Source organism: Sciurus vulgaris, assembly GCF_902686455.1.
Source record: "Sciurus vulgaris genome assembly, chromosome: 14".
Taxonomy (NCBI): Eukaryota; Metazoa; Chordata; class Mammalia; order Rodentia; family Sciuridae; genus Sciurus; species Sciurus vulgaris.
This window is the reverse complement of record NC_136475.1, coordinates 6,828,485-6,972,663: the sequence shown is the minus strand read 5'-3', so window position 1 is coordinate 6,972,663 and position 144,179 is coordinate 6,828,485. Positions and strand designations below refer to the sequence as shown.

Genomic DNA, 144,179 nt, shown 5'->3' with positions numbered 1-144,179 from the left:
CCCTGGGAGCGGCGCTCTGGGCGGCAGGCCTGGAGACCTGAATTTGCATGGCCTGGGAAGTCACTCAGCCGTGCCCACATCAGTTCTTCCTCTGGGAAGCCAAGAGTCTCTTCCAACCTCATGACTGCAGAAACGGCCAGAGAAAAGAAGGCTTACCTCTGCCAGCGTCTGGTTCCCGGGGGACAGCCAGAGCAGGGCCGGAGCCCTGGACCTTCCAGGGGGGTTTCCATGTAAATACCAGGTGTGGTGAAACACAGAATAAACACAGCCTGAGACCAGAATGGAACCTTTCATTCACAGAGGGAGAGTCCCGCCAGGGAAGGGGACACTGGGCCTTTGGCATAGCACACACGTGGGAGATGGAGGCCCGGAGGCCGAAAAACCACAGTCCCCACAGACTGCCTTGGATGGGGCCACTGCTGTCCCCTCCTCTCTGTCTGGACAGGGAGAAGCAGTGTTCTGACCAGGACTCTCTTCAGGAATGCAAAACAAGAGAATACAAGCTCAGCTCTGCTTCCCGGGGCAGGAGCAGGAGGGAGAAGAGCAGTAGGATTTCTGGGTAGCCATCACCTGGGTGGTTGGCCTGCACCAGGCCGAGGACTGGGGACGATCTGAGGGTTAAGTTTCCTCCTCCCCACCACCATTCCATATGTTGAAAGTCTGATCCCCAACATGATGGTATTAGGAGACTGGGCCTCTGGGAGATGATTAGCATTGTGGTCCCCCAAAAGTCCCTATGTTCATTCAGGATACTGAGAGGTGAGAAGATTAGATCATGAGAGCTGTGAACTGATCAGACCTTCTAGTCTGAATGGACTGGGTGGTCACTCTAGGCAAGTGGATCATGGCTGGAGGAGCACGATCACGGTGGGGGGTGTGCCCTGGGAAGGTTCATTTTCCCTACAGCCCCTTGCCTTCCTCTGCTTCCTGGTCACCATGAGTGGGCGGCTTTCCTGCACCACGCCCTTCCATGGTGATGTTCTGCCTCACCCTTGGGCCCAGAGCAATGGAGTCCGCCGACCGTGGACTAAATCCGTGAAGCCGTGAGCCAAAATGAACTTGCCCTCCTCTAAGTTGTTCTTGTCGGTTATTTTGGTCACGGTGACCCCAAGCGTACTAGCAATCCGCTCACAAGGGCTCCGCCTTTATGAATGGGGTTAGTGTATTTTTATCAAAGGGACCCCAGAGAGCTCATCTGCCTGGGCCACCAAGTGAGATGCCGTGAGAAGTGCCACCTAGAGCCAGGAAATGGCCCTCACTGGCACCAGAATGTCCCATGCCTTGGTTTTGAACTTCCCAGTCTAGAGAACTGTGAGAGATACCAAGACCGAGAGAGGATGCCAACCTTCCTTTCTGGCTTCCAGCAGAAAATCTTCTGAATCCCTTCCTTGAGCTCTTGAGCTTAATGAAATGTGGGCTGAGGAGACAGATCTGGGGTTGACCAGACTTGGCATGCACCATGAAAGACCTCTGCATTGCCTTCAGAGAACCTTCTTCCAGTAAGAGCTAAGTCATGTTTTCTAGGGGCTTAGGTGAGCGGCCCTGGGATGCAGGGACTTGGGCCTGCGCATGTTTGTCCTTCCCAGCAGTTTCCTATTCCGCCTTCACAATGTCCTAGAACCTGGCCTCTAGTTTAAACTGTTTCCCGTCCCTTTGGAGAATCCAGTGGAAATGAGAAGGCTGTGACTCTTGGTTTCTCTGTGTGCCCTTAAACTCCCAGTAGCGGCATTTAGGGAATACTAGACTCCTCTCATGCCAACTCGAGGAAGCCCATCACCTGTTCTCCGAGAGTTGTGGAAACCATGTCCTTGTTGGGGCCGCGAAGGAGGACCAACCTAGATTCAGATCTTCACTCTGCTGCCTGTCACTGGGTGACATCAACCTCAGTCTCCCCGATTGGGAAATGAGGACAGTCAGGAGCGGACCAGCCCAGGGTGGGCTGCTGGTCTCCGACACCAGTGCGGGCCCCGCGAAGGCCCTGAGGATGCCCGCGCGCGTCCTCGGCGTGGCGCCCGGCCTCCTCGGGCGCCGCGGCTTGGGCGCGCTCCCAGGCGCATTCCTAGCCGGGCAGCCCCTCCTCCCTCGGCCTTGGCTAAGGGGCTGGCGCCTCCCCGCCTCGCCCGAGCTGTCTCGTGCCGGCGGCTGCGGACACTGGTGGCCGCGGGGGCTGTGGGGTCCGGCGCGCCGCGCACCTGGCCCCAAGACTGCTCCTGGCAGCGCGGCGGCCGGGTGGCGCCGATCCCCGCGGGCCGCTCTGCGCCCGGCGCCTCCCGGGTCCCCGCGCGCCTCGCCGCTCCGGGTTCTGCTGGGGCGGCTGCGGCATCGCCGGGACGGGCTGGGCAGGGGAGGCGCTGAGGGATCTCCCTTCCCAGGCAGCGAGGTTCCGATTGGCAAGATGGTGCCCCACTCTTCGCGCGCGCTCTTCCTTCTCCTGCTGCTCCTCGCCTGCCCTGCGTCGCGGGCTTCCCAGGTCAGTGTCCCTGCAGCTCCTCTCCCTGTCCGACTCGCAGGAGAGGCGACGCCGAGGCGGGAGGGATCGGCTTGCCACATTGCACTTGGATGCTCCGGTGGGGGCTTGGAGCGCGTCTTGGGCTGGGCTTCAGTGTTCGGAGAGAGGCGTAGAGTCCCCCATCTGTCATCTCAGATGCGTCTCGGGCCAGGCGCCTGGAGGACCCGGGCGGGTCTATCCCAGCAGTTGGTGCGAACGCATCGGTCCGCTGGGAGAGGGCTCCGCGTGAGAACCGCCGTGGGAGGAAGGTTTCTCCCGGATTTTGGAGACATGGGTCTTCCCTGGGTCTCCAGGAGAGCTCGCGGCCACTCAGTTAGGTTAGTGTCCCCGCCCTCCAACCTCCGACTTTTACATTTCCGACTGGAACATTCTTAGCACCATCACACCTTAACCCCCCCCCCCCCACAGAACTTTCTCAGTCATTTGGCGTTTCCAAGGCAGAAAGCTGGGAAGTTTCTGAGGCCCCCGGTCCGGAACCTTCCAGTCTTCGAACTACATTTTCTTCCTCCCGCATAGGGGCAGCTTGCCGTCTCGTTTTTCTCTTTTTGCAGTTTATGTTTGTTCAAATCCCACTGAATTTGTTTACTTGGTCAGATTCACGTTTACATTAACTCTTAGGAACTGGTTTTTTAAGTCACAAATGCAGATAAAAATGCATCTTATTAAGGTGGACCTGGAATCGCCGAGTTCAGAGCCAGCATCCAGCAGACAAGACTAACTTGGGCTGTCAGAGATTCCTTCCCTCTGCCAGGGGCCTGACCCTGGACAGCCCACCAGCCACCCAGACATTGCCAACAACAGCAAACAGGGCAGCGGTAGGCGGAGGGAAGCCAAGAGGGTAGGCTGAGGGAGGATGCCATCAGGATTCTTCCAGGCCCTCCATCCTCCGAGCAACCTGGAGGTGGGCCACGCCCATTTTGCAAATGAGGGAACTGAGGCCCAAGGAGTCTGTGCACACAGCCAGGAAAGAGTAGTGTAAATCCTGCCTCCCTTGTGAGACTCCAAGCCTTCCTTGCTTGCAGACTCTTACCTGTACTCTTTGCACTGGGACAATATCTTTGGGCCCAGCAGACACACCCTGGGCCACCTAGAAGCCCCCTGGAGTACAGGAAGGGACTCCAGGCAGGGAGAATTTGATTCAGATCAGCCCTGATGATGCTAGTGCCACAGGTGGTGTGTAGGCATCTCAGGAGTCCCTCAGCCACTAGGCAGCCAGAGGCTGGGGCCACAATGAACCATCCCCAGAGTCTCGAACTCTCCTACCAACTTCACAGATAAAAAACAAAATCCGCGTCCTGAGCCCATCCCAGCAGCGCAGGAGGGTGCCCCCTCTCAGGGCTCCCCAGCCCTGGCTGTGGGGGGCAGGGTGTACAATGAGAAGCTTGGAGCCCAGCCCTGCATCCCCTGGTCTTAGCTGCTCGGGCACATGCCTGCCTCCTGAGAGCACCTAGGAAACAGGTGAGACCCAGGCAGCTGTCCCATGTGTGCAGCTGCTGCTGGGGCACTGTGCTCAGGAGAGCTGGTCCTGTCCCGGCCTTGCCACGTCCAGCTGTCTCAGAGTCCTTATCTCTAAAGCTGTAGGAGCACCTGACTCAGAGGCAGGGGAGCCAAAGGGACCGTTCGCAGATGCTCACGTCAGTGTTCACAGGGTCTGCACCCCCGCCCCTCCTTCACTCCAGCCTGCCTGGGCAAGCCTGCGGGTGAGCACAGGGAGGCCTCGGCCCCACGCTTGCTGGAGTAAGCATTACCTGTCTGCGTCTCCTCTTTCAGATCTCTGCTCAGATAAGCACCGTCTGCCAAGGCCTTCCGGGACCCGCTCCCTGTCCCTGCATTTTCTATTATTAGGGGAAGTGGAGGCGGCTTTGCGTAGGTCTGGAGCAGGCATCCCGGGCTGGACAGCCTCCCCACTCTGCTACTGGCTCCCTGGCTTTCCACTGCCTGCCTTTTGTGAGCACCTCTGCCCTGAGTCAGTTTTGCAGGTGTTTTTTGACTGGTTGGTGGAGAGGGGTTGGTTTGCTGGGAGGCAAGAGAGGTCAAGCCACCAGGAGACTCCACACAGGGGGCTGTCTCTCAATGCCGTGCCGTCTTTTCTCAGGAAGAAAACTGGCCTCACTGGGGAGACAGGAGCCACCTTTAACAACCCGGGTACCTCTCCCTCTCCACCCCAGAGGCTCCGGAGAGGGAGCACGGACTCCCAGCCCCTCCTGGCCTGTGAGGTGGAGGTGTTAGGATGTTGCAGAGCTTCCCCCTCCCCAAACCTCTCTGACATGGGTGTGTCCCAGATTCCACCATGGCGGGTTTATTTTTTTGGTCCATCATTTTTTTTGGGGGGGGGGGGTGGTGTATGTACAGGGGATTGAACCCAGGGTGCTTAACCACTGAGCTACATCCCCAGCTCATTTTTTTATTTTTTATTTTGAGACAGCATCTAGTTAAGTTGCTTAAGGGCCTCGCTAAGTTGCTGAGGCTGGTTTTGAACTTGCGATCCTCCTGCCTCAGACTCTTGAGCTGCTGGGATGACAGGTGTGTGCCACTGTGCCCTGCTGCTCCATCACTTTTTACAGTTAAATAAAAACAAAGACTTTAGTGTTCATTTCCATTATTTTAACCATAGGACTATGGCAACCACGCCCCTACAATTAGGATACAGATCAGTTCCCACCCTTCATAGTGCCTCTGAAAAGTCACACCAGGCCAGCCCCTGTGACCATCGACTGTCCTACATCACCTCAGGATCAGCTGCACAGTGTCCTAGCAATAGGATCAAGGCGTGCAAAGCCTTTTGAATTTGCCTTCTTTAACTCAGTGCACCTGAGCATCGCTGTGTCCTGGGTCCCTCTGTAGGCATGGAAGGTGTCTAGCTCACCCGCTGCACAGCGCCTGCCCACGGTGCCATTTCCAGTGTGGTCAGTTGTGAGTGGAGCTGCCGTGAACATTCGCATACAGCTTTTAGTGTGACTGTAAGTTTCCATTTCTCTTGGGAAACACTTAGGAGTGGAATTGCTGGGTCATTTACATTCCCACCAGCAGTGCCTGAAACGCCCAGTGCAGGTGGGGGTTGGCCTGGCATGCCTGAGACCTGGGTTCAAAACGAGAAAAAAAGACCCTGCTGCTTTGCGTCCTCGTCAGCACTATTGTCAGGTCTGTTCGCTTTTCCCGAGCCAGTAGGAACGTAGTAGTGTCTTGCTGTGGTTTTTGTTTCCCCAATGATTAATTATAGGGAGCATTTTTCATTTCATGTGCTTATTTGCCTTGTGAGCCGTCTGTTGGGTGAAACACCTGTTCAAGCTTTTGTTGTTGCTCAGGCTGGCTCTAAGTCCTAGCTTCAAGTGACTCTCCTGCTCCATTTCCATGTGACTTGGTCTACAGGCATGCATCACTGTGCCCAGCTTGCCCCTTTATTTTTTGTACCAAGGTCTGAACCCAGGGGCATTTAACCACTGAGCCACATCCCCAAACCTTTATTATATCTTATTTAGAGACAGGGTCTCACTAAGCTGCTGAGGGCCTTGCTAAGTTGCTGAAGTTGGCTTTGAACTCGAGACCCACCTGCCTCAGACTCCTGAGCTGCTGGAATTACAGGGGTGTGCCACCCCTTTATTTTTATTTTCTTTCTTTTTCTTTTTCTTTTCTTTTTTTCTTTTTGGTGCTGGGGATCGAACCCACGGCCTTGTGCTTATAAGGCAAGCACTCTTCCGACTGAGCTATCTCCCCAGCCCCCCTTTATTTTCTAGAATAAAGATTTTAAGTTTTAACAAAGCCCTAGTTATTAATTTTTTTTATTTTTATGGATCAGGTTTTTGATGGTCAAGTTCAAGAACTCTTGACCTAAGGTCAGGAAAATTTTCTTCTAAAATGTTTATAGCTTTGCATTTTTACTATGATCCATTTTTAGTGACTTTTTTGTTGTTGTACTAGAGATTGAACTTAGGGGTGCTTAACCACTGAGCCACATCCCCAGCACTTTTTTGTATTTTATTTAGAGACAGGATCTCGATGAGTTGCTTAGGGCCTCACTAAGTTGCTGAGACTGGCTTTGAACTTGCAATCCTCCTGCCTTAGCCTCTCAAACTGCTGAGATTACAAGTGTGCACCACTGCACCTGGCTTTTAGTGCTTTTTAAAACTAACAGGTGAGGTGTATATGGATATTTGCTCGTTCCAGTATGATTTGTAGAAAGATTGTTGAATTCCCATTGAATCTTCTCAGCAACTTGGTCAGAAATCAATTCATCATACACGTATGAGAATATTTATGACTATAACCTTATTCATGGAGAAGGTAAGTCCTCCAGCTTTATCATTCCTTTTCAAAAACATCTGGCTATCCTAGTTTCTCTGCCTTTTCAATAAAATTTTAGAATCAACTCATCTGGGGCCTGGGGTTGTGGCTCAGTGGTAATGTGCCTGCCTAGCATGTGTGAGGCACTGGGTCTGATCCTTGGCACCACATAAAAATAAATATATGAAATAAAGGCATTGTGTCCATCCACAACTGAGAAATATTTTTTATAAAAGAATCACCTCATCTGTATCTACAAAAGTCCTACTGAAATTTTTATTGCTATTCCAATAAATACAGAATATTCTCTCAATTAGGAGAAAATCAACATCTTAAGAATATTACATCTTCCACAGTTGTGAACACAGATGTCTATTTAGATTTTATTTGATTTGTTCCATCAGAGCCATCAGAGATTTTTTTTGCTTTTAACTCAAACATGTTTCATCAGAATTATTGCTTATTTTATTTTTGAAGTTATTTTAAATGGGATTTAATTTCCAATTGTGTGTTTCTAGAAGAAGCAAATCCAGCAGGTTTTCCTGTGTTGCCCTTATGCCTTACGACCTTGTGGAACTCACTTATCAGTTATAGGGAATTTTTTTGTAGATTTCCTCATTTTTTAAATGTATACAATCATATTATCTGTGAATAGTGGTGGTTTGATGTTCCTTCTACTATATTCTGTGTCATTTATTTATTTATTCAGTCTTATGACATGAACTAAGACTTTCAGTGCCACATTTAGGAGGAGCGTGGACAACCCCCCCCCCTTTTTTTTTTTTTATACTAGGGCGCTGTACCACTGAGTGAATCCTCAGTCCTTTGTACTTTGTATTTTGAGACAGGGTCTGGCGAAGCTGCCCAGCCTGACCTTGAACTTGCAGGCCTCCTGTCTCAGCCTCCCAAACAGCGAGGATTACAGGCATGTGCCGCTGCACACAGCCACAGCCACCCCACATTTCTAAACGGTTGGTCTCCTGTGGCGACCATGGATGGACACCTTCCATGTTCACTTCCGGGGTCCTGAACCTTTGAGCTGTCCATGGTGGCGCCTGCCCTGTGTCGTAGGGGGATTCTGCTGTGGCCTGAAAGTGCTGGTTGCCTGTGGTTGCGAGCAGGCCAGCAGAGGAGGAGGCTGAGGCAGATGACCTGGTGTGCTCTCTCCTACTGACTCACCGTCCACTGACTTCCCAGGGAAAACCAGTGGCTCCTGCCAGAGCAGGATCGTGACCTATTCCCCAATCTGAGGACGAATGAGACGAGGAAGGGTGGCAGAATGGGGCCCACATGCCCCGTGGCCTGGACCTGGCCCTGGACTTGACCCATCAGTAGCGACTGATGGCGACTTGGTCAGGCTGCCAGGACCGCCAGGAGTGTGGTTGGGATAGACTGTCAGTCACTCAGGAGCTCAGCTCTGATGAGGGGCGTCTGTGTGGTCATGGCACCAGGAGGGACTTGATCTCTAATCTGTGTAGGTGAGCTGGAGCCTTGGAGTCTGTGGCTTGCGCAGAGCTAAGGCGGATACGTTGTGAAACAAATATGCGTTGCCCACGGTGACCCTGGCCCTGGGAACACAACAGAAAAGGACCTTAATTTTGGTTTTTAAAGGGCAGCTCAGCATGGTCCACTGCTGAGAGAGGCCTGGCGAGGTGAGCATGGTGCCTGGACCAGGGCTCACGGGCAGCAGGAAGCGAGAGGGCGGGGGCTTCGGATCGGAAGAGCAGAGATCGCCCTGACCACGTTCCATTCAAATGAGCACCCAGTGTATGCTGGGGTCCCATACTCCGCGACGAGGTTCTGGTTCTCTGAGACTTATTTTCTGCTCAGGGGTTGCACAGGCCAGGAGAGAGGTGGCTGGAGGGGCATCAGGAGACAGAGGACCAGGACCCTCTCTGCAGGAGGCACACTGGGGTCCGAGTCCTGGCCATGTCACTGTAGCCAAGAGATGTTCTGCCTCCTCCCCTGCAGAGTGGGCACGACCGTGGCTCCCAGGTCCTGGGCTGCCCTGAGCATTAATGAACCACACGTGTGACATGTGGTTTGAGTGCTGGCTCTTGGTTCCCACTATGACTGTCATCGCTCCAGTGACTGTTTTAGGACACAGACAAGAAGGAACAGGGGTGTGAATATAGAAACATGAGCAGCCAGCGTGGTAGAACTCAAAATGCTCCAAGCACTCCAGGGCTCAGAGCCCAAAGGGGAGGCTCCAAGGGTGACTCTGCGTCAACTTGTCTAAGCCTTGGTGTCCTGGGTTTGGTTGACACCAGCGTGGCTGTAAGCCTTAAATCAGTAGCCTTTAAATGAAAGAGATCACCCTCATGGTAACACAGGTGGGCCTCCTGAGAAGAAGCAGCCGCCGCTCCCCAAGAAGGAAGGCTGCCAGCCCTCCAGCTGTGGGCCGGTTCCTTTGCTCCCCTCTGTCTCTCTCTGTGGTTTGTGGCATGTGTTCAATGTGTGTTACACACTGCACATATTTACATGATGGGTGTCACATGTGGGTTACATATGGCATCTATATGAAGCAGACGTGTCGTGACTTCTGTTGTGTGTATTCCTACCGTCTGGGCTTCTCTCCAGCACCCTGGCTAAGGCGAGGGCCCTGGGCCGCCCCACTAGTGAAGCTCTCTCACTTCCGCCATGCATCCGCTTTCCCTGCGCTCCTGCGTGGGTGCTGGGGGTCACTGGGACGAGGGAGCTGAGGAGCTGTAACCCGCCTCCGGCTTGGCCTCAAATAAAAATCAGCCCTGGAGAAAGCCACGCCCCCTGGGTGAGACTCAGGGCGCGTCAGGCCCTGGCTAGCAGGCGCACATCTGGCAGCGGGCGCTTCCACGGACCTGAAGACATCAAAACATCGGGGTTGCCCTTAGCAACACGCTGACCTCACGCATAGCTGTGGCTTAGGCAGCCCCTCCGAGTCCGAGGGGTCATCTGTGGCCATCTGAGGTCCTGGGCTTTTCTACCGCAGGGGAGACCAAGCCTGACACTGTGAAGGAGACCCTCTGGAGCCACCTCCCCACCCGCCCCCAAGCACCCCCGTGGGCCTTCCGTGCCCCTCAGGGCCACGAGAGCAGGCTCCAGGTCTTGAACTTCACTTGCGAACTCAGTTCCAACCGCACAGGCCCTGGCTGGGACGGGAAAGGTCAAGCCTACCAGGCTGGGTGTGGGGCCGGGGGAGCCGGGTGCCACCATGGTCTTTGGCTACGTCCACCCCTGGCCTGCAGGTGGGGTCTCAGGGTCTGTCGTTCCTCTCCTGGGGCTGGTTAGTTCTCACTGCAGGGGGCGCGTGAGCTCTGAGGAGGCTTCCAGGATCTTCTGGAGTGAATATTGTGGGACTGGACGGGGGAGGATGGACTAGGAGTCTCCTGAGGAGGGTGCTAGATGGAGTGTTTGGGGGCCTCCATGCTCCCCAGGGCCTCAGAAGCCCCCCACAGCTCAGCACTGACCTGCATCTTCCAGAGCCTTCTATGTCACCTCCGCCCAGCCTGGGGAGAGCCGCGTGGGTGATGCCCGCTGTTACTTCTCTAACTGGTGCGCATACTGCACACACTCACCGTGCGGGTCCGACCAGACACCCGCCGTTTGGAGTTTCATACCAGAGATGGCACATCTTGACCTTTTCCTCCCCAAAGACGGAAGAATTCACTGAATGTCTTTCCTTGATCCCGTTTCAAATAAGTTACTACTTCAAAGAAATGGAGGCTATTCTTCATTGTTTATTGTCCATGGCAAAAGCCAGAGAAGGAGCCAAATCTTGAAGGAACGGAAACTTTTTGAGGGGATCTCTTTAGGGAAAAGATTAGAGGGAAGAGGTCCTGTAAGAGGCCGTGGGAGCGAGACCCAATGTGAGACCTTCAAGGTGACAGCCCCCTGGGTGCAGCCCCCTCCAGGTTGTGGGGTCCTCCCTGACCAGGGGTTGACCTTGGCCTGGTCACAGCCCTGGTGAGCCTTCCCACCAGGGCAGGGGTCTGCTCTGCTCTGGAGCCGGAAGTAGTTGTTTTACAGTTGGGGTTTGAGACCCTGTGTTGGAAAGGGACTCCCCAGGGCGACAGGCAGATGCGCTGCAGCCTGTACCCCCGCCCCTCGCAGCCCCCTGGGGCTGACCCCAGCAGGGCTGCGGAGGCCATGAAGGCAGTGGCTTGCTCTGGAGCAGCAGCTCCTCATGGCTCAGAGGGACGCTGGCAGCAGGCATGGGAGGGAAGGAGTCATGGACACACAGGAGCAGAAGCAAGGCCCAGGCTGGTGGGTTGCTCTGCTCAGCGACAGGACGTCACCATCATGCCAGCACAGAGGAGAAAGAGCTGAAGCAGAACCGGCGCACGGTCCCCACTGCCCCCCGCACCAATGCTGGAACCCAGTGAAACACTAACAGGTTTTCTCTGGTCGTAGGACAGGTTCTTTGTTTTGATGTGTTTTCCTGTTTTGCACTTGATCTTAACCCAGATCCTGGAGCCTCTGGACTTCCCTCAGCAAGGGGACCTGCGGCCCTTCCGTGTCCCCGCTCGCCTGGGGTGCTGCTGAGTTTGCTTGGTCATGAAGGTTTTTAAGATTTTCCAGTTGCAGCCGAGGACATGAGTATGTCTCACCCCTAATGGCCATCTCCAGGAAAGCAGCTGGCGTCCCTGGAAACAGCTGTGCCTGGAGCCAGGGGCACTGAGGTTGGAGACACTGGCTGCGCGTCCCTCTTTCCCTCCATGTTTTGGAGTGTACCTCACTGCCCAGGTTGTGGGCAGTGTGCTTGCTCTTCCCAGCAGAGCCCTTGACACTGAGTTCTCTATGCTTCAAGACGGAGTCCTTCCACGTCCACCAGGGCAGTGAGCCCTCTCCCAGCTGTCGGGGCCTTGGCCAGCGGGAGCCGAGAGGCAGCTGCCTGCTGCTCAGCAGGGCGAGGGTGTTCCTCCACTGGCTTCCCTGCCCCCACTGCCCAACCTCATGTGCACACGGGTTAGACTCTGCCGTGGGGTATCGTGGACCAGGCGTGTCACTCCTTCATGCCAATTCACCAATAAGGCCATTCATCACACGGGGGCGTGTGAGAACCAAAGAGACAGCCCACCAGGCGTCGGGAGGTCGCAGGGGCAGGGGCAGCTCTGCTGCTCCTTAGCCACACCACCTGGGCTGAGCTTGCTTGACTCAGCCTCCCTGTCATTGAGGAGATGGAGACAAACGGCCTGGCAATAACAAACCCACATGGAGACTGCCTTCTCCCAGGGTCGCTGCCAGCTGGTGGGCGCGCTGCTCTTTCTGAAGAACTTAGGTGTTGGTAAGCTTGAGGTCCTTCACAGACAACTGACGTACAACCACGGAAACACCCAAAAGCAGCCCTTTTCTCTGTAGGAGGGAGGTGATGTGGGAACTCGGGGCTGGGCAGGTGGGGAATGCAGGAGGTCGTAGTCAGTGCCCTGCAGGGAAGGACTGGGGGTGGGGGAGCAAACGAAACTTCTATTCCCAGCAAGGCACAGGAGGCCGGGCCTCATCAGGCCCTGATATGGTGGGGCCAGGAGCCCCTCTGGATTAATGAGTTCCAGGGGCCGTTGGCAACACAACTTTGACAAAAGCGTCCATTGAAACTGGCCATGAGTCATCTGCCTGGTGAGAGCAGCAGGGTGCAGCGGCCTGGCAGCCTCCCTGGGACAGCAGCATAGCTGCATCCACGTGTCCACCATGGTGGTGTTCGGTGGGCAAGGCTGGCAGCCTCCCAGGCAGTAGAGGCCTCATGCCACTCAGAAACCAGTGGCCCAGATGCCAGGCCCCCCACTCAACCTGACTCACCCTCCCGGTCTCTCTCCCACATCCCACAGACTGAGGCAGGAGGATCCTGAGTTCAAAGCCAGCCTCAGCAACTTAGCAAGGTTCTAAGCAACTTAGTGAGAACCTGTCTCTCAATAAATTTTAAAAAAATTAAAAGGGCTGGGCATGTGGCTCAGTGAGTAAGCCCCCTGGGTGCAATCTCTGGTACAAAAGGAAAAAATGTATATATCAAAACTGGATGTTGACTTTCATGGAATGCCTCTTTAACTGTATTGAGTTTTTTCTTATTTTCCCTGGTGTACTCACACACACACACACACACACACACACACACACATGCAGATGCATCCATACTTTTTTCTGTGGTACTGGAACTTGAACCCAGTACCTTGCATACAGTAGGCAAGGATTCTACCACTGAGCTACATCCTCAGCCCTTTTTCCTGTTTTTGAGACAGGGTCTTATGAAGTTGCTGAGGCTGGGTTGGAACTTGTGATCCTCCTGCCTCAGCCTCTCCAGCCGCTGGGGTTACAGGTGTCCTGGCCCTCACTCGGTTTTTGTTAAGAGGTGAACTGGGCTTTGATACATGTGCATGGGGGTGTCCTATGGTTCCCGAACCGGGCAGATGTTGCTGTCCAGCAGGAGCACTGGGCAGAGAGGGCACCTCAGGAGGCCACTTCCAGATGGTGTTTAACCAGCAACGTGTGGACCCTGTGTCTGAGGATGTCTGGAAGCCCAGAGCCAGCACCGAGTCTGAGCCCGTCCTGATGGGTGGTGGGCTCTTCTCTTCCCAGAACTGCCTCAGCAAACAGCAGCTCCTCTCAGCCATCCGCCAGCTGCAGCAGATGCTGAAGGGCCAGGAGACCCGCTTCGCGGAGGGCATCCGCCACATGAAGAGCCGGCTGGCCGCGCTGCAGAACTCTGTGAGCAGGGTGGCCTCAGATGCGCCCCCAGGTGGGTCCCCAGGTCAGCACCGCTGGGGCCTAGGACCCACTCAAGCGCAGGGCCCGCAGTCCTGTCCCCTGGCGAGCCCTGGACCGCCCTCCCTCCTCCCTGCCTCGCTTCCCTCAGGGGCACATCTAAACCCTGCACTAAAACGTCCACTGTCTCCCCCAGCCTCCCCCCTCTTTCCTCTTGCACCCTCATTCTGGGCTCCACAGCCACCATGCTCCCTGCGACCCTGCAGAATTGCCACAGGTGCCACTTTCCCGTCCCTGGGAGAGCAATGGGCTCGGGTTTTTCTTTTTTTTCATTTAACGAACATTTATTTTAAGTACGGGGATGGAGCTCCGGGCCTCGCACAGGCGAGGCAGGCGCTACCGCCGAGCTTCGCCCGCCATCCTTCACCGCTGCTCTCTGCAGTTTTAAGTTCACCGCTCAGTTGCCGGGAAAGCGCGGGAGCGCGTCCCCGCCGCGCATGCGCACGCCCCTCAGCCCGCCGGCTCGGGCGCTGCGCTGGCTGGGGGCTGGCTCCACGCTCCAGGAGGGACGCGGCCGCGGGTCTGTGGAGGGGGCAGTCCTCCCTCTGCGCCGGCGCGCGTGCTCCTGGGTGAGCCGGCGCGGTCCTCCAGGCTCAGGCCAGAGGCCGGCGGGTGGGTCCGTGCCCTCAGGACCCGGGGCGGGGCCGGCACCGCAGTGGCACCTGCTCGCCGCAGGCGCGCCCACGCGGGGCTTCCCTGCTGCGGGAGGCGGGCTTCCCGGGAAGCGGCGGCCTTTCCGCTGTGCAGAGGCTGTGCAGCGAAGCCAGAGGCTCAGCGCAGCGCCCCCGGCTTCCCGGGACTGCGGGGAACCTGCCAATCCTCCCACTGCCAAGGCACGGTGAGCCCCCGCCCTCAGTGGGTTCCACACCCCAACTTCACGGGGCAGAAAGGGCGTCCTTCCTCCCTCCAAGCGGGGAAACTGAGGCCAAAATAAATGGGTTAGCAGCCTCAGGTCCTCGATCCAGTGATTTTACTTTGTCCTGCTGAAGGCTGGACTCCACAGAGCCTGTTTCACGCGATCGCAAGGAACTGCCTGCAGGGAACACTTTATAAATACAAAGCGCCCTGCCCCAGGGGACGCAGCTCTGATGACTTCATGGGTCCCCTCGTCCCCAGCTTGGGGATTTCTTCCCTGAGCCAGGTTAGGTTTTTTTAAAGTGGCAAGTTCTCTTTGTAAAAAGTTGCCGGCATGTACTGTGTGTCTTACAGTATGTGTGTTGGATGCAGTGCTGGGTGCGGGGCCAACCCGGTGACAACTCCTTCAGGATCCTGCTGCTGGGGGTCCCAGTGGCTGTACCTTGGGAAGGCCAGACACTTGCCCCAGATCCAATGGCCAGTCCTGGGGAAATCATCTTCTGCTTTTTTGTGGGGACCTGGGCATTTGCTGGGAGCCAGCAAGAACCATTGATGGTCTTGCTCTCTGGCAGCCAAACCATGTATCGCCCTGTCTTCCCAGCAGATCAGTCTCAGGGCTCAGCCAGGTCGGCTGTCGCTAAGCTGCTGAGATTACTCACCTGCTGACCTCATTCCTTGCACAGTAACCTCATTCCAAAAGGTGCAGGGAGCTCATGTGGCCCAGTAGGCTCACTAGGACATGCTCATACAGTGACCCAGTGAATCAGCCCAAGGGCTCCTCCTATCCCCACTAGAGCAGTGGCCTTCAGCTCCCCTGGGGGAAGTGATTGCTGATTGATTTTTACCTAATTGGAATCCATTCCTTCCTTCCACCCACGTTTATTGAGCAACTGCCATGTGCCAGATACTATCCAATCTGTTTAGGGGCGATTTACCTGTCAGTGGCTCCTGCAGGTCATTTTTATTTCTTGAGGGTTTCGTTTTGCTTTTTTTTTTTTTCTTCAGGACTGGAGATTGAACCCAGAGGTTCTTTTTTTTTTTTTTTTTTTAACAGCAATTTTTCCACTGTTTTTTCTTTTTTTTAATTTTTTTAAGATGTGGACAGATCTTTATTTTATTCATTTATTTACATGTGGTGCTGAGACTCGAACCCAGGGCCTCACACATGCCAGGCAGGCGCTCTGCCACTGAGCCACAGCCCCAGCTCCCAGAGGTTCTTTATCACGGGACGATACCCCACATCTCTTTATTCTTTATTTTGAGGGTCTCAGTCACTTGTCCAGGCTGGCCTTGAGCCTGGGATCCTCCTGCCTCAGCCTCCTAAGTCACTGAGATGCAGGCGTGTACCTCCACGTCTGGCTCTTTCATGAGGTTTTTAAAGATTTCTTGTTACCAAAGAGATCCTACTCCTTTTCCCCCTAAAATAGCATCACTTTTTTCTGCATGATAAAGTTATTTAAAATGACTGTGAGGTCATTTGTCAGGCTTGGGCAGCACCCTGTGGGCCTGCCGGTGTCTGGACCTAAGCTCCCTCCTCTTCCTTTGGAGTTTTCACTTCTTGCAGCTTCTTTACAGGCAGCCGCTGCCAGGAACTCCCCGTTAAGCAGGGACCCCTGCGTTCCAGCGGTCAGCTGCTACCCGCCTGCCCCTCCAGGCTGCCATGGCTGCTCCGTGAACAACCCTCTCCAGGTCTGGCCCAGGCGGGGCACCAGGGCAAAGCTGCGGTGACAAGTCTGAACCCTCTGGGCTTCTCGAGGACTGAGCTTTGTCTGTCCTGGTCGTCGATATAACCCACGTGTCCAACCTAGTGCCTGGTGCACAGGGAGAGCCCAATACCACGTGTTTTATCCATTCGCTTGTTCCGGAATCTCTTACAGATCCTTCACTAGTGCCAGGGTCAGTGCAGATGCCGGGGACAGAGCAGGGACGCAGGCCAGCCTGCATTCTGACAGAGAACACAGACTGCAAAGGTGGGAACAACCCAGCCACGGAGGACATTCGGATGGTGGCAGATCTAAGGAGGAAGTCAGGGGAGCTGCGGGGCAGAGGTGCCCTGGAGGTCGTGGCTGACGATGGTGGCCAGGGCGCACTCTGAGGAGTGGCAGCATTTGAGTAGCGACCTGAAAAGCAAGAAGGAGCCACAGCTGGGAGAAGTTCTGTAGGACATTCCAGGCAGAGAGAAGAGCGGAGGCTCAGGCCTGGAGAAGGGGCGGAACCCACATTCCAGGCAGAGAGAAGAGCGGAGGCTCAGGCCTGGAGAAGGGGCGGAACCCAGCCTGTTCAGGACTTAAGAAAAGCCAGTGAAGCCAGGTGCAGTGGCGCACGTCTGTAATCCCAGTGGCTTAGGAGGCTGAGGCAGGAGGATCGCAAGTTCGAGGCCAGCCTCAGCAACTTATTGAGTCCCTAAGTGACTTAGTGAGAGCCTGTCTCAAAAATAAAATAAAATAAAATAAAATAAATTAAAAAGGCTGGGTATATGGCTCAGTGGTTAAATGCCACTGGGTCCAATCCCTGGTATAAAAAAGAAAGAAGGAAACCTGTGAGCTGGAGCTCCCTCAAGCAAGGCAGTGAGTGAGTGGCAGTGAGGGGGTGGGGCGGTCACAGCAGGCGGTGGCTGGCCCTCTCTGTGGGCTCCCAGGCCCATCGTGCACACTGGGTGTCTCTGAGCCCTGTCCCCACCTTTCATCCCGCAGGCCTCCCAAGAACTGCCGAGACTGGATGAGAGCTAGCGTCTGGAGTGCCCTCAGAGGACACTCTCAGAGGGCCACCTCCTGTAAGCCAGGGAGACGTCTCTTGGCGGTGGCTGGGAGCAGGGTTCCTCATCCTTCCTTTTCTCCTTACAGTTTCCTGCCCAGCTCTGAACGCCCCACCAGACGGCAGGAAGTTCGGAAGCAAGTTCTTGGTAGATCATGAAGTCCATTTTACCTGCAACCCTGGGTTCCGGCTGGTCGGGCCCAGCAGCGTGGTGTGTCTTCCCAATGGCACCTGGACTGGGGAGCAGCCCCACTGCAGAGGTATGCCCCTCAACATGCTGGCCTGGGTGCCTGGGCGCGCGCACAGCATGGGTCTGCTGGATAGGAAGGGTCGTTCCGTGGGACTTTCTGCCTGATTCTTTAATCATTCCTGGACCACAGAACAGGGGTAACAGGTCTGATCCGTGACATTGGCTCCAGGATCTCTCCGCGTGAGTTTGCCAAACCCTCAGAACAAGGTCATTTCATCTTGCTTACAGGGAACTGAGACCTTGAGGTAAGGTCACACAGCTGGGGACTCTCTGACCTGAGTCTTTGTTCCTCTTATCAATGTGAGGGCAAGAAGCCACCTGTGCTTGAGGAGAAGGACAAGAGGAAGGCACTGCAGCGGCTGCCCTGTTCTGGGGCTGCAGTCTGCTGTGACGCTGTGATGCTGCAGGAGTTCTCTGGGGCCAAGGAAACCCCTCCGGTGTCCTTGTGTCTGTAGACAGGCTTGGGAGAGGGCTTTGGGGTATGGAAAAGTAGTTTGTGCTAGTTTGAAAACAGAACTTCTTGATATAGAGAAAAATGAGACTTGGAATGTATAACTTGTTGGTTTTCCAAAAATCATCTGGGTGCTGTGGTGCACGCCTGTAATCCCAGTCACTCGGGAGGCTGAGGCAGGACGATCGCGAGTTCAAAGCCAGCCTCAGCAACTTAGTGGGACCCTAAGCAATTCATCCAGACCCCGTCTCTACATAAGATAAAATAAAGAAAAAAGGGGGACTGGGGATGTGGCTCAGTGGTTAAGAGCCCCTGAGTTCAATCCCCCGTTTAAAAAAGTTTAAAAAAAAAATCTACAGTCAAAAAAATTATGGATCAGTCATTTTCAGACATTCATGGGACATCAGAATGTCCATGATTTAGTTAGCCAAAGAGTTGGAGGGGAGACATAAATTTTACATAACAAAATTGGAGGACTTTCTGCTGTTTTCTGTGTGGTGAGTTTCTGTGTTGCTGTTGTGTGCGTGTTTGAGACGAGGTCTCACTTTTCGCCCTGGCTGGCCTGGAATCCCTGGGCTCAAGTGCTCCTCCTCAGGTTGAGTTGCAGACCCCAGTGGTTTCTTCCTCTGTCCACTCAGCACTGTGAGACCCCATGTGGGGAGCCACCTGCAGCCTGGTGCTCTGAGTGTGCCCCATGTCCACCTGGGCGGGGCCCTGCCCTAGACGTCCGATGGCCGTCAGCCTGCACCCTGTGGTGCTGACGAGCCCTCTCCTCTCCCCACTTGGTCTCTGGCTGAGTACCTGTGGCCAGAGTTGGGGTGCTGGCTGCAAACTCACCCTCCAACTGCACCCTAACTGCTCCAGGGGCAGCCTGCCCAGCAGCTGCAGCAGAAGCTCCTTACCCCGGGGCTGTTTTTCATGGTTAGGAAGTTAGTGCAGGACACTGCTTTTTGATTTAGAGGTAGGACTCACACGTATGATTGGAAATCATTCTAGAGATCAGTGAATGCTCCAGTCAGCCTTGTCAAGATGGCGGGACGTGCATCGAAGGCGTCAGTCAGCACAGGTGCATCTGTCCCCCAGGAAGGACTGGGAGTCACTGTCAGCATCAGGCTCAGACTGGTATGTAGCTCTCGTGGGCTGGTGGCACTGCTCCACTGCAGGGAGGTGAGGACCCTCCTCACGGTCACCAAGCACACATGTGTCAGGAGCTCAGTGCCCCCCCAGAGAATTGGCCCTTTCCTTCTGGTGGATATCCATATTCCCTCCAGTTCCCTAGGGTGGCCGCTCTTTCATGTAACCCAGTAACTCCCCGGTGGGAACGTGGTGGGGCGGTGGCACTGTGGCCACTTTGGCTCCATTGGCATTTCTTCAGCCAGCAGAAGCCTTTCCGTCAAACATTCCTTCACATCCTAAAAAATGAGCAGTTACTGATGTAGTTCAAACTACTAAAAGCTCAATCAGCAGACATTTGAGTAGCAAGTCCCAATAAATTCCCAGCCAGAGTTCTCAGGAGCCACATAGTGGCTGGTTTTGCACATGGCAAGAAAACCTCATGACAGGGACCTGTGGAGAATGGACAGGGTCTCTACACTCTGCTCAATCAAGACTTCTATTAAAAAAAAAGTCCAACCCAAAGATGTCCTGTTCCTTTGCCAGAAAACCTGGCATGTTCTGTGTGGGTGTCTTTGTGTGGGGGATCTCTGTGGGGGAAGGGCACTGGTGGATGGTGTCCAGTCAGTACTTGATGTCCTCCCACTGGACCCAGCCCAAGGTCAGGTTTGAATGCGGCCCCCAGGGATTTGCCTCTCACTGTGCCTGGACTGGGCTCGGGAGTCAGCCTGCCAGGTGCTTCCTCCCGGGGAGCCCAGGGCCCCTGTAACTCCCGTCCTGGGACTGATTTCTGCGGAGACGGGGGAGGCAGAGGTTTCTTGGCAGCCCCACTGCCTCTATTTACAAACCAGAGGAGAAAAGAAACAACCATCACCCCAATTATGCTGGTCATGGTCACTGAACGTTCTACCCACCCACCCCTTGTTGAGGTTTTTTTCTGCTGAGGGACCTTCAGGCCATTGGTCCCTCAGGTCCAGTGGCCACTATGAAGTATCTGTATGACTGGAATCCTTACCAGGAAGGGGAAAGAGGCAGTTAGTAGGTACCTCTGAAGCCAGCTCTTGTTCTTACAGTGTCCATGAATGGCCAGCAGATGCCTGAGCTCTTGCTCACCTGCCCTGAGCCTAGAACCTTCTTTACCTTCCCTTCAGGGGGCCTGTGTCTTCCCAGCTCCCTAGGGGGAGCCTCTCCAATTACATTTTTTTTTTTTTAAGACAGGTCTCACTATATTGCCAGGCTGGCCTTGAACTCCTGGACTCAAGTGAGCCTCCTGCCTGTTTCAGCCTCCCAAGTAGCCAGAACTACAGGCATGCACACCAATTACTTTTAAAAAAATCCATTCACCTTATTTTAATTTTGGTAAAGTATAAATGACATTTGCCATTTTCATCATTTTTAAGTGGACGGGTTTCAGTGACATTAAACACGTTCACACGGTGTTGCTGCCGTCGCCAGCCAGCCATGTCCAGAGCTCTATCACCGGGCAGAACTGGAATTCTGTGACGCGCTCCCACGTCCGCCGCCAGCCCCGTCCCCGACGTTCTCCCCTGTGCCCTGGGCAGCAGGGTGTCCCCTGTGAGTGAAGTCACCGCCTAGGTCGTCCTGTGCCTCCCAGGAGTCCCCCATTACTACATAAGTGCTCCAAATTCTTTAAAAACCTTCAAAAATAACATTTTCCTGATTAGAAAAGCAATCTTTTTGGTAACACGTACACACACCCCAGAAAGTAGGAGCCCAGGGTTTTAAACTCCAGCGGTCACTGTCGTCCTTGGGGGGCTAAGTGTTCTTTAAAAGGAAGGGGGACTTAGCACCTGGCGGGCCTTGGCGGGGGCAGGTCAGTGGCCTGCGTCTGCACGCGACATCGGGCGCGCCTTTCCTTCTCTACGGCAGAGGACGCGCCGGGGAAGGGCCGCGCCGGGGCTCGGTGCTGCTCCCGGGCGCTCAGCAGGGCTGGGCCCGCGACAGGTGCACCGGCCGGCACTGAGGAGTCTCGTCTTTCCCCGCAGCGACCCCCGAGGAGGAGGACCAGGGCGACGTGGCCGGCGACCCCGCCTTCAGCCGCGCGCCGCGCTGTGCGCAGGTGGAGCGGGCGCAGCACTGCAGCTGCGAGGCGGGCTTCCACCTGAGCGCGGCAGCAGGCCGCAGCGTCTGCCAGGGTAGGCGCGGCTCTGCCTGAACGGCGTGGGACAGGGGCGGGGCTCCCGCGAGGCCCGCCCCCCGGAGGGGGAGGGGCGGGGCGTGCCGGGTCCCCCGGGCTTGGCCTGACCGCACCGCCGACCTTCGCCAGCCTCGCCCGGTTACCGAAGTTCCTTCCCCAGACCACTCAAGTCACAAGTTCAAGTCTGAAACTGGGTCACTGGATGCTCATGGGCTCATTTTACAGCAGCAGAAAGGAGACCCTTTACTCCAAAGATGAGGGGCTCTGGGATGGGGCTGTGAACTCTTGGTGGGGGTGAGCGGTGAGGAGCCATTTGCCACCCTACAGGGTCTCCCAGTGAGTCCGCAGCCTTACGCAGACCTCCAGGGTCTGGCACGTCAGGTCCCTCTCTCCCCTTCCAGCCCCATGGCTCTGCAGAGGGGGAGCGGGCCTGCTCCTCGCCCCGTGCTCTGCTGGGGCCTGGGCTCCGCAGCTGCCCCAAGCCAGCAATACCTCAGCTGCCAGAGAATGGGCCATCCTGGGTGGTGGCTCCTGAAGCAGTGGGCACTTCTTTCCCCAGATGTGAACGAGTGTGAACTCTACGGGCAGGAGGGGCGCCCGCGGCTCTGCATGCACGCCTGTGTCAACACCCCGGGCTCCTACCGCTGCTCCTGCCCTGGTGGATACCGCACCCTGGCCGACGGGAAGACCTGTGAGGGTGAGTGAGACTGCAGCAGGCTAGTGACCACGGGCCTAGACAGTAGTACCATCTGCACCTGGTCACCAGTTGCCGCTGCCACTCATCCTTCCCCCGACCTCACAACCAGGAGTCCCCCTTAGGGAAGTCAGTGTCTCCCGTCCATTTGATCTTTAACAACACCAACAAAAGGGCCTCTCAAACCAGAGGAAATGAGCTGCTTAGCCATCCTAGAAAGTGGTCTCTTCTGACCTTGTGGGAGTAACTTTTTCAAGGTTGGGTCATTTCCACCCACTTAGCAGTGCCTTCAGCTGGGGCTGGACCCAGAGGCAGAACAGCCAGTCGGTCACTTCTGATGTGCAGTCTGGAGAAACCCATGAGATTCCAGGGCTCTGTGTGAGTTCTGCAAGGCCACCCCTAAAAGGCACAGTACCTTCCAGTCACTATACCTTAGTGAGGCCAGACCCACAACGCTGGCCATGATCAGGAAGGAGGAATGCCCAGGAACTGCCCCGGAAGAGGCTCGCAGGGGACATGGAGGATGCCGAGGGCTGGGCCCAGACGGCTGCGGGCAGGGATCCTGCGGAGGGGCAAACACCCATCTGCCAAGCCAGAGGGCTGGGGCTCCAGAGAGTCCAGGCCAGTCCGCCTCCTGGAGCAGAGTGGGTTGGATGGGGACATAAACAGGACATAACTGGCTCAGGCTTCACCCGTGCTGAATCCTGTCCCTCTGGAGTGGCCCCCTGAGAGTCTGGGTTGAGTTTTCTGAGGCTGATTCCAGGCATGGTGAGAAGGGGTGCTTACCGGGCAGGTGGGGGTGGGAGGCCCCGAGGGGGCAGGGAGGATGCATGTCGAGCAGGGGTGGATGGTAGTCCTTGCCGTGGTCACCACTGTCACCCCAGACGTGCCCCAGGGGCAGGGACACACCTACAGCAGGTTACCTGTGATCCACCTCCTCAAGTGTTGACATTAATAGAACAAATAGTCCAGTTCTGCACATCAGCTCACAGTCAGACATGGTAGTCCCCCTTGTCCATGGAGGATGCGTTCCAAGACCCCGGCGAATGCCTGGTGGGAAAGCTGGTACCCAGCTCTGTATACACCATATGTCCAAACCTATGCTCGGTTGCAACTTACCAGTTAGGCACAGTAAGAGAGTAACAATGAAAACTAACAGTAGAGCAATTATTGAAATATACTCTTATAAAATGTATCTATAGCATGAATTATTTCTAGAATTTTCCATTTGCTATTTTGGCCCATGGTTGACCGCTGTTAACTGGAACTGAAGAAAGCAAAACCATGGCTGGGGTGGGGCTGCTGTACATCCCAGGCTCACCCTGGTGCCAGGCCTGCAGCTCTGTGCTGAAAGGGCCTCTGGGGAGGACTGGGTCCACAGGTGTAGAACAGCCTCACACTGGGAGGATGGACAGGTCTGCTCCCCTCTGCTGTCTGTCCCCAGGGACACGGTGCCAGCGGGCTCCTCCGTGGGCTGACCCGGCATGTGCGGGCATAGGTGGCTCCGGGCTGACATCCTACCGGGGCTCCCCTGCAGGGCTCAGAGGAGTCAGCCTCTGGGACCGGAGCAGGAGGTCTCCAGGGAGCCACCCCCACCCATGCCACAGTTCATGAGGGCCCATGGGGATTGCTTAGGATGGGGAGATGGTCTCCAGCTAGGCAGCCTCCCTGGGTGCCTGTGAGGAGAGCAGAGCATCTTCCACACGAGAGAGGGGATGTCTGCACGTGCAGGGGTGAGGCCGGGAGGAAGGTTTTTCTGAAGATTTGAACCTCAGCATGCAATAACCATCATGGAGGCCTTCAGGCCGAGGGAGGGAAGAAAGACGGCCCCCAGGGTGCTCTCCAGCGCGGTTCTGCAGCATTTCCACAGGCCCCGGCTGAAGCGTGCTGGTATTTGAAAGTTCTCCTCGTGTGGGGTGCCGCAGTCAGTGCCTGCCGGGGCCTTTCCTGTGGTTTGGCGATGGAGGGAAGGTGGGTGGGGTGGATTTTTACCCTCGGTCCTGGTCCTGCATTTCAGATGTTGACGAGTGTGCAGGTTCGCAGCACGTGTGCCCACAGGGGACCACCTGCATCAACACCGGGGGAGGCTTCCAGTGCGTCAGCCCTGAGTGCCCTGAGGGCAGTGGCAACGTGAGCTACGTGAAGACTTCTCCCTTGTGAGTACGGCCGGCGCCACCCATAGCACCTGCCGCCTGCACCCAGGCTCCCCCCACGCCCAGCGCTTGTCATGGGGCTGGACTCCTCCTGGAGGTTCCTGGGGGAAGGAACGGCTGTGCTACAGGACAGGGAGGGCCAGGAGCCAGGTGTCCAGCCTCTCCGAGCTCCCTTCCCGTTAGGGTTGCATTCAACACTCCGCTCTGGTGCCCCAGAACCCCGCTTGCCACCCCGAGAGCAATGCACCAAGGGTCCCTGCAGCCAGCCAGGTGGCACGGCCAGGGAACCCTACAGAGGAGCAGCTGCTGGTGTGTTGCCTTGAGAACACCCAGAGCAGCCAGGTCAGTATGTCTGACTGGACTTGGGAGACAGTCATTTTCTCATAACCGCGGATACTCCAGTCATGTGATTTCCCACCTTTGTATCACATCATCTGCTTCTCCAGTGTGCTGGATGGTTCAGTGCCCAGAAAACCCAGCTTTTAAACAGTAGAATTGGTTTTTAAGAGTTGGGAGATGGACCTTTAAGGGGAATAACTAGTACTAAGTTACTAAGTACTAAGTACCCACAGTACTAAGTACTTAGTACCTATTACTAAGCACCCACACCTCTCAAAAAGAGAACCCAAGAGCCCTCACAGCATCTTTAAGATGCAGAGAAGTGACTTCATAAGCTTGGTTACTTAAATTTTTCTTTGAATTAAAGCGGAAATTAGAAGCTGCAGGAAAGTGTGTCTGGCACCAAAGAGTGACAGTCACAAAAGAGAGTGAGGACACCAGGACCTTCTCAAGGTTAGGGATAGGGAACCTGTCCGTTGTGACCTCCGGGGACATGAGATTAACAGCTGGTTGTGACACTTGACCTGTGTGATCATGATGATGCAGAACGCCAGACACTAAGAGAAATATCGAGAACGTTTCCACAGGACCCTGATTCCAAGTGGTTAAGGAAGTCAGGATTTCCTGCTTTAAGAATAACTGTTGTACTGGGAAAGTTCACGTGTGGTGTCCCATGCTGCAGGACACTGCAGCCAACTATGGAGGTCCCTCCATGATGGGGAGAGGTCTCTGCAGCTGCAGAAGGGGGACCTGGTTTGAACTCATGTTGCTATCATTATGAATCTTCCCAGGCTGTGTTTTTTCTCAAAAACTATAAAAATAGCACATATACATATATGTACACACACACACACACACACACACACACACACACACACACACACACATACACGCACACACAGTCAGGAGGGCTCCCAGGACTGAGAACAGATGCAGAGTCCCTTCCCTGGTCATGATGGACACCAGCCATATTTACTTGTCTGAAGCTCCAGAGCTTCTGGGTGAGGGGCCCACAGCTAGGGAGGGCTCCTCGTGACTTTTGCAAGAGGGCAGGTGGGGGGACCCTCCTGAGCTTCCCCAAGTCTGACTGCTTCCGTTTGCCTCTGCTCCAGCCAGTGTGAGAGAAACCCCTGCCCCATGGACAGCAGACCCTGCCGCAGCATGCCCAAGACCATCTCCTTCCATTACCTTTCTCTGCCCTCCAACCTGAAGACACCCATCACGCTCTTCCGCATGGCCACAGCCTCGGCCCCCGGCCGACCTGGGCCCAACAGCTTGCGGTTTGGGATCGTGGGTGGGAACAGCCGTGGCCACTTTGTGATGCAGCGCTCAGACCGACAGACAGGGGAGCTGATCCTCGTCCAGACCCTGGAGGGACCTCAGACGCTGGAGGTGGATGTTGACATGTCAGAATACCTGGACCGCTCCTTCCAGGCCAACCATGTGTCCAAGGTCACCATCTTTGTGTCCCCCTATGACTTCTAAGGCCTTGGGGGGCTGGGAGTGGAGATCTAGGCTGATTCCTCTCCCTCAAGACCTCAGCTGTGGCCACCTACTGGGACAGGCGTCCTCCCCTCTGCCTTGCCCTGCCCTGTTCACCCAGGCACAGCCGGGTGCCCAGGAAACTACACTGCCACGTCACACTTTTTCCTGCTTTAAGGCTCTTCCTTTAGACGATGCACTTTCTCAGACCTGTTTTTTCAGAGGCTGGGCAGCTTTTCAAGTTGAATGGCATTGAGTTCATACCAGCTGGGGAGGGGACGCCTGGGTGTGTGTCTGAGCTCGTGGTCACCATTCTGCATTGTTATTACAAGCCTTACCAGGAACAAAGTGCATGTGGCTATGCTGAGGGCCCAGTGGCGCCCTGTGCGCTTGGTGGGGGTCGTTCCCTCCCACCCACAGCCTGATGTCGTCCCCACTCCCTTCTGTGGCATCCTGCCAGCCCTCGTACCAGAGGGCTGTGGGAGGGCCTTGACCCCACCCGATCCTTCCAGACCAAGGAATGGGTGTAAAAGCATGGATTCTGCCTGAACTACTTTCCTTTTGAGAAATCACATCTCAAAACACAGCCTGGTATTATAGCTGAGAAAATAAAATCGCTCCCTCCTCCCTGCTCATCTGACTTCTTGCTGAGCACGGGACAGCCCGGTTCCTTCTGGGAGGGGACAGCGGGCTCTCTTCCTGTCTGGGTTGGACAACTGGAATAAATGAATAAGAGAGAAAGCACAAGGCAATGTTTGGGTTTGGTCCACCAGTCTGAATTTGTCTTGGCCCCACGAGTGACTGGAAGGACATTGGGCCTGGACAGTTTAGGAACATGCTCCCCTTGTCATGGATTCCGTGGCTTCCTACTTCTGTGGAAGAACCGAGGGGGGCGATGCCCTCCAGGCAACTGAAGCAGGAAGACTGGCCGGGACGGAGAAGGGGTGGAGGGGGGCTGTTCTGTTAAAACCTAGAGGCCAGTGGGGCTGCACGGAAGGTCCAGTATCCAAGTGCATGGTAATCTATTGGTGAGTTTTCCTCATACATATTTTATTTAAAAACTCTTTGATCTGGGCATGGTGGGGCCCACCTGTAATCCCAGTGACTCAGGAGGCAGAGGCAAGAGAATCCCAAGTTCAAGGCCAGCCTGAGATCCTGTCTCAACAGGAAAAATAAATAAATAAAAGCTGGAATTATTATATGAAATTGTAAAAAAAATAAAAAATAAAAATGGCAGCTGGGAATGTAACTCAGTGGTTGAGCACCTCTACGTTTAATCCCCAGTACTGCAAAAAGAAAAAGAAAAGAGAGAGAGGGCGAGATGGTGCTAGCAGAAGTGTCTTTAATTTAGCAATCAAGCTTCTTATAAGATGGTTTCTGAGGTGTCTATCCTTGTTTTATTTTGTGGGACAAAACATGACACAGTCAAGAGTTGCCTTTGAAATTTTCCTTCTCCGACGGGCTCAGTGACTTGGCCGCAGTCTGAGGACAGAGCAAGGGTCCGAAGTCGGGCTTTTCTGGGTTGTTAGAAGACTAATTAACCATCATCCACAGCCTTGGATTTCCAGTGGTGATGGGATGGGTCAGAAGCCCACATGCCAACCAACCAACCGTGCAGAATACCAGGCAAGAGTCCTGGAGCCCGCCACAACCTGCAAGTGAGACATCCCTGCTCCTTCTTCCTGCTGGGGTGGGGTACCTGGGAGGGACAAGCCCTGGGGGGTGGTCTGAGGGTCTACTGAGCAGGTGCCCACCTAAACCAGTACATGATAAGTTTGACGCCAACCAGGCACAATCTAAAGCAACCATTTCCATCACCAAGACTGGTCTTCAGCCAACCTGCTTCCCATTTATGAGATCACTTGCTAAGCCCCAGACCCCAGCACCGAGATAGGAATGTCCGCCTGCTTAGGACTCCTCCTCGTGGGTTACAGCTGGGACTTTCCCTCAGGTAATGTCTCGTCCTTCACACTGTGCTGGTCAACTTCTCACTACTGTGACGATGTCAACTTGTAAGAAGAAAAGGGTGCTTTGGCTCACATTTTGGAGGTTTCGGTCCAGATCAGTTGGCTCCACTGTTCTGGGCCCGTGGTGAGGCAGCACATCATGGCAACAGTGCATGGCAGAGCAAAGCCAGGACCAGGGTCCCAAATCCCCTTGCAGGGCACCTCCTGGCTGGCTGTCCCTCTTCCTGATGTTACCAGCCTTGATAATCACTGCACAGCTCCCTTACTTTAGGGTTGAGTGAGGGACTAGTGCCACTTTCTTCATTTATTAGCTGACACAGTTTATAAAGAGGAACTTCCTTTCACCATTTCTGTGGTTACCCTGAGATGTGGTTTCTATAAGAAAGGCAGGATAGATTTTTGATTCCCTTTATTTTCCAGCTTTCAAAATGAGCCGATCGCCGGCATCTTTGCAAGGGGACCAGCGAGAGCTGTTTTCCGTGCGCTTGGCTCACCGCAGCCATGACCTTCCTGCTACTTATGCTGTCCACGCTTGGGAGCTGCTTCAGTTGGTTATTCCTTTTGACATGACCCTACTCGTCTTGCTTGTTTCCTAGTTATTTTGTGAGACAAGATGTTTCCAGCACATCTCCCATATTTTCTCTCTGGGCCCTGAATCAGCCATTGCATTCCCAGTTCCTGCTAGAGGTAAGGGGAGGTAGAGATCAGGATCTCGGTGGAGGTGCAGGTCAGTTTCTTGGCTATCCTGGGTACAGCCCAGTGAGCTTTAAAAAGTTTTATTAGTACTTTTTAAAGATAAAACACTATATGAGTTTAAGCTGATTCTTCCAATTCAATTCACAGCTATGGTTTCTTTTTTAAAAAAAAATCTTTTCAACATCACCAAAATAATTGGTACATTAAAAAAGTCTTCTGGATAACAATGCCAACACTACTGCAAACACACAATTACCGAGGACAGTTAAAATGCTGCCTTTGTGATTCTTTCTATCCTACAGTTTGTGCTATTAGGGAAATACAGTCAACTTGCTTTTTTAAATCACTTGGAATAGTTCCCCTCTCTGTGGTCACGTCCCCAACTACAATCAGGATAGTTTCACATTATTGTGCTGAAAAATTTTAGAAACTGCTTCTAATTTTAATTTTGTCTTATAAGTAAGCTGTTCTATAGTTCCAAAGTCAAGTCCACAAAATTAGGAGCATTCAGAGAAGTCTACCTTCTAACCCCACCCCCATCCACTTCCTCCTTGCTGTGACTCATTTCCCCCTTTTACTCTTCTAATTTAAAACGTACACAGAGACAAATGGTAAACGTCAGTATACATTTTACACCTTTCCTGACCTTGCCTTTTTATTTTTTTATTTTTTGGCTGGGGGCTCAAGTGTCCCTTTTCAGAGAGGCCTCCCCACCCACCCTTGCCAATATGCTGCCTGCCCGCTCCAGTCTCTCTTAATTAACTTACCCTGTCTCATTGTCTTTGAAAATACTTTTCACTATCTAAAATTATCATAAACATTTTTTTTCCCAATATCTTAGAGCCTGTGGTCACCCTACCAGGATCCATTTCCCACCTTTTGAAAGGAAGTCTGTTTGGCTAAGCCCCCTCCCGAGCTCCCCACCCGAAAGTCACATGTTGAATTCCTATTCCCCAGTGCCTCAGACTGTGCCTGTATGTGGAGACAGGGTCTTTACGGAGTAATTAAGATAAGGTATTTAGGGTGGGCACTAATCCCATATGCCTGGAATCCACGGAAGAAGAATAAACACACAGGGAAGACCACAGAGAAGACAGCCATCTGTAAGCCAAGGAGAGACCTTAGGAGAAATCAGCCCTGCCAACACCTTGGTCTTAGATGTCTAGGCCCCAGCATTGAGAGAACTCATTTCTGTTGTTTGTATCACTGGCCTATGGTATTTTGTTATGGCAGCTCTCGAGTACTGATACACTCCTCATTCCAGTCTGTGTCCTAGGGGAAGGTGACAACCCATGTCCCAAACTCCAGATGGGTGGGGGTGGGAGGGCCACCATTGTGAATCATCCGTGGCCGAAAGGCGGTAGAGACCCAGAACAGAGTAGCCATGAACAGCATTCCCAGGGTGACTGCTAAGGGCCTGGGAAGTGTCCCAGGCAGAGAGAAGGGGAGGGCTTCCTCATCACAGCATGACTGGAACAGTCTTTCTTGTCCACTCATGAGACTGCCGGAAGCCATTTTTCTTGACCACAAGGGAAGCTGGGCGAGGGAAAAGCCTCCTGGTATAAGGCAAAGCCAAGGAAAACACAGCTGGGTTCCCAGCTGAAACCTCCGGGACTCTCTCCCTGGGCTTCCTGTTATGTGAGATAATGTGGGTGTTATGGTTTGGATGTGAGGTGTCCCCCAAAAGCTCACGTGTGAGACAGTGCAAGAAGGCTCAGAGGAGAAATGACTGGGTTGTGAGAGCCTTAGCCCAATCAGTGAGTTAATCACCTGATGGGATTGACTGAGTGGTAATTAAAGGCAGGTGGGGTGTGGCTGGAGGAGGTGGGTCACTGGGGGCATGGTTTTGGGGAACATATCTGTATCTGACCAGTGGAGACCGCTCTGCTTTCTGATCATCATGTGAGCTGCTTCCCTCCACCATGGTCTTCCGCCACGATGTCCTGCCTTGCCTTGAGCCCTGAGGAATGGAGCCAGCTGTCCATGGACTGAGACCTCTGAAACCATAAGCCCTCCAAGAAACTTTTGCTCCTCTGCAGTTGCTCTGGTTGGGTCTTTAAGTCACAGCAGTGAAAAGGTGACTAAAACAGCAGGTTTCCCACAGAGCCCTTCAGTCTGCAGCCTAAAGCAGCCTTCTGGCTCTCGCCTACTGGAATCCTAGCTCCTCAAAAGCAGGCATCTCGTGCGCTCAGAGGAAGCTCCAGCACCTGCCTGCCCCACAGCAGGAGGAGGGACAGAGGACAACATGAAACAGCGAGCGTGGAGGATCGGCCACATACCTCCTCTCTGCCGCCTCCGGGGCCACCATGGGCAGGCCCTTCTGCCCCCTGGGGTGGACACAGTGGTGGGGCCAGCGCTGGTTAAGCAGTGCTGCAAGTCTCTCCCAGGCCAAGCTAACCCGTACCTGGTGTCGGAACCCTGAGTCCCCTCCTCTGTCACACTGTTGCGGGTGGGGCCACCCCGCCAGCTCAGTGCCTGAATGCCCGAGAGCTGCTGGTGAGCACCCACGGATGCGCAAACCTCCGCTGTCGTGGTACGCGATGGAGGTCTTAGGGTTGCTTGTCACTCCCGCCGAGCTGTCCTGACTCATTCAGGCGGGAAGGGGAAACGTGAAATGGGGTGCCCTCCATCCTGGCGATGCCCTGCCTTCAAGCTCTCACACTTGCTTCCCCCAAAAAAACATGCAGGCGGGATGGTGTGTGTCCAGGGCTGCCGGGGCCTTCCCAGCATCACAGAGGAGCGCCAGGAGGCCGCTGAGCCCCGCTCTCTCCCAGACACCTGCCTCAGAGTGTCAGGCCCCACGCTGAGGGCTGAACTGCGTTCCCCAAGAGGTCTGTTCAGGTCCGAGGACGAGGACGTCTAGTACCTACGAATGTGACCCTGCTGGGGAACAGGGTCTCTGCAGATGCAGCTGGTTAATGTGGTCACGCTGGATTAGGGTGGGCCCTTAGCTTAAAGATGACTGTCTCCAGGGTCCTTGCCCCAGGAGAGAGACTCAGGTATACAGGGAAGATGGGCCAGGGACAGGAATCCTGCTCTCCTGGCCAAGGAATGCTGAGGATTGCTGGTGTTCACCAGAAGCTAGGAAGAGGTAAGGAAGGGACATCCCTGGGAGCCAGCAGAGGGATGCTGGCCCTGCAGACACCTGTGTTTCAGATTCTAGCCTCCAGGACTCAGAGAATACATTTCTGTTGTTTCTGTTCCACCCTCTGGTGGAACTTTTTTTTTGGGGGGGTGCTGGGGATCGAACCCAGGGCCTTGTGCTTACAAGGCAAGCACTCTACCGACTGAGCTATCTCCCCAGCCCCCCACTGGTGGAACTGTTGATGGCCGCAAGACCAGCACACTGAGTATCTACCTGCCCTGCCTGCTAGGGGTCGGCAGGGGCTGATCACCTTGCCTTGCTGGAGGAGGGCCTGCCCCACCCTGGGACTCATGGACAGCCACCAACTGTCATCAAGCAGGCACTTTCCTCTCTTCAAAAGACCACCTTGCATCTCAGCCAGCCTTTCCTTTATCAGTAATCCTGGAGCAAGGAGATGACCTCATTAGCACCTTGCTGCTAAATGGAGTAAGGAAGGATAGCGCGCAGCACACCGGGACACCCAGGAGGCTGATTCGGACACTGTGGCCTCCTGACGATTCTGGTAATTAACAGTGACATGACCTGCTTTGTCAGCCAAAGCTGAAACAAGGGACCCCAACAGCGTATTTCATAAACAGGTTCACTGACTCCAGGGACAGGAAGGAATCTGGCTTTTTGTGTGTGTGTGTGTGGTGTTGGGGATCGCACCAGGGCCTTGTGTTTGCAAGGCAAGCACTCTACCCACTGAGCTATCTCCCCAGCCCGAATTTGGCTCTTAATGCCAACTCTGGATTAGCCGGAGGCCCATAGTCGAAATCCAAGCCATCCTTCCCTCCGGGACTGCGTGACTGCACCACCCATCTCCCAGCTCTCCAAGGGCATTCAAGTGGCAGAAGGTGATGCGGCTCTGTCCCCAGGCTGTGGCTTGAATGTTTGTCCCTCCCCAGATTCCTATGTTGCAACTAACCCGGGTTGGTGGTGTTAGGAGGGGGGCTTGCGGAGGGTCATCAGGTGACGAGGCGGCCCCCTCTGCATGCCCTCCTGAAGCACCCAGACAGCCTGTCTGCCCTCCCGTCACCCAGCAGAGGCACCCAGCAAAGGCACCATCCAGGAGCCGCGAGGGGCCCTCCCTGCACACTGAATCTTCCGGCCTGGATCTTGCCTGCCAGCCTCCAGCGCCGTGAGCAGCATGACTCGGTTGTGATGGGTCACCCACGCTAAGGTAGTGTGTTACAGCAGCGAAACTGAAGGTCCCCCTCAGGACCGCCAGCCGCGGAAGCCTCAGCGAATGGAGCGGCCGGAGACGGTCTCTGCTTCAGATAGCTAGCGGCAGACCGTGGGTTCCATGCTCTCCAGGAGGAGCGGGCTCTGCTCTCAGAACCAGAATGCACACCCGCATTTCCCTTTCCCTTTACAGACACGGGAGAACAAGGTAGAAGACAGACCAAAACGTGGCCCGCCGTCGCCAGGGTGAGGGCTTCCCCACACTGGTCACCTGCTGAGTCCACAGGCACCGGGTACAGCTCTGCCTCCCAGGGATGCAGCTGATTGGGGGCAGGCCACCTCCCAGTGTCCCCCAGTGCGCTCATTTGCCACACACTACTTGTGATAGAAAAAAAACTGTCCTGCTGGTGGGGAGGCTGCTGGGGAGAGAGCTGAATCAGACTTCAAGACGGGTTGTTCTGGAACTCTCGAAACCCACCAGTGGGCTCATCCCAAACACGCACACCACACACCATCTAAGCCCAAACTCCTAACACCCGCACTCACCAACAGCCAAAGAAAAACAGGGATGAGACCACACTTGTCCGGCAACTCTAGGTGCAAAACTGACCCTTCCTCAGAAGCACCCATTGCAGATCCTGTGGACAGCAGGCCTGGCTAACTCCTGGGTGGGCCCCGAGGCCTGCTTCCCGGGCGGAGGCTTAACAGGGCCAAGGCCTGGGCGCCAGCAGGGTTGCATCTCCCCTTCGCTCCAGGAAACCCTCTCCCTTGCCTTCCTGCCCTTGGCCCATGGAGAGAAGTCTGCACATCCTATTTTAAAAGCTAAGGGGTTCTCTCCCCGCCCTCCTCCTTTTCCTAGTTCAGATTTAGTCATGGGTTGCATCCCAGAGAACACAGCCCTCCAGATCTCTATAGTCCTGGGTGGCAGAGGGCAGGAGGCCGGGCGGGCTTCTGCTCCCTCAGGGAAGGCCCACACCACCTCCCAGCCCTGAGTGAACACAGACCGGCTTCACAAGGACAGGCTTTCATACTGAGACAAGAAGGAATTCAGCAGGCTTTCCTCCTTCACGGACTGAAATGACTGTTTTATGTGCATTTGGGCTAAAATAAGGACTATTTCTGTTGACTCCAGGTTTACCTGAGTTCAGCTACACAAGGAAGTTTAAATTGGCCTGCGGTCTGTGGGCGTATAGAAGGCTGAGAAGAGCTGGCAGGTCAGCAGATCTGGGTCTGGATCACACACTTGTTCAGGAAGTCCAAGACTAAAGTCCAGTTTAAATGGTTATGTAACAAAAATACCTGCCAAGCAACACATCCAGGCAAATAAATCTCAAATAATTTTGCATAGGATACAGCTGGGTTACAAAGCTTGTGTTTACTTAAGACCCACGAGAACGGTCAATAAGACCACTTCCACAGAATCCCTTAAAAAGGTAGTTCAAAAATTTGGAGCAAGGAGCAAAGGTCCCAAATAGTGATGCACTAGGAGTTTCCTGCCAACAGTCACATGCCCTTTGCCTGATCTCACTGCTCTGGGTGCAACTGTATCCCAGGACGATGGGTCCCTGGCATGGCAGGCAGGGAAGGAGGATTTTGAAATAAAAGTACTAGAGGATGGTACACGTTGTCTTCATGCCAGTGATAAACATATATTTTTGCTTATATATTTGTTTTATATATGGGCTATATTTTAAAAGTGCATTGGTGCATGTGTGTCTATACATATGTATATACATGTACACACACACACACACACACACACACACACACACAGAGGAGCTATCATGATGTCAGACAACACTTTAAAGCCAACCAGAGTTTCTACTTCTGGAACAGCAGAGTAAAATCTCAAAACTCCACTCATCCACAAATGGCATGAGAGCACTGGCTTTTTCTGAACCAACTTTTTCTGAACTCTGGAAACTCAAGGCTCACAACAATTGAAGACAATCTATTCAAGTAGAACAGCTGAATCTTGGTGACATGCCCTGCGGCATCTTAACCTGCCCTGCTCCCCCTGCCTGCTCCGGAAGCCCTACAACCTTAGCTGACAGCCAATACCTAGCAGCAGTCGCTGGAGGGCTGGAGTGGGAAGGTGGGCTTGTGGCTCCTCCAACGTCCAGCTGTCACTCTCTGATCTGCATGGCAGCCCAGCCTCTTCTCACCAGAGTCAGAGTCTGCACGTGACAAAAACATCAACAGAGCTGGGCACATGCCTGTAGTCCCAACTACCCAGGAGGCTGAGGCAGGAGGATTGTGAGTTTGAGGCCAGACTGAGCAACTCAACAAGACCCTGTCTATTCAGGTTTGGATGCAGAAAATTGTGAAACATTATCTCCCACTACTTGCGGGGAATGGGGCTGCTATATCATACTCCTTACTGGGACATCCCACTGACGGTAGGGCTGGTTACTCCCTCCACACTGGCCTATGCAGGACCTTGTGGCAGGAGGATTAGGTGGGCTGGGCTGGGGAATAGAAGCAGAAGCAGCTAAGTGGAAGTTGGAGGAGGAGGAGGGATTAAGAGGGGGAGAAGAAGGAGAAGAAGGAGTTTGCAGGAAGAGCAAGGAAGCACAAGAAGGAAGAGACTTGAAGATAAGGAATCCCTTTCCATCTGCCCACTCGCTCACAGAAGCTGTGTGCCATTACACGAACGGATTTTGATGGCTTTAAGCTGGGGGTCAGGCGAAGGGTTCCCAGGGTTAAATCTGCCAGATTGGAGGACGCAGGTCCCATGGTGGGGACTGATACAGCCGAGTCTGTGGCCAGGGTGTACACAGCCATTTTGGATTGATTATCTAAAGGGTACTGTGGCCAAATATAAGCCGGGAGTCAGGCGAAGGGTTGAATCTGCCAGATTGGAGGACCCAGATCCCATGGTGGAGACTGATACAGCCGAGTCTGTGGCCAGGTTGTCCCGAGACCAGAGTAGTTGACTGGAGACAAGAAGGCAGCACATAGATGGTGTGCACATCAATATGGGGCAGGCAAAAGCCGAGAAGAGCTGAGGACCTGATATCAGAGTTTTCGAGGGCGAGTGCGCGAGATGAGCCTCAACCCTGAGAGAGAATCTCCTCCATAAAGTCAGGAATCTACCCGGCAGGTAAGACCAACTATAGGGGCCAGCAGTAACTATAAAAGTCGTGGCTGGGGATACCCCCACACGTCAGCAGCCTCGAGAGCCCCAGACACTTGACGGTCGCTTCTCAGGTCAGCAGAGGTGTGTTTAAGTGGTCTAGAGTGGGGACCTGTCTAAGGGAACTCACCAATCTTAAGTCTGGTGTTATATGCAAAAAGCTGAGCATCCAGGCGAATGGAAGGTGGGGCTGTGTCCGGGGGGCACTGGGGCTTAGATGGGGTTCTACTTAAGCTTAAGAGACAGTGGAAGGACCCATCCTAGTCACGGCACCAATGTAAGGAATCCCACGAAAACCATGCCAGACACAGGAAATCACATAAGGGAGTTTATTAAGCAAACAGTGTCTCCCTGCAGGGTAAGAGAGAAAATGAGAGGAAAAGAAAGGGAAAGAGAAAGGGCACGTGCAAGAAAGAGTGTGAAAAGTGAGGAGGAGAAAGAAAGTGAGTTGGGGAGAAAAAGCAAGAGACCCTTCCTGTTCTTTATTTTGAGACAGTGCCTCACTAAATTGCCTGGGCTGGTCTTGAACTCACAATCCTGTTGCCTCAGTCTCCCAAGTAGGGATTACAGGTGTGTGCCATCATGCCTGGCCAAGTATTAAAAAAAGAGCGAAACAGAAATACTGAAGTTGAAAAGTACAACTGAAATGGCAAATTTACAAGAAGGCTCAAGAGTAGATCAACAGGCAGAAGAGTCAATAAACTTGAATACATACAGGTCAACTGGCTGTCCAGTTTGAGGAACAAAAAAATAAAAAACAAAAACGAGAGTCTTGGATACTTCTGAGGTCATCAGGAGGCACAGCAACGCAAGCATACGTGTTCCAGAGGAGAAAGGGAAGAGGATATTTGAAGAAATAATGGCTGGAAAGTTCCCAAATTTAATAGAAAACACTAATTTGCATATCTAAGAGGCTAAAAGACCACCCGCAGGATAAACTCAGACCCATACTTAAATGCATCAAACTGTTGAAAGCTGAAGAAAAGAATTTTTAAATTAGTAAGAGAGAAGTCTTCAAGTACAATTGAGCTTCAATAAGAAAAAGTGTTACAAGCCAGTCCTCTCTGGAAACCAGGGGCCAGAGACCAGAACAGCCGACAATCAAGCAAAGCTATGTTCCTCTAGAGAGGACACATTTAGATATTCCCAAGTTAAAAAAAAAAAAAAAAAAAAAAAAAAATCGAGAAAATTAATTCCCAGCATCCTCCTTACAAGAAATATCAGGAGTTCCTTCCTCAGGACAATGAACAGTACCTAGTTTCCACCTAAAGAAACAACACTACGTAAAAGGGGCCATGTAAATAAATATAAAATATGAATATATTTTTGTTTGTAGAAGTTTTAAATCCTATCTCATTTAAATAACAACTGCATAAAGCAATAGTTATAAAATTGTTGATGAACTCAGACTACATAAAAATTTAGTTTGTGTAAATAGTATAAAGGAAGAGGGAACAAAGTTGTAGTGGAAACAAGATTTCCACTGAAACTAAGTTGGTATCAATATGAACTAGGTAGTTTTTAGTTTTAATTTTAATTATCCTCAGGGCAATCAACATCAAAGGAATTAAAATGATAGAGTACAAAATATTGAACACAAAAGAAAGCAGTCATCAAGGGACAGAGGAACGAAAGGACATAACTCAGAAAACAAAACAGCAGACAGATATATTTGGATTGCTATAGATGTACCCATTTTATATGTGGTAGGAAAATCTATGCAGTGAGATACACTCAAAAGCACTTATCATATAAATCAAAATGAAATTCTAAAAAAAAAAAAAAGTGCTCAAGTAACCCACAGGAAGGTAAGGAAAGAAAACAGGAAAAACACAAAGCACAAATAGAAAAGAATAAAACGGCAAACTCAAGCCCTGGCACATTGATAATTGGGCTAAATAAATGTGAATGGTCTAAACACACCACGTGTGCAGATAGCATGTGTTCTGACATAATGTGATCAAAGTGGCACTTCACCTCCTGAAATCACAGTACTAAGCTTACCAAGAGCAAAACACCAGCCAATGCCAGCTCATTCTGCAAAACGCCACAAAACTGTCACAGTCATCAGAGACAAAAGTCTGTTGGAGCACACCTGTAATACCAGCAACCAAGACAGGAGGATTGCAAGTTCAAGGCCACTTGGCAAGACCCTGTCTCAAAATAAAACGTTTATTAGTAAGGTCTGGGGATGTAGCTCAGTGGTACAGCACTCCTGGGTTCAATCTCCAGCACCCAGGTGAGGGGGGACAGGGGAATTTGGTGCAATAAGTTTTTCTTTGAACACTGCTTTTGCTGCATCCTACAAATTTTTATTGTTCTCTTTGGTTTCCAAATATTTTCTTATTCTTTGAGACATATTTCACTTTTGGATTAGTAAATTTTTATAATCCAGGAATAGTTTATCTTGGTGATGGTTTCACAAGCACTTGGAAAGAACACAAACTCTACTTGTGGATGAAGGGTCCAGTGTGTGTCAGTCAAAAACAAGGGTGTTTTCAGTTCTACACCCTCGTTCCACCATTTCTGTAGAGAAAGGTGTGCTGAAGTTCTAGCTGTGCCTGTGGATTGGTCCATTTCTCCTTCCCGCTGTCAGCTTCGGTTTCCTGTGAGAAGCACTGTTTGGGGCTGCAGTCCGGAGGTCTGCTCCTTGCTGTGCTGGTGTTGAGGTGGAGAAAGCGTTAAGCAGGTCAGTGCACCACTGCCTTTGGAAGGGATCAGGCTGGTCTAGCAGGGTTGGCTGTCTCGAGAAGGCTGTTACAAAGCACACAGCTGGCTTGGACCTTCTACATGCAGCCATCCCCTTTCTGCTTTCCCACCATATTGTGACACAGGCCAAACAAATGAACGTTCAGCCTACAAAATTGGGAACTAAACCAATCTTATTTTAAATATTTTTTCTCCATATTTTTATTGGTGTATTGTAGCTGTAGGTAATAGTGAAACTTGTTACATATTTATATGTGCACACAATATAACAATTTGGCCAATATCATTCTCAATATTTCTCCATTTCTCCTTTCCCTTTCCTCTACTGACCTCCCTTCCACTTTTGTGAGATGTGCCCCCTCCATATTTCTTTTCCCTCTTGAGCTTCCACATATGAGAAAAAACATACAAACCTTGATCTTGTGAGTTTGTCTTATTTGGCTTAACGTAATCTTCTCAAGTTCCATTTTCCTGTTAATGACCTAATTTCATTCTTCTTTATGGCTGAATAAAGCTCCATTGTGTATATGTACCACATTTTCTTTATTCATTCATCTGTTGATGCACACCTAGGCTGTTTGCATAGCTTACTTATTATGAATTGTGCTGCTATAAACACAGCTATGCATCTATCACTGTAGTTAAGATGACTTGAATTGTTCAGGATAAACAAGGAGTGGTACAGCTGGGTCATATGGTTGTTCCATGCCTAGTCTTTTGAGGAACTTCTATACTGATTACCATAGTGTGGTACTAATTCACAATCCCACCACTGGTGTAGAGATATTCCTTTTTCTCCACATCCTCTCCAGCTCTTACTATTATTTTTTAATGTTTTTATCTGTAGATGGACAGATACCTTTATTTACATTTATTTGGAGATGAGGATCAAACCCAGTGCCTCACACATGCCAGGCAAGCGCTCTACCATTGAGCCACAACCCCAGCCCCATTTAATACTTTACATTCTTAATGACTGCCATTCTGACTGAAAATGAAACCTCAGCATAATTTTGATTTACATTTCTCTAATTGCTAATGATGTTGAACATTTTTTCATAATTTGTTGTCCATTTGTATTTCTTCTTTTGAGAAGTGTCTGTTTTTCATTTGCGCATTAATTATTTGGGATTTTGGCTGTTAAGTTTGAGTTCTTTATATATCTACATATCAATCCTCTGTTCAAAGAACAGCAAAGATTTTTCTCCCATTCTGTAGGTTCTCTGTTCACATTCTTAATTGTTTCCTTTGCTGTGCAGAAGCTTTTAAATTTGATGCTACCCCATTTATTAACTCTTGGCATTACTTCCTGAGCTTAGGGGTCTATTGAGAAATCGTTGCCTGTGCCTACATTTCAGAGTGTTGAAACCTACATTTTCTTGTACAAGTTGCATGGTTTCTGGTTTAATTCCTGGGTCTTTGATCCATTTTGAGTTGTAGGGTGAGAGATAAAGGTCTAAATCTTTTTTTTTTTTTTTAAACAAAGTACACAGCTCTGAAGTCATATTATGTAGCAAACAGACTAATACAGATGCATACATATTTGGGGGCTGTAAAATCTTACTGAATTGTCTTATGGCTGGGACAGCCAGATTTCTTAAAGAGCACTTTGAAAACCAGGCAAGGGGCTGGGGTTGGAGCTCAGTGGTAGAGCTCTTGCCTCACATGCATGAGGCACTGGGTTCAATCCTCAGCACCACATAAAAATAAATAAAGGTACTGTGTTCATCTACAACTAAAAAAAACAAAAGCCAAAAAAAAAAAGCCAGGCAGGCAGATGGGTCTTGACCCAGGTACTACACAGGGCAGGCATGCCTGTCACAGAGCACTGGGAAATCTGATCTGAGGAAACCAGGGGAACCCTGTAGAAGTAGAGAATGGAGGGAGGTGACCAAACGAAGGTGCTGCAATAACCCATGTGAGACCCACAGCCCAGTGTGGGTGAGCAGGGCTCATTTCATAGGGCATGACTCTCTCCTAGCTTGATTTAACACAAGCTAAGAGACTTCACGGATGCAGGTTTATCTGTCTCTTCAAAACAACCCACAGGAAAATGAGGTTTATAAACTTCTTTATGTATGCATACATTTAGTTTATGTACATATTTATATGTATACACAAACATATATATATACACATCAACATCCATACTTCATAAGTGTTAAACTACACCAAGTAATAGTAGGAAACAAATTGCTGGATTATATGATTGATTACAATTATTTATAGAGCCCATGAAAATAAAAAAGAGGTGTTACTGTTTATTCCCTTTCTATGCAGTTGGTCCCATTATCCATCTTACGAGGTTGTTATGAAGCTTACAGAAGAAAGCTGAACATAAAATGGCACACCACCTGGTCTGTAGTTGGTGTGCCTAAGCTTAGCTTAATGTCAGCACTGGTCAATGCCAGCTTATAGAGCCTGCTACAAATGTGGGCTGTGCCAGGTCCTGAATCCTCGCCCGTGTGTGTGCTCTTCAGAGGGGTACAGAGGGCCGCCCTGCGCACTGCACCATTCCTCTGCACCGTTTCACCACCTCATTGAAGGCTCTCGTAATGAGCCTTTCTGAGCGCGGCTCAGCCTCACCCGTTTCCTCTAGCGGCTCAGGTAACTGTCTTGCCCACGTCCCTCGTCACAGCTGGAGAGTGTACCAAGCAACCCGGCAGGCACCAAAGGGTACCAAGGGTGGCTCACCTAGGTCAGTCTCCTGATTCTGAGGCCCTGGGCCCACCCTGGGTTCCTCCTTTCTTGGGTCTTGTCTGATAAACCTTTGCTTAGGGCATATGCAATTCCCTTTCTTGCTATTGTGGGGTGAAATTAAACCAAAATATTTTTGACTCAAATATGATTTTGCTGTAGATACAGCAAGATAGTGATGCTGTTTTTTTCCCCAGCAGGACAACACGCTGATTACAGTTTCTGTTGTATGGTATTTATCTAATAATCATCAGTAGTACTTCATAAAAATGCATATTAAGACTCTCATTTAGATTTGAACCCAAAAGACCTGGCCCTCGGCTGGTGGTGCTACCCAGAGGTGGTGAAGCCCTTCACAAGTGGGGACGAGTTTGCAGCCCTTGGTCAGTACAGGTGTGTCCTTGAAGGGGTACTGGGGCTCCTGCTCCTCACATTTCTCTTTTCCATCTCCCAGCTGCCTGAGGTGAGCAGCCTCCTCCGCCATGCACTCCCAGTACATGCTGCCTTGCCACAGGTCCGAGAGTGATGAGGCCAACTGACCATACCCTGCAGCTGCTAAAGCTGTGAGCTAAACGAAACCTTTCCTCCTTATAAGTTGATTGCCTTGGGTATTTTGTCACAGTGATGAAAAGCTGACTAACAATAAATATAAATATTCTTACATTTTAACAGAGAAGTGAAGAATACCACACTTAGGAATTGCATAGCAAACATTTTCTACTTTATTTATAATAGTAAAAAACTGGAAACAAATGTCCAACAAGAAATTGGTTTAAAAAAATCATAGAATCGTACTTTATTTAAAGTGGAACTGTGAGTGATCATTAAAAGTACACTGTAAAGTATTTACTGACATAGAGAACTATTTTTGTTATCTCAATGCATTCCTAACAATTTTCTATTCTCAAACCTCCTTTATTCTTTATCCATCTTCACTCAGACTAACTTTGCTTCCTGCTATATTGAGAAATCTCAATCAATCAGAAGACTTCTGTGATTTATCACAATGCTTGCCTAGTCAGCATATCTGCCATGCATGCTCCTCTGCTGCGCCAACAGCCGGAGCATCCCTGTGAAGACCGACCCCTCCACTGGTGCACTAGATTCTGTCCCTCTGCGCCACCCACTAAAGAAACTGAACCATCACGATGACACAAGAGGGTGCTCTGGATGAGGAATCTTGTAAACTACTCCAGACCACCAGTCTTGAACAGGCACAGGGTAAGCATTCTCCATTTGTACAAGCTACAGGAGAAAACAGAACAAAAGCACATCAGCTCACGAAAGTACCAACTTGGCTGCCCCCACTACCCACCCGTGCCTCAAAAACATGCAGCAGGCCAGGCACAGTGGCACATGCCTGTAATACCAGTGACTGGGGAGGCTAAAGTAGGAGGATCACAAGACCAAGGCCAGCCTTAGCAACTTAGTCAAGGCCCTAAGCAACTTACAGAGACTGTGACCCTGTTTTATTTCAGAATAAAAAAGGCTGGGGATATGACTCAGTGGCTAAGCACCCCACGGTTTAATACCCTGTACCAAAACAAACAATTATTAAAAAACATGCAGCAGAGGAAAAATAATGCAAAAATCCAATGATTTAAGTACTCCTTTTGGGGGAAATCAAAGAACATGCTGAATTAAAATTTAAAAACTAATACCAGAACAGAAGTGGAATAATGAAATAAGAGTTGACTGATCTCAGAAATTATATAAGGAAAAGAAAAACTAAACCATCAAAAATGACAGCTGTTACCAAGAAGATTTGAATGAAAACATACTAAGAATTACTGAACAATAGCAGAAAAAGGAGAAAAAAAGAAGTAAAAATGAGATGAAGTACAATTTAATGAAGAGCAAAGAAAACATGTTATAGACAGAAAGAATATGCAAATATTAATGCACAACTACAAAATGCAAATGAAACCAAATGGTCATCTGAATAAATGTGAATGGGCTTCGATTCACTCATCAAAATAGTTTGTATATATTTCACAAAGCAAACAAACAAACAAAAAAAACCCCTGAAAATCATTTAGAAAAGCTAAAGCAGTGAGCAAATGAATATTAAAAGCAAATGGAGCCGGGTGTGGGAGTACACGAGAGCAGCAACTCAGGAGGCTTTTGTATTAAAGTATAACATAATTGGCATGTTAAGAAAGTATCCAGGGCTGGGGATAGAGCTCAGTTCATAGAGTGCTTGCCTGTCAGGCCCAAGGCCCTGAGGTCAATCCTCAGCACCGCAAAAAAAAAAAAAAAAAGAAAAAAAAAAGAAAAGAAAAAAGAAAGTATCCATCCAATGATCTTATCTGCAAAAAACCTTAACACACACACAAAAATCATTTGCATTTCTACACACTAACAATGAACAATCTGAAAAGGAAATTAAAAACTTTCTCTTCACAATTGCATCAAAAGGCTCTCTGCTTCCTGGCTGTCCCAAGTGCCCAGCTTTCCTCTGCCACACCTTTCCCCACCTTGGGTCCAGAGCAACGGAGTAGGCCAACCATGGACTGAGACCCCTGAAACGTAAAAAGCGCCTGACTCCTTAGTTCAAGTTCCTTGATGGAATCTGCACAGTGATCCAACAATGGACTGCCAGTCAGATGACACAGGGCTGGATGAACTAAGCAGGGACTTGGAAAAGATCCCTTTGAAATTAAAAACAACTTCCTGATAACTGCTTTTACTTCCTCCTGTTGAGGATAGACCAAGGAAACAGGAGACTGACTGACTAAGTTTACGTATGTGTATCACCTGGCTTTTGCTTCTGTAAGGTGTAACTGCTTTCATGGGGCCAGGAGAGAAGTAATCTAGCTGCTTCTCCACAGTTTGCTGAAACGGCATAAAACTCATTTTTCCTTAAAAAGAAAAGAAAGTCTACGGACTGGAAATTGATACTGTTAAGCTGTTGACACTACTCAGAGCACTCTACACATTCTATGCAATCCCTATCAAAATCCTAATGACTTCTGCAAAAAAGAAAAACCCATCCTAAAAGTCATATGAAATATTAAATGATCAGGAATAACCAAAACAATTTTGGAAAAAAAGCAAATCTGGGGGATCCTAATTCCTGATTTCAAAAGTTACTACAAAGCTACAACAATGAAAATGGTCTTTTGCCAGCATAAACACAGACATGAATCAAAGGATGGAATAGAGAACCTAGAAATCTACATTCACACGTGTGGGCAAGTAATTTTGACAAGGGTGCTATGAACATTCAATGGGGAAAGGAAAATCTTTCAACAGATGTGCTGGTAAAACTGGACACCGATATGCAAAAGAACGAATGAGGAGCCTGCCCTCCCGCAATAGACGCACACTAACTCAAACGGACCAAAGCTGTGAACATGAGAGGTCAACCTACAGAACTCTTCAAGAAAACACGCAGGAAAAGCTTTGCAGTGTCAGGATCAATACTGCAGGAGGCTGCAGAATGAATGGTAGTTTTGAGGTCCCGGGACAAGGCGGGAGGGGAGGGTGCAGTCTCAGTCCTGGAGATGGACAGGGGTGATGGAACACCATTCAAGTGCGCTCAGCTCTCCGGAAGAGCAGAACTAAAATGGTTCAGATGGTGAACACTGCATTGTACCACAACAAAAATAAAACCCAAAAAGCATCCGTCTCGGGGCTGGAGTTGTGGCTCAGTGGTACAGCGCTTGCCTGGCAGGTGTTAGGCCCTGGGTTCAATCTTCAGCACTACACAGAAATAAGTAAATAAGCTCCACTGACAACTTAAAAAAAAGTATCCATTTCTATTTTAAGTTTTTTTTTTTTTTTTTTTTTTTTAAATAAGGAATGAGCACTGAACTTTGTAGGAAACTTTTCAGCACCTAAGATGTTATCCTAAGGACTGCTGTTCTGTTTTTGCCCAAGATAACCCTTGTTTTTGCTCTGTTTTGTGGTGTTGGGGATCAAACCCAAGGCCTGCACAGGCCTGCACTGAGCCACACCCTCGACCAGGACTTGTGACTTTTGAAATGATACATATGTTACCTTGATAAAAAATATTTAATGAAAGAAATACAACTTTGGGGCTGTAAGTGACATGGTGTGTTTAACAGATTTGTGGGGTTAGAGGTATATGTTAAAAAAAGAAGAAATGCTAGTAATCTTGAGGCATTATAAAAGGAATATTCAATAGAGGACAAAAACTAGTGAAACAGAAGTTAATATACTATAAGACAGAATTAATGATGCAAAGTTGTTTCTGTACAGAGGAGAATGTAACTGTCAAAGCTCCAGATAAGCTGACCAAGGAAAACAGAAAGCATTCAATAGAAGATCATAAAAAGATAAGCATAACTGCAACTGCATTAAAAAGAAAAGAAAATCATAACCATCATGCCAAAATACCCAAAAACTCTGTATTTAAATTTAAAAACTGAAGCAGAGTCTTGCTATGTTGTGTGGGCTGGTCTCAAGCTCCCAGGTACAAAAGATCTTCTTCCCTTAGCCTCCTGAGCAACTGGGACTAGGGGTGTGTGCCTCAGCATTCAGCTTATAATTCCTTATTTCAGATCTTAGTATAAAGTTACAGTCATCAGGACAATATGATGATGTGTAAGGACAGACATACAGGTCAATGGAACACAAACGAGGACCCAGAAATAAATCCACACATCTATAGTTAATTAGTTCTTAACAAAGGCACCAAGGGAACTCAATGGGGAACGGTAGTCTTTCTAAAAAATGATACTGGAACAATTAGGTACTTACATATAAAAAAAATCATTTAGACCCTTAACACATGATTTCCACAAAGTAACTAAAAATAAATCATAGACAAATTTAAGAGCTAACACTAGAAAACTTCTGGAAAAAAACTTAAGACCAAACCTTGTTGACACTGTGTTAGGCAAAGAATTCTTAGATGTAAACACCAAAGGCATAAGCCATAAAACAAGAAAACTGATTAACTGTAATACATCAAAATGAGAAGTTTTATGCTTCAAAAAGGCACCATTAACCATTAACAAAACAAGACAAGCTACATACAGATTCGGGCAAAACAACTGCAAATCACATTATCTGATACAGGACCTAGATCCAACATATATAAAGAACTCTGTAAGAAAACAAACCAGTTAAAACACGAACAAAGATCTGAATTGACCAAAGGCAGTAATCATATGAAAAGATGCTCAATGCCATCAGTCATTAGGAAAATGCAAATTACGACTACCTCTACCAGAAAAGCTATAATCCAAATGCCTGATGGGCTGGGGTTAGAGCTCAGTGATAGAGCACTTGCCTAGCATGAGTGAGGCCCTGGGTTTCATCCCCTGCACTGAAGGGGGGGGGGGGGGGGGAGAAAGAAAAGAGAAAAAGACAATCACAAAAGTGTTTTTTACCGTTTAAGGTCATCCACTATTAGAGAGAAAAAGATGATATATATCAGAGGGGCATTACAAATTAGTGCAGTAAGCATAGTCTTTTTAAATTAAATGATATCTGGGAGATTGGTTATGTATAGGGGGAAAAAAAAAGAAAAAAGCAGAATGAAGTCCCTCTCTCATACCATTAGGAAGCAGTCAGCTGGCCTCGCTTCCTCCTTTCCCCATTTAATCACTCTTTTTCCAGTGACCCTGCAGCTCTTCCCAGTGTAAAGTGCAAGGCTTGGCCATGTGACTGACTGTAGCTGATGAGTGGTTTACAAAGGGATGCCAACACGGCTTTGCCCTCCAGAGATCCTGTTAATTCCCCTGAGAAGTCAGAGAGTCACAAAGGCAGGGCAGGACTGCCAACCAGACCTGCTACATGAGGCAGAGCCAATCCTGCCAAGGCCAGCTGAGATCACCTTTAAGATGCACAAAAAATACACATTATGTTACTGAAAGTTTCACGTTGTTAAACACCATCATTGTGGCAACTGTTAACTGATAAAATTTCCAATGAATTAAAATATAAATGTATAAAGCAAAATGTCAAGGCTTAAAAAGAATGTTATATCACTTCACGGTCTCAAGATAGGAAAGAATTTTTAAAATAAGACACAAGTCATAAAATCAACCATAAAGAAAAAGTATCCTGCCAAATTAGTAATTCTGCTTATTGAAATGGCTCAAAAAAAGTGAAAAAGAGCCAGCAAAATGGAAGAAGACCTGTCACACTTTTTTCAAAATCTGGAATATATAAAATCAGTGTATAAAGGACAGACTATTAGAAGGCATTTCACCAAAAATCAAACTAGAAAACCAGTAAGCCTAAGAAAAGATGCTGAGCTTCACACAAACAAAGCTATGAGACACCACTGTGGTTAAAAGTACTGACATTAGCAAGCAGTTCTGTGCATACACTTCATGCAATGTTAACTAGGACTAGGCTGCTTTCTCAAAGACCAAAGGAACACCTGAAGAAAACACTGTGAAATTACTACTTGACTCTCTGCTATAACTCTAAAACATTTACTCTGACTCAACTTTCCCTTTAAAGCTCTTTGTAATAGGAGTACTACTTTTCTTAATTGCTTTGCTCTCCTTGGTTTGCTTTACTGTACTATCTTAAATTGATATAATTCTACTCCTTGGTATTTGCCCTGGATACTAATACCTGGAGTTTGTATGTGAATATTTATAATAATAATTTGCACTTAAAAAAACCTTAAAATAACCTAAATTTCCACCAATAGTATAATAAATAAATTATAACATGTCCATAAAATAAAATGCTACACAGGACTAGAATGAATGAGTGACAGCTGCACTGCATCCACATGAGTGGACTCTAGAAGCACAAGGCTGAGTGAAAATAGTAAATCACCCATGATTACATGAAGGATGATCCCGTTAACCATAAGCAAAACAAACCTATTTTTAGTGAATTATACACATCTGGCAAATCATAAGAAATCTACGTGGGGAACACAAATGTCAATGACAGACAAACTCAGATGGGGAAGGGCCCATGGAGATCCACACATCTGTGTATATGTATTTTGTAATATTTTTAGAGACACCTCAGACAATAAGTAGTAGTATATTCTTTTACCTTTCTATGTCTATTTTATTTGCATGACTTCTTTTCACTATCCAAAACCTAGAATGAAAAAGAATTACATAATCACTTTTAACATATTAACATCTAATTAGGTACGGTGTCATTCTCTTACGCTTTTTAAATGATTCCAGCAACAGTCATCCTAATAATCATCTAATAATATCTACTACTACGAGGAAATGAAAAGTTAATTTTACACATACCATTTTCCTCATATATATTTCATAAAAATAATAAATAGTACAATGTCTAATTCCAGAGTAACCGTTCATATTTTACAACATAAAAATATCTAGAAATAAGCACTTTTGGCTTTCTAATATTGCCACATGCTCAAAGGAACTTTTTTTCCTTTGTCGCTCAAGAGAACTTCCGTCACATACATATTTCACATACAATTTAATTTTGAAGAGTCCACCTCTATCTAATACATGGTAAATATAAGTGACTATAATTTCTCAATAGTCTTTTCTCACAGACCAAAAGAATATTGAAGAAAATACTTTGAAATTATTAGTATTCTTTGATGTAACTCTAAAATGTTTATTGACCTATGAGTCACTGATACACTAACATTCTAGGAGAATGTCATTTACTTATTTATTTATTCCCCACCCCATCTCATGATATGATACAATACTGGTGAATGAACCCAGGGGTGCTCTACCACCGAGCCTACAGCCCCAGACCATTTTTTTTTTTTACATTTCTGAGGCTGGCCCGGAGCTTGTGATCCTTGCACCTCCCCCCAAGTCACTAGGATTACAAGTGTGTGCCATCTAATCTGCCTTAAGTGCCACTTCTCTTAATTGCTTTCCTTCCCTTAGTTTAGATTAGGTATTAAAATTAACTCCCCTGAAGGTTTTAAGAACATTACAATTCATACCAGCAACAAACATAAATATTCCTTTTAGCTACAAGAGAAAATAAACAAGCCAGGTATGGGACTCAAGGGGCTGAGGCAGGAGGGTCATAAGTTCAAGGTCAGTCTCCGCACCTTAGTGAGACCCTATCACAAAAGAGAAGGACTAAGGATGTAGCTCAGTGGTGAAGCACCCCTGGGTTCAACCCCCAATAACAAAAATAAATAAATAAATAAATAAATCATATAAAATATACATATAAATAATTTTCCAAACAGAAGTAAATTCTTGGATGATTATCAGTCCTAATATATCCAATATACTAACCTATAAAACATTTTCCCAAAGAACAGTATCTTTTCAAATTTTCACATATGTTCAAACATATCTTTAAAAAAGAAAAGCAAAAAATTATTAAAATCATACTTACTTTAGCCAACAGTTCCTGTGTTTCAGCAGTAAGTGGAGCATGTGAAAACTTGCAATATTCTCCCTGATAACATTTTGTTCCTGTATGGTAAAACTTGCAAGGATATTCATGTAACTCAAATGTTAAGGAAGCAAACAATTTTAATCAAACTAAAATAATTTGATATTAATTTAATGACTTTAGTTTTTCTACATAAAGACCTTTCCTGCAAGTAGAAATATTGAATTCTGTATTATGAACATAAGACTAGACAGACCTGTAATCCCAGCAACTTGGGAGGTTAAAGCAAGAGGATCCAAGTTTGAGGGCAGCCTCAGCAACTTAGTGAGGCCGTTTCAAAATTTAAAAAAGGACTGGGAATACAGCTCACTGGTACAGTGCCTCTGGGTTCAATCCCTAGTACTAAAATAAAAATACACCTTTACAATTTCAATACTATTTTCTAGGAAAAAAATTCTCGAGTTAGAACTGGAGACTCCCCGTGGTTTTTTTTTTGTTTGTTTGTTTGTTTTTAAGTTGTAGATAGATATAATACCTTTACCTTATTTATTTTTATATGGTCCTGAGGCTCAAACCCAGTGCCTCACACGTGCTAGGCAAGCACACTACCATTGAGCTACACCCCCAGCCTGAGACTTCTAGTCTTATATAAACAAAACAACTTTTGTGGTGACCAAGAGTGCTGTCACTCTCAAAGGTTTATGTTCCACATTTTTACAATGTGTCTACACCATCTGCATAAAGCTAAGGTTATTCTACAAATTAAGGGACAATAGCCTTTATATAGTACAAAATATATAGAAATATATAGAAAACAAGCACACCAAATTATGCATTCCCTTTATATATATATAAAGTAGCCTTATGAGTACAGATCCAATTAGTCAAATGTCATAGCAGAAAATCTGAGGATGTCTTTCTGGGAGCTGGGTGGGTCTCATGAACCCACTATACCATCTGGGTTGAACAGAATGTATCTTCATTTGAGACATTTTTCTCAACAATCCCTCTTTTCTTTCTTATGGAAAAAAAAAAAAATCTATGTACTACTTAACCAGCTTAGATAGTATAATGTTATTATAGCTTCAACACTGGCTTCACTAAAAATTTTGCACATTAAAAAACATTCATGTAAATACCTGTGGAGAGTAAAGTTATAGAGTCTTGTGATAAAGGATATTATGCAAATATAGACAGTTTTCTCCTCTGGTACAATAACCCTGTACATAAAACTTACACATTTCCTTTTTCTTTTCTATCTCTGCATCATGATCAAATTTACACTGGTCTCCCTGGGCCAAAAACAAAACAAAACAAAAAACAAAAACAGGGACAGATTATTATTTCTCCTACTTCAGTAACTGCAGTTTAATTCCTACTAAACTTCAAATAAGCAAATGATTACAGATAGATTTAAAGTCTTAGAATACGGTCTAATTCCTAATGAGTTATTCATAAACACATAATATATATCTGTTTAAAATTTTCATAAGCCCTAAACATTTTTAAAACAAAGTTATTTTAAAAAATCATTTTTTAAACATAAAAGAATATTTCACTAAAATTTTCTAAAAGAACCTTCTCCAGGAGGAAGCAGTCATAAAATCCTACAGGTATGACAAGAGTGTCAAGTGGAAACAGCAGTGTGTTTTATTTAGTACATTTTTGTTATCACCTTACATTTTGGTGTGTGTACATATATTATATGTACATGTATGTATACACACACACACAGTTTTTTTGTACTAGAGATTGAACCCAGGGGTGCTTAACCACTAAGCCACATCCCCAGCCCTTTTATTTTATTGTTTTTTTTTAATTTTGAGACAAGGTCTGAGTTGCTGAGGGTGGCTTTGAACTTGCAATCCTCCTGCTTCAGCCTCCCAAGCTGCTGGGATTACACATGTGCACCAACACACCCTGCCATTTTAGTATATTTTTGCTCACATATTTTTATACCTTAATACATTTCCTTTCAAGAAAATATTTGCAGATTTGTTTTCCCTTGCGTTCCACTGTATGTTGGTTGATGAATCCCTGACTCATTCTCACATGCTGCTTCTTCTCTTTAGGTTGATCTTCCTTTAAAAACAAAAACAAAACATCATCTGTGAGAAAAAGAAAAATATTTAACTCTGTTCACAAAATTAAACTACCTTTAAATCACTACAATGTGTCTCTTTATTCTCTCCCTCTTTTTTGTGGTGTGGCACTGAGACTTCAACCCAGGGGCCACTCTATCACTGAGCCACACCCCCAGCCTTTATTTTATTTTGAGATAGGGTCTTGATAAGTTGCCCAGGCTGGCCTGGAACTTGAGATCCTCCTGCTTCAGTCTCCCAAGCAGCTAGGATTATAGGTGTGCACCAACTGTGCCCAGTCCAATTATCTCTCCTAAAATGGCCTTCACACGTTAAGATTTAGACTTTAGTTTACAAAATGAATGTTGTTTTTTTTCTTTTTAGTTTCAACAGCATTCCATCACTGAATATTATAGTATTTGTGCAATTTAAATATTTTATTATACTATGCCCTTATTTTGTAAAAATGAATGAAAAAAATGAAAATGAAAGCACCTTTGCTTGTGATAAAAAGTGAAATTTAGGAGCAAAGACCTCTAGAATAATGGAGACAAAGTAGGGAAATCATAGAATGAACGAAAGCAGTGAAATCTACAGTTTTCATGAAATGTTCAGAGGTGTGAGCTTAGGATACTGGCCAGCTCAAATTAATAAACATAACCATAAATAAACCCTTGGAGGTGGTGCTAAAGGTGTAAAAATAAAATATTTTTATATAAGAAAGCAGAAGGGGAATTTAAAAATCCACTTAGCTCTTTAGAAACAAACTACTTTTAATGTGTAATTTGTGGTCTCGCTTCTGCACATCAAATTAGTAAATACGATTTTAGGGCACTAACTGTAGAGTCATTCTTGTGATCTGCTTTACTATAATGTCAAATTTGTGTGTGTAAGACCATCAGAATTATGTTTTGTAATCTGTCTCAGTTTGTCTCTGGCTTCGCCTGTTTGGAGTCTGGCATGGCTCACAGCGTGGAAGGAATGCCAGCAACAGTGAGCGTGGAACAGGACAGGGAAACAGGTCAGCCCTGGTTGGTCCTGTTTTACTGAGGCAGTTACTGGAACCCTCAAGCTTCAATTTCTCATCTGTAAAGCACAGGAGCAGGGATAATTCCATATAAATGTGCTTCAATCTGCAAAACTTGCTTTCTTTGGTTTGAGAAGGGATCTTGCTATGTTGCCCAGGCTGGTTTCAAACTATTGGGCTCAAGTGAGGCTCCTGCCTCATTCTCCCAGGTAGCTGGTACAAGGTACAAACTACTGCATTCAACTTATATCTGGTAATATCATTTTAATATTTAATCACTGAATATCTGGTAATATCATTTTAATATTTAATATAATCACTGAAAATCTGGTAATATCATTTTAGTCCCCCACTAGGCTGTGACCAAGTCTCATAAAAAAATTGCTAACCAGTTTAAAAGTCCTCAGAAAAGCAAAATTCAGAGGAATCATGATTGTTCTACCCTGAATACATCTGCAGACCAAGAGGAACCTCTACAAAGCAAAAATCAACACACCAGGAAGATAGGTGAAATCACCAGGGAGACTTGGTAAGACAATGCTCAGAAACAGCACCAGTTAGGACCCACAGGTGAGGAGGGACTGCAATAAAGGAAACTTTGTGCCTTCTGTGGCCGTTGAAATGTCTTCACGGCTTAAATTTATCTTCTTTCATCAACACTCAAAAATTGAAGGACATGTGTGCACGTATTCAGGAACAGGGAAAAGACTAAGGCCTAAAATGGGTGCTGGCTGCTAGCCTGGGAGGGAAGGATGCTCAAAGGCAAGAAGGAAGACTATGGAGAGCCCACTGACGGTAAGGGGAGCTCTCCACCTTTGGAAAACTGATTTTGAGGAATGCTTCTGCCTGTCAACGTCCCCAGCAATTCCTGTCACTGAGGTCTAAGATAAAAGCCTTGCAAGCATGCAGGTATCTACAGGCATGTGTTCTTGTACCTCTTTCTGTGAGCCGCTGTTTCTCGGTAAGGCATTTGGTCCTTTATTTCCAGGGCCAGGCCATTTTCGTTTCATTTTCTTCTGTTTACCATGTTTGTGACCAGCTTTAAGGTTTTTGTTTTTTGATTTAGCAGCTAAAAACAAGAAAGTTTATTTTTAAAATGACTTAAAGAGACTAAACAAAATCATGGTAACACATCCTCAATTCCCAATTCATTCCTTTTGAAAACATGTAACATATTATTGACAGGAAACAGGCATGAGCAGTGGGAACAGGAGGTAAAGGAAATAATTCTATAAACTGGGCCCCTATGCTGACCCACATGCTTCCTCTTTTAAGAAGCAATTCACCTGCAGCCCTGCCTGGCTTAAGTTGACAGGATATGTTACATTCTTCAGCAAACCACTGCTATCTGCAGGGGTTACGCAGTCCCAAAATGCAAACAACAACAACAACAAGTTACCCTAAAGCTGTGGAAAACACACATACTTTTGTGACCCTTACACAAATGAGATGCCAGAACTCAGGGAGGCAAGGGTACTGCCTCTAACCATAAAATCTGTAAAAATGGGTTCCAATTAGAACTGGCTAGTATGGGCCAAAGTGAGCTAGAGTTGTCATGGCAGTGGTGACTTCAAAGTCTGATATCCTGCTGTCAATCAAGAGTAAAGAAGTGGGCATGGGCAGGACTTTCTGGAAAGTTCCTAGGACCCCCAATAATACTGGAGGGCAGGTGGAACGTACCATCCTTCTTCTGAGAGGACCCACTCTCTCCCTTGAGTGTCCCCTTTTCCTTCTTCTGATCGCTGCTAATAAAACTCATGACTATTATTCTGAATGACATGTCTGAAATCTGTCTGACATAATTACAAGAACTGGGGCTCAAGGGGGGCCCCCTCTGTGCTGCCTCAGTGTTGCAGAAGGCCTCTGTCCTGTAACATTATTAGGGGAAAAAGCAAGATAATTAACGAAATCACTCTTGCAAGCTACAAGCCAGATTCTTCAGAAGAGACCAGGGCATGATGGATCTAATTAGGAATTGCCACAGCACTGCAAGAGAAAAAAATTTTCAAATGACCTCAGATAACAGATTTTGCAAAGTATTCTTTATAAATTAGTCTATAGATGTGTTTTCAATAGAAGAAACACTTGCAGGGAGAAAAAAAGGAAAGCAGTGAGAATTTCATGTACAATTGTCATTGCTGTATGTTAAATCTCATTTTAATAATCTAAGTCATGTACAACTAATCAGAACAAATAAAATAATTAAAAAAATTTAAAAATAATAATCTAAAAGAATATATTTCTGGGTTGTAGTCTGACATACAACCCCTCCAGTCACCACTTCTTTAAATGACAGCAATACACACAGGCACTTCCTGTCCTTCACATTTGCAAAAACTGGGGATTTGGCATTCTCCCTTTAGATATGGACAGAGCCTTTGACAAGAACCTGCCTGCGATCCCCAGCGTCTCCTGTGAACAGTGAGTACTGGAATGTGGCCTGGCCAGATCTCAGGTGGGGTCTGAGACCACGCAAGACCTATGAAAAGATCTATGACCTCCACAATCCTATCATGAGTAAGTGCAGGAGAATCCCCTGCCTGCATATGGGCAACTGTGACTGCTTCTCTGGCTGAACTTTAAATGGTGTGATAGTTTGGTGCTTACCCTGCTGGCTATCTTTGGCTCCTTCTTTCTTTGTAGATTCTTCAGAAAATGGTGGGGGCTGAGTGGCATTTGCCATCTCTTTAGCTTTTATGTACTGCTGAAGCTCTTTGGCAAAACTGTCTTCCGGTTCCAGGCTGCAGACATCGTCATCACCGTATGAATCATAGTCCTTACTCCTTGATTTTCTACGCAGCAAAGCCTTTGGTGATGTGGAGTTTCCAGAATGCCTAAACTAAGTAAAAAATCAAAATTCCAATTTTAAAAATTTAACAAGGCTGAAAACAACTTGGTAACACAGAAGAAACAAGACTGGTCATGAATGGATCATTGTTGATGCTCGGTGATGAGCAGATGGGGTTCAAATTCTATGTTGTCCATAGACAACATATATATTTTACATATTTGAAATTTCCAGAATTAGAAACAAAAAAACCAGCCTGACACACCCATCCTTAAAGGTAATTTGAGAGAAGATTCATAATTCCTACACTGTATGCATTTTACTGAATGAAAGTGTAACACCCCACCAATCTTAATTACTGGACAGAAGGGGATTATAGGACTACAACTCTCACAGGGCATTTCTTTCTTTGCAACGACAATTAAGTTTAGACGTTCCAATTTGGTAATTCAATATTCCATATAGCACCCCACTAACTGTAACAGCCCAGTTGAAAATCCTCTTTAACTTAAGATACATTACAGCTACCAAAGCCAAGTCCTGCTGGAGTTCACAGCAGTAGTGCCAGCAAATACCACAAGAACTACCCTGTTCTCTGTATGACTCGGGATTCATTCACCCATTCAGCTCTTTTGTGGTGCAAGGGATGGAATCCCAGGGCTTTGCACATGCTAGGCAAGCACTCTACCAGCCCTATTTTACCTTTAGAACCAGTTCTCTACTCTATTACTGGACATGTCCCAAGGCAACAGCAGAACCCAAGCACCCAATGGAACAGAAACTAGTTATGGGGAGCTGATCCTGGAGGAGCCCAAGCTGATCATAGGAGATGCCTCACAGCAATTTCTGCAAAAAAATTTCCAAGTACTAGTTATTCAGGTGACTACACTTGGTGACATAGTATATCATTATATAATTAGAATTAATGTGTACAATTTAAATAAAGATTTTTTTTAAGTGACCAATACAAAAGGGTTTCTATTCTGATGTCAGGAGACGACATGCCCACCATTACAGTGGTCAAAGATCCTGCTCCAGAGCATGCTGTGGAGGGGCTGAGGAGGTAGCTCAGTGGTAGAGCCAGAGCATGTGTAAGGCCCTGGGTCCCACCCCAGCATCACCAGAAGGAAGAAAAAGCATGCTTTAGGGACCTGGTCTCTTGCTTACTTTCATGTGATAACTAAGGCAACAAAAAAATAAACAAGCAAAGGAAGAGTAATTTAATGGTTTACTTTTGATGGTTAACTTTAGACTAGGCATAATACCACCAGATGACTATTGTAAGCCTAGACATGAACTTCTCCCTGCTTAAAGACTTCTCGGGCTGAGGAAGTTTCTTGATCTGACAATGACTTCAGTGTACATTTTATCTTCATTGCACTACATGAGACTCCAACGAATCCAACCACCTTCAGGTCACCAGGTTGCTTGATTCAAGTCTGAAGGAAGAGTACCATTATTTACCACAGGATAAATGTAACTTCTGAACTGACAGATCAAGGGTTGGCAAACTGGAGTCTGGCCACTTGTTTCTATAAAGTGGGGTTTGTGTGTGGGTGTGTGTATGGAGTAGGGATTGAAACTAGGGTCTTTTTGCACATTAGGCAAGTACTCTATCACTGAGCAACATCTCTAGCTCCCCCTGCCTTTTTATTTTGAGGCAGGATTTCGCTAAGTTGCCCAGGCTGGACTCAAACTTTTGATACTCCTGCCTCAGTCCACTGAGTCACTGGGATCACAGGCATGCGCCATCATACCTGGTATAAAGTTTTACTGAAACACAGTCATACCCATGCACTTACACTGTCTTAGTGGTGACAGAGACAATATGCCCACAAGGTTGAAAAGATTCAGTACCTGGTATTTACAGAAAAGATGGCCAACGCCTGTGATAGATGATTATGTTTACCTTGGTTTTGGACTTTATCGAGTACAGAGGAAACCAAAAGATCATTCAATATTCAGCAGTCCCCATGAAGCTGAGTTCAATCAAACACACTGAGATTCTCTTGAATCAAAATGATCCATATGAGTGATTATGTGCCCCTGCTCGTACAAAACCCATGGTCTACAGTGCCACGCAGACTCCTTTAGCCACAGGCAAAAACATGCCTGTTTTGTACTGAATGACGATTTGGCAACATTAATAAAACCAGAACCATTTTTATTTTAGTACAGAGATGAATATTACTAGTGATTCTTTTCAGAGGGTACTAAAATACATAAGATACAAATGACTGATTACTTTTCTTAACTTGCTATAAACTCTTCTTCAGTTTGTTGTTCTCTGTGTAATTTACAAAGTATACAAACACGAGGCAGGGCACAGAGGTATGTGCCTGCAATCCCAGGGACTCGGGCAGTTAAAGCAGGAGGACCATAAGTTCATTGCCAGCCTGGGAACAGTATGACTATCTCGAAATAAAATTTTACAAAGGGCTGAGGACATAACTCAGTGGTAGAGCACTTGCTCTTGTGTAAAGCCTTGGGTTCAGTACTCAGCACTGAAAAAAAGTATACAACGGATATAACCTTTCCTCCTTTTGGAAAGGAGTCTAAATAAAGTAGTATTTTTCTCTCAAGTGATGGTGTTTCGTGTTGGGTTTTTGCATTTGATTCACTATGGTCTATTAAATGAGTAAGGTTTCCTGACACCCCAAAGAAATAAAACTGAGTATAGATGACTGTGTGGATACCTGTGTGTGTAGACGGTGAGAAGTAATTCAGAGAGTTTGACAGGGTTTTGACAGGAAGTTATGCTCTTAAGGTTGGTCTTAGAATGGAGCATGAGAAACTGAACTGTAAGTAAGGATGAATTATAATTATACATAGAAACAGACAAAGCTATTACAGCAAATTCTCTCTTCTCTACCATTAACCAGGACAAAATCAACCAGGAACTTTTCAGTTGCAGGGGGCGGGGGAGAGAGTTACCGAAAGAAATTAAACATGCCATCTAAAGCTAAGGCTTTTCACGTGGGTACTAACTCCTCCACAGTGAAGCACTATGAATCATCTTACTGTTGAATTAGATGGCAAGGTGTCCCAGTCATTATGTAATAATACAGGGGTGTCAAACAACACACTGAAGTACCAAGTATTCACCACAATATTCCCAACAAAAGAAAGCAACTGTCAGGAAAATCAGAAAATTAACAACAGTTATTTCATCACAGATTTCTTTCTTCACAGAAATAAAAAACAAGAGCAAGGCTATGACCAAAGGAAGTTTCTGAGTGGTTCACCTTCCCAGCCAAAGAAGCGGGTGGTGAGTTAACTGAGTCACAGGATTGCAGCAGTTGAGGAAATATGTTCAGAGAAAATGAAAGTTTCTTAAGAGAGCTGGCCTTCTGGCAAGAACAGCTGCTCAACATGAAGAAACTGGAGAAATGTCCATGCACAATTTCAAGACGAGGCAAACGAGTTCCGTGGTGCTCCTGGCCCTGGACAGGCTGGCAGCTGGCAGCCATGCGGTTCAGCAGCAGGGTGCTGCCCACAGAGCAGGAGCAAGACCTCCACCGCCACGGCTCCAGCTGCAGTCCTCGCAGTGCCACTTTAAATCCGCTGGGCTGTGCAAGTGTGGCACCTCCAGAGATAGCTGGAGCATCCAGTAAAGCGCCACAGACGCCTTCCAGGCAACGAAGCGCTCAATTAAAACCACACGCCTATAATCCCAGGGGCTTGGGAGGCTGAGAAAGGAGGATCGGAAGTTCCAAGCCAGTCTCCGCAACTTATTGAGGCCCTGAGCAACTCAGTGAGACCCTGTCTCTAAATAAAATACAAAAAGGGCTGGGGTGTGGCTCAGTGGTGAAGCGCCCCTGGGTTCAGTCCCCTGTATCAAAAAAAAAAAAAAAAAAACAAAAAAAAACCACTTGCGGGTGAACTGATGCTAGTATCAAGCAGTGCCTATCTGTAATCAGAAGCCACCTTCAGAGCTAACACAGACACAATTCCAGAATACGTCAGTAAAACACATGAAACTTTATAATCAGTTTTGATGACAGGGAACATTGACTCTGAATCTCAATTAAGCAAACGATTATCCTACAAATAATCCCATTATTCTTATTAGAAGACGTGTATTACAAAAACTCAGTATTATATGTTGAATTTTGCCAATAAAATGTTGCAGAAATGTTTTCTCTCTTTCATTGAATAAGTAGCTACATAATGTCCTCAATTTTGCTCTTCAGCTTTAAAGAAACCTAAAATATTTGCTGTCTTGTCTTAGAGGAAATGCTTATAAAAAGCAGGAATAAGGGGCTGGGGTTGTGGCTCAGTGGCAGTGCACCTGCCTGGCATGTGTGATGCACTGGGTTTGATTCTCAGCACCACATATAAATAAATAAGAATACAGGTCCATCAATGACTAAAAAAATATTAAAAAACAACAACAACAAAGAATGCTCTGGAAGTGGGCATTAATGCTAATACCACCACTGAGATCTCCACCTACTTTAAAAAAAAAAAAAAAAAAAAAAAAAGCAAGAGTAAGTGAAAAACTGGTCCAGAAAAAACAGTGTAATTCGAGGAACTCAAAATTAAAAAAAAAAAAAAAAATACAAAGATATTCAAGATATTTTTAAAAATGCGACAACAAAAGCAAACTCTTTAGTTTTTTAAGTCATGTATTAATTTTACTAAATGAATTACAAAAAAAAATGTTTGTGGGGCTGGGGCTGCAGCTCAGTGGCAGAGTGCTCGCCTTGAATGTGCGAGGCACTGAGTTCGATCCTCAGCACCACATAAAGATAAATAAAGATATTGTGTCCATATACAACTAAAAAATATAAAAAATAAAAATGTTTGTTATTATACAGAGTCAGGTCTATTAAAGGCATGAAATCATCCTGGATCCTGCTATATAAATACATTTAAAAAAATCTTCAAAATCAATGCTAGTAAAAATATTCACATATACAAATACATAAATACACATATATACTTATACACACAATCTTTCCAATTTGAAGTATAGTAAAAAACTAACAATTCAGCCAGCTTTGTGCAGTGGCAGTATCGTAGCCAATGAGGTTTATCCGAGGCGCGATTATTGCTAATTGAAAAACTAATGATTCAAAATTTATACTGCCTGTATAACAATTTCAGACAATTAAAGGTGTTTGTTGATTCAAAACTGGGGTAATGGACAAATAAACCATATAACCTGCATAGTACCCCTGGTAATTCTCAGGTATTTTCTGTCCCTCTTCTTCTGAAGATCAAATCACAGAGCTCTTAAATAGTTAAAATAATTTATGAAATAAATAGAAAAAGGAAATTTGTCTATAAATAAAAAGAGACAGATAAGCAATGAAAGCAACATCTCCTACAGGAAGGACGTGAGAGAAAGTCAGGCTACTGTGGCACCGTGGCACTAAGCACAGCAATGGGAAAAAGCTGCATAGTCGACACCAGGAGCACAGCGAAGACCCTCCCAAAAACAGGACCTCATAAAGGAGTGAGGAGCAATTCACCTTTGCAACACGGGACAGTAGGAGGCGACCGAGCAACGATCTCAAGCTCCATTCTACTGCAGCCAAACTACCGATCAACTAAGAGGATAAATTCAAGACTATTTTCAGAAATGTTAACTCAAAAATGTTAGCTCCTTCACATTCCTATATATGGGTGTGTAATGACCAAACAAGAAACCAAGAGTTAAAAACGGTATTTTAAGATGTAAGGGCAGCGGTGGAGCCTGGCACGCATGAAGTCCTGGGTTCGACTGTCAGCATCTAAAGAAATAAATAATTTACAATAGTTTCATCGAACATCTAGCAAAAAATATAACTAAAAATAAGTAAGTATAATTAAAGTACTAAAATGTAGAATATCTGCAAAGAAAATGATAAAAATATTGTTAAGCAAAACTCAAGAAGGCATAAAGATTGAACAGTATTTTAAAGATTTCAATTCTTCCCTGAAAGATCTATGGATTCAATGCATTCCCACTGAAAATTCCACCAGGATTTTCTGTGGAACTTCACAAACTGATTCTACAATTTATATGGAAATGCAAAGTAAGGGAGGTCCAGATCCTCAAAGAAGAAAACAAGGTGAGACTTGCTCACCTAACATCAAACTCATTACAAAGCGGCAGTAATGAAGGCAGTGTGGTCAGATGTGTGTGGGGCTTCTGTGTCCTGCCTGGATGAGGGGAAGAGTTTCTGGAGGAGGACAGTGCTGGAGATCAATTAACTAATAAACTAATCAATAAACACAAGAGCCAATACTCTTTTCAAAAGGAAGGGGTTGTGACTGATCAGGCCATACCAGATCTGGCCTCCAACAAGACGGAGTAGTCCCACAGGTGAAGGGGCTGGGACGGGAGGGGCTTCTCTGTGAGGAACAGGACGGGGTGGAGTTAGGGAAGTCATTTGCTCAGGGAACTAGCATGTCCTCAGGGTGAGCCACCTCTGTACAGGGCCACCTACTCCCAGGCTGTCTGAAACGGTCTCCCATGACCACCAGTTCCTGGGAGTCAGACCTCTGTGTCCCATGGCTCAGCCGAGCCTGATTCTGCTGGACATGGGTGGCTCCCCACAGGGAAGGGACCGAAAACCAATGGAAGACACACACTCGATTCTGACCACAGTAACACTGAAAATCCACAGGGAAAAGACAGCCCTGTACCCTCATATGGACACTGCTAGAACAATTAAGTGTGGCAATTACAAAAAGAGTAAAACAAAATTAGTCCCAACACCTGAGTGATAATGAACTTCAATGTGATAGGTAAAACAATATAGTTTTTAGAAGACAATGTAAAGAATATTTTCTTTATCTTAGGATAAACAAAAACCTAAAGCACTAAATATAAAAGATTAAAAACTGACTATATTAAAATTATGAAATTTTTATTTAAAACAAAGTCACTGGATGGAAAGAAAGCTATGAAATGAGCAGATATCTGCAACATATAACCCTTAAAGATGAAGATAAAAACTACTCATATCCAGAAGAACCACAAATCAAGAAAAAAATAAAATCACAGATAAACTAACAGGGTTAGGGAAAGGACAAAGAGCTGATCAGTCATACCAGAAGAGGAAACCCAGATGCAAAGGGATCCCAAGGTCCCTGGTCCACCGTGATCTGGAGGACGAGAACAGGATGCCGAGCCACCCGGCCGCCTCATCAGGAGGGGAAGACAAGGAAGCAGCGCCAGGCACAGACAGCGCCAGAACACAGACCTCGCAGGCACACCTCTGGACCCCGTCCAGCAGCACCACTTTGGACTAGTTAGTGTGATGCTCACTCTTTTTATTCATATTTTGGTACTAGGAATAGGACTCAGGGGCACTTAACCACCAAGCTACACCCAGCCCTTTTTTAATTATTTATTTTTTATTTTGAGATAGTGTCTCACTAAGTTGTTTAAGGCCTCGCTAAATTGCTGAGGCTGGCCTTGAACTTTTGATCCTCCTGCCTCAGCCACCTGAGTGACTGGGATTGCAGGTGTGCACCAGGGCACTCAGCTCATACTCTTAAGATTCAGTGGTTCCATGTCTAGGTAAATGCACAATACATGTACAGCAGAATACGAGTGAAAGAAGGCAGCAGCACTGCCCCTGAGCACCAAAAATGAGAGCCAGTCCAAACACCCACTGATCACAAAAGTTGCTATGTTCAATAACAGAATACTCTGCGGTCATGAAAAAGAACAAGCAAGCACTACACAGTATTTGTGACTCTCACAAAATAAAAACAGGCAAGAAAAACTGCATTCCTGGGCAATGACTACACAAGGAAGAAGCAAAGTGATGCATACACAAGTTAGGACCACGGTCACCTCCAGGAGGAAAAGGGGCTAAGACTCAGCAAGGGGCAGCAATGGTTTCTTCATTTGCAGTGTTTACCTGGACACTCTTTTTTTTTTTTGGTACCAGGGACTGAACTCAGGGGCACCCGACCCGAGTCACATCCCTAGCCCTATTTTGTATTTTATTTAGAGACAGGGTCTCGCAGAGTTGCTCAGACTGGCTTTGAGCTTGTGATCCTGCTGCCTCACCTCCTCAGCGGCTGGGATTACAGGCGTGTGCCACAGCCCCAGCTTGGGCACTCTTTTTATTTAAGTTGTTTTAATTAGTTATATGTGATAGTAGAATGTATTTTCACATATTATAGATATACGGCGATAGCTTCCCATTCTTCTGTTGTACATGATGTAGAATTACCCTGGTCGTGTAATCATATAAGGACACAGGATATCAATGTCCAATTCATTCTACCATCTTTCCTGTTCCCATTCCCGCTCCCTTCTCTTCATTCTCCTTTGTCTAATCCAAAGTACTATGACTCTTCCCTAGTCCCCACCCCTTATTTTGAATCAGCATCTGCATATCAGAGAAAACATTCGACCTTCACTTAGCATGACAGCTTCTAGTTCCATTTGCCAGCAAATACCATGATTTCATTCTTTTAAGACTGAGTAAAATTCCATTGTACATATACCAGTTTCTATATCCATTCATCTATTAAAGGACATCTTGGGTGTTTCCATAGTTTAGCTATTGTGAATTGAACTGCTACAAAGACCGATGTGGCTGCGTCACTGTAGTATGCTGAGTTTAAGTCCTGTGGGTATCAACTGAGGAGTGAGATAGCTGGGTCAAATGGTGGTTCCATTCCAAGTTTTCTGGGGAATCTCCATACCACTTTCCAGAGTGGCTGCACCAATATGCAGTGCCATCAGCAATGTATGAGTGTAGCATTTCCCCCACATCCTCACCAACACTAATTGTTGCTTGTATTCTTGATAATTGTTGGGTACTCTCTTTTAAATGAGTCATGACACTATCCATTTGTTCACTATACATTTGTGAGCTCTTTGCTCACAAGAACTGGGCTAACGTCTGCTGGGAATAACCCAGGTGTCCATCTTTTCATATTAGTGGTTTTTGAAAATTACTTAGAACAACTGTAAACTGCTCCCTCAGCCTGTCTGCTCTGGCAGTTAATACACAGACCAGGGGACCTGTGAGTATGAAGGACTGGGGCCTATGTGACTGAAGCAGTATAAAATATTTGTAGGAAACTGAAGTAGCAATTTCTTGGTGTCAACTTCAGTTCTTGCCCATGGCATCAATACCTGCCCCCAAAGGCAAAGGAAGCAGCTGATCCGGGCAGCTGAAGGCCTTCCCAAGGAGATGGAGACGCGGGCCTGCTCTACCTTCTGTCCTGTATCCTCTGACACAGCTAAGTAAAAGGTATCCTGTGAAAGCCCACTTGTGTCTGACGAGACTCATTGCCAATACAATGAGTGGTGTTAAAATCTTATAATGCTAAAATTCACAATTAAAAAAAAGTTTAGCCAGGCATGGCAGTACACATGTATAATCCCAGTAACGTGGGAGGCTGAGCGGGGAGGAACTCAAGCTTAAGGCTAGCCTCAGCAACTTAGCGAGACCCTGTCTCGAAATAAAAGATGAAAGGACTGGTGATGATATAGCTCAGTGGTAAGTTGCCCCTGGGTTCAACCACAAAAAGGAAAAAATTAAAAAGTTCAAAAGAAAGTAATAGTAAGGAAGGAAGATATTTACCTTGCTGTGTTGAACTGTGTCCTTACAAAATCCTTATGGCGCAGTCCTAAGCCCCAGGACTTCAGAATGTGACCTCATTTGGAAATCGGGCCATTACAGATGTAACTAATTAAGATGAGGTCATTAGGCTGGGCCCCAATCCAGTTTGCCTTGTGTCCTTAAAAGAGGGGTGTTCAGACCAACACTCAGGACAGGGAGAATGTCACATGACATGAAGGCAGAAGTCAGGGCGATACTGCTGTGAGCCAAGGAAAGCCAAAGAGCTCCAGCAACCACCAGGAGCCAGGGACAGCCCAGGACAGAGCCCTCCTCACTGGTCTCAGAGAAGCCAACCCTGCCAAGCCCCGTTCCTGAACTGCCAGCCTCCAGAAAAGGGAGCGATGAATCTTTTTTTTTTTTTTTTTTAACTTTTTTTAGTTGTAGATGAACACAACACCTTTATTTTATGTATTTATTTTTTATGTGGTACTGAGGGTCAAACCCAGAACCTCACATGTGCAAGGCAAGTGCTCTACCACTGAGCTACAGCCCTAGAACCAATGAAATTCAAGTCTCTTAAAAGTTTTAATCCAATTTGATAAGAAAAAAGTTTTAGAAACAGTTTATAATCCATTTCAGAAATAAGGAAAGACAACTTTGTTACAACTTGGCACATTATCCATCCGATGGGGGGAAATAGGAAAAATGAAAATGAAAGCAATTTCTAAAACCAGTTCATGTTAAATGACAACAAAGTTACTGAATGCTAACTTTTCAAAAGAACGTGACCAAGTCTCCTGGATGTAAGTTGGGCAGGTGCTAGATGCTGCTGCAATGGGACACACAGGACCCTCATGAACGGCTCACATCCACTCCTAGCTGTTTTTTCAATATCCCAACTTAACCTTACTTTTTTGGGAATTTGCTCACACTCCAGTTTTACTTCCCATTTTATTTTCTCTTCTTGTGTTTCTTCAACTTCTGTATCATCTATTTCATCATCGATTCTGCAGCAAAAATATCAAATAACACAAAAGGGTTTTTTCAACCTGAAAAGGGTTCATACCACAGCATTACAATTTAGTGATTTGGCTTGTCTTCAATTTGCCCTCAGAGAAATCCCAAAGTCTACTCCAAATATTCCAGATAAATTATGTACAAAATTATGAAAAGCAGTAAATGTCAAGATAAGTTTTATAAAAAATCCGTTAATGTTCAAATTCTAGATTATATAATCCTAATGTTCAAGAATTAGCAGCTATATAAATTATCCATTCATCCATCATTCCATTCATTCAACAGATAATGAGTAATCATCATATACCAGGCTCTGAGCCTTACATCTGGGCTATAACCATGAAAAAGAATCTTTGTCCCTGCTTCCTGAGAGTTACCTGAATGGAAGAAAAACAGAGCAACTTCAGTAAATGAGATAGGTACAAATCCATCTGAAAGAAACTAACTGGGACCAGCGGCTTTCTGAACTCAAAAAGATAGGTAAGCGTTAGCAAAGAGGAATGTACAAGAGAAGGCAGGTCAGGTAGAAGGCGCTACCTTCTGGTTAGGAGAGACAAACACTCTCATGTGAAGACAGAAAAGAAAGAAAAACTGTCTTCAGACTCACAGGAATGAGAAGTGGACCATGCATACACATCATGTGAAATAATCACCGGAGGATGTTCCAGTAAACACTAAAACATAACCCAAGAAAGATGACGAATGGGAAACAGAAGATACTAGTGAACAAGTGTGTAACCTAACCCCACCCCCTATAATTCTTTGCTGCTCACTCCAAATCCACGTCCACTTTCATTAAGATCCAGGATGATGAGTCCTCACATTACCTGGCCTAAGAGCAGATGGCACAGAGCTGACTGCCTTCTTGGGTGTCAGCTTCAGGAATACTGCATCCTGCTCACTTCTCCCTGACTGGCTACTTCTCAGTCTCCTTGGCTGGTTCCTCATCTTCACAACTCTAAGTCGGTCCTCGTAACTCTCCTCTTGATCTAAGATCCCATCTTGGTGATCTCTCACTGCTTCTAAAAACGTCCATCTTGTTGGTAGCTGACTTCAACAACAAATCTCCATCCTAGAGCCTCCCCACCCCGTAAAGCAAACAGAGCCAACTTCCTATTCAATACACCAACTACAGATCGACCAGCCATGATCTTAACATACCCAGCACTGAACTCCATCTTCTCCTTAACCAAATCCTCTACTTACACAGCAGCACCCTCCTGAGGATACTGACCAAATCCTTGAAGCTGATCTTAAGTCCTCTTCACATCGCCTATCCCATCTGTGAGGAAGTTCAGTCTATTCTGTTTCCAAAATGGACCCATGTGTGAGTACCTCTTGCTACTACCTGACCCGAGGTGCTCCCACTGCCTACACTCTCTCAACACAACCAGAACAACCCTGCTAAAACCGACGTCGTGCGGCTCAGTAATGCCAGACTCCTTATGGCACCGTGAATCCCCACTCTGAGCCATCTCCTCCAATCCTCCTGGACTTTGAGTCCTACACTTTGACTCCACTCCCCCAGTGGCACTGGCCACTTTGCTCTCCCCACCCAAACACACCCCACTCACTCTGCCTTGGCCCCTCCCACAGAACATTCTCTCCACAATGTCATCATCCCTCTACTCCTTCAGGGCCTGACTCAAAGGTTACCAAAGTTACCAAGGAGGCTTTTCCTTAACTACCTCCTTTAAAATATCTACGTCCTCTCTACCATCCAACCAACACTTCCTAAGTGTACAAAATACTATACATTTGTGTATCACCTGTCTTCCCCTCCCTCCCAAAATATGCTCCAGGAATAACGGGATTTTTGTCTCTTGTTCATTCGCTGCTATAATTCCAAGGCCTAGCATGCCTCCTATGTAGCAGGTATCCAATAAAAGTGTAAAAACTTGTTTGGAATCAATAAGAAGTATTCTCATCACAGTTACTAGGAAAAACCCAGAAACCATAAAAGACAAATTAATTTCACTGCATAAAAAAAATAGCCCCCACACTTTTAGTGTACTGAATAATAATGCCACAAGTAAAATTAGAAGACAAGAGTATAATAAAGAATCTAAAATTTGAAACAAACAGACCAAGAGCCAAAGAGAAAAATAGGCAAAGGATATGAATGAGCAGATGGTTCCCTCTACTTCCACACCATCCTTCACCTAGGGCCTGGCAAAATTCCCAATGTCTTACTTCAGTCAAGCTTCGTGGATGGCTCTTCCCTCCCATGTATTTTCAAACCGGTAGCTGCTATTGTTTTCGTATGCTCCTATTTTCTTTTTTTGCGGTGCTTCACCACAAATTCTCTAATGTATTTTAAAAATATATCATCGAGTTTCTCTTTTGCTCAGATGTTCACATCATCTGCAAGTAACTAATGTCTCTTTCCAAAATTTATAGGTCTTATTTTAAATCTTGGTAATTTTGCTTTAGAAGCTGGGTGATAAAAATCACAGGGTACACTGTCTAGGCAACTTAATTCCAGCTTTGCCACATATGCTGTGCAATCTCAGCAGGTTATCTAACCTTTCGGTGCTTCAATCTTCTCACCTATAAAACAAGGACGACACTGTTTTCTCTTGAAGGCCACTGTGAGCACTAAGTGATGTGTTTCACCTGAAGCACGTAGGAAGGCCGCTAACTGATGGTAACTGAACTAAGGTCACGGCTTCCTTTAAGGTCTCTGAGACAGAAGTGAACAGAGACCACTGATACCGAGAGGTAAACCCCAGGGCTGGAGATACAACGCAGAGGGAAATGAAGGAGGAAAGGGGTGTGTCACGGTTGTGGCTTAGAGGAAGTGGGCAGCCCCGCGGGCTAAGAGCCTTCACACCCCAAGAGTAACGAGCGACCCAACACCAGGTGCACACGCCCGCGGGGACGCCTCCGCGGACCAGCCGCCCTCGCACGGCGCCGTGCTCCGGCTTTTCCACGCGCTGCCCTACTCTGGTCTCAGAGCCGCTGAAGGTCGTCGGTGGCCCGTGCAGGGCACTCGCTGCTGCTTCCTTCACTACCCGAGGGGCTTGTGGACGGGTCCCCGCTACAGGAGGAGCCCAGCACGAGTCCGGGGACCCCTGGCGACCCCCGCGCGCTGCGGGCTCCGGGAAACCAGGCCAGCACAAGGCGGCGAGGGCGGGCGCGGCACCCCGGCCCGGGGAGCGGGCAGGCGCACCGAGGGCGCCTCCCGCCCAGCCGCACGGCCCCGCCGCGCCCGCCCGCCCGGCCCGGCCTCGGCCTCCGCTGCGCTCGCCCCGCCCCGCCCCACGATCCCGCACGCGGCCCGCGGCCTCCGAAGCACGAGGATGAGAAGACGAGGGGTCACCTTTCCTCAGCGTCCGGGGGCGGTTTTTTGCCGAGGGCGGGGTTGGGGGGTTTTGAGAAAAGATTCTCAAAATCCATGACCCCAGCAGGCGGCCTCCCCTCGTGCGCCGGGTGACCAGAGTAACCCCAGCGTGGTCAGCGCAGCAATCCAGAGTCGCGCCACGGGGTGCAGGCCCCGCCCCGCGCACGCAGGCCCCGCCCCGCGCACGCAGGCTCCGCCCGGAGGCTGCGCACGCGCCCCTCCGCCTGCCGCGACGGCGCATGCGCGTTACCGCTGCGCTGCCTGCCCCGCTCTGTGCATGCGTAGCATTCCTCGCGAGTCTTCACCGTAGTGACGGCAAGGTGGTAGGGTTCTTTAACTTAATTCGTAAAGTTCTTTCTTTCACGTTGTTGAGGACTTTTTTTCCGACATGGTCACAAGGTTTCTAAGGAATGGTAGCAATAGCTAACGCTTATTTGTACACTCCATTGCCGTTTCTTAGAGATACCGGTGCCAAGCCTGATGTGGTGGCGCACCGCTGTCATCCCAGCAGCTCAGGAGGCTGAGGCAGGAGGATCGCAAGTTCGAAGCCAGCCTCAGCAACTTAGCAAGGCCCTAAGCAACTTAGCGAGACCCTGTCTCAAAATAAAAAGGACTGGGGTTGTGGCTCATCGTTTGAGTGTTCCTGGGTTAATCTCCAGTACCAAAAGGAAGAAATATTGGTTCTGATTTTACCTGACCCAATCCTGGCTCAGCTCTACGGGACAGTGCCCCAGGAGGAAGGCTTTCACCAAGTGCTGCTTAGCAGGCAGGCTGACCATGGAAAAAGGCTTAATTTAAGCCTGTCTTTCAGGAAGAGAGGAGAACTTTCTGTCTTAAATCTCTATCTTGTTGGGGGGGCTCAGATGCGCAGAAAGCTTTTATGCAGTGGAAAGGGGTGCAGTGGGACGGGGCAGGCGTCCCACAGCATGAGCCCTCTTCCAAGGCATCGTGGCCCTCCTTGGCTGGGGTCCCTGTTACCTTTCCAATAGAGGAAAGGAGAGGCATTGCGAGGGGCTTTCTTTAGAACTTAAGAATATGATTGAAACAAATAATGAATAGGGAAAGGTTGGGATGGAAGCAGGAAGTGGCTCTAAGAACAAAACATCTCCTGGAGATAATTTTTTTTAAAAAAATGGCTCCTTGAGGGGCTGGAGTTGCGGCTCAGTGGTAGAGTGCTTGCCCGGCATGTGTGAGGCGCTGGTTCATCCTCAGCACCGTAAATAAATAAATAAATAATAAATGAATGAATGAATAAATAAATATCCATTGACAACTAAAATTTAAAAAAAAAATTCCTTGAGTTGCTCTGCTACAATAGGTACTATTACCATACACGTTTTTCAGAGGAATAAACAGAACTCTAGACAGGTTATTAACTTGTAGGGTCTCTACAATTGAAAAAATAAGTACATAAATAACCGAGGCAGGAAAGTTCATTAGAGTACCAAGTGTTAAGAGGATTCAAAAGGGGGAAAATCACATTCAGTTGGGAGGACTTCTTTAAAAGGGGTGGATCTGAGCTCAGACTTGAAATCTATTTCCTAAGGAAATCTATTTCCTAAGGGGAACTATTGGTTCACCTAATGACAGAGAACCTGACTTGATGTTGTAATTGAAGGAATTTATTCCTGACATGAATCAGGGGCCACATACGAGTGAGGGGAATTATTTGAAGCCAAGCATCTTCCCCAGGGAAATTCTAATTTTGTATGGTAGAAACAATCACCTTTGTACTTGAATCATTACTAAAAGTTAAGAAAAATATTAAGGTGATTAAAAACTAGAGGTATCTTTTCTTTAGAAGAAAGCACTATATAATACAGCTCAAATTATTGCCATACATACTTTTTACATATAAAACATGTCCAACATACAGCAAAAGATAATCGGACACAGAAGGAAACCAGATTAATGGGAAAAAAGAAAACCAGCAAAAATACCCCTAAAGAAAAATTGGACCTGCAAGGGCATCAGACACTAGCATTTTCAGATAAAGACTACATAAAAGACTAGCTCCGGATGAGTCAGACTGATTCCAAAAATTTTCCAATTTCTCCAACCTTCCCTGTATTCACACCCTCTGCAATTTAATTTTGCAGTTCCTCTCTTAAAGAGGTGAAATCTACCTCACCTCCTCTTCAAACTGAGTTGAATTTGACTAATAGGATGCAGGAAATGTGGCCTGTGAATATAAGGGTAGGTAGGTCCCAAGAGACCTTGTACATGTCTCTTCTCTCTGTTGAACCAGTTGACCTTTTCAGGACAACAAACCCAGGCTAACCTGCTGAAGACAAGGGATAATGTGAGGGATGAGACTAAGGGAGACAGCAATAGCCAGCAAACCCCTAAACGTTAAGCCACCTAACCAACACACAGCTGACCAGGACAATGATGGAGTCCAGCTCCGTTCAGATGGCCCCAGTCTAAATCACTAACCCGCAGGATTGTGAGCTAAAGAAATGACTGCTGTTGAGCGCTGCTAAGTTTTAAAGTAACTGGTTAAAAGGAAACTATAAAAAGTGACAAAGGAATTGGGAAAAAAAAATCAAACAGAACTTCTAGGAATTAAAAATACTGAAATACTGAAATTGAAAGCTTAGTTGATGGTGTGGTACATATAAAATATATTCACAAACTCTTTAACATCTTTAACATCTTTGAAAGCTAGACTCAGATAGTCAGTCCCCTGCCCTAAAATGTGGACTAGATTCACTGACTAACTCCTAACGAACAGTATAAAAAGTGATAGGGCCCAATTCCCAAGGCCAGATCTGAAAAACAGGTGAAGTTTCTGCCTCACTGTCTTAAGTCACTGGCTTGGAGGGAAGTGGCCACATCACGAAAAGCTCATGCAGCCTCGGGGATCTGGCCATGCAAGCGAGGTACCTTGGAAGCATCTTCCAGTTCTGGACAAGCCAGAAGACATCTTAACTGCGACCTCATGAGGAGCCTGGGAAAGAACCACCCAGCAAAGTAGCTCCCTGATTTCTGACCCACAGAGATTATTAGCATATCAATGCCTATCGAATAAAACTAGAGTTTGGGGATCTTTTGCTCTATAGCAATAGATAAGTGACCAGCACTCTAGGTACAAAGCAGCTGGCCTAAACATAGAATTAGCATATGACCCAGCAATTTCACTCCTAGGTATACAACCAAAACATTAAAGCAAGGACTCAAGCTGGTTTGTGTACTTAGGTTCACTGCAGCAGTATTCATAGCAAACGGTGGAAACATCCCCAGTGCCCATCCACTGATAAATGCATACACAGTGGTGTAGACACACAATGGGATACTTTGCATGTATTGAGACTTGCTACACCATGTGGCTGAACCTTGAGAACCCTGTGCTAAGGGAAGTAAGCCAGACTCAAAACGACAAACACTGCACTATTCCACTCAAATGAAATACCTAGAATTGACGAATTATAGAGAGGGATAGTAAATTAGGGATTGCCAGGGAGGAGGGGGAGGGAATAGGGAATTACTGATTAATGGTCCCAGAGTTTCTGTTTAGGGTGATGGAAGTTTGGAAACATATAATAGCGATGGTTGTACAACAGTGTGAACATAACTAATATCACTGAATTAAGCACTTAAATATGGTGGAGATGGCAAACTTTATATCATGTATTTTACCAAAAAAAGAAAAAGCAGCTGACATAAGAACATGGTGGGACAGTCTCTTAAGGACTCAGTTACAGCACTAGCTAGGTGCCATACCTCATGGATATGTCCTATAAACCAGCAATCGTCAATAAATAGCACTGTTTCCACAGCCAGAATTTATGGTTCTGGGAGTTAAGGGGTGCAAATAAGAGTAGATGCTCTTCATATTATCCCTAATGATACCCTAGGAAAAAATTTACCTCCTGTCCCCACAACTTTGAGTTTTGCTGATTTAGAGCAGGGCTTTTTTTTTTTTTTTTTTTTTTTTTTCCTTCTTTTTAAAAAATTAGCATGGAGCAGGGGCCATGCTAATCTTCTCTGCATCGTTCCAGTTTTAGTATCTGTGCTGCTGAAGCGAGCCATAGAGCCGGGGTTGTTAGCCTTAGCGTTACTGTCAGGTGGCAGGAGATAATTCTTCGTTACAGGGGACACTCTCACAATGTAGGATGAGAGGGTGTTTAGCAGCATCCCCGCCCTCTACCACTAGATGTCAGTAGCACCTGCTCCCAGTTGTGACAGGAAAAATGGCCCCACATGGTGCCAAACGTCCTCAGAGAGTGACATTTTCCTTGGTCGAGAGCCCCTGGTCTGGAGTTGTCAATTCCAAAAGCAGAAATGCTTCCATCAAGGGGCAAGATGATCTTTCCATTAAGCTTGAGGAGGAGACCGTCATTTGGCCACATAGGGCTCCTCAGGCCAGTGAATCAACAGGTAAAGAAAGGAATTATTTTACTGGAGGGGTGATTAATCCTAACTTCAAAGTCATCCTGACCACACAATGAGGTTGGGAACAAGATGTCTAGAAAGCAGATTTCCTGGGGAGGGCAAAGGCTAAGGAATGATTACAGTCCATAGAAAACAGCAGCAGCAGGAGCCAAGACCAACTGGGGGGAAGGGAGCATGGCAAAGGGTAGAGGCAGAAGGTAGGTATGCAAATGCCAGCGACAAGCATGGGACCAGGAACAGCCCCAGGGACGTTCCTTCCTTACTGTGGTGTGACTCAGCAGGGTATGTGTGCATGTGGTCTCTGCAGTCATGTTGTGTAGTGAGTTTTCCATCAGGGATGGACAACATAATTGACGGTGGTCCCATATGATGATCGTGAAACTGGAACATTCCCATTGCCTAGTGACACTGTAGCCATTTCAATGTCACAGCCCAACACGCTGCTGACGTGCTTTCGGTGAGGCTGGTGCAAAGAGAGCTACCCTGCTGCCAGGCCCAGGGGCACACAACCTTGATCCCAGTGACCCAGGAGGCTGAGGCAGGAGCAATTTGAGGCCAGCCTCAGCAATTTAGGAAGAACTTCCTCAAAATAAAAAAAATAAGAACTGAGGATGTAGCTCGGTGGTAAAGCACTCCTGGTTCAATCTCCAGTGTTGCAAGGGAAAGAAAGAAAGAGAAAAAGAAAGAAAAGAAGGCTGCTCTGCTGCCAATCACATAAAAGCATAGCAGGTCCAGTTATGTACAGCTCATAATTCTTGATGATGATAATAAACAACCAAGCTACCAGCTTGTGTATCTACTGTACTGTACTAGTTGTTTTCCTACTAATTAAAAAAAAAGTTTCCGCTGAAATATGCCATGTTTTGCCAGGAGTGTAATGCCAGTGTTTCATGTGTACCTGTCTTGATTGTATCAAAAGGCCATGTCAGGTGATGAATTTACGTCATCTTCTGTAAGAAATCATCCAACCACACATTTCTCAGAATGTATGCCTGTCATTAAGTGATACCCGATTGCCTCTTTCTTCCTGTCTATCTATATCTTCCCCTCTGCCAGTGTCCTACCAACTGACATAAGATATAGTCCTAGTAGCTAGCTTTCTACCTGATTATTTAACTTATAGGCTACGAAAGGAGGTGTGAGACTGAGCTAAAAGAAGAATTAGAAGCAGAATAAATATCACCCCAGAGTCTTTTTGTTATTTTTAGGGAAAAGGCGAGCATGTTTTTGACTTAATATGGAATAGTTGTATTATGGAAGGCAGAAAACGGACTTTGCTTTAACTGTAATGAAATGGATTAGTTCAAAGTACAAGACTAGAAAAAGATACTGTGCAAACACTAAAAGAAAGCTAGAGTAACTATATATGCTAATGTGAGCCCAAGTACACTGCAGAGTAAAAAAACTAGCAGATACAAAGATGTGTGTTAGAAACGTACAGAAAGGGAGTGATCACAAAGTTATAATAATCTGAAACATGTTTGCACAATGTATACAAAGCACATGGAATACTCATCAAGATAAATGAACAAATGAAGAAGAATTGAGCCAGGACTAAGCACATGCCTGTAATCCCAGCAGCTCGGGAGGCTGAGGCAGGAGGATCAAGAGTTCAAAGCCAGCCTTAGCAAAACTGAGGCGCTGTCTCTAAATAAAATACAAAATAGGACTGGGGATGTGGCTCAATGGGGTCAAGTGCCCCTGGTACCAAAAATAAAAAAAGGGGGTAGAATTGAATTGAAACAATATGAAAGTGTTCTGTAAACATAATGGAATTTATTAAACAAGAACTCAATAACAAATAATAGAAAAATCTCCAAATGCTTATAAATTAACAACATACCTCTAATAAATCATGGGTCAAAGAAGAATTTATAAGGCAAATTAGAAGATATTTTGAATAGAAGAAAATGAAAATGCAACATAAAATTTGTGATATAGTGATAAAGCAGTGTCTATGGAAATTTGAGAGCTCTAAATATTTATATTAGAAAAGGAGGTCTCACATAAATAACCTAAGCTTTCACCTTTAGAAATTAGAAAAAACAAGCAAAATTAAAGATATATTAAAGATAAGAGCAAATCAATGAAAGAGCAGGAAAAAATAGAGTAAATTAATCAAACCAAAATTCTTTGAAAAGATAATGAAATCTATAACTCTCCAGAAAAACTAAAAAGAAAAAGGAGAGAAAATACAATTACCAATCAGAATTTGGAAGAGGAAATTTCACTACAGACTATGCAAACAGTGAAAAGGACAGTAAGTCGATATTGTGAAAACGCTATGTAGCTGAACCTGACGGTTCTGATTAAACTGTCATGACCTTCACAAACTAGAAAAAACGAAAATTCATCCAAGGTGAAATACATAGAAATTGTAACCTTAAGAGAATAACAACTACTGGGGAAATCAAACTTAAAACCTTCTACAAATATGAAATCTAGGACTGGGGCTGTAGCTCAGTAATGGAGCATGTGCTTGGCATGCCTGAGACCCTGGGTTGAATCCCCAGCACCAAACAAACAAACCAAACCAAACCAACAAGAAGGGAAACCCCTCTCTATACCCAAAATAAGGAATCTCAAGGTCAGATGGTTCTTCTGGGGAATTCTACAGAATGTTTAAGGAATAAATAGCGATTCTATTTGATCTCACACAGAAAATAGGGATGGAAGGAATACTTTCCAAATTATTGCATGAGTTCATCATTCACTCAATGCCAAAAGCAATCAAAGACAAAGCAAAAGAAAAAACAAGCAAACCTGTAGACCAATATCCCTCCTGAACACAGATTTTGTGTAAATCCTGACCAAAATAATAGAAATGAAAAGAATAATATGCAATGACCAAGTGGGGTTTCTCTCAGGAATGTAAGACTGGTTCTGTCTTTGAAGATCAATCAATATAAGGCAGCATGCTGTAAGTCAGAGGAAGAGAAAACACACAATCGCATCAACTGACATGGAAAATTGTTTGGCAATAGTCAATGTCAACTCAGGATATGACTTTCAGCAAACTAGGAATAGATGCACATTTCCTCCATTTGACAAAAGGCACATGAAAACTACAGGTTACATCAGACTTAATATGACTGAATGTCAGAAGTCATCAAATGATTTTCTCAAGCCTTTGCCCTTCATTGTCCCTAAAATTATATTAAAATTGCACCACAAAACATTCAATTCTAATTAATAATATGCAAGTTGAAGTGTTTAGGAGTTGTTATAGCCTGAATGTGTCTCCCCGAAATTCAAATGTCAAAACCCAATTTCCCATATGATGGTATTTGGAAATAGGGCTTTTTGGAATAGGGAAGTGCTAGGTGACAAGGGCTGAGGTCTCGTGAATGGGAGTGGTTCCCTTATACGAGAGACCTCAGGGAGCTCCCCTGTCTCCTTTTCCCATGCGAGGCACAGGGAGAAGACTTCCATTTATGAACCGGGAAGCAGGCCCTCCTGAAACATGGAATCTTCTGTTACTTGACCTTGGACTTCCCAGCCTCTGAAATGGTGAGAAATAAGTTTTTGTTGTTTGAATGCTACTCAGTCTATAATAATTTGTTAAGGCATCGCAAACAGACTAAGACAGTAGTGAAACCCAGGGAAGTTTGCAACCTCCTCTGAAATGTGTCAGAAAATGAGAGGGAGTTGCAACCTCCTCTGAAATGTGTCAGAAAATGAGAGGGATGGATGAAAGGGAGAGGCAAAAATAGCTCAGCAGAGTGTGATAGAGCAAATACAGTCAAATGTTAGCAGGGTCATAGGAAACAGAGAATTGAAAGGAACCCTGAAAATTGGAGGCGATGATCAGGTTTGTGGGATGAGGTACTGTTTTGAATTCACAGCTGTGAGTTGATATTTTAGTCCATTTCTGCTGCCGTAACAGAATGGCAGAGACTGGGTGATTCACAAAGAACAGGAATCTATTTCTTCACAGTTCTGCAGGCTGGGAAGTCCAAGACAAAGGTGCCAACACCTGGTCTGGTGCGGGTTTCTTCATGTGTCCTCACACAGCACAGGTGGAAGGGCGGGAGAGGACAAACTCAATGTCCTCATTCGACAGAAGAACAGAAGAGGGAATCCACTCCAGCAAGTCCTTGTCCTAGGGCACAGCCCTGTGACCTGGACACTCCCCATTAGGCCCCATCTCTGAACACCATTGCACCAGGGACCAAGGGTCCAGCACATGAATTTTGGGGGACATATTTGTAGGAGTTAGTGTCTTGGGCCTGGGGCAGAAAGCAGCTTGGAAGGGTAGTGGGAGGTGAAAAGAAAGAAGGAACCGGCCAGAAGACAGTGCCCCTGCTTTCCCACCACTGACTGGGACCAACAGGAAGCACAGCTAGTATGGTGGCCTTCAGACTGAAGTCAGGGTAGTGCAGAGCCTCGGGCTTAGGAAGTGCTGGGAGAACAGTGAGGGAAAAGGCCTGTCAGGCAAAGACTCAGAGAAGCTTCTGTAGCTATGGGGACTTGTGAAAAGGCAAGAAAGACTTCAGGACGGATGGTACAGTCAGAAATGCAGAAAGCTACTGCACAATTTGCCTGCAGGATAAAACAACTTTAGACATTTAGGCACCTAATAAAATATCCTTATACAAAATAAAACATGATCGATGATAGAAGACAGGGATGGATCCAACGCCATAGTGAGGGATTTCAATGTATTCTACTTGATTGTAAAAATCTAGAAGAATATAGAAAATGAGAACGTTTCAACTAACAGTGTTGACCTAAGGGGCTCTGTGAAGTTCTGCATCCAACAACGAGATGGTTTTGTCGTCTTAACTACATACAGGGACATATGCATTGTACAGACCATGAGGCATGAGCACATGACATGATTCGGGCAAGCTAAAAGTCAACCTTACTCAGCAAATTGTGGGTTAAAGAACACATTATAAAGTCATAAAGTAACTGAAACTACAGAATGAAAATACCACATATTAAAATGGGATGCAGCTGAAGCAGTTATTCAGGAGAAATCTATAGCCTAAATGCTTTTTTTTTTTTTTTTTTTTTAATTATAATATTATTTTTTTTTTCTAAATGCTTATAATAGAAAAGATACACCAAAATTAATGAGGAAGAAGTTAGAAAAGAATCACAAAGAAAGCATGAGTAAAGACATAACATAAGTAAGAGTGAAATAGGAACAATAAAGATAAGGGCAGAAAATAATGTCACACAGGAAAACTGAATTCCTTTAAAAAACCCATCAACCAAACAGATAATCCCCTGATGATATTAAAATCACAACAAAATGTGGTATAATGACATGTTAATAGAGTTTAAAATGGTAATAATAAAAAATACAAGCAAACTGTATTTGAAATCTTAGATGGCATGTGAAAAATCCTAGAAAATTTAGATAAAATGAATAAATTCATAGATCATGTATATTTCCCAAACTGATTCAAGAAATAAAAAGCTTAAATAGTCCTATAACTAATGAGAGAATGGAAGCAATGGTTTGAAAAATCTTTTCTTTCCAGAAAGGGGATGCCATGTTCAGATAGTTTAAAGCATATTCTTCTGAAGTTTGAAGGAATGGAACATTCCAGCTTTATGCAGACCCTTTCAGGTAATAATAACAAAAAGGAAGATTCCTAAACTCATTCTACAATGATGTAAAAAACATTAAAGGAAAATGACAGCCCTATTTCACTCATGAATATACATTGAAAAATATAAAAATAGTAACAAATAAAATCAAACACATGTTTAAAAATAAATAATGAAGTATGCTGGGTGCAATGGCACATACCTGTAGTAATCCCAGCAGCTCAGGAGGCTAAGGCAGGAGGACCAAAATTCAAAGCCAGCCTCAGCAACTTCACAAAGCCCTAAGCGACTTAGCCAGACCCTTTCCCCGAATTAAAAACATTAAAACAGGCTGGGGATGTGGCTCAGTAGTTAAGCTCCCCTGGGTTCAATCACCAGTAATGATAAATAAATAAATAAACAAACGAAAGTATACTGGAATTAGGTTTATCTCATGAACACAACATTTTCGTCTTACTATAAGAAATTCATAAGTAATTTGTAATGTTAGTGGATTTTACTCAACATTCTCCATTTGCCTGTTAGATTCACTCTCCCCATTCCATCCTGCTTGTGTCCCTGGAATCTGATCCCTGCTTCCCTTGCTCTGGGACTTCAGTTAGATCCAGTCAATGGCAGGCACTTGGGGTCAGAGAGGCAGAGTTCTTCTATGACCTCTGTGCCCTGAAAAACCTTACTTTGGTAGTGGTTGCTTGTCTTTTATCAGACAGAACCTCCCCACAACCCTGGCTATCTCTGGGTCCTGGTAGCAGGCTCAGGGCTGGAAAGACCCGTTGCTTCACTGTCCCTTCTGACTCACTGGTAGCTGACCACATCACTGCAAATAGTTTCACAGTTAAACTCTCTTCACTTGTTCCTTCCAATATGCTCTGTTTGTGCTGGGATCTGCATGATACACAAAGTAAAAGAGAAAATTATGTCATCATCTCAAGAGATGCCAAAAAATTTTTTTAATGAAATAAAATACCTATTAACACAAAATTCTTAGTAAATTATGACTAGAGGACACCTGATGAGTATAAAATCCCTAGACATCATCCTAAATGAGAAGACTTTAACAGAAATCCCTTTGAAAATTGGGAAACAAGACAAGGGTGCCCTGTCACTTCTTCTGTTTAGCATAGTATTAGGCTTCCTAGCACTGGAGATCCTGGCTGGTGAAGAAAAAGAACTCAGGAGCTGGGGCCTAAAGATTGGAAGGGAAAAAAATAAAGCTAGAGCCGGAGTTCAGCTCAGGGGTAGACCATGAGCTTAGCATGTGCAAGGCCCTGGCTTCAACCACTGCTATCAAAATACGTTAACAGGGCTAGGATATAGCTCAGTTGGTAGAGTGCTTGTGTCACAAGCACAAGGCCCTGGGTTCACTCCCCAGCACCACACACACACACACACACACACACAAAAAAAAATTAACAAACAACACTTTCACACTTAACTTAAATAAAATATTAAATTTATGGTAACTTGTAATGCAGCAATAGACAACTAATACAAATACCAAATTCTTAGGAATAAATCTATGAAAGAAGACATCTATAGGAAAAAATAATAAACTAAGAGATGTGACTTCTGACTATATGGAAAGATATTAAATATTCATAAATGAAAGTTATTCTTATGCAATTGTCAATTTCCAAATTGGCCAACAGATCCAATGCAATGCTGATTAAAAAAAACTCAACAAGATTTGTTCGTAGAAGTTGATAATTCTAAGTTTGTATTAAATTCTGAATTCTAAACAGCTACTTCTAGACTAGATAGCAAAGTTTAAGAGGGAAGGGCTGAACATCGCCAGGGTACCCATCAGTTATTGTCCACTGGGAGGTCATCAGGGAACAAGAACTAGAAAAGATATATCTTGCTCTTTACTAATGATGGAACTTGCCAACTTTATCAGTATCTAAATCTTGTTCGGAGGCAACATTTTTAAAGTACTTTTTTCAAAGACTGGGTTAACAATGTACTGATTCCTGGATTTCAGGGTGTGTGTGGGGGAGTGTATGTGTGTGTTTAAATTTTCCAATGGATGTGAATAAACAAATATTTATGGTCCTCAATGCAGCAAGGGTCAGAGGACAGATGAACACCTATCACTAACTGTCTCTCCAAATCTCTCCCCGCTTCCCTGGGATTTAAATCCACTCTAAGCCTTATGCTGGTAGTCACGCAAAAAAGAATTATTAACCGTTTATCTCAAAGGCCTTTGGATAACTGCAAAGAAATCAGCTGTACTACTTGTACTTACAATTAGACCAAAGTTCACTAAAATAGTTACAAAGGCTCCTGATAATGTATTGTAACCCCCAAAAGCTAACATTGTTTCTCAAGACAAAATATGTTTGCTTTTTGAACGTTTTCTATAAACGTACTCTGGAGGCTATTACGTATTACAGGGAAATGTGGCAACCGCCTGCAGAATTATCAGTACAGGTTGTCATCTGTGCGTTCAACTTAAAAAACAAAACATTTCTTTTCTCCCAAGCTTCAAGTCTAATCTACTCATTGCAGTTGTTTCTGAATGCACTCCATTACGAGGCAAAGGCAAGGAAAGTCAAGATACTTGGAAAATTAACCAAGTCCATCATTTTAATAAAAAGCAAGGACTTTTCTCCTGAACGAAGTAGCGCGCTACATTAAATAGGCCAAAACGCCGACCTGTCTTTTACGCATTTTTTCTGAGTGCACATTCCGCCATTCCTACGTTTCAAGAAGTGCAGTGGCTCCTTAGGAAATATTCGCACCTTATCTTGCACATTCCCACGGAATGACGGAATCGTGCGATTGTTTTACAGGTATTTGGTCATCAAGCCGGGACCGGGTAAAGTCAGGGTTGGACACGCGCGGAGGCGGCCAGCCGGGCTCGCCCAGCGTGGAGGAGGCCGCGTCTCCGCTATTTCAGCAACAACGCGTTTCTTTCTAAAACGATGGCTCCTGAGCCTGCGTTCCTTATTCCCAGCCGGCTAAGGGCTCGGTTATTTGTGGAACCGCAGCTGCTGGGCCGGGGCGGGCGTCCCGAGCAACCCGCGGCCCAGGAGAGCCCGGCACGCGGGCGCGCGAGCCCCGCGCCGCCGACCCCGTCGGACCACGCCGCTCTGGCAGCCCCGTCTCCAGGCACCCGGTTGCTCCCTCCGCGCTGCACCGAGCAGGTTGCAGCCCCGCCGCTGGAGGTGATCGACGGGCAGCCTCCTCCAATGGCCGCCGCGCTCGGCCCCGGGGGCGGGGCCGGGGCCGGGCGCGCGGAGGGATCTCGCCCGCCCTCTAGTCCCGGACCAGGTGTTGCGGCCGGCGCCATTTTCTCGAGCCTCCTGTCTCGGGTGCCGCCATGTTGGTGAGGAGAAATCACCGTTACGGCCACTGTCCAAATCCCCGCGTCTCCGCACGCCGCCCGCCCGCTCCCACGCCTCAGCCACCGGCGGCGGATAGAGACTAGAGCGGCAGCGCCGGCAGCGCGGGCCGTTGCCCCGTGTGTGCAGTTAGAGCCCCATCTCTCTGGCGTGGTGGTTAATAGACTGGAAAGTCTGTGTGTGTCGCTCACTAGTAACCGTGAGTTTTTACCACCTCGTCACCGCCGGCGGCGGCCGGGAGCAGCACCCGCGGGCGGCGCAGGGCCTCCCGCCGCCGCCGCTGCAGCGCCCTGCAGCCCCGCCCCGTTCTGACCAAACATGACAGACTCTGAACACGCAGGGCTCGGCAGGTCGGGACCGTCTGTCTTTCTGTCGGATGAGGAGGGGGCGGGCGCGGGGCGGGCGGGGCCGGGCGCCCCTGCATGACTCGGACGTCTCTGTGTGGCTCCGTCGCCGCCGCGGCGCGCCCCGGCCCGGCGCGGCCGGCGGGGAGGCCGCCCGCGACCCCCGCCCCGCCGGCCGCCGGCCCGGCCCGCCCGCGGCCCGCCGCCGCGCCGGGCGCTCCGCGGCGCCTGGCCGCCCGACCGCCCGAGCACGCCCGGAAGCAACGCGCTTGCGTTTAGGAGATGCAGGCGCCCCGGCCCCGCGCCGGGCCTCGTGCCAGGGGCAGCAGACCCCAGCCCTGCGGCCGGCGCCGGGCGCGGACGCCCCCGCCCCACCCCAGGTCTTGTCCTCCGTGCAGAAGCCCCCACCCCGCCCTAGGCCCTGCCCTGGGCGCAGAAGCCCCCACCCCAGGCCCTGAGCGGGGTGTGAAGCCTCCAGCCCCGCCCGACCCTTTAGGTGCAGGAGCCCCCTCACCCCTGCCTTGTGTTAGGTGCAGAAGCCCCCACCCCAGGCCCTGAGCGGGGTGTGAAGCCTCCACCCCCACCCGACCCTGTTAGGTGCAGGAGCCCCCTCACCCCTGCCTTGTGTTAGGTGCAGAAGCCCCCACCCCGCCCTAGGCCCTGCCCTGGGCGCAGAAGCCCCCACCCCAGGCCCTGAGCGGGGTGTGAAGCCTCCAGCCCCGCCCGACCCTTTAGGTGCAGGAGCCCCCTCACCCCTGCCTTGTGTTAGGTGCAGAAGCCCCTGCCCCACCGCACCCCAGGCCCAGCGTTAGCTGCAGAAGCCCCTGGCCCACTGCACCCCAGGCCCAGCGTTAGCTGCAGAAGACCCCAGCCCCACCCCAGGCCCAATGGTAACTGCAGAACTCCCCCGCCTTGTATTAGGAACAGGAGCCCTGAACCCCACCCCAGGACCTGTGTTAGGTACAGAAGGACCCCGCCCCAGGCCCTGTGTTAGCTTGTTTTACCTCTTGGAATCTGGAAGGGCAGGTTTCACCTTAAATACGCTAACAGGAAAATCTTAGACTGCAGATCTTAGCCCAGTTTCCTCCTAAAGTCAAAACTCCACTGATTATTCATCCTAGCTCGATTTTCTAGATGCTGTGTGTCACTGGAACTTTCATTAAACAGATTCCCGTTTCCTACTTCACTTTTGCTGTGCTTTAAGAGGCGCATCTTTGGTCCCATTTAACTGTTTGGGGGCATTTGCAAAGTATACTTTAGCACACTTAAGTTTTGGTTAAATTTCAAGTTCCCATTCACATCTTAATCATTTAGAAAGGGTGACTTTCATTCATTAAAACTACTGGAACAAAATCCCTTGCATCTGATTCTTATTTAGAATATAAATTTGAAAATCTAGACCCTCACCATTAAGCCATTGTGATTAGAAGTAGTCAAAAGTATACATTGTATTCTAGTCTAGTTTATATGAGAATTGCTGAAGTTTACCTGTGGAGTAATGTGATCTGCTTGTGGTAAAGCATTGCAAACACTTTTTTTTTTTTAAACCTAGAAGCAAAAATCACAAACATTGAAATCTGAAATATCGAAATATTTGGCAATCTCAAGAAGCTTAAAAGTGTGAAACAACTTGAGTACTGTAAAAATAAAAGTAGATCCCCAGAAGACAAGTAAATCAAATGTGTAGTAATTTTTAGAAAGTAATGTGTACTCTCAGAATTATAGTTACATATAAGTAAGTTTGCACTCCACACATTCTTCATGATTTTTTTGCATTATGTTTTTGGGGGGGTACTGGGAGTCAAACCCAGGGCCTCGCACTTGTGCTCTATGACTGAACTTCATCCCTGGCCCAACATTTTCTTTTTTTTCCAAAAGAAAATTCTTGGAATGGTTAACTAATGCCTTCAAAAGTTTCCCACTCTGAATATTTGGATAAACCAATGATGGAGTTTTGTTAATGAAACCTAAAAGCAATACTTTTATATGAAAGAAGGAAATCTGTTCTCATCTGTTAGTGGGCAAAATAACTTCAAATGTAGGGTTGTGTGTTCTACATAATGAAGAAACCAAGTCACCAAATTTAGGGATCAAAAAATAATTCTGCAAGTAAGGAACTGTGATTCCATACTTTAGAATTTGAAATTTTAAAATACTGATTTAGAGGTTAAAATGAAAACTTTAAAGAATTCTTTGTAAAATGTGTTAACAGCTTGGTAATAGGAACTAAAGATTAGTAGTAGAGATAGTTTGCCTATAGTTTTAAATTAGGACCAAGAAAATACTTTCTAATTAGCTCCATTTTAATTTATCCAATTGATAGGAAGCAAAAAAGGTTTTTTTTTTTTTTTTTTTTTTTCCCATACCTTTGGCAACTTAAAGACTACTGTATGTAAAAACAGTGAACAAGAAGTCAGGAGAGCTAGGTACAGTGGAGCATGCCTGTAATCCAAGCAGTTTGGGAGGATGGTGAGTTCAAAGCCAACCTCAGCAACAGCAAGGCACTAAGTAACTCAGAACCTGTCTCTAAATAAAATAGAAAAATAGGACTGGGGCTGGGGAGATAGCTCAGTCAGTAGAGTGCTCCCCTTGTAATCACAAGGCCCTGGGTTCGATCCCCAGCACTGCAAAAAAAAAAAAAAAAAAAAAAATAGGACTGGGGGTGTAGCTTAGTGGTAGAATACCACCGGTGTGCAATCTCTGGTACCCACCTGTCCCCTTCCCCCCCCAAAAAAAAATAAGGAGAAAGGGTTCTAGCTTCAGCTTTGTAACCACTTAGTTTTGTGAACTTGAGCAGGCCTCATTTCTTAATTAATAAGATGGTTCTACCATAAATTTTCAAATTCTGCAGATCAGTGGTTCTCAACCTTCCTTAGAGAGTAGAGGTCCTCTTTCCATTGGTCTGGACCTCAACCAGGATTTTAAGATTTTGAAAAGCTGTCCAGGAAGTTCTAATATGTGCCAACTTAAGACCAGTGTTTTAAGTCAACCAGCGTTTCCCAGTATTAGCTTGTCAGACTCATTTTGATCAGGAACAAAGATTTCATCCTCCCCAGAGCAATAGAACTAATCTCTAGAGTAGGTTTGTGGTAATCTGTATTTTTAACAAGCATCTAGATTATTCTTAAGAAATTTTATGGACCAATGAACTCATCTGTGGATTCTTCATATATTTTGTGCTTCTGTATTTAGCTATTTTATAATAGAAATTTCTGTGAATTTGGTGAAGGATATATGAAATTTGGTATATAGAGCTAGGTATTAGCTCGAGGATTTTTTTTTTTTTTTGACAGTTTTGAAAATTTAAGGTATATTGCATGTGCAGGAAAAAAGCAAAATCTGATTTATATTATGGCTTTGATTACAAATTAAAATATCACTTGTAATTTTCAGAATAATGAGATCCCAAATGTAAATGGAATTCATAGAATGCAGTTTTCTCCCCTTCAAATGATTATTTCTGGTACATATTTTATGTGGTGTGTTGCACAAGATTTAGTTGCCAAAATGCACTCTACTGTCATGTATAACCAGTTAGAACAAATTTCCCAATTTTGCTAGAATATTAAAAAAGATTTATTTGCCAAATGAGTTACTTTTAAAAAATATCCATTTGGTGTACTTTCCTTTAAATATTTTTTATGCCTGGAGTGAAAACATTGTATTTCATGAAGTGCTGTCAATATAACACAACCTAAGAATAAGCTGGTAGATATGTAGAACGTTAGTATTCTACACAAGCCTGGAGCCTAGTTTCTAAAGGTCTTTAGAAGTAATAGAGATGGAGAGACTGAAGATAGGGAAAGTCAAAGGAAGGTAATCCTTGACTCTTTTCATTCAGTTCTTCTCTTTTGTTCACTTTTCTCAGGCACAGTTCTAGCAACCCTTTCAGCTAGCTGCTGACCCAATTAAAACAATTCACAAACAACTCTTTCGATAAATGGTGCTGGGGATTGAACTTAGGACCTCATGCATTCTCGGCTAGTGCTCCACCACTCACCTACACCCGTCAACCTTACAAACAACTCTTGAAAGTTAAATACTGAGTCCCTACTTTGGACACATCTCCAACAAAGTAGGAAAAGATGAATATAACCCAAGTAGTTATAGGTTGTTTTGAAATATTCTAATGGTAAAAAGTTTTGCAGGGCTTGCACCAGAGAAAAAGATGAGTTAACTGGTATAAGAGTTTACCGTTCTTTAACTGATAGGAGGTATGAATAATACTTTCCTTTGGGAGAGGATATTATTCTTTGCCCATTATGAGCAGCTTCCCTACTTTTTCTTCCCATTCAGCTTTCCTTCCTCCTGTAACACAAAAATAACAAAACTTCAATTAGTAAGATTTGTGGTTCACACTCCTTCCCAGCCCCCCAAATGGATTGAGGTCTTGCCAAGAGACTGTACTGGAGAATCTAAGGAGATGAGAATGGAGATGATTATGCTTTCCATTTGTGATGTGGCTTTCATTTCTCTCTTGCATTTATCTCACATGGTGGTAATTATGGTAGTAGTATAATGTTTTAATTTGTCCAGGATCTCACAGATAAAGACTAGGTAACAATCAGTATGTAAACTACTTGCACTATTATTTTTCATTCTTCATTAAGTTTGCACAGGGAAGTAATGGAATAAGTTCTGGCCTTCAATTCTTGAGTAGTTTGGAATTGTAATGTGGCACATTTGAGAGAGCCCTCCAAAATCTGGTTTTGATCCTAATCTTTTTTCTAACTTGGTTAGTGTTCTCCTATTTTTCTTATTTGTGAAATAGTAGTTGAATTAGATTATAATTTCTCTTTTTACTTGAAAAAGTCATTTTTAATTTTAAAAATTGAAGCTGCCTTTTCTCAGGTTAGAGTTCACTTTATATTCTATACAGCATCTGGTTTGTAAATTAGTATGGTTAGTGAAGTGTGCCTTTCCCGATTAGCCATTAGCTTATATTTGATTCCTGAATCTTGATTTAACTGTTGCTGAAATTATCAAAGTGAGTTTTTCTTTAGCATATTCAGGTTTGATGTTGGAAAGCACTGTGACTCATAAGAAGACATTTTCTTTCTCCAGTCTCTTACAACAAATTGTTTCATTCTTTTAAAATATTATTCATTAAATTTTCATTCAACAGACTTATAGAATTTCTACTCTGCTAATGATGGTGTTAAACACTGGTGAACTAAATTTGGGTATAGCATTATGAACTTGCTCTCTAGGATCTTACAGTTTAGTCAGAGAAACAGATTGCTAACTACATGGGGGCACCAGTAGCACGCTAGAGGTTTGAACTGAGTGCCATGGTGGTACAGATGAGGGCTTTGGGGAGTCACTGTGGAATAACTAGGTCTGGAGGATGAATAAAAGTTTGGTCAAGTGGAGGTAAAGATGTGTGTATGACAAACACAGAGAAAGGACATGGCCAGAGTGGTTAAAGTGTTAGTATGTGGAGAGTATACAACTACTTTGGGAAATGAAGAGGCTTAATAAATTTGGGACCAGATCCATCCCTTAAAAAAATCGTTTTTTTTTTTAAGCGAGAGAGTAATCAGTGCATGTTTTGGTATGTTACATGGGGGTTCAGGGGAAGTGGACTACAGTAGGGGAGAGCAATACAAGGAAAACAAATCCAGAGGCTTTTTAGGGAACACACCAATAAGGAAAATAATCCTTACTATAAGGCGCTTACATTTTGTTGAGAGGACAAAAAACACTTTTTAGATAGTGATAAAGCAGAAAGGGAGATGAGTCCTATGGGTGTAGGCAGGATATTTCTATTTTCAATACAATGTTTGGAGAAGCACTTACTGAAAGAGTAATATTTGAACAAAACCCAAAAGCATGAGAGCAATTCAAGCCCAGAACATAAGGGGAAAAAGCCTTCCAGATAAGAATGAGTGGTAGAAAAAGCCTGGATTTAGGAATGAGCCTGGTATGATTAAGGAAAAAGCAAGGGAACATTGTGGTAGAGAAGAAGAGTAAGCAAGGGGAGAGTAGGAGAGATGAAGCTGGGTAGTGGGTGATTACAAGGCCTTGTGAACCATTGGATGACCTTGGATTTCACCCAGATGTGGGAGCCTCTGGGGGATTTGAACAGATGAGGAACAGGATCATCAGGACCATGCTATGGTGCATGAGTAGGAAAAGGGATCTGCAGTTAGCGGTAAAGGTGACAGACAGGGATGGCTTAGGCCAAGGAGTGAAGATCATTGAATTTTGGGTATGGTTTGATTGGAGATGGAACCCATAGGGTTGCTGGTGGAAAGAATGAGCAAAGCTGCTGTAAAAGTCTAGAAATGAGTTGATGAAGACCTCATCAAAAGCATTGGCAATGAGGGAGTGACCACAGGGCAGAATTCATGAGTGATTTCTTAGCATTGATAGAATTAGAGATAATTAGCTGGGAGTTTTTAGCTGAGATGTCAGTTGAAATGAATGGGATCATCCAGGTAGGCATGTGTCCTTAGTCATGGAGAAAAGGTTGGAAGGTTCTGGAAGCCAAAGGAGAAAGTTTCAAGGAAGGGATGATCACATAGCAGTAAAGGAAAGTAAGGGTTAAAAATAAGTCACTGGATATACATTATCTTAAGTGAGCCCCATTTTAATAATTGAATATAAGTGCTCCTGGGTTTTCAAACTGGTGGCCTTCAGGCTCAGAATCTATACACATCATTGTTTGCCTGACAGAGTGTTTTAAAATACGAATGCTTTTAAGTTTTGACTTCTGTTTTCTTCTCTTCACAGTTTTTTCATTCATGTATACTCTGCAGACTCTCCACCCAAGGTGTACTTCACTCATTTAGGTGACCTGCCTGACCAGTGTAGGTGTTTGAGTTTGTGATTCTTTGTTATGCATTAGACTTTTCGCTGGGACAGACTGCCTACCAGAAGGCCTCACATGGGTGGGCGATGTGGAGCTTACCAGGCCAGACCTTCGGTCCAGGGCTGCCAGCATATTTTGTGCATCAGCCAACCTGTGGTCCTGTAGCTAGAGGCCCTGTCTTGCTTTTTCAGGTTCAGAAACTGATCAGCCTCGGGGCTGTTCACTTGGAAATGTTAAACGCATGCTCAAAACTAATAACTGTGGCTGGCATTTATTTGTTCACTTGCTGTGTCACAGGTACTGTTTTGCTTTATGTAACTTATTGAATCATTACAACAACCTAGATAGAAGGCCTGTTATTAGTCCCTCTTTTTTACAGAAGAGGAAGCAGAATGAGGAAGTAGATATGAAGAGACTGATAAATTCCCCAAGGTCACAAAATATATCAGTAGGAACTCTTAACTTCAGAGCCCACATTTATATCAGTATACATCCCCATAATATTACACATAAAATCCCCAGAATTACACATAAAAATGCCGGTTAAATCACATGAAATGAGGATAACATGTTTGCATGAGAGAGTATATTTTTTCCATATAGAATGCTATAGGGAAAACCAAATTATCAAGAGTTGCCTAAAGAACAAGAGCGTGGGATTAGAACAAGAGAGTTGGTTATAAATGATGGAGTTTAAATGGCATCAGGCTCTGGTAAAGTGATATTCCCATCTCCAGAATGTACCTGTTAAGCAGTTATTTGCATTTCTCTGTCTTACAGGGCATCTTTTCTCCTGGGTAGTGCTTATGGGGGCATTGCTCACATTTGTCATTATGCTTCTCTTTCATTGTTTCCATTTCTGGTAAATACAACTCCTTTCGTTGCATGTTTATATCTTAACTTTAGTTGTGATCTTTGATTTGGTCCTGTGTGCCTAACTTCCTAATATCTGTTATGGCTTATCTTTTTTTGGTTTTATGGTTGACTTCTTGAGGACATTCTTAGTTCCAATATCTTCCTAGGGGTGGTTGGGTTCTGGGAGGTGTTATTTGACCCCTGATGTCAACGAAAGTAGTCACTAAATGACTTTAACAATTATAGCAGATTATTATTACTTTTGGCAAAGAGTCATTTTATGTGTTTTCTTTTACTTGTTTTTAATGTGAGTTCTGTCTTAATATTTAAATAACTGTTTTACTACTTAAACGAGTATATCAACCCATATTCTTTTTTTTTTTTTTTTTTTTTTTTTGGTTCATGGGATTGAATACAGAGGTCCTTAACCACTGAGCCACATCCCCAGTGCTATTTATTTTTATTTTGAGACAGGGTCTTGCTAAGTTGCTTAGAGTTTCACTAAAGTTGCTGAGCCTGGCTTTGAACTTGTGATCCTCCTGCCTCAGCCTCCTGAGTCACTGGGATGTACAGGTGTATGTCACTGTTCCTGGTTCATAACCACATTCCTTAAGTGGAAAATAAATGAACAGATCAAGTGCCAAGTAGTTTTTAAAGAGAGCCCTAAGTTGTTTATTAAAAGTATTACGTAAAACTATGTAAATCAATCACAACCTGTTCATTCACTTGGTGCAAAAATAAAGAACCTAGATTTGGAACTCTCATAATACTCAATATAGTACACATATCACAATTTATAATTCTACATACTTCACTTGGTACATATAGGCAGAGCAGGTATTCTATCTTTATTTTATAGTTTAGGTAACAGACTCAAGAGACTTTAAGACTTATATGAGATGACTGAGCAGCTTGAGTGAGAACCACAACCTGTCTGTGGCATTTAATTTCCCTACTTTTTTCCATTACTTCAAAATGACAGTTATTTTGCTATCAGTTGGAATATTGGACACTTGTTAATATGTCCATTTTTTTCATATTACTGAATTACAGATAATTTTGTCCTGGGTTATTATACATTGATCTCACATGATCTTTTGCCTCTAAATTGAAGTAAAATATGATGCCTTTTTAAATCTTAAAATATTCAAAATTAAATTTATGAAGAATCATTATCTTCACATTATATTTTTAAGAGAATATAAAGTCAGTTAAAGCTAGCTGACTTACATCTGCAAATTCTTAGCTTAGAAAACAGGAATTCTCGTGTATACAAATTTCAGCCTATTAAGGGAATTCATTAAAAATACATAAAGAATTAACACCTCTTTTGCTTGAGTTTTCCCTGCTTACTGGCAGTGGATAATAAAATGTTGCTAGCTCCCTGGTGCTTGTGTGTGGGGTTGAGTTCTTTACCTTTGCTGGCAGACCTTTAAGGGTGGTTGTGGGTTAATTTCTGCATTCTTAAAATATATAAGATTCTGTTTTAAAATTATTTTTATATAAACAAATCAAAGTGGAAGTGACTAATCCATGACATAAGAAATACCTACATATTTTGGCTGTACATATATTGTACCATATATTCCCTCAGTTTTTTTTTTTTTTTTTTTTTTTAATGCCAAGTGGCCAGGTGTGAAAACCAACATATGCTCAAAGCTGGAGCTAAAGTCAGTGTCCTCACCACAGAGTAAACTTTTGGCATATGTGAAAAATATTTTCCCAGAAGTTCTTACCATTTGTTTTTGGAAGTTTTGTTACAGATCTCATTTATTTTTACTTACTTATTTTTTGTGGTACTGTCGGTTGAATCTGGAGATTCACTCAGCTACATCCTCAGCCCCTTTTATTTTATTTTGTCCTGCTGAGTTACCCAAGCTGGCCTCAAACTTGAGATGCTCCTGCTTCAGCCTCCCAATCACTGGGATTACAGGCATGCACCACCAGGCCTAGCAGTCTCATTAGACCTTAGACATTAAGGTCTAATAAGAATTATTTCTTAGTGCTGCCTATTACTAGATTGTTCTCATGATTGTTTTAATGCACATGATAGATATTAAATAGAGGGTCTGTTTTATTTCTAACAAAACAGTTGGAAGAACTTTTTTTCCTGTAACATCTGTGTGTGTGTGTGTGTTTGTGTTTGAAGTGGCAAAGTTAACCTTGCTTTTAATTCATCCAAAGAAGATGTGAATAATCTCCAAGTAAGATTTTTTTCTTGGAAAATTTAATGGGATAAAATAACTTAAAGATAATCTTTAGAAGTAGCATACACAGACAACAGATTAGAATTATGATATATAATATCTATTATTCTGCTTAATTTTTTCACTAAAAAATTTATAATCACTTGTTAACTGAGAAAGGATATTCTTCCTGAAGTCATTAGCTAACTCTCAGTTTTATTGCACTCTTTTAATTTGCCTACTTAAAAATTGAATTTCCCTTTTACACAAAATTGTGACATTTTCCTTTTGCATTAATGCTTCATCTAACTCATGAAAAATTTCAGCATATAAAGCGCACAAATTTTTATTCCAAGTTGTGCCTATACACCTTAATTTTAAAAATGAATGCTAATTATAAATCTAAATGATGTGAATTTTTCATTTTATATAATGATAACCATATGATCAGGCAAACCCCGATTTTGTGACATTCTGACATACGAGAAATGACCGACCTTGGCAGATTTGGAGAAGCTCACTTAAGCTGAATACTTGGAATATGGGAGACTTTCAGTGCGACATCTGAATACTTCATGATGATAGGAATTGCCTGGGGGAGCAGACTAAACTTGGCCTATTCTTCTTCCTTTCTGCTTTTACCTGTCCTAGATAGTTTTTCACTGTTATTTTCCAAAGGAAAATTATTTTTTATATAAACAAATTAAAGTGAAAGTGAATAACCCATTGACATAAGAAATACCTACATATTTTGGCTGTACATATATTGTACCATATATTCCCTCAATTTTTTTTTTTTTATTTTCCAAAGGAAAATAAGAGAAATTTCTCTGTAGAATCCCTGCTGCTTGAATTTATAGCCTTCCCCAATTCCATTTTGTGAAAGTACTGGTAGTCTAGTATACATGTTTTATTCAGACTTGACCATTTCTGATAAAACACAAGGAAAGGAAACTTCAGTTGAAGGCTGTCTCTAGAAACTGCTAGGGGATTACTGAAATTGATTTTGCTTAATCCTTTAATTACTTGGTTATGGTTAAGATGATTGATTAATCCCATTCTGTAGAGGAGAAGACTAGATATGAGAGGGATAGGGCAATTTGTCAGTTTTTTATAGGTAGTACATGATTGGGAAACAGAATCTGAACACATTGATTTTAGAGCTTCTTAATCATCTATCTTCCTGTGATTTTTAAAAAGTAATCAGTTTTAACATGCTACAAGTTGAAAGCACTGTTTTTGTTTAACACTTTTATTTTAATTTCCAGGTTCAGGCGACCTCATTTTGCCAAAATCCTGGGTGCTTGTTAAATGAGTTTTTTGGTTTTTGTTGGGTCCGCTTTAACTGTAGGGGAAAATTGTTATTCTGGCAGCACTAACTTCCCTGCATTCTGTTTTTTCTTATGGATATTGGTACTTCGCTTTATTTGTTTCTTTTAATTGAACTGCAAACCTTAGTAAAACATAGCAGTTTTTATTTCTTCCAGCATTCTTTTTTGCTTCTTCTGACTTTTATATGGAGACGCATTTTACAAAGTGGGCTGTTACTTAATCTGCATCACTTTTTTATCAGCTTCTCTGGGTCTCAGAAATGAAATAAGGAGACCCATTTTCCAGTTTTGTATGTTTTTCTTTTTTCTTTTTTTTTTTTTTTTTTTTTTTTTTTTTGTGGTACTTGGGATTAAACCCAAGAGCATTTTACAACTGAGTTTACATCCCTAGTCCCTTTTTTATTTTGAGACAGTGTCTTGCTATACTGCTGAGGCTGGCCTTGAATTTGTGATCCTCCTGCTTCAGCCTCCTGAGTTGCTGGGATTACAGGTGTGCACCCCTGTTCCTGGTCTCTTTTTACCTCTTTAAAAAAATGTTTGCTAAAAGATTTGGACTAATGTTCTTTGAGCTTTTGAAAAAATAATGTTCAATAAAAAGAAAACTCTATAGCATCTTAGAAGTTCAAATCCCTTATTATTAATTCACCTGATCTACTCTGGAGGCCACCTAATAACTCTAGAAGAATTAAAACAATTCATATTTATTTTATGGTCCAGTGACATTAGCCGTGTCTCGGTTCCTATGGTATGTTATGCTTTTTTCACAGAAATTTTCCTCACAGAAGTTTCCTCTTTGTGCAGAGGTTCTTCCCCCTGTGCCCATCTCCAGGTTAACACCTCGTTTCTTTATCAGTGCTTCCTCAGGGAGAGCCTTCCATACTTCCCTGACAGATGGCTTGCTCTGAGCACTGTTTCCTCCTTCATATACTTGTATGGTTGTTAATTTTATATTTATTCGTGAGATTCTCTGCTCTCTCTCCCATCACTAGATTAAAAACTTCATGAGAGAAGAAACCTCGCCTCTTTGTTGTCATATTGTGTGTAGTTTACCATTGTCTCCCTACCGAGAAGGTGGTAAATAAATACATGAATAAATGAATAAATGGCTTTTTTTTTTTAAAAAGCTGGAAAGGTAAAATTCTTCTATACATACGGTTTAAAAAAAAAAAACATTTTGTTTTTGTTGTAGGTGGACACAGTACCTTTGTTTTATTTTTATGTGGTGTTGAGGATCAAACCCAGGGCCCAATTCATGCTAGGCAAGCACATTACCACTGAGCCACAACACCAGCCCACATACAGTTTTTAGAATTGCTAGTCCAGATGTTGTGGATTTCATCCCTGGATTATGTCAGAACATCAGACCATTGTATGCTTAGACAGTTTTACTTTGTTTCCTTATATAATTGCTTTTTCTTAGTTGAATCTTAGCTGTTTGTCTTTGGCTCAAATTGGGGTATGTTGTGAGCAATAAAATGTTATATTGATTTTATGTATACTCTTGAGCACAGTGTCCATCATATCAAGTACACAGTATATAATAACTTATCAGGTAATATTTATGAGGACTCAAAGGAGAAGTTTCTCTTTGTTATTTGAAGAAAAAAATACTACTCTTGGAGCAAATGGTCTCTTTTTTTCTTGGAAACACTGTTGTCTTATGCCTAATCTTTGTTTTGTGAAGCTCAGAGCCAAATTTGCAGTTTACATCTAAAAATTAGGGGTTTCTGGTATACCCCCATGAAAACTAATCTCAACCCATAGCCTCATCTTAATCTTTAGAAATTCAACTGTGATTTACTTACATGTTTTATAGTTTGTTCAATAAAAGACTATTAGTACCTTTCTGGGAATAATGCAAATGCCACCAGAACTTAAAAAAACAAAAGCTATGTTAATGTGCTTGCTGGGTAAGAAGTGAATTCAGTATGCCTCTTCACATTGGGCTCTAAAAATTTTCCCCTTTCATGTTTTTCTGCTTACGACATGAAAGCACAGCATTGCTTCAAGGGATCTGAGCTAGGATGTGAGTATCAGGCGTGCCTTGGGACACACATACGGAGAACTTGGTTTTGTTTTAACAGTTCCCTGACTCTGACACTCCCTTTATCCTGTAGATATAGAACAGGAAGTTGTGTGCTCACTGCTGTGCAGGATATGATCCTTATGAGACTTTTAACTGAAGGCCTTGCTCTTAACCTGACTGGATCAGAGCCCCTTCATTTTCCTTCATTTGCAAAATAAATTTTTGTATCATTGATGAAATAAAAGCTAAGTGAGCGCATATGTGACTCTGAAGACCAGGCATTAGAAAACTCGGACAAATAAGAGTAACCACAACTATTAGGAGGAGACACTGGAGGGTACTTAGGGTGGAAGACCAAAGGAGGAACCCCTCAGTATGAGCAGGAAATAGATCTCAAGAGTGGCTCTGAGTCTGCTGTTGATAGCTAAGCTGTATTCTTTTGGAGTTTGATTGTAGACTGGTCACTCTTCCATGTGGCACTATTCCATATAAAGTAGGAAGTATTAGCAGTATTTTGTAATTTTTTTCTTGGCTTCCCAGCAAGAAACCTAGATTCCACTCATGTATAACTACTTGGATCGGTGATTTTAGGTTAGTTTGTCATAATTCTAAGGTTTTATTTACCTTTTCAGTCAATATTATTAAAGTTTTGATCAGGAGGATGAGATTTGAACCCAGGGATGCCTTACCACTGAGCTGCATTCCTCCTAATACTTTTATATATACACACTTTATATCTGTAATACTTTATATATATATATATATACACTTTATATATACTTTATACATAAAAGTTTATATATCATACACCCACACGCACACACGGAGAGACAGAAATAGACACAGACTCTTGCTGAGTTGCTAGGATCTTGCTAAATTGCTGAGGTTGGCCTCAAACTTTTGGTCCTCCTGTCTCATCCTCCTGAATCACTGGGATTACAGGCATGTGTCATGGTATCTGACTTGATAAATTTTCAAGTTATATGACACCCATCCAAGATTAGTATCCTCAGACACTCCCAGGCAAGCATGTTCTGAAAACCTTGAGAAGGAAATTCATTTACTGCTCTATTACACTGGTACAGAGTTATGTAAGAAGTTGTTGTGCAAGTTAGGTTTTGATTAAGCAAATATGAGCAAATGTGTTATTGATTCAAGAAATAAAGATTAGGGGCTGGGGTTGTAGCTCAGTGATTGAGTGCTTGCCTAGCACAGGTGAGGCACTGGGTTTGATCCTCAGCACCACATAAAAATAAAGGTATTGTGTCCACCTGCAACTAAAAAATGTATTAAAAATAAGAAAGATTAGGAAGGTTACATATAGTTTAAAAAACAAAAGAGGTATTACTTATAATAGAAGTAAGAATTCTCCTTGGGCATGGTGATTCATGCCTATAATCCTAGCAGCTAGGGATGTACAGGCAGGAGAATGATGAATTGAAAGCCAGCCTCAACAACTTAGTGAGGTCCTGAACAATTTGGCGAGACCCTGTCTCAAAATAAATATAAAAAAGGGGCTGGAGATGTGGCTCAGTGGTTCAGTCCCCTGGGTTCAATCCCCAGTCCAAAAAAAAAAAAAGCTCAGTTATCTCTAGGATGGAGATTACTTACATAGAATTAAATGACTTTTGCAAAGGTTGTTGTGGGACTGTGGAGGGTTAGAATAGTTAAAAATTTATAATACTGCCATGTAGGGGCCACACATGCGTGTAATCACAGTACATGAGAGGCTGAAAGCAGGAGGATCACGAGTTCAAAGCCAGCCTCAGAAGTTTATTGAGACCTGTCTCAAAGTGAAAAAGAAAAAGGGTTGAGGATGAGTCTCACTGGTTAAGTGCCTCTGAGTTCAATCTCTAGTACCAAATATAAATGAATAAAAACAAGGAGTTGGGGATGTAGATAATGGTAGAATGCCTTGAGTTTGATCCCCAGGGAAAAAAAAAAGTATGCTGCACATGTGTGTGTATGTACGTGTGTATAATATTGCCCACATATTTGTGCTAAGTCTCATTCCTGGAGGAAACTGTATTTGGGTCGAGGCGTGAGGCTTTGACAGATTCAGGATTGGCTTGAAGAGTAAAACCAACCAAGTAAAAATTGCAGTAACTATACTCAGTCAAAAAGGTGTAATTAGAGTTTCTGTTAGCTAAATATACTTCAAACGGTATAAGAATGTAGTGGATAAAGGATAGGTTATAGGTGCTCAGATTTTTTTCTGTGGTAATTTGTAAAGAGAAGCTGTTTCTGAAGCTATAAATGATAACTGAATTAAGTAAGATAAGCCATCTAGGATATAAATATCCAAGGTCCAGTTTGGGGATAAACATAAAATCTCAAAACTTAGGCAGTTCTATCATGGCCCCAGCATGACCAGACAATGTTTACCTTGAAGCAAAATATGTAGTTTGGAGGGTAGGGAGTTAGTTTAGGACTTATGAGGACCATGTGTAAACTATATAGGTTGAGAGAGAAGACAGTAGGTATGGGAAGAACCTTGGCAGAACTAGTTATCTGTCAGGTATTTTGACTGGTTGAGCCAGTGGGATTCAGACACTTGGTTACATGGACAATAGAGGCACAACCTGCGTAGTGTCAGCTGCCTGTGTCTCTTGTCCCATGAGACAACTCCATGATCACCATGTGTAGTGGATGCTCTGTTGCTGAGGACCTATTTCCATACTAAAGCTAAACATTTTCCTTAGCCTGCAGCTGTGATAAATCTCAGACCTCACTGAAGGCCAGAGGGTGGATGAAAAAGGTTCCCAGCAGCCTCCCACGAAGTAGGGAGGCGGGTGAGGTACAGCTTGGTAGTAGAATCATGCCATATTCTGGAGGGTTGGAGGCAGTCTGCCCAGATGTAAGCCAGCCTGTGCTGAGCCTGGCCTGTGTGACCTCTGGAACCCATATAGTGCTGCAAGGCACCAGCATAAAGACACTTTCTACTTTATCACCATGCGAGGGAGAAATGATAGCATGAATGATAGTACAAAAGCATAGAAGGATAGTATCCCAAGTGGTGGTTTTAGGCCTCTGGGAAAGCCATGTTCTATGGTTTTAGGATAAGCACTTTGTATTATGTTGTCTGCTGCTGAGGAAATCCTGACACAGTCACAAATTGTGTGTATTGCAGTGATCATGTTAGCTTGTCTCAGGCAGTTCGTATTTGTGAGTAAGGTTTTGTAATGACATCCATCAGGAGTGCGTGTATAGTCTTATTGAGGCTTTTGTGTTTCTTCCAGAAAACTGAGTTTCTGATCTGTAGCTTGTAACAGGAGCCTTTAGGCAATTGTAAAGAAAAGGCAGAAACTACCTGTGGAGGTAAGACTGAATGGTTCAGGTTAATTTTTATCAGTAGCCAGCAATATCAGAATAGTGAAAATTAGAATCCTCTGTTGAGGCGTATCGGTCTGTAAGGATTTAGTGAGTAATTACCTTCAGAATAAGAACATAAGAATGGTGAGGATACTGACCAGTTTCAGACTCTTTTATTTATACCATAGCATATTATAGTTTGCTCCATTTGTCTCCAATCTTGAATTTTTTAGAGAAAAAAATGTTTTTTAAACAACAACTTTACTGAGATACAATTCACCCTTTAAAGTATGTAATCCATTAGTTTCCAGTATATCTGGAGTTGTGCAATTGTTATCTCTATCAAATTTTGGAACATTTTTATCACTTCCACAAAGAAACCCCAGACCTGTTGATAATCACTTCCCATTCTTCCCTCTAGTCTACCTGGAAACCCTTAATCTACTTTCTGTCTCTGTGGATTTGATTAAGAGTTAAACTCTTTAAAATGTAATTTTGTGTACTAACTGGATAATTATTTACCAGTGTCTGGTACATGAACGTGAATGTGCCACATTCCTGAAAAGAACATAATCACTCTTATTTCCATGTTAATAAGAAGTGACATTTATATATTTTTTTGACATATGAAGTGACATACTTATATATTTGGTGTGTGTGTGTGTGTGTGTGTGTGTGTGTGTATTTGACCTAGGAACTTCTCTTTTTGATTTATTAAGTTTTAAAAAAATGTTTGGGTTTAGTAAACAAAACAGTTCTGATAATAGTGTTGAACTCATTCAAAATCTAGAGAATTCTAAGTATTCTTAAGTGTCCTATTCTATTGGTTTTTCTCACGACCACAGAACTAGGTTAATATCTGATAAATTACTAGTTGCTCAATAAAGAAAGCTTTATTTTATTTTGATGACAACTGGAATTAGATAGAACACAACTTTCCTTCCATTAATCCTCTTCCCATTATGTTACACATACTTTCATATGTGCTCCCAACTTACTTTTTAAAGCACAAGGAAACAGTTCATAAACATGTGAATCATTGTTCTTTATTTCCTTTATCTTATTTTTGTAACCAAACAAATTTGTGTTTATATCTGTTCTTTTATGAATGCTGAAATGATAAATAGGCTAAGGGAGAAGACAGAAAAAAAATTGAAACTTCCAGTGTTTTATGCCTAGTAAGAAATTCAAAAAGCTTGTATTTCACATTTAAAGAATTGATGTAAAGTAGGACATAAATTTGCATGGAACATTTTCAGCTTGAGTGCTTGATGTTTTTAAATAGTGCTAGTCAAAATGCTAAATATGAGTTTCTGATTTCTAGGTGTAAGATTTTTTTATGCTTTAAGAAGCTCAAGTTGGAGGTTAGAGGTAGAAAGAAATAATCAACACCCATAGATCTTTTTTTTGTCATTTATATTTACAATTTTATTGAGGTATAAACATAGTAAAGTGAATGATTTTTAAATGTAGTACTGTATTAATTTTCATGAATTGTATGTGTTTATGTACTGGTAGTAATCACAACATAGATCAGTGTGCAGAATACTTCAATACCCCAGAAATCAGTACCTCTTTCTTTTCTTTCTGTCTTCTTTTTTTTTGGGGGGGGGGGGGGACTCTACATGTCCAAGAGGCAGTTGCTATTCTGGCTTCTGTCACTGTAGATGATTTTTGTCTGTTATTGAAGTACATACAAATGAACTTACACAGTAATGCTTTTGTTTGGCCTTTTTCACTCATTAGGTTTTTAAGACTCGTTCATATTGTTTTGTGTAGCATTGGTTAATTTTTTCTTCATATTATTATATAAATCACAATTTACATATCTGTTCACTTGTTGATGGAGATTTGGATTATTTAAAAGTTTTTAACTATTATTAGTAAAACTGCTAATAATAGTAAAAACTATTCTTGTCCTTGTCTTTTGGTGATTATATGCATTGATTTTCTTGGACCATAAAGTTTTATAGTTTTACAAAATTTCAGAACATTTTTATTAAAATAAACAGAATGCCAAGCCTGCTTCACGAGAAATTTTGAAGTCCATCTTGATTTTATAATAGAACCTGGGAAAAAATGACAATAATTCAACATTCACTTATGGGTGGTATCATGTACCTGTTCTATAATGCAAGAGTTAAGGATAGTATACGTTCAGTCATTCAGTAAGCAGACAGGTACCATGCTAGATGCTCTGGCTGCACATGTACCCAATGTTCACCAACCAATAAACAAGGCATTTGAACATAATGTGCAGTGTGCAGGGATGAGAGAAATGGAGGGATTTTGGAGGCTGCTTAGAATGGAGCATCTCACCTAAACCTGGTTGGTAAGGTGGCATCTTAGAGGAAATAACCTCTAAAGTGGGTCCTAAATATTCTGTTAGTATTAGCCAGGTAACAGAGATGGGTGGATACTGAGATAAGCCTGGTAGTGAGTTTTTAGACAAAGTTTAAGGCTCATGGACTTGAGAAATGGAAAGTAACTGGATAAGCAGAGAATTATAAAAAGGAGGTTCGATATCCTCAGTCCATAAGGGAACCAGTGAAGATTGTCTTTTTATTACATAAAACTTAAACAGATAAAGAATAGTAGAATGAATCCTCGTAGAGACGTCCCACTCCTGATCTGTCTTATCGAAGCTACTTACTCTATTCCCAAATTTGAGATATCATTATCGAAGATTTTTAGCTGAAGAGTGACATGATCTATTTTTCATTTTAGAAATTACACATTTCTAGTGATTTTAAATTGTCTTTAAAATGTACACACCACAGTTTGGGTATTTCTCATTTGCTGCCAGTTATACAAAGACCAGCATGTACTATTTGTAGTTTGTAGCTTTCAAACTTAAGTGTATGGAAGCATGAATAAATGTTAAAATTGTTTTATGTATTCATCCTGTATATCAGTTGGTTTATTTGCATTTAAAATAATGAACACTTTGGCTTCTATAACTATAAAAGTGTCATAATCAATATAAAAAGTCAGTTTTCCAAAATAGCAAAGATATTAGTATTTGGAAAGTGGAATTAAATGTGTAATTTTACTGTGAATGTTTTTAATAGATTCATTGCCTCTTTTAATCTACATTAAGATTTACCTGGATTATTTTTTAAATCTTTACAATAATTCAGAAGAGGAATCAGTAATTCTTTCTTTCGTGGCTTGGTTTTGTTACTTATTGTGTATTAAACTTATTTATGTATTTGTTTACTTTGTTAAATATTGATTGCTTTTATTTTAAAGCTATTATCCTATACTTGGACCACTAAATTAAAAACACTTTCTTGTAATTAGAGAGTTTCCCCAGTATTTTAGTTTAGCTTTCATTTTCTCTTGAAGGTATTGTAGTAGATGGTAACTGTTATGATCTTTGGAATAGCACTGTATTCATTCATTCATTCATTTGGGGAAAGTCAGTGATCTTAATCTAAATTAGACTTTGGCAGATTTGGCTACTGAGAATGTTTCTTACATTTTTCAAGTTCATTTTTAAAAAGAGAAGATGAATTTGCAACAGAAAACATATGTGGCTTACAATGTAAAAATACTTACTCTTGGGCCCTTTGGTAGAAAAAGTTTTTCAGTCCATCATCTAAATGAATGTATTTTAAATTCTTGACACATGCCTTTTTTCTTTTGAAAATATTTCTATAAGATTTATTTTAGAACTGACATTTGAAAATTAAATTTTCATTGCCTTCTACAGAGAAGATGGTGAATTAGAAGATGGTGAAATAGATGATGCAGGATTTGAAGAAACACAAGAGCATGAAGCAAAAGAGGATGAAAAACAGAAAAATGAGAAAGCCTACAGAAAGTCAAGGAAAAAACACAAGAAAGAAAGAGAGAAGAAAAAATCCAAAAGGAGGAAACGCGAGAAACATAAGGTTAGTTGTACACATTTTTTCCCCCAGTTTGTTCATTTTGTTCTAATTGGTTATACAAGACTGTACAATGCATTTTGACACATTGTACACAGATGGAGCATCCTGTCTGTACATGGTGCTGAGTCACACCAGTAGTGTAATCATACATGTGTACAGGGTAATAGTGTCTCTATCTCATTCTTTCGTCCTTCCCACCCCCACTGCCCCACCCTGCCCCTCATTCCCGTCTGCACAATCCAGAGTTCCTTCATTCTTCCCTACCCCTCCACCCCCACTACGGATTAGCATCCACTTATCAGAGAAAACATTCAGCCTTCAGGTTTTTGGGATTGACTTATTTCACTTAGTATGATATTCTCTAGTTCCATCCATTTACCTGCAAGTGCCATAATTTCATTCTTCTTCAAGGCTGAGTAATATTCCATTGTGTATATATACCAGTTACTTTATAATTCATCTGTTGAAGAACAACTAGGTTTGTTCCATAGCTTGGCTATTGTGATAAATAAATGAAAAACAAGTGCTGTCAAGAGAACAGTAGCATGCTTGATGGAAAATAATGTGTTTGGAGTGGGTAGGAAGGGACCCTATACTGGAAGCAGTGGTGGGGTGGTTTTAAAAAACTCCCTAAATTTCTGCCATTGCAATTAGGAAAGCAAAACTAAAAACTCATTGACAAAATAAAATAACAAGTTATCCCACAAACCTCAAAAATACAATTAGCCAAACCCCAGACAGCAACAGGACCAGTATAGAGTCAGCAACTGTGTGAAATGAAACAGAGGGAAGATCAAGGAACTTCTGGAAAACAAACTGCCATCTCAAGTGGAAGGGTCCCTACTCAACACTGGGATCACATGGGTCTGTATGAGAAAAGCAACAGAAGTACGCAGGGACTTTGTGATTCTAGTTCACACTTGAATATAAGTGATGACAGAAAATTGGATGGTGCTGAAGTGACCCTAATGAATTCCACATACTAATCAACCAAATCCCTATTCTAGGACAAAGCCTTACACTGAGAAGGTAACTGTTGGGAATAGAATCTAAATTGAGTCACAAGCACACTAGGGCCAAGGAAGGAAATGGTGGGGAAGGAAGTGGAAGAAGCATGTCTCAGAAGACAGTTAGTTGGTTGTGTTCTTAACACTTCACACTGATAAAAGAGGAGGCAGCCCAAAGCCTTGACACTAGGGAACCTTTCCTGGCCCATTAATTCCATGCTTTCTTTCATATGAGAATCAAGACAGGATTCTGGTCACATTCGAGAGAAATTTTTACAAGAAAAAAGAATAATGTTCCTTTGGAAAAGAAAGAATGCTGACAAGCATACAGAACCATTTAATCTAATAGTTCAGAATGATAAAAAAATCAAGAAAATAATAGCTATGACTAAACAACAAAAATAGAATTTGGAAAAAAATTCTTTGACCATTCAAGCAAAAACAAACAAAAACAAACAAGGTCCTTATTAAGAAAAGAAAATCAGAATTTATATACAAACATTTTTGACAGATGATAAATAGATTGAAAAATTTAAATAAAGAAACAAAAGGTAAGCTAGGGGTTTTATATTCAGTTGGGATACTGACCTTCAAATATACAGTTTTCAGACAAAGTATACATGCAAAAACTCAGGAAATAGTGTTACCATGAGAAGCTACTAGAGAACAAGTTCAGATAACTAAAATCACTGGAGGTGGGGTGGGATCAGCCTATATGCACACACATATTTATTTGTAAAACCAAGAATAAATGATGACTATAAAAGGGGCAGCATTTAGTGTATTAGAACATTATGACTATAATCAGCTGCACTGGCATCATCCGCATATTCATTTATTCATTCATAAAGAATGTAAAGACTGTCTGGAAAAACTGAAGAGTGTATAGTAAAAGTATAAACTTGTTGCCTTATAGTTTTTAACTATAATTATCAGAATAAAAATTATAGTATTAAGTGTTCATAGTGAAGTGAAAAAACAAAAGGGTCAGCTAACTGCCCAAGTTGAAAAACTAGAAAGACAATAAAGGAAAATAACACAAAAAGGAAGTTCTAAATAAAGTTACAAGCAGAACTTTATGAATTAGAATGAAAAAGGCACAGTTTTAAAAAAGATAAACTTGTCATTGACCAAACTGGTCAAGAAAAAAAGGGAAAGAAAAATTAGATAAAAAGAGGAAATTAAAACTATGAGATTTATTTGTATAATTTAATGAAAATAAACCTAGATTAAATGGGTAATTTTCTAGAAAAATACTACCTTACAAACTTGGTTTCAGAGAGTTTTTGAAGAATTTAGTTTATAATCTCCCCTACTAAGAAATATAAGGACCAAATCTTTTCAAAAGAGAATCTTGTTCAAACTTTCAAAGATCCTGAAATCTCTTGCTATAGGGTCTTTCCATGGGTTGCCTCAGCACCCTCGAGATGTCAGCTGGTTTTCGTCAGAGCCATTGAAACGAGTGAGCGAGAGGAAGAGAGAATACCTGAGATCAAAGCTATCTTTATATGCTCTTTATAACCTGATATCAGAAGTGATATACCATCACATTTTGACATGTTCTACTTTTTAGAACTGAGTTACTAAATCTAACCCACATTCATGGGGAAAGGAGTGTTAAAGAATTTGTGGATTATAAAACCATCACCCAAGAATAGATAAGAAAACCTGAAAAAGAACACCATGTGGGTGACCCTAACACATTAAAGCACAACAGAGCCCTCATTACTGAACATTTGTCTGATATCAGTGCTTGGGGAAAGAGATAGGCCAATGAGAGGAAACCAGAAATAGACCTAATACGAGTGGAAATGACATATATGACAGAGGAGCACCTCAAACTAGCATAAAAAGGTGGATTTGGGGGCAGGGGGCTATAGCTCAGGGGCATAGCATTTGCCTAACATGTGCAAGAACCTGGGTTCAATCCCCAGCACTTTAAATAAATAGGCAGGTAGCTTTAAATAGATAGGCAGAGAGACGGACAGAAAAATAATGGATTTTTAAATAAGCAGTGCTGAGAAAATTGGACAATGATAAGAACATAAAAGTGGAGTCAGTTCTTAACATTACGGTAAATTCCAGTTAGATCAATGATTTAAATGTTAAAAAAAACAGTAGTTATATAAATGATAGAATAAAGCATAGTTGAACGTCTTGTAATACCTGGGGGTGAAGGGTGAAGAAATTTTCTTAGCTATGACCCAAGGTCATAGAATGTTAAGGAATTAATTAACTTTCCTACACGAAAAATGTAAAAGGATAAAGACTTTTACTGTGAATTAAGATTCTGTACTCTTTTCCGCCCCTTATTCTAAGACCTATGACCCAGAAGAACCTTAAAATTTTAGGAGTAAGAAGCACAAATTCCACATGGAGTAAAAGAAGATCTAATTCTACTGAATTCACAAATCCTATCTGTTGGTTCAAAGTATAGACCACATTTCTTTGATCTTGCCTAAGAAAGCAATTACAGTTGCACCACTGTTAATGTAGAGGGTGCAATCTGGCAATCCATTTTGCTAGAAAATCTGTAACTTTTGTTAGAAACCTACTAGGACATTGTACCAGCTTAGTGTGCTTTTTTCTTTGTTCATAGTCTAGGTCTGTATTATTGGCTGCTCTGGATGAGTCTTTTCTTTTTTTTTTTTTTTTTTTTTTTAATGGTAATTATACTTGGTATAATTTATTATTCATATTTTTGTCTACAGCAACTTGTAAAAAGCACTTAAGCTAGGCACTAACTGTTAATATATCTTTAAAATTCAAAAACCATTTTAGGAACATAGTATATCAAAATACAACAAATTTGAGTCATGCAGATTTTAAAAATATAGTTTTAAAATCTGATTAATAGCAGATAATTTACTAGTAAGTACTGGCTTTTAAAATTAGTGAAATCAGAACACATATTTCCTTTGCAAATCTTTTTCTTGTTCCCATTCTTCCCTTTCTCTGTCCTTGCTTTCTTTCCTTTCTTCGTTTCTACTTATTACTTACCAATCAACCCACCAATCTGTCAAACAACAATTATTTTTTGAAGTTCTTTTTTCATTTAGACAAATCAAATAAGCAGTCTATTACTTTTTAGTTAGTAAATTTTGTGTTGCAAAAAATTTTAAAAATTAAAAAATTAAAAGTTAATTTCCAATGTTAGTTGCTTTAGGACCCATCCCAGGCTAAGTACAGGAAAACATTTAACCCAAGAATAAAACGCAGGTCCAGTGATATCTGAGTTAAAACTTGACCCTAAAATATTTGTATTTCCTTCAGTCTCAGTTTATTATGCACCTGTTGCACTTTCATTCCCTCCTTCTGAAATCCCTTCTTTTACTCCTCTGGTGTAGCACCATGTGCATTCTCCCCGAGTATCTGCCTCCTTACCTAGCCTGTCTTCCCTCCAGTCTTTATTTATTTTATTTTTTTTTTGTCTTTATGTCTATTTTTTTTTATTGTAAACAAATGGGATACATGTTGTTTCTCTGTTTGTACATGGTGTAAAGGCATACCATTTGTGTAATCATAAATTTACATAGAGTAATGTTGTTTGATTCATTCTGTTATTTTTTCCCTTCCCCCCACCCCTCCCACCCCTCTTTACCCTCTATACAGTACTTCCTTCCTCCATACTTGCCCCCCTCCCTAACCCTAACTCTAACCCTAACACTAACCCTTCCCTCCCCCCCATTATGTGTCATCCTCCACTTATTAGCGATATCATTCGTCCTTTGGCTTTTTGAGATTGGCTTATCTCACTTAGCATGATATTCTCCAATTTCATCCATTTGCCTGCAAATGCCATAATTTTATCATTCCTTATGGCTGAGTAATATTCCATTGTATATATATACCACAGTTTCTTTATCCACTCATTGAGTCTTTTCTTTCTTTCCTTTCTTGGGGTTAGACAAGCTAGAGTGCTACACAAGCTCAGGGTAGGAAGGCAGAGAAGACTATCCTGATGTCAGTGCCTCTTCCTCAGGGGACACTCTTGCTAGTCCCAAGTCTCTTTACCTTTGGTTAACTTAGTAAACTTCCTGCCTATTAGATGTGTTAGTTTATTTGTCTAACTTTTCAACTAGTCCGAACTAGTCAGGTAATATATAAAAAATTATTGGCTAATGTATGGTAAAAACTCTGATTGAAGAAGAAGGAAAATACATAATTCTGTCTTGATTGTATTTGGTGGAGAGGGGGATAGATCATAAACATAAAACAGTTATCAGCCAGATGTGCTGGTGCACACCTGCAAGCCTAGTAATTCGGGAAACTGAGTAGACCTTATTTCAAGGTGAAAAATAAAAAGGGCTGGAGATACAGCTTAGTAGTAGAGTACCCCTGTGTTTAAACCCTATTGCCCCAAAAAACAAAGCAAAAAAAATCATCAACCAGTATGTAATAAAGTGCTTACTCACATGGCATAAGGTTATAGGTAAGACATTTTGCATTGTGCTAATTGTTCAGTTCAGATTATACACACATACACAATACTATAAGAAAAGGAAGAGAGTGGTAAGGATTAGAGTTGATGTGAAAAAATAAGATTTCAAAGGAAGAGAAAGGAGAAAATATTTCCAGTGATGAGGAAGGAATATCTAGGCGAGATTCGGTAGGAATGTTTTATATATGGAGACTTCAAGGAGATGAGCTGGATTGAGACATGTTTTCATCCTCAAGGAGGCATAACATAAGGTGAGGTGAATCAATTGAGATCTTGAAACAAACACAGAGCTGCTTGGTATCAGTGTGCTAGTCTGAGAAACACTAGATGATAAGGCCTGATACATAGTGGGCATTTGGGGAAAGTTAATCAATGCAGGGTGGACTGAATGTCTGAGATGTGAAGCAGACAGTCCAGGAGACATTGGTTTTGGTTTGTTTGAATTGACTACAGAATACATTTTCTTCTCTCTCTCTCTCCCTCTCATTTATATATTTATTTTTTTGGTGGTACGAGGGATTGAACTCAGAGTTCTTTTATCCCTAAGCCACACCCCCAGGCCTTTTAATTTTATTTTGAGACACTCTTGCAAAGTTGGTGAAGCTGGCCTCAAACTTACTGTCCTCTTGCCTCAGCCTTCTTAGTTGCTGGGATTACACATACCCAGCTGACTATTAAGCACATTTATGTACTATATTGTGTTGACAAAGTAACATGAAGGTAATTATTTAAAAACTAAGTAATGACTTACTAGAGTAACCACTATTGATGAACATTTCAGTATATTTTTTTCCAGTTATTTCTCTGTTTTCTTTTCCTTGATATTGGAGATAATATTGTTTATCTCATATTTACATTTTTACTTAATATCATAAGACAATCATTTTGTTACAGTACTATAAAATTTTATAAAATATTTTCATCAATTCATATGTACTATACTTCCATCAATAAGTATATTCCATTAGATGGAAGTATGTGGTAAATCTTTAAAGACAGGTAAGATTGTCTAAAAAAGCACAGAGAAGGGCTGGGTTGTGACTCAATGGTAGAGTGCTTGCCTAGCACATATGAGGCACTGGGTTCAATTCTTAGAACCATGTAGTCTGTATAAATAAATGAATAAATAAATAAAAGAAAGGGCAATCAACAACTAATAAAATATTAAAAAGTAAACAAATGAAAACAAGAGGCACAGAGAATAACAAAGCAAAAAAGTGTGAAAAGGGTGACCTGTTTAGAGAAAGTCACCTAAGTCCATAAGTTCTTTGTTACTATTTGAATATTTTAGGTGTCACTGTGTGGCTTGCATGTTAGTCTTTAAATCGTGTCTTTTGCCCTCCTTCCTCACCATGAGGTGACATGATGTTGTTAAGAGTTTTGTAGAAAACATGATAATTTAGACTTCAAACTTCAGTACTTACCAACTAAGTATATTGAAGGAAATAATTCACCTGTGTTTTACAGGTAAAATAACAAAAGTTAAAGCAGCACTCTCAAATACTTAAACAACTAAAACAATACTCTGACCACAGAAAAGGAGGGACAGGGACTGGGCGCATGGCAGCTCAGTGGCAAGGACTTGTGCTGAGATGGATTCCTAGCACTCCACACACCTCACCAAAAACAGGAATAAAAGGAAACACAAACATTCTCAAAACAGTATACCTTAGCACCTATCAATCAACGAAAACAAGACTCACACCACCACAAAAACAAATGTAAGAGCACTTAGGGACAAAGAGGTGAGCCAAGAGAGCAGAGTGTTTTCTCTAAAAGAAGATGTAAGAATGGAAGGGAGCAAAACAGACTCTTTCTGTAAGAGCATCAGAGTTTAATTCACTTCAACAAAGTATCACTGCTTTTGTACTGTACCCACATGTTGAGAATGCAGGAATGAGCCATACAGATGTAGTGTCTTCATTGCTGTCAACTTGAAGAACTTAAAGAGGGTGCTCAACTTGCAGAGATAATTATTTTGACCAGATGGAAGAGATTTGGTGACTCTTTTTGGAAATTACATTCATACTTGAAAAATATTTTTCAATCATTATCAATTACTTGTTGCTTTCAATTCACTTTTGGTTAATTTAATGGGCTAGATTTATTTCATATATGTTATTTGCAGTGTTTTGCTGTCTTCATTTTAGGGTACTCATGCAATAAAATAAGAACTCTAAAGTTATTTTACATAGAAACAAACTAATGCATGCCCTACTCATATTCTAGGACACCTTTTGATGATGAGGAGCAAACTTCCTTTAAGATTAGCTTAAGTATAAGATAATTTTAGAGCCCAAGAGACTTCTATTTGAAGTCCTTGGACCAAAGGGATAATGAAAAAAATGTTTTCATAAACAGGGGAAGACATACTTTTCACCTAGAAAACCTCAGAGAAGTTGGGGTGGTGGTGGCCTGTGGAAAAGACTTTTTCATTTATATTTAAGAGTCTACCAGAATACTGTGACCTACTTGTCAGCACATCTGGCTGAATCTTATATGTTAATCATTAAATTTGCTTCTTTTTGTAAATGTAACACATTTTCTTTTCCTTCCCTTCAGCATAATTCCCCATCTAGTGATGGTAGTTCAGACTACAGTCTTGATTCAGATGTGGAACATGCAGAAAGTTCTCACAAAAAAAGAACTGGTTTCTACAGGGATTATGACATTCCATTCTCTCAGGTATTGCCTTTTTATTGTGATAAAACATAGATTACATAAAATATACCATTTTAACCATTTTAAGTGTAAAATGTAGTGGCGTTCAGTATAATTCACAGTGTTTTTTTTATCACTGTCCATCTGCAGAACTTTTTGATCATCCTAAGGGAAATTCTATACCTGTTAACCAATTACCCCTTGATGGACAATTGAACAGCTTCCATCTTTTGGCTATTGTGAATCATGCTGCTTATGAACATAGGTGTACAAATTCTCTTCAGAATCCTTTCAGTTCATTGGAACGTATACCTAGGAGTAGAATTGCTGCATCATATGGTTATTCTTTTATTTTTTATTTGTTCTTTTTAGTTATACATGACAGTAGAATATATTTGATATACATACATGAAGTGTAATTTCCCATTCTTGTGGTTATACGTGATATGGAATTACATTGGTCATGTATTCATATATGAAAATAGGAAAGTTATGTTCAGTTCTTTCTATTGTCTTTCCCAGTCCCATCTCCCTCCCTTCTTCTCACTCCCCGCAGTTCAGTCTGGTGAACCTCCACTCCCCCGCTTCCACACCTATTGTGAGTCAGCATCCACATATCAGAGAGAACATTTGGCCTTTGGTTTTTGGGGATTGGTTTATTTCACTTAGCATGATACTCTCTAGTTCCACCTATTTACCAGCAAATGCCATAATTTCATTCTTCTCTACGACTGAGCAATATTCCACTGTATATGTGTTCCATATTTTCTTCATCCATTCATCTATTGAAGGGCACCTAGGTTGGTTCCATAGCTTAACAGTTGTGAATTGAGCTGCTATAAACATTGATATGACCAAGTAACTATATAGTATGCTGATTTTAAGTCCTTTGGGTATGTGCTAAGGAGTGGGATTACTGGGTCTAATGGTAGTTCCATTCCAAGTTTTCTGAGGAATCTCCATGCTGCTTTCCAGGGTACTTGCACTAATTTGCAGTCCTAGAAGCAATTTATGAGTATACCCTTTCCCCCACATCCTCGCCAACATTTATTGTTACATGTATTCTTGGTAATTACTATTCTGACTGGAGAGGGATGAAATCTCAGTATAGTTTTAATTTTGCATTTTTCTAATTGCTAGTGATGTTGAACATTTTTTCATGTATTTGTTGACCAGTTGTATTACTTCTGTGAAGTGCCTGTTCATTTCCTTTGTTATTTGTTTTTTTTTGGTGTTTAGTTTTTTGAGTTCTTTATATATCCTGGAGATTAATATTCTGTCTGGGGTGGAGGTGGCAAAGATTTTCTCTAGGCTCTCTCTTCATGTATTTGATTGTTTCCTTTGCTGTGAAGAAACTTTTAGTTTGATATAATCCCATTTATTGATTTCTTTTTTTTTTCTTTTTTTAACAGTGCTGGGGATCGAACCCAGGGCCTTGTGCTTGCTAGGCAAGCACTCTACCAACTGAGCTGTATCCCCAGCCCCCATTTATTGCTCTCTTGATTTTACTTCTTGTGCTTTAGGAGCCTTGTTGAGAAATTCGGTTCCTAAGTAGACATGATGGAGATTTGGGCCTACTTTTTCTTCTACTCAGCACAAGGTCTCTGGTCTAATGCTTAGGTCCTTGATTACTTTGAGTTGAGTTTAGTGCAGAGTGAGAGATAAGGGTCTAACTTCATTTTATTATGTATGGATTTTCAGTTTTCCTAGCATCATTTGTTGAAGAGGCTATCTCCAATGTATATTTTTGGTGCCACTGTCTAGCATTTATGTGGGTTTGTCGCCATGTCTTCTATTCTGTACCTCTGGTCTTCAGGTCTGTTTTGGTGTCAATACCATGCCATTTTTCTTACTCTAGCTCTGTAGTATAATTTAAGGTCTGATATTGTGATGCCTTCTGCTTCACTTTTCTTGCTAAGGATTGCTTTGGCTATTCTGGGCCTCTTATTTTTCCAAAAGAATTTCATGACTGCTTTTTCTACTTCTATGAAGAATACCATTGGAACCTTAGTAGGAATTGCATTAAATTTGTTCATGGCTTTTGGTAGTATGACCATTTTGACTATTAATTTGGCCTGTCCAAGAACATGGGAGATCGTTCCATCTTCTAAGGTCGTTTTCAGTTTCTTTCTTTTTCTTTTTTTTTTTTTTTTTTTTTGATTCAAGAATTTATTAAGTCATACATGCAAAACATACTGCTAATTGCATTAGCAAAAGATCAATGTAAAAACACTCCACAATTCTGCAACTGTCAATTTAAAAAATTTTGTTCTAGTGGTTGAAAGGACCAACATTGTGTTCTTGCCAGTGAGTTAAGTTGTACAGAACATTGTTAGCACTAGCACAGTTTACAGAACCTCACAGACCCAAAGGAACATCATTAGGCAAAGCCACAACAGGAAGCGTGTGTCCGTGTGTGTGAGGTAAACAGGGTCAGTATTAGTCACGTGACAGTGTTGGTAATCTGGCAAGACAGTGATGTTAAGAAGGTTCATAGTTGAAGAATATCTAAAATATTTTAAAAACTGTAAAGCTGCAACACATGATTTTTACACCTAATTACTAGAAAACTAAGGAAAGCACTTATTAGTTTTGAATAAAGTAACATGAAAACAGGAACGCACTTTTACTAAACTACAAAAAAAAAAACTAATGCATTATCAGAAAGATTTATAGTACAAGTAGGAGGCATATTGCTCATTAAGAGGGGTTCTATAAGAAAAGCACTTACTAAGTTAGCAACTATGGGAATGGCCAGTTCAAAGGTGAATTAAATGCCCAATTCTGGGAGGGATGGCAAGTATAGGAAAATGGAAAAGCTTAAGAAAAGACACTTAATACCAACCTTTCTTCATCTACTGCATTTGACAGAAATTAACCTTTAAAAATCTTTACCCGTGACACTTTTCAGTTGATTTATTCGGTGTACAATGTAGTGTAAATTAATCTCCACTTCATATTTAGGCAAAATACTGTCTTCATCCTTTGATCACGTCGTGTTTCACACACTCCACCCAGCACACCCATGACTAGGAACAGAATACTTCATTAGAGGAAACGTGAATGAGAGTTCTGTTCAAAGTCTCTGCAAAAGCTAGTCAACTGATTAAAAAAAAAAACTCACTATGAAATCAGAAACTTATCCAAAGAGCTGAGTTATGCTCGTTTCATTACGACATACAGTACAGTTACGTGATGAACATGGGCTGATAAGTTACTGGTGCGTTAAACGGCAACATGTCATTAAGGAGGCTGTGCTGCTTCACATGATCTGAAACTACACGGAAAGCGTCTGCACCTCCTGACTTCAGAAGTGCAGTCTTCTCAAAGGTCTCCCAACAGTTTAGTGCTCTGTGTTCTCAGCACAACAACACAACTTAGTTCAGAAGGTATTTTGGCAACTCTTAATCTGAGCAAGAATAAGGGGCTTTTGAAAAATAAGGCTTTAAGAAGGCTTGTCATTTTAGGGCTAAATTTTAATAGAATGTGAGTTTGAACTCATACATGTAAAACAAACCCTTAAAATTACTGATTGGTTCAAAATGGTTTTATGGAAAAATTAATCTGTAACAAAAACTTGGCATTGAGTGCGAAGGCTCCACCGTTTTTGAGCAAAGCATACAAAGGTTCCAAGGGGCAGGACCAAGAATGAGGGACTTGGACATTTACAACAGCAGGCATTTTCTCTTCCTCTTCTTGACAGGAGGTGGGCAGAGAACTGCTCGGATAGCTTCATCAAACACTGTCTTGAGGCCTCGCTGTGTGAGTGCTGAGCACTCCAGGTATTTTACAGCACCAATCTCCTTAGCCATGGCTAACCCTTGTGGATAGGTGATGGGAGTCAGCTTCTTCTCCTTCAGTTTCTCAATTGTGTCTTTATCATCTCTAAGATCAAGTTTCGTTCCCACTAGGATGATAGGAGTGTTGGGACAGTGGTGTCGTACTTCCGGATACCACTTTGCACGGACATTTTCAAATGATGCAGGACTCACAAGGGAAAAGCAAATTAAGAAAACATCTGTTTGTGGATAGGAGAGGGGGCGCAATCTGTCATAATCTTCTTGTCCAGCTGTATCCCATAAGCCCAGATTCACTGGTTTCCCATCTACCATAACATTGGCAGAATAGTTGTCAAAAACAGTAGGGATATACTCTCCAGGAAATGCATTGGTTGTATAACTGATCAGTAGGCAAGTTTTACCTACAGCGCCGTCTCCCACCACCACACACTTGATGGCCTGCATCTGGGCCGCTCGCGGGGCCGCGGCGGCGGCCGAGCGCTGAGACAAGAAGCGGCGGGCTCGGGAAGCAGCAGGCAGGAGGACGCGCGGCTGCGGGCGGCGGGGCGCGGGGTGCCGGGGCCGCTGTCCACGCCGCCTCGCCCTCCGCGAACTGGAAGCTGAAGCCCAGCAGCGGCCACCACCCAAAGCTGAGGAAAACTGCAGAGAAACAGGAAAATCAGTTTCTTTCTTTAGTGTTCTATAATTTTCATTGTAGAGGCCTTTCACCTCTTCTTTTAGATTGAATCCCAAGTATTTTATTTTCTTTGAGGCTGTTGTGTGAATGGAATCTTTTTCATAATTTCTCTTTCAGTTGATTCATCACTGATGTGGAACACAATTGATTTATGGGTATTAATTTTATTTCCTGCTACTTTGCTGAATTCATTTATGAGTTCTAGAAGTTTCCTGGTGGAGTTTTTGGGCCTTCTAAATATAGAATCATGTCATCATCAAAGAGAGATAGTTTGAGTTCTTATTTTCCTATTTGTACCTCTTTAATTTCTTTCTTCTTATTGCTGTGGTTAGAGTTTCTAGGAACTGTCTTGTCCCAGTTTTCAGAGGGAATGCTTTCAGTTTTTCTTCATTCAGAATGATGTTGACCTTGGGTTTAGCCTATATAGCTTTGACAGTATTGACATATTTTCCTACTATCCCTAGTTTTTCTAGTGTTCTGAGCATGAATGGGTCCTGTATTTTGTCAAATAATTTTTATGCATCCATTGTCTAAGTCTGGAGATGTGATGAATTACATTTATTGATTTCCATTTGTTGAACCAACCTTGCATCCCTGGGATGAAATGAACCCCACTTGATCATGGTGCACTGTCTTTTTAATATGTTTTTGTATGTGGTTTGCCAGTATTTTATTAAGAATTTTTGCATCTGTGTTCATCAGGGATATTGTTTTGAAAATTTATTTCCTTAATGTGTCTTTGTATGGTTTTAGTATCAGGGTGATACTAGCTTACAGAAGGAGTTTGGAAGTGTTCCCTCCTTTTCTATTTCATGGGAAATTTGAGGAAGATTGGTGTTTGTTGTTCTTTGAAGGTCTCAAAGAACTCAAATGAGAATCCATCTGATCCTGGGCGTTTCTTTCTTGGTAGACTTTTGATGGCATCTTCAATCTCATTACTTGAAATTGATCTGTTTAAATTTTCTGTGTCTTCCTAATTCAATCTTGGTAGGTCATATGTCTCTAGAAATCTATTGATATTGTCAAGATTTTCTATTTTATTGAAGTATAAACTTTCAAAAAATAGTTTCTGATTATCTTCTGCATTTCACTATTGTCCTTTGTGAGGCTTCCTTTTCATCACAAATTGTAGTAATTTTAATTTTCTCTTGCTCTTTGTTAGTTGGCTAAGAATTTATCAATTTTTTTTTCTATCCTTTTACCTTCAGTCTGTGGATGTCTTTGCCTATGAAGTGAGTCTCTTAGAGACAGCACATTGTTGTGTCTTAATTTTTAATCCAACCTGCCAGTCTGTCTTTTGATTGATGAGGTTAGGCCATGTACATTCAGTGTTATTATTGAGATTTGATTTTTATTCCCTGTCATTTTGATTTATTTCTGTTTTTTAATTTGAATTAGTTTCTCCATTGATTCACTATTCTTTTAGTGTAGTTCCTCTCTTTTCTGGTTTTCATTTTTATTTTTCATTTCTTCTTCATGAAATATCTTATTGAGCATGTTTTGTAGTACAGGCTTTCTAGTTGTGGATTGTTTTAAACTTGTTTATCATGGAGGATTTTTATTTCATCATCAATTCTTATTTTAATTTGGTCTTTTTAGTTGTAAATGGACACAATACCTTTACTTTAATTTTTGTATAATTTTACTGGGTATAGTATTCTTGGCTGGCATCTATTTTCATTTAGAGCTTGGTATATATTATTCTATGACTTCCTAGCTCTGAGGGTCTGGGTTGATAGATCAGCTGAGATTCAGATTGGTTTCCCTCTAAATGTTACCTGTCATTTTTCTCTGGCAGCCTTTAAAACTCTATCCTTATTCTATGTGGTAGGCATTTTCATAATAATGTGCCTTGGTGTGGGTCTCTTGTAATTTTTATATTTGGGGTCCTGTAAGCTTCCTGGATTTGATTTTCCATTTCATTCTTTAGGTTTGGGAAATTTCCTGATACTATCTCTTTGAAAGTTTGTGCATTCCTTTTGTTTATATCTCTGAGCCTTCATCTACCCCAATAAATCTTACATTTGGTCTTTTCAGGTTATCTCATATTTCTTGGAAATTCTGTTCATGGTCTCTTGACATCTTTTCTCCACAGTCAGTTTTGTTTTTAAGATTATATATTTTGTCCTCATTACCTGAAACTGTCTTCCAAGTGATCTAGTCTTTTGGTGATGCTTTCAGTTGAATTTTTAATTTGGTTTATTGATTCCTTAATTTTCAGGCTTTCTGCTTTTTTTTTTTTTTTTTTTTTTTTTTTCAGAATCTCTCTCTTTATTGAAGTTATCTTTTATTTCCTGTATTTTCTCTCTGATTTCACTCCTTATACTGTCCCTTACTTTGCAGATCAGTTTAACTACATACATTCTAAACTCCTTCTCTGACATTTCTTCTACTGTGGTGTTGATGTATTCTATTATGAAGTATCTTGATTTGTTTGGAGTGATTTGTTTCCTTGCTTTTTCATATTGTTTGTTTGGCTACCCATCTAATAGTATATATGTGAGGCAGTAGAGTTTCTACCCTGTGGACTTATAATGTCCCTGAAAGTTTTCAGTACCTCACTGTGTAGGGGGAGAGAAATGATAACAACAATCAAAGCAAACAATATACAGTATTAAATTAAATAGTTCCTGCTATGGTGCCTACAGTATTAATTGTCACACTAAACAAATTGCATCATCAATTATTGCCTGCAATAAAAACAGCAAGTTTGCAAAAGGGTTTACAATTTTCAAATGATAGACAGGGAGAGAACAGAAGTGATGTAGGATATGATTATTGTGAGGGAAAAGGAGAAGAGATAGAATATAAAGATTAAAGGAAGAATGAAAGAGAGAACAGTAGAGTTTGACTGTTAGTGGAAGAAAAGAGAAATAGAATCAAGGGAAACAGGTAAGAGAAAAATATACATAAAATAAAATTTTTTAAAATTAATAAAAATAAAATAAAAGAATATCAAAATATACAAATCAAACATCTAGTCCTTGACAGACTGATCCATAAAAAAATAACTGGCTTCAAAAATGGTAGAAATGAGTGAAAAACTAAATATGGGTATGTATAAATGTCCATGTACCATTAAGGTCATAATTAAACAGAGAAAAGAAAAAAAAAAAAAAGAAAAAAGAGAAAAATATCTCATTGAAAAATTAAAGAGGACTGAGGATGTAGCTCAGTTGGTAGAGTGCTTGCCTTGTAAACACAAGGCCCTAGGTTCAATCCCCAGCACCTCAAGAAAGAAAGAAACAAACAAAAAATTAAAGAATTCTTTCTGTTTGAGTTCAAAATATTCTCAGTTTCTCTTCTTAGCAGTTTTAGGTGGGGTTATCTGGAGTGTGATGGTCCACCTTGCTGGAGTGAGAGGTAATCCTATGGGCAAAATTCCTGAAGGTAGGGTTTAGGCTTAGATGGGCTCTAATCTCTTCACTGAATGCCAGTTGATCTGGAGATTTTAAATCAGTTCACCTCCAGGGCCTAGTAATTGCCAGTCCATGTTGGATCTCTCCTGGGTTTCACTCATGTGGTGTAAGAGCCAATTCTTAGTCCCCTATGTCACCTGTGGACCCCACATTTCCTGGTCTTGAGTTCCGTCTCCAAACTCAATCTCTCTTATGCCCACCCTTATGAGTTCCCAGCCAGATGGGACTCTCCCAGATGGTCCTATAAGCAGCTCAATTGGAGGGAGTGGGGGAGCTCCAGGTAGGTTTCTAGGACCAGTCATCTCCTATGTAAACCTCTCTCCACGTTTGATTTTCTCTTGGTCACTTAAGTGCACTCTATGTCATGCAGTATGTGTTTACTGGGTCTGTATTTTGGGCCAAACTCAGGTTTTCCAAGAATTGGTTTCCTCAGCTACCAGCCCCTATGCTGCAGCTACAAATGGTTCCTTCCTTTGTCATCCACTCACTGCTTGGACAGATGGTGGCTTCTTTCCTGCAGCAGAAGGATATTGTGCAGTGTGTCTTTCAGTTTAGTTGGGCAATTTCTTTGATCTCCAAACGCTCCATACCCAGACATGCCTCAGGCCTCCTAAAAATGCAGTTTCCTTTAATGCCCATGTCCTTCCACTTTGCTTGCGAGGGACTGCTATGGCTGGTACTTCTGGTCCTGCCATGGCGGTGGCTGTACTGCTGGGAATTTCTTCCTTTTTTTATTACATCCAACCCTGAGTCCCCAGTCTGCTTTGAATGTCCAGTTTTAAATTCCAAAATAGCACACCCCCCTCTGCTTTTTTGTTTTTCACCGACCTTGCTGAGAAGCGCCTATCTGCTTTCTTGGTTTCATGCCATGGAGCAGCCAGGAAAGCGACCTCCTCTATTCCGCCATCTTTAAAACTCTCATATGGTTATTCTACCTTTAACTTTCAGAGGAAGTGCCAAACTATTTTCAGCAGAGAAAAACATTTACATCTCCATTAGTAATGTAAACTTCTCCACATCCTTTCCAACACTTGTTATTACTTGTTATTTCTTTTCTTTTTTAATTTGAAAACGGGTTGTAGTTTTGAGGTATCACCTTTTTTTTTTTTTTTTTTTTTTTTTTTTTGTGGTGCTGGGGATTGAACCCAGGGCCTTGTGCACGTGAGGCAAGCACTCTACCAACTGAGCTATATCCCCAGCCCCTGAGGTATTGCCTTTTAAAGGAAAAAAATAAATCTTTCCATTATACTTTTTGTTTTCTGATATTTTGAAAAATGCCTTTTCAGAGGTGTATTGCAGATTCTAAATCTTTGAAAATAAAGAATACATTGCATGTTAGTTTGCTAGTTTTGCCATTTACACTGAGACTGGCCACAGTCTGAAGGGTGAAAGTCCAAGATCAAGGTGCCAACAGGACTGGTTTCCTCTGAGGGCGTAGGGGAAGGGTCTATTCTAAGCCTCCTCCCATGTTCTGGAGACGGCTGCCTTCTCACTGCTTTGACTTTTCATGGTCTTACCTCTGTGCATTAGCATACCAAGTGTCTCTCTGTGCCCAGATTTCCTCTTCTTACAAAGACACCAGTCAATTGGATGAGATGACACTCTAATAGTCTCATTAACTTAATGACCTCTTTAAAAACCCTGTCTCCAAATAGTCACATTCTGAAATAGTGGGGGTTTGGGATCCCACATGAGAAATTTGGGGAAATATAGTTCATCTTACAGCACATCATTACACATTATCCTATGTAATTGGGAAATGGGGAAATATTAAATTTTAAAGATAGATGACATCAACCTCTTTAAGTTCAAAAATTATTTGAAATGTTTTAAACAAAACAATTGAAAACATGATTTTACAACTTAAGTATGTTGTGTCATACAAAATCCTCATTATAAAAGTTATTAATTTTGTTCTAATAAAGTAATGATGCCATTACTTTTATTTATAAAAGCTCTATTCTTTCTCCTAATTTGGTGTTACTAATTTCTTGTTAGTTTAGAAACCAAATTATTTTGTTTGTTAGGGTTATTTCCATATTTTCTCTATTGCCTGCTATATAGTTGAGGTTGCCAAGTGAAGTTTCATTAAATTGTCTTCATTTAAAAGTTGAAAAGCATTATGCTTTTAGTTAATTAGGTAAATTTTAGAATATATCTCACATTTAACATGCATTAAGCTAATGATGAAGCATGGTCCAGGTTTTTCCAGATCCTCAAGTTGTAATTATGTGCAATTTTTCTTGCTTGATTAAAAAATATTAAGGATGTGATAGAATTAATAAAAAATACTTAAGTGAAAGAGACAGACTTGAACACTATCATTAAATAAACTTCTAGTGCTAAATTGTACTTTTTGTTTTCCCATGCTTTAGTAAGGAAGCAATAAAATGAATGTTTGTTGTGATGAACAGTCCTAATGATGAGCTTTCTCACCATTAGGTAAAGCTCTGTTTTCCTATTAGACCTTAGGTAAACATTTTTCTTTTATAAAATTTCCCACACATACAGTTTTTTATTAAACATAATGTCATTTTAGAATTTTTCAGTTTTAGAAGAATATTTTATTCTCCTAAATATTTTGCTGTACCTCCTCAAATGATTTTATGATCTTTTCCTTATCTTCAAAAGTCCTTTTCATTTTTATTTTGGAGAAGGAATTTGTGTATGATGGTATGAATTTTAGGTATTCCTGTGCATATGGATATTGAGACATAGAACATGGAAAACAGAAGCTAAAGAATGAAGATCATAATGTTTCATATCGTCAGTAGCATTTAGCCTTCTGAATGTAGTGTTAAATAGTGTCAGAGGGATGTACTTATCAAGAAGCAGAACTAATAATTGTCTTTTGTCTTCTTTTCTCCCAATTTACGGGGGTGAAAAGATACCATGTATTACTGTTAACTGCTATATATAATTGAAAAATCCTTATAATGATTGTCCATCTTCATTTAGCACGGACATTTATCAGGAAGCTACATGACATCAAAGAAGGATCAACATAACAAGAAGTTTAAAAGTAAAGAATATGACGAGTACAGTGCCTATAGTGACGACAACTTTGGTAACTACAGTGATGACAACTTCGGTAACTACAGTCAGGAAACAGAGGAGGATTTTGCCAGTCAACTGAAACAGTACAGACAAGCTAAAGAAACCTCAAGTACTTCCTTAGGGTCATCATTTTCTAAAGAACCAGGGAAAAAGCCAAGGCTGAAAGGAGCTCAGCAAGGTGAGTCTGAAATCAGTCTTCTAGAATATGAGAAACTTTCTGAAACAGCAAGATGCAGAGTGAAAACTGAGAAGTGTCTTAGCCTTCTCAAGATTTGCTAATTCTTATGGTACCTAGATTGATTTTCCTTTTTCTATAGGCCTTGAGGCTACAAATCAATCTGTATAATATCATGATGAAACTTTCTTATATTCTTCCCTTCTGTATGATATCCATATGCAGCTATCTTTGTTAACCTATGTATTATTTATATCTGAGACCAGGAAAAACAATATTGGGAACTGTAGTGTTCATCTTTGCTAGGCAAATGTTCATGGGGCTGTGGATCCTTTTAGATTAAGAAGATGAACATAATCTAAGAAATTTTTGCAGTGATCACTTGCTATATTGAAGTACCTGGTCCCTGGAGAGACCAGTACAAGTTGCTAGCTAGAGACAATAGATGAAGAAACTATAGGTCAATGAAGGCTCAATTCAGTCTTATGTACTGGCTAGTTGAGCTGGGCATGGTGGCGCATACCTATAATCCTAGCATCTCAGAACACTGAGGCAAGAGGATCACAAATTCCAGGCCAGCATGGGCAATTTAGTGAGACCCTGTCTCAAAAGAAAAAGAACTGGGGGTGTAGCTCAGTGGTAGAGCACCCACTTGGTCAAGCCCTAGTACTGAGAATAAAAACAAAAAAACAAGTCTCTGCTTGTTAATGAGTCTACTGGAGCATGTTGAGGCTGAGGTGAAGTAGGGATCTGTCACACCTTGTGTAACTGTCCTTTATTTTTGAATAAAGGAGTCAGTTATGAGTAAATTTTATTATTTCTATGGCTTTGTTTTCTTGATTTTCTAGCAAAATTCCTTTGAAAATATGAATCAAGGCTTAGTTGAACTAAAGAAAAAGGAATTTATCTACATGCAGGCTATTGTAACAGATAAATGTGTCCCTGGAGTCCATTTGTAGCCGTATCAGGGATAATCCCACTTGGATAAGATGAGTAGCATGGAGAAAATTCTTTATCACTTTCACAGGGTTTTTTTACTTTCAAGCTCTTCCTTGTTTGTCATTTTAAAGAATGGGGCATTTCCTTTTATGAAAGTGATATATGGTCAATGTAGACAACTTCTCTTGTGTAGAAAAGATAATGTTGTAGTGATTAGAGATAAATCAGCATAATTTGAATGTCTATTACCCAAAGATAATGATTATCACTATTTTGGGCCCACATTCTTCCATAATTTTTCTGACCATTATTTTCAACAAAAAACTATACATATTGTTGTACCTTGTTTTTCTCCCTTGTCTCTGAATTATCTTAGTTACTCTTAAGTTAATGAATAGCTTTTAACACCTGTATTCTATTCAGTTAAATAGATGTACCATAATTTGCCTTAACAAATTGTTAGGTATGTTTGGAACTACAGTGATTATATGGGATTCATTTTGCAACTAGTTGTTGTTGTTCCAGTTCTGTGATTGACCCTGCAATAAACTCAGTTGTACATATCTCAGAAAACATATTAGCCAACATTTTTATTAAGAATAAATTATGAAAAATAAATTTGCAAAGTCAAAAGACATAGATACACATTTGAAGATTTTTTGATTCAAATGCCAAGTGGAAAGCCAAAAAAGTGACATTCCAGTTTATAACCACAACACCCTCATCAGTGTGTGAAGGTGCAGACTTCTCCAAGTCCTACCAGCAGACTTCTCCAAGTCCTACCAACAATGAGGTTTATTATTCTTTGAGGTGAAAATTACATTATTATTTTAAAAAGCTTTAATTTTTTAAATTTCTGTTAATGATATTGAATGATTTTTTGATGTTTATTGGTTGTATTGTAGATTTTAAAGATATTAGAGCACTTAACAGTTCAACATGACTTTGGCAAAATGAGAAATTACTTTGTAATGTAACTTACCATCCTAACATAAAATTTTTTAAAATTGGAGTATCTTTTTAAATACTTTTAAATACCAAAATTTTCAAAAGCAAAAACTAGTATGATTTTTAGTTGGAGATGTACATGTATATATATCTGTTCGAAATTATCAGTAGAAATTTGGTTTGCTCCAAATTATCCACTGATATCTATAATGTATTCCTTAAATATGAATATAATACCTACCCCTCTTTAAAAACAAAATGGCTTAAAAAAAAAGAGACAAAGACTTCCTATCCTAAGGAAATTTTTTTTTTTTTTTTTTTTTTTTTTTTTTTTTTTTTTGTGGTACTGGGGATCGAACTCAGGGCCTTGTGCTTGTGAGGACAAGCACTCTACCAGTTGAGCTATCTCCCCAGCCCCTAAGGAAAATTAAAAGAAAAAATACTAGTGTTGGCTTCTCTAGCTATGAATATTCTTGCTCCTTCCTATGTTGTTAGCATCCCTTTGGAAACAAAGGAACAAGAACATTTTACATTTAAAATGTAAAAATTCAGTTAAAATTTTTTCATGGAATCTGAGGAGAAATAAAAGGATACACTATATACTATAGACTATTAAAATACACTGTTCTTCATAAACTAATATATTGTTAGATGTGTTGTTTTTCTATAATATTTGAATACATTTCAACTTTTTTAGGTACTGAACAGAGGATTAAAAGTTTTAATATTGGTCGTGGACGTGGTTTGCCGAAGAAAATCAAACGAAAAGACCGTGGGGGAAGAGTTAATAAAGGGCCCAATGTTTTTTCAGGAATGGATGACTTCCAAGAGGTACTGAGAATTTATATATAAGGAAGAATGGAGTTTTTTCATCTCTTAATATATTTGGTTGCAAAGAAAGCATTGTGATTTTAACATCTCTTTCCTGGTAAATGAAAAATGTCCAGCTCAGATCAAAGGATTATAAACTTCCCCTAACCAAGAATTGTTTTAATTAGTCATGATTGTAGCATAGAGGTACAAATTTAGGTGACCTTGAAATAAAATTAATATGTGTGAAAGAACCTTAAAGTAAAATTGAGATGTTTCAAAGCAAAACTATATCCCGTTAGTCCTCCCTTGGCATTCCTTTCTTATGAGTCCTCTTCCCCAGACACAAATAGCAGTAAACTTCTAACAGCTCAACATGAAGCAGAACCAAGAAGGGAGGCAATGGTAAATCAACTTACTTATTCCAGTGGAAAGTATGAAAGGAAGGGAAGGGATATAAATGGCTGGAAGGATAAACTTACATACCTTGCAGAAGTAGCTCTTCATTCAGTGTGTTGAATTGAAATCTGAGCATGTACATTTCTTTTTGTGGGGTGGTACTAGGGATTGAACTCAGGGGCCCTTGATCACTGAGCCACATCTCCATTTTGTATTTTATTTAGAGACAGGTCTCACTGAGTTGCTTAGCACCTCGCTTTTGCTGAGGCTGGCTTTGAACTCTCCATCCTCCTGCCTCAGTCTGGAGCTGCTGGGATTACAGGCGTGGACCACCATGCCTGGCTGAACATGTACATTTCAACTACAGTAACTGTGGATTAGATTCTGCCACTGTAACTGAGATTCGATTGGATTTTACAGAGTCAGGAGTGGGTTATTTAAAGCTGCAACCTTAAATGAACTATATGTTGTAATTTGAAAATGTTTGTTTTCCTCATTTAAAAGTTTGAAGATTATGGGCAGAAATTTCTTAAGATGTTCTGCTTAGTATACTGTTTAAAGAGGTGTTAACAGCTGTGATCTTTAGATTTTCCAGAGTACTTTGATTATAGTATTATAGCCAAGATGCCCCCATAGTTTATGTTACTGAGATATTTTGTACCTGTTTAAACTGAACTGAACTGTAGAACTAAACAAATCTACTTCCATCCTTTATTAAAATAGTGAAGCAGTGTTGGAAAGAAATGTTGACAAAGAGTTATTAATGAAACATAAATTCTATTTGTTGCATTTTCAGTATGTGTGTGTGTGGTGGGAGGAGGAGGAGAGGAAGGGAGAGAGATTACCTATTTTTTCACTTTTCTTTTTTGGTACTGGAGACTAAACCCAAGGGTACTTTACCACTGAGCTACATCCCCAACCTTTTTTAATTTTGAGACAGGTCTTGCTAAGTTGCTTAGGGCTTCACTAAATTGCTGAGGTTGATCTTGACCTTGCAGTCTTCCTGCCTTGACCTCCTGAGTTGGTGGGATTATAGGCATGTACCACAGTGACCTGCTAATTTTTTACTTTTCAACTTCAGACTCATTCTTCAAGTTGGCTCATGTCACTTTGCATAATGCAATCTCTGTGGCTGCATATTTTATCATAGCCACAGTTCTTTGTACAGAAGGCATATGTGAGCTGGTCATTTATATTCAACTATTCTAAATGAATCCAGGCCCAACTATAAAAATGTTTATGAATCAACTTTATGCAGATTTCAGATATTTTAAACGACTGTATCAGAAGTAATTTCATTGTGTTTTCCTGGGGCAATTCGAGGATACTTATATTTTAAAAAAGAACCTCCACCAGGCACGGTGGTACTCACCTGTAATCCCATCAGCTCGGGAGCTGAGGCAGGAGGATCTTGAGTTCAAAGCCAGCCTCAGCAAAGGCAAGGTGCTAAGCAACTCAGTGAGACCCTGTCTCTAAACAAAATACAAAATAGGCCTGGGGAGTGGTTCAGTGGTTGGGTGACCCTGAGTTCAATCACCAGTACCAGAAAAACCTCAAGAATCAAATCTATATGATTATCTAATTATTCAATATTCTTGTACATTTTTCAGAATTCTTATAGTAATCCATTATCAGCTATGAGTGCTGAGGATCGCATTTTAGTTGGCTATCTCTTGCTTTATGTGTTTGCTCTGAAATTATTTTCAGTAGATTCTGCATTGTGCTGCATCTTGCAAACTAAGGGAAAGGGGGAAAAGCAATCCAATCAAAGAGCAAATACCTGTGATGTGCAAGGCACAGTGCATACTAGGTGCTTGAAAAACAATATTGTTTTATAAAGTGTATGCATATAGCTCATTATATTTAGCTCATCTCAGTACCAGTACCTAATACTTTCATGCAGTGTTTTTACACAGTATTTTTATATGGAATAGAGCAGGACTGGGGAGAACGAAGGAAAAGAAATACTGAGATTTAAAAAAAATTAAAAAAAAATTTTTTAAGAAATAATGAAAAAGAAATCTATTTAATTTTAAACTTAAAAGTTAATAATGCTTGTTTCTTCTTTTATTTTCCTTTTTTTTTAAGAGGAGGAAAAGTTTATTTTGGCTTTTTTTTTTTTTTTTTCTTGTAGAACAGAAAAAACACGTACTTACAAAACCTCTAGTCCCACCATCCAAATACATACACTAAAATGTGGCAGTATATTGAGTCTTTTTTTCTTTGCCTTTATTTATTATTTTAAAATTGGGATCAGTTTTTCACTTAATAAGGTATTGTAAGCATTTCCTTATATCCCAAAGTTCTCTATCACATGATTTAATGACTGTATAACATTCCACTACCTAAACATATGTATAAAATGTTTAACTTTTCGATGTGTTGTTTCTGGTTTTTGTTTGTTGTTACTATGTATGTAATTATTTAGTAATAATTTTTATAGATAAATCTGTTTGCCTTTCTGAGAATTCCTTCAATATAATCCTGAAAACTACAAATTATATGTCAGACTGCATGCATATTTAATTAATTTGTTTTTGCAGTGCTGGGGATTGGACCTAGGGTTGTTGTCCCTGGGTCTAATACGTATATAATTTACTCTCAGCAGTACATGAGAGCACATATTTTGTGGCATCTTTGCCAAAACAGTATTATTGTGATATTTTCAGTTTTTTGTAACTTTGTTTTACGTACTACATTCTCATTAAAATAGAAGTCACGTCTTTTCCACCAGTAGTAGCAACAAGCAGCATACTAGAAATATGTCTCTCTCCAGTTAAATGAATAGTATCACAATGTTCAATCTTGATTAACCTTATTAGTCAGTTTGTACTGCTGTCCAGACCCATTTAACTATATATTTTAATACCTGTTAATATTTCATATGTTTCATTTAAATGAAAATTTTTCTTGCAGTACAGTAAACCAGGGAAAAAATGGAAGGTGATGACTCAGGAATTTATTAACCAGCACACCGTGGAACACAAAGGAAAGCAAATCTGTAAATACTTCTTGGAAGGAAGATGTATTAAGGTAACAACATATGTAAGGGGTGTCACAAGTCATTCTGACTTCCAAAAATAGTCTTTAATATTTGAAGTCTGGTGGGAGTGGTTAATTTTTTTCATTTCTCATATAGTTGTAATAAAACTAATTCTTTAAAATGTATCATGAAATTACTATACACTAGAGCTCATTTAATTATATTCTGTGACACTAGCATAATTTATAGAAATCAGATTTTATTTAACAATTATTTTAATATTTATGTCAAGTACTGACAGTGTGGCAAATACTTCAATGAATAGGAAATAATTTAATGCTTCAGTGACCTTACGTAGTTACTGTTATTATTCCCATGTATATATGACACCAAGAGGCTAAATAAGTTCCCATTTGGAAAGTCAGCTCAAAATGGTGAATGCTGGTGGGCAGTGTCCTCTGAGGCCTTGCTCACTCTGCTGCCTCACTGCACATAGCCATGTCCACTGCTTGGGCAGTGGATCATTTGTGTTATTATTAACTCATTATTTAAAGACTAAGAGAATGACCATAATTACATTATGAAATCTTATGGAGGAAATAAACTTCTAATGTTTCGTTGTTTGTTTTTCATTTCTCACTTTTTTTTTAAATAGGGAGATCAGTGTAAATTTGATCATGATGCAGAGTTGGAGAAGAGAAAAGAGATCTGCAAATTTTATTTACAGGGATACTGTACCAAAGGAGAGAACTGCATTTATATGCATAATATCCTTTATTAAAGATGTATTTTAGCCAGAATATTGAAGTTTTAAAGTATCGTTGTGGTTTTAAAAAAATCATAAATACAACTTAGAAATCTTAGCTTGGTTTTACATTTAAAACAACACATTACATAAATCCAGAATAGGCAAACTGGATTTTGCTCTTTAGGGAAATGAAATAAATTCCCTTAGGGAAAACTATATTTAAAAAGGTACTTTGTGTTAAAAATAATCTGCTTAAAATATTTTAAGAGACTGTGCATCCTGAAGAAATAGTTGGAAAAGTATTTATCTTACAACTTATTTATTTTACTTAGGTTCATAATTAATAAATTATCATTTTGTATTAGAGAACCAACATAGTATATTACCATTAGGGAAAAAAACCCAGCAACTTTGCTAATATAATGGCTAAATATATTTTATTCTTTAAGTTTCTATATTTCAGATTATTAATGAGGAGTGCCTTTTAAAACATTCACATCTGATAGGAGTATAACTTGGTATAATCTTTCTGGAATGTAATTTATTAATATGTAGCAATGATCTTTAAAATGTATGTATCATTTGACCCAATTTCTTCTTCTAGGAAATTATAATTAATATATTAAAATACTATTATATTATTCAAAAAAATTATCATTGTTGAAAATTATAAAATTAGTCTCATCAAATCTTCTACCGAGTGATAAATACCATATATTCTCCCCTCCTTTCCTTTTGGAGATATATACATTTAAATTATACTCTTGCTCCTATCCAAATGGGAATTTCATTATATATAGTGTAGTGGTCCATTTAAGAACACACACATTATGTACCTTTCCATGTTAATTTTCCCCAAAATACCTAAGATGTTTGCTTGCTGCAGCTTATGACCAATGAAAGTCTCCCCAGGGACTTGAAACTCCATCTTTATCAGACCCAGAATGTTTACTTACACATATTTTTCCCCCTAGATTTTCTTTTTGGTGCCATGAATTTGTTTGCCTTCATATCTGTGTTGCTTTGCTTTGCTACTTTGTATGCTGTGATATATTGATTTCTCATATTTATTTTTCTAGATACGATTTTTTCTTTTTTTTTTTTTTTTGGTACCAGGAGTTGAACCCAGGGGTGCTTTCCACTGAGCTACATCCCCAGCCCTTTTTAAAAATTTTTTTTGAGACAGGGTCTCACTAAGTTGCTTGGGGCCTCACTAAATTGCCCAGGTGGCCGTAAACTTTGAATCCTCCTGCCTCGGCACCCGCCAGCTGCTGGGATTATAGGCATGCTCCACCACAGCTGGCATAAAAAGACATTTTCTTAAAAAGTCTGACAACTTCCTATATTGACTGGGTACTAGTTACAATTAATGCAGTAAGTTTTTCAAGTTGATAATGAAGTTATGATTGGTAAGAAAAAGTATCTTTTGTCTGTTTGAAATAGATATGGAAATATTTACAGATGAAACATGTTTGGAATATGCTTTAAAATTCTCGAGTGTTTGGAGTGAGTTGCGAAGAGAGTGTAGGGATTATGCAGACCTCACAGAACTGCTAAATGATGAAAATGGTTGACCCTCCATGGTCAGCATGAGGAAGTTAATTTTCTTATCTTTATTTTGGCATATGTTTGATAACTTTTAAACTAACTTTTAAAAAAAGTATCAAGTAATGTCATTCTTCAGAGATAACCATACCTACAATATGACTTAAACCTTCCAGACATTTTTCTATGCTAAATTATAGGTGTATGAGAGACTGTATACATGTATATATATTCAAGGACATAAGTTTTTAGAAAAATGAGATCTATGATTATGAAGATTTTATTGTTTTACTTAACATTTACATCCTTAATTCTATTTTGGGCTCTATTTTGCAGCAAGGACCTTGTTTTTTCCAAATGGTTAACTCACTGTCTCACCTTAACTAATGTCTAGTACCTTTGGCTGGGTGGTATGGCACATGCCTAGAATCCCATCTCTTTGGGAGATTGAGGCAGGGGCTTTGTGAGTTTGGGGTCAGCTTGGGCAATAGAGCAAGTAAAAGGTACTTTCACCAGATCCTAATTTTTAAAAAAATACACAATTCTGCTTCCTATCTCTTGTGCTATTTAACTATTCCCCATTAACAGAGTATGTTTGATATTTGGTAGAATATATATATATATATATTCATGCCATTTGTAAACAGTGATTATTTTATTCCATTCACAGTATTTATACCTCAGATTTCACTTTAATTGTACTGTGTATGCTTTTGGAATAATGTTAGGTTATAGTGATTGTGGAAGATGTGGTTTGATGATAATGTCCTTTTTATTTTGGCTTGTAGCTATAATTTTAAGACTGATTTTTAAATATCAAGGAAGTAAATTCTTATTTTTACCAAGAATTTTTTTTTAATTTAAAAAGAAACAAACAAAAAAAGGATTTTGAAGTCTTTTTTTCTTCATGGTATTAGGGATTGAATCTAGGGCCTTGTGTATATTAGGCAAGTATGCTACTTCCAAGTTACATCCCATGCTACAGTTTTGAATTTTATCAATAGCCTTTTGCATCCTCCAAGATGATTGTATGCTTTTTTTCTCCTTTGACTTTGTCATTATGATTGAAGTAATAGGTATTCCCTGGGCCTACACCACCCCAAAATGATGTACTTTCAGTTTTCTTCCAGATCTATTTTCTTAGAAGTTTGTTTCTAGAAACTTAAGTATGACATATCAAGCCTCATTATTTTCATCATAGATATAAATTCTTGCTATAAAATTTATATATTCTATATATTTTATTGTAGAAAGTAGCAGCTCCAGGCTGGGGTTGTAGCTCAGTGATAGAGCACTTGCCTAGCATGTGTGAGGCATAGGGTTCAATTCTCAGCACCACATAGTAAAATAAGTAAGAGAAATCCATTGACAACTAAAAAAAATATATATTTTTTAAAAAGTAGTAGGATCTACATAATTATACTGTAGTATTTGATACAATCATTATCATTTTTTCTTTTTAAAAAGTGGTTTCTATTTTTAATAGAATAATAGATTAAAATTTTTTTAAGGGGCTGGGGAGATAGCTCAGTTGGTAAAGTGCTTGCCTTACAAGCACAGGGCCCTGGGTTCGATCCCCAGCACCACAAAAAAACAAAAACAAAACAAAACAAAAAAAACCTTTTTGACTATTTCTGTATAATTAAAATATTAATCTTTAAAAAGGCAATAAATTATCTATATAGTTATAGAAGCTTCAGCATATTATACCATATAGTTCTATTGATTTAGTATAATTTTTTATTGTAGTAAGAACACTAAATATGAACCTCTGAACAAGGTTTAATATCCTCTGAACAAGGTTTTAAAAAGGTACAATACAGTATTGTTAGCTGTAAGCACATTGTTTTACAGCATATCTTTAGAAGTTAATTATCTTATATAACAGTTACATTTTTAGTTTAAAAAAATTAGACCTTGATTTTACTGTCTGTTCCTTAATATTTTTGTTTACATGAATTCCCATGCAAGTTTTATCATAGTGGAGCAAAATGTTATCAAGGAGACAACTGTAAATTCTCCCATGATGATCTAACAAAAGAAACAAAGAAGCTTTTGGACAAAGTGAGTAGCATTATTGTACCTTGAGTATTTGTTACATTTCTCCACAGATTAATTTGACTTGTATCATATTTTATAAAGTAAATTTTGTGGAAATCTGATAAGATATTGAGGATTTGTTATTTGATGTTTTATTCTATTAATATCACGTGTTAGAAAAACTGAATTTTACTCGATTAGAAATTAGGAATTTTCAATCTTTTTCTGCATTTAAAAACTTATTTACTTTGAGCAACATCCCTTACCTCTTGGAACCTCATTCTGTTTGTTTTGTTTTGTTTTTGATGGGGGAGGAGAATGGTACTGGAGATTGAACCCAGGGCACTTTACTGGTGAGCTACATCCCCAGTCCTCTGTTTTTTCATTTTGAGAAAGGATCTTGTTAACTTGCTCAGAGCAAGTGGATGCTGGCCTCGAACTTGGAATTCTCTGACCTCAGCTTCCCTGAGTCACTGAGATTAATTACAGGCATGCACTACTGCACCTGACTATCTCATTCCATTTATTGAACATAAGGATTAGCTACCTCTGACCCATTTCAACTTTAATAATGTATTTTTCTGTTTCTAAACTAGTTAACTAAAGTCCTCACAGTTTTTAATGTGAGAAAGCTTATTTTGAAATAGTAATCTTTACCCATTATTTCTAGGTGTTGAATATGGATGAAGAACTTATAAATGAAGATGAACGAGAATTAGAAGAACTTAGAAAGCGTGGCATAACTCCTCTTCCCAAACCACCTCCTGGAGTTGGGCTTCTGCCAACCCCACCAGAGCATTTTCCCTTTTCTGATCCTGAAGATGATTTTCAGACAGATCTCTCTGATGATTTCAAAAAAATTCCATCTCTTTTTGAAATAGTTGTAAAACCAACTGTGGATTTAGCACATAAAATTGGGAAGAAGTAAGTTAAAACTTTGCAAATGGCAGAAAATTTTCCCCTAAATATTTTTATTAAGATACTAAGTTGCATTTCAAATTAATTGTGCAGTTAACATAAGGTAGAGATAACATCTGGCACGCATTCTTGTTCTTTGTCCCCACTTCAAGAATGTGTGTGTGTGTGCGTGCACGTGTGTGCAGGCTGGGAGTGGAATGCAGGGCCTCACAAATGCTAGATAGCACTGTACTTCTGTGCAAACAATTGGAGCACAAATGTTTCTTAAACCCCAGGCACTTAAAACAAAACCTTTGCAGAACTTCAGAAACCTGTCAACATAGGACACTGCCAGGTGGATGGATTGGCATTCCTCCCACCTGATTATGAGCCTACATTTTTATTGATAATGTCTTTAAATAGTGGATACTATGTCTCCAGTGTGTTTGGTTCTTTTTGAAAAGTAGTTTCTTAGGCTATTAGAGGAAAACCTGTGAGTAAGCTCACTATAGATTTCCAATTTTTAACAATACTATTCCAACTCTGCTGCCCATCCCTTAGGGTCTGTGCACCATAAGTCCCTTACTGATTATTTTTTCAACCCTGAATACACAGGGAAGCTTTGAGGTCTCAGCAGATGAGTAAATGTCACTATTAATGTGAACCATTAAAGTTAAGAAGACAAGTAGGTCTACTATTTTGCTAATATTGTATAACAAATCCCAGGTAATAACATGAGAGAAAGAATTTAAGAGTATAAAGATTAGAAGTGGAGAGGCAGACTCATTATTGGCAGTTTCAGTAAACCCAAAGGATTTTACTGCCAAAACTATTAGAAATAGTAAATTAGAAACCAAAGGATAGAGAGTTCAGAGCCAGCCTCAGCAACTTGGTGAGGCCCTAAGCAACTCAGCAAGACCCTGTCTCTAAATAAAATGTAGGACTAGGGTGTGGCTTAGTGGTTAAGCACCTCTGGGTCCAATCCCCAGTACAAAAAAAAAAAAAAAAGAGAGAGAGAGAGAAATAATAAATTAGCAAGATGTCCAGAAAGAAAAGCAACATTCAGAGACTAAAAACCTTTTAAATGCCAGCAATAACTCATTAGAAATTATAGTGAAAAGTTATATATATATGAGTATGATTCTAATTTTGTTGTAAGAAAAGTGTACATATGCCTAGAAAAAGGAGAGGACAGAACTGATCAAAAATTTCATCTCTGGATGATGGGATTAGAAGTGATGCTTATTTGCTTTTGTACTGTTCTGTGTTTTCCAAAATATCTGTACTAATGAGTATGTTTTAGAACAACCAGTAATAAGCAGTAATTTTTAAAACTGAGCTAAAATGAAAATAAGAGGCATGAGTAGTGTTTCCACTTAACAGATGATATAGAACAAATTGTTTCTTAAACACATGTTATCCTCTTTGGATATGGCAAATCATACCCAGTATCTATTTATGTGTGGAAATATTCTTATTTGTCCCTTTTCTTTGAACTAAGAAACATCCTTTTTTTCTATCTACAGACCACCAGCATTTTATAACAGTGCCTCACCACCAGGACCACAATTTCAGGGAAGCAGTCCATGTTCTCAGCATATCTACAGTTCTGGGTCAAGTCCAGGTCCTGGACCTAACATGTCTCAGGGACGAAATAGTCCTGTGATGCACCCAGGCTCCCCTGGACATCACCCATGTGTAGGGCCTTCAGGTCTATCAGTGCCACAGAGCCCATCTGAAGTTGTAGGTCCTCACAGTCAAGCAGGAGGTCCTGTTCAATCAGATACACCCTTGACACCATCAAGTGTGAGTGGGGCTTACCACTCACCAGGCTTTCCAGGACATGCTGTGAAAGTACCCAGAGAGAACCACGGCTCTCCAAGCTCATCATACCAGCAGATTCCTGGGGAAATGCAGCTCAACACCAATTATGAGTCCCTGCAAAACCCAGCTGAGTTTTATGATAGTTACTATTCACAGCATGCTCTCCATAATTTTCAGCCTCCCAATAACTCCGGTGGTAAGTTTACCTTTTGAAATAACTCATTTCTAATTTAAAATATTGAGTTCTATTTTTTTGTTAAAAATATTGATAGAAATGTATAAAGCCAAATGAAACTGTTGCTATTGAAATCTTAAAATATGTTCTCATTTCACCAAAACAATAGAAAAAGTAGAACTTTACATAACTTTTAATAATACTTAAAAGTTACATAATGCCTAGAGAATCCAATGTGATGATTATTAAAATTTCAATCTCCTAGGTCTCTGATGGGGTTTGTGTTCATGCGGTGTCTTCTCTTCCCTGTTGTCTGCAGATGGGATGTGGCATGGAGAATTTGCCCAGCAGCAGCCCTGCGTTGCTGAGGATCCACCTAACCTGGGGAGCGGGCCTGACACCAGTGGTAGCCTGACAGGCCATAGCCAGCTGTCTGCTCCAGGGCTCCTCCCTGCTGTGCAGAGAGCTCTTTTCCTCCGACTTACTCAGAGATACCAAGAAGATGAAGAATTAGCTAGCAACCACCCTCAGAGGACACCAAGCAAGGAAGAAGGTATGTCAGGTACTTAATAGCATTTTACCTATTTGAGTACATTAAAATGTGAAAATTAGTTCCTTTGAACTATCTACAGTTAGCCTCATAGCCCCCATCTTTTTAGAACTGCTTGCAGTTTCAGTGGCATTAATGCTTTAATGCTTTACCTAATTGTAGGCAGGCAAGCTGGTGCACATCTGTGATCCAAGCAACTTTGGAGGCTGAGGTAGGAGCAATCACAGGTTCAAGGCCAGCCTCAGCAATTTAGCAAGGTCCCAAGCAACTTAGTGAGACTGTGTCTCAAAATAAAAAAAGGCCTGGGGATATAATTTAGTGGCAAAGTGCCCTAGGTTTAATCCTCAGTGCCTCTTCCCTCCAAAATAATAATTAATTTCAAAAAGGTTTGACTTGAACCTATGAATACATTTAAAACTGAAGTTCAAGACCAAGGTGATCATATTTGCAAGCAACCAAGATTTTTCTTTTTTCAGGAAGAAAAGAAATAAAACAGAAAAATGGTGTCTTCAAGTTTGGAGATTTTGACTTCTAGCTCTACTTCAGAATGATTCAATTATCAGAGAAATTTTTATGGGCATAGAGTATATACTTCTTCTATGTTTTTAAGAAATACTATTTTGGTCTAGGGATATGGCTCAGTGGTGGAGTGCTTGTCTAGCATTCATGAGGGCCCTGGGTTTGATCCCCAGCACCACAAAAATAAAACCAAACCAAAACCAAAACCAAAAAAAAAAATATTTTAATATAAAAAGATCATATGGAAACAAGTTTATCTTAGTATTTTTTTTTACATTGGTAAGTGTACAGCAATTAGTTTATTTAGGTAAGGTTGAGAAAAGTTTAATATATTCAGTTCTTTTTGTGAATTACAAAATTTATATGTTTGGCCACTCTTAAACATTAAATTTATGAATAACCATATAAAATTAAGCAACACTAGTGTTAAATAACTCCAAGCTATTATATGAACATTATTTGTGACATTTTCAGAGAAGGTAACATTAGCTTTTCTTATATCTGACATCACAAGTAAATGAGGGATTCCTAATAAGTGAATTTCCTATACAATTTAAATTTACTTCTTTTAGTGATAAAACTTAAAATAAAAACCATTTTTTACAAAATGTTTATCGCCTCCTACTACAAACAGATTATTTTTTAATAGTGGGGATCAAATCCCGGGCTTCACACGTGCCAGGCAACAGAGAAGTGCTCTTGCACCAAGCCACATCCCCAGCCCTAAAAATAATCACTTTAATGGTAATCTTTCTATTAAGTCTTACAGACTTTTAAGTTTTAATAAGCAAGAAAATTAAAACTTGTAGATGATAAAAATTATATACTGTACCATTACATAATTGGTGATAAAGGTTGTTTGCTCGGTGTACAGAAATAATCTTGAGGTAGTCATGGTGGCGCAGGCCTGTAATCCAGGTGCCTCAGGAGGCTGAGGCAGGAGGAGCACAGGTTTAAGGTCAGCCTCAGCAACTTATCAAGTTCCTGTCTCAAAATAAAAAGGACTAGGGATGGGGCTCAGTGCTTAAGCACCCTTGGGTTCAATCCCCAGTACCAAAAAAAAAAAAAAAAAAAAAAGAATCTTGAACAGCTAGATTTATGTTTGTATTCATTTTTATAAATCTTAATGTTCTTTTTCTCTTTTGATAAAAAGCTATTAATTCTATTCCTAATATCTGTTTTCTGTTGGGCAATCTCTACTCTTCTCTCCATGTATTACTCTGTTCATTCCAAAAAAAGGACATCAGACTGCTTATAAAATACATTGATATGAAAAACAAAAAATATATTGGTATGAAAATTAAAGATAGAAGTAAGAACTACTTGAGGAGTGAAGTTACTATATAGAAATATTCAAAATAACCACAACCACAACTAGTAAAAGTGAATCACTAGTCCAACTTTATGCTTCCTGGAGGTCAGAGAGGAGGGAAGAGAAATCTAGTGTCCAAAAGTGGATTTTACAGGCACCGAGATCTGAGGAAAACTTTTTGGCATTGTGAGATATACATACCTATATATGTGTGTGTATATGTATGTGTGTGTATATATATACGTACACACATGCACATGTACATACATACATACATATATATGTGTGTATATATAGATTTTTTTTAAAGCCAAATCTTACCTTAAATAACAATGCTTGCTTTTTGTAAGTACTGCTCTGTTCAACTAATCCCGTAACTAAAGTTTCATGTACTTGGTAAAGCTGAAAATATCTACGATAGTCTACTGACCCAAGATGTTCTAGGATGGATATATCATATCCCTATATAGATATATTATATATATATGTATTAACTGTAGATAATGTGTGTATGTATATGCTATGTTTTGACTGGGATGTGAAGAGTTGATGCTCTGTGGCCAGTTCAGAACCATCCTGTGTAAGCCTTCATGCAGAGAAAAGAGGACCACTCTATTGAAGCATCAGTTTGTAACCCCTTCCTGCACTGCTAGAGAGCATAGCTCCAACAGCCAGGCTCTTCCAAAAGCTGTGTCTAGCCCACCCTACTTCTAATGGCTTGAGGAATAGTCTAAAAGTGTTCTTATAAAGTTAAAGTATACAGTTTTTTTTAGGAAGTAGGTTTATTTGTTATTTTAATTTAATTTTAAAGAGCTAATATATTGCTTTGATCAAACATCTGAAAATATAATAAAGTGTTAATAAGTTTCTACCCTGTCCCTCATTTGCTCAGTTTTCATTACTCCCTTAACCATCATTATTGTGATCTGTTTTATTTCCAGTCCCGTGTTATCTTGATAAATTCAGAGTTATGAAGCTCAAGGATTGCTTGAAGAGAGTCAAAACATTTTAGAATGCCTTCCCAAGAATATTTTTCTCCCCCCTCCCAATCCTGCCACACACTGTGAGTTTCCTTTGACCAGTTAGAATGAAAGGTCCTGACTTTTCTCTGACTGAGAGGATGTATACTTGTTTCAAAATCTCAGGTCCTCCTGTGTAGAATACAACAGCTGATTGTTAATTACCTTACCATATTTTATCTTGTTCAGTATGGAAACTTGACATTTCTATCGTGGATTTTCTTGAAGTTAGACTACACTTATTTCAGAAATAGTATGCATTTATTTATCTTAAGGCCAAATTGAATGCTTCGTTCTTTACAATAAGTTTTTGTCTACATTTAGATGATACAGGTAACTGGTATTCCAGCAGTGAAGAGGAAGAAGGAGGCAGTGTCAAGTCAATACTGAGAACATTACAGAAACAAACAGAAACATTAAGGAGTCAGCAGCAACCTTCCACAGAACTCAGCACTCCTACTGACCCGAGACTTGCTAAAGAGAGAAGTAAAGGAAGTCAAGTGGTTGACCCGAGACTCAGAAACATCCCAAGGCAAGACATTAGAAAGTCTTCTGAGTCTGTCCCAGTAGATCTTAGACTTGCATGGGATCCCAGGAAGCTAAGAGGGAATGGAAGTGGTCACACTGGCTCTTCTGTTGGTGGAGCAAAGTTTGATTTACATCATGCAAATGCTGGTGCTAATATCAAACAAAAACGAGGAGATGATGATGAAGAAGATACAGAAAGAGAATTGAGAGAAAAAGCTTTCTTAATACCTTTGGATTCTCCACCTGGCGTAACACTGCAGGATCCAAGGTCACAATTGAGACAGTTCAGCCACATCAAAATGGACATCATCCTAACCAAACCCAACTTTGCAAAGCACATCGTATGGGCTCCAGAAGACTTGCTTCCAGTACCTTTACCTAAGCCTGATCCAGTATCTTCAATCAACTTACCTCTTCCCCCTCTTATAGCTGACCAGAGGCTCCATAGGCTGTGGAACACAAAAGGTGACCTTCAGCAAAACCCACTGTCCACAGATCCAAAATCAGCAGCCAAAGCCAAATCTACTCCAGCAAATAGAGAAGGCTACTTAGAACAATTTGGAGACTTGCATAGTTCAGGAAGTAAATTAGGAGATCCTAGATTGCAAAAGAATTTTGATCCCAGACTTCACAGACTGCCCAGTACTGAGTCTCATCAAGTAGGTATGAAGGAATCACATACATCAAAGAGTGCCCCTCAGTTAGCCAGATCAAACCCCAGTTCATCACAGCCCTCAGGGGCAGTTGCTAGCAGCTCAAGTCCTGGGACCCTGCCTCCATATGCCCCTAAGCTTTCGTCTTCAGCAGGCCTTCCACTGGGAACACCAAGTTCTGTCCTTAGTGGTATTAGTTTATATGACCCTAGGGAGCAGGGTTCATCACCTACATCAGAACTAGCCCCAGCTTCTTTAGGAGAAAATGCAGAGAACCAGAGAAAAAGTGGTGGTTTAAAAAATAATGACAAAATAGAGCCTTGTCCTGGAGAAGCAATCCTGCCACCAAAAACCACTCCAAATGTGGAAGGCACTGTTACTGGGCCAGCTGACACACAGGCAGATACTCTCAGGAGCTCTGGGAAGGTTCAGGTCCCAGCAGTGCACAGTCTTCCTATTCAAGCCTTAACGGGCTTGATTAGACCCCCATACAGTGATCCAAGGCAGGTGAGGCAGCCGGGACAGAGCAGCCCGACTCCAGACAGTGAGCCCAGTAGGGAAACAGATGACAGATCCCTGAAGGAGGTTTTTAAAACTTTTGATCCGACGGCTTCACCATTTTGTTAGCTATTGTGTAATTCAACAGTTCTTTTCACTCTGTGACTGTCGCAGTCCTCTGCTGTTTTGTAACTGGTTTACCTCTATAGTTTATTTATTTTTAAATTATAAACACTTTTCAGCTGCTAGTATCCGAACCACATGAAGATATATCCTCTAAAGCCTGTGGTATTTTATATGATATTTTTATAACTTTAAGAGACCGTAGTAATTGATATAGAAACTTATATATCATGTTAGCTTCAATAAAAGTCCTTTTGTTGTAAATAAACCATCATGAACTCAACACTCTGCCTGAATATATGCCAGTTGTCTTTCGTAATCAATGTTTAGATCAATGATTACCACTTTTATATGGTTGTTTAGTTTCAAGCAATATGATATACATTACTTTTGAGAAACAGTATTTTGACTAGGACCTTCTCTATTTGTCAGCACAGAACTGATTAGTATGCTAATTAAAGTGTAAAATGAAGTCAAACATATAAAAATTATAATTAGCAGAGCAGTTCATGTTCAAGGGCATCACTTTTGTTAGTATTGGCAATATTATTTGTGTAAATGAAACATTTAAATGTCATATTTTAAAAGTATTTTATTGTATACTGTATAATAGAAGTTGGAGGTACATAAATAGAATGTTTTGCTAAAGTGAAAAATTCCCAAGTTCTCTGACATAACTTTTTAAAAATTTAATTTTTCATATTCAGTGGTCATGAGTTACTGCTGTTACATTATGATGATGTATTTCAATGTTTTTGTCTTTAGTGCATTAATTTATATTACTTTTTCAAATGAAGTTGCTGCAATAACTGTGTTCATCATGACTTCGGAGATTTTTAACAAAATTTTAACAGATCCAGTGAGTCTGTAGTGATTATTACATTGACAATGTTTTAAATGTCTAGGTTCTGTATTTTTTTCCTGAATCACAAGAAAACAGGGAGATTGCAGGTATAGTCAACTGTGTATGGCCACCAATAAAGAATCTCTTTCAGATTTCACCTGACTGGTATTCTGTAACAGAGGGAATTACCTTGTGTTTTAAGTATTTAGTGTCCTCATAGTTTGGAAATTTAAATTGATACAGCAGTTGTGTTTTATGAAAAATAACTTGTATTCATTCCCATGTATTTATTGCAGTATGTAAAATAATGAAACTGTTTGTTTTATTCATTTATAATTTATAACTTAAAGTATTATGCTGATACTCATATCTTGAACTGCAGGCATATGGCACTGTTTGCTGGTAACAACTCCAGTAAGCAACTTGAAAATGAGCATTTCATTATAAAAGATAACAAAAGTAGATAATAAAATTGGTCCTTGGATGAAAACATCTACCCTTGAGAAGTGATTTTAAAAACACAGAAAAATATTTGTGTGAGAACTGACACACAAATAGCATATGGTTTAGTAATAATGCATATCCTTTCTAGTCCCTTCTTCACTTTGTTTTTGTGCTTTAATTCCTGGTTCAATGGTGTTGCAGTTACATGAACAAGAACTGTGCCACCTGAGGAGGTCACTGTATTCTCAATGAGAATTCTTGCTGTTCATACTTTGGTGGCATTTGTTGCTTAAAATGGCCCTGGATAACATTTTAGGTCTAAAAAGTATGGCTTAAAGCCACCATAGAAAATATTTTCTGATTTGTTGTCCAAACAAATATTGTTAATTGAAAAGATAATAAAGTAGATAAATCTGATTAAAAATACTCCAAAATAGTATAATTTACTCTCTTATCAGGGCAAAATCAGGAAAATTGCTGAATTTTATAACTTGAAATTTTTAGCAAATGTTTAGTTCATGTATTTTATCATCATGTTCAGTAATGCTATTTTAATTATCAAAAAAGATAATCTGACTCGTAAAATATCAATAGGATTCAAACTTTTAACAGTTTCCATTTACTTATTTAGTTACATATTTTTTGATTTAGCATTCTAAATGAATTCTGAGGATTGAAAATCCTAGGACCTTGCACATACTAGGCAAGCACTCTACCACTGAGCTACATCCCTAGCTCTTAATTTTATTTCAAGACAGGGTTTCACTGAATGGCTGCTGCTGGCCTCAAACTTGTGAGCCTCTTGCCTCAGTCTCTCAAGCAGCTGGGATTACAGGTATGTGTCACTGTACCCTGCTCAGAAAATCTTTTTTACTACTGAAAGAGATATTTAAGAATTAAAAAGTAAGGTTTAAAAGTCATGAGTGCACATTATGCAATGTTCATTTATTCAGTATTCTTGAATCTTTACTATGTCAACTAGTATCCTAAAGGCAATTTTGCAAGAAAAGTGGGACTTAGTTTTAATTTTGACAATGTATTTTATGTGAAAGTGTTTTGTGTTTAAAATGATTGTTGCTTATTATACAGCTTTTATTGATATAACATTAGCCTAGGGGATATCTGTCAGATCCTGTCAACAGATTCTTTAAATGTTCTTTTTTTTTTTTTTTTCCTATTTTCTCACAAAAATTTAAGAAGTAGCAGTTTCCCTATGAACAAGCTCTTGTTCTTGTTCCCTATGAACAAGCTCTTCTTTAAGGTGGACTATTGTGTTGTCTTAGAACCTATGGAATTTGATTTGTACTGTCACACTGAAAAGTAATGTGTTCTTAGAAGCTACACATTTAGAGATCACAGACATACCTACCTTGTGTCTTAGTTTTTGGAGATGCTCATCAATTCAGATGTCACTTAGCTATTTGTACTGGTTTGCACAGAAGTTGTGAGCCTGTTAATTTAATATTGAATCAAGTGGGATATACCAAGGTCTGGAACTAGGACGCCAGAAGATCATCATAATTTAGATTTAGCAACTACTCTCCTGGATCTCGCTTCTGAACTTCAGAAACAAAGGAGAGGTTGGAGGGATTTCATGCTGCCTCCGTGGCTGGGTCTGTTTCTGAGTGGATGCGCTCTGCCACCCCGAGAGCAAAGCCCCGTGTTAGGGCACTGAAGGCAGCCTGAAGGTGGAAGGAGACGTGTGGAGGCTCCATTCGTC

The 144,179-nt window shown here is 42.3% G+C and overlaps 4 protein-coding genes across 9 annotated transcripts; 2 read left to right on the top strand and 2 right to left on the bottom strand.

Annotated features, from left to right (window-relative positions):
- Positions 1 to 2,135: 2,135 nt before the first annotated feature.
- FBLN7 (fibulin 7) lies at positions 2,136 to 26,902 on the top strand. 2 transcript variants are annotated; one of them, XM_079110668.1, is made up of 8 exons: positions 2,136 to 2,470; positions 13,337 to 13,508; positions 17,221 to 17,391; positions 18,829 to 18,954; positions 20,952 to 21,101; positions 21,663 to 21,800; positions 23,815 to 23,953; positions 25,402 to 26,902. In XM_079110668.1, exons 1-8 carry the CDS (start codon positions 2,396 to 2,398, stop codon positions 25,772 to 25,774), a joined length of 1,344 nt encoding a protein of 447 aa, XP_078966794.1. In that variant the 5' UTR covers positions 2,136 to 2,395; the 3' UTR covers positions 25,775 to 26,902. The 2 variants fall into 2 exon arrangements, with proteins under 2 accessions (XP_078966794.1, XP_078966793.1); XM_079110667.1 differs by having other exon boundaries at positions 2,262 to 2,470; positions 13,337 to 13,496; positions 25,402 to 26,901.
- Positions 26,903 to 41,977: 15,075 nt separating this feature from the next.
- ZC3H8 (zinc finger CCCH-type containing 8) lies at positions 41,978 to 69,519 on the bottom strand. 3 transcript variants are annotated; one of them, XR_013759167.1, is made up of 10 exons: positions 69,343 to 69,519; positions 65,914 to 66,010; positions 55,299 to 55,530; positions 53,627 to 53,760; positions 51,543 to 51,665; positions 50,764 to 50,875; positions 49,584 to 49,693; positions 48,282 to 48,329; positions 43,763 to 43,807; positions 41,978 to 42,530 (listed from the first exon to the last, which is right to left on the bottom strand). XR_013759167.1 is itself a non-coding variant. In XM_079110673.1 (9 exons), the coding sequence occupies exons 1-8, from the start codon at positions 69,417 to 69,419 to the stop codon at positions 48,297 to 48,299; spliced, it is 918 nt and encodes a 305-aa protein (XP_078966799.1). In that variant the 5' UTR covers positions 69,420 to 69,519; the 3' UTR covers positions 41,978 to 42,530; positions 48,282 to 48,296. The 3 variants fall into 3 exon arrangements, 2 of the variants coding, with proteins under 2 accessions (XP_078966799.1, XP_078966800.1); XM_079110673.1 differs by lacking the exon at positions 43,763 to 43,807; XM_079110674.1 differs by lacking the exons at positions 43,763 to 43,807; positions 65,914 to 66,010 and having other exon boundaries at positions 55,299 to 55,525.
- An 11,597-nt stretch (positions 69,520 to 81,116) lies between these two features.
- ZC3H6 (zinc finger CCCH-type containing 6) lies at positions 81,117 to 142,167 on the top strand. Of its 3 annotated transcripts, none has more exons than XM_079110645.1 (12): positions 81,117 to 83,014; positions 103,248 to 103,428; positions 111,436 to 111,558; positions 122,388 to 122,664; positions 125,246 to 125,379; positions 128,674 to 128,790; positions 129,396 to 129,509; positions 132,990 to 133,097; positions 133,744 to 133,997; positions 135,497 to 135,990; positions 136,289 to 136,531; positions 139,694 to 142,167. In XM_079110645.1, the coding sequence occupies exons 1-12, from the start codon at positions 82,983 to 82,985 to the stop codon at positions 141,175 to 141,177; spliced, it is 3,561 nt and encodes a 1,186-aa protein (XP_078966771.1). In that variant the 5' UTR covers positions 81,117 to 82,982; the 3' UTR covers positions 141,178 to 142,167. The 3 variants fall into 3 exon arrangements, with proteins under 3 accessions (XP_078966771.1, XP_078966773.1, XP_078966772.1); XM_079110647.1 differs by having other exon boundaries at positions 81,118 to 83,014; positions 136,289 to 136,522; XM_079110646.1 differs by lacking the exon at positions 81,117 to 83,014 and adding an exon at positions 84,569 to 84,743.
- On the bottom strand, positions 113,959 to 115,922 carry LOC306644286 (ras-related C3 botulinum toxin substrate 1). The gene has a single exon (XM_079111103.1). The coding sequence runs from the start codon at positions 115,776 to 115,778 to the stop codon at positions 115,200 to 115,202; it is 579 nt and encodes a 192-aa protein (XP_078967229.1). The 5' UTR covers positions 115,779 to 115,922; the 3' UTR covers positions 113,959 to 115,199.
- Positions 142,168 to 144,179: the final 2,012 nt, after the last annotated feature.

Coding starts and splice junctions, on each gene's coding strand:
- FBLN7 (XM_079110668.1), top strand. CDS start 2,396: ATGGTGCCCCACTCTTCGCGCGCGCTCTTCCTTCTCCTGCTGCTCCTC. Junction 17,392..18,828: donor GGAGCAGCCCCACTGCAGAG/GTATGCCCCTCA, acceptor AAATCATTCTAG/AGATCAGTGAATGCTCCAGT. Junction 21,801..23,814: donor CGACGGGAAGACCTGTGAGG/GTGAGTGAGACT, acceptor CCTGCATTTCAG/ATGTTGACGAGTGTGCAGGT.
- ZC3H8 (XM_079110673.1), bottom strand. CDS start 69,419: ATGGATTTTGAGAATCTTTTCTCAAAACCCCCCAACCCCGCCCTCGGC. Junction 53,761..55,298: donor AGCCAAAGATAGCCAGCAGG/GTAAGCACCAAA, acceptor TCTTGTTTTTAG/CTGCTAAATCAAAAAACAAA. Junction 51,666..53,626: donor ACAGCGGCTCACAGAAAGAG/GTACAAGAACAC, acceptor TTGTTTTTAAAG/GAAGATCAACCTAAAGAGAA.
- ZC3H6 (XM_079110645.1), top strand. CDS start 82,983: ATGACAGACTCTGAACACGCAGGGCTCGGCAG. Junction 133,098..133,743: donor CAAAGAAGCTTTTGGACAAA/GTGAGTAGCATT, acceptor CATTATTTCTAG/GTGTTGAATATGGATGAAGA. Junction 133,998..135,496: donor GCACATAAAATTGGGAAGAA/GTAAGTTAAAAC, acceptor TTCTATCTACAG/ACCACCAGCATTTTATAACA.
- LOC306644286 (XM_079111103.1), bottom strand. CDS start 115,778: ATGCAGGCCATCAAGTGTGTGGTGGTGGGAGACGGCGCTGTAGGTAAA.